This window comes from Aptenodytes patagonicus, chromosome 2 (genome assembly GCF_965638725.1).
Source record: "Aptenodytes patagonicus chromosome 2, bAptPat1.pri.cur, whole genome shotgun sequence".
Classification (NCBI taxonomy): Eukaryota; Metazoa; Chordata; class Aves; order Sphenisciformes; family Spheniscidae; genus Aptenodytes; species Aptenodytes patagonicus.
The window spans coordinates 60,995,624-61,139,802 of record NC_134950.1 but is presented as its reverse complement, the minus strand read 5'-3'; the positions used below and the strand labels follow the sequence as shown (position 1 = coordinate 61,139,802).

The window sequence follows — 144,179 nt, the reverse complement described above, 5'->3', positions numbered from 1 at the left end:
CACGACAGTTCTTTAATTACAATGAGGGTGTCTTTTCCAACTTCCTTTCATATAAGCTCAAAATGGATAAATATTTATAGCATGTAGTGCAACCAAGTGAAGTAATACTACATATAGATTTTTATCAAGAAAAGGATTATCAATATTGTCTCCCCGGTATATAATTTTATTTTAAAAAATCAACTCAAATATTTGTCCTCTCTACTTTGAGTTAAATTGTATTTTCCAGCATATGTACTTCCAGTATGAAAATCACTTCTGGTATGACTCAGAATCATATTAACCATGTTTCTGCTCTGTTTTGAATGGATAATGGGGTGAAAACTTAGATGAAGTCTGAGAAATTAGTTCATTCTTTCAATATGTGTAAGGATACAATTTTATTGTTCACAGGAGACTTGTCTGCATATACTCAATGTCATGAGATAAGAATGATTTTCCTGATATAACTAAATAATTCTCAAAATAGATATGTGAATGAATCTCTGAATCATGCAAGAGAAGGTAAAATATCACTAAGAGATCATTGCAATATCAACAGCAACATGTGGGGACTAACAATATAATCTAGCTAGCAAAAATGATGGCTCAAGATAATATTACCTTCCAGATGGAGGTTACCTCTGCTCAGCTAAGATGGGGAAATTAAAAATATTCCTGTTTATTAATGAATAAGGCCTTCTTGACAGTGTTTTCAAATATATTTTGTATCTTAAAAGTGCTAAAACAGTTGAAGACTATTTGAGAATTTTAATGAGTCTTTGTTCTACTGCCAACCATTAATCCAATATTGGGTTACATAAAAATATTTTTTTACATTGCAATAGAGTAGAAACATATATACTACCAGTTCCAGTGTTCAGCATGGAAGTTTAAAATGGAGGAGACAATAGACTCCACCTTAAAAATTCCTTAAACTTTTCTAATACATTGCCAAAAATATGTTTAATATTTGTGGAGCTTTTTTTCTCAAATCAAAATGCCTAGGAATAATAATGAAGGAACTGGTTAAAACTTTTCAGACTTATTACTTTTCCACTGAAATTAATCATGTTGTCAAACCTATATTTTCCATGCAAAGTTTGTTTTAATAAGATTATATATTTATAATTTTTAATAATATTTAGTTGACAATTTTATTTTTAGTTTCAAACATTCAATTTCAAATTTTGTTGTAAATAAAATACTGCCATTAATGCAAATTGGAATATAATAAAAATATTTTCAACAATGTTGAAATCACTAAAACATTTTAAAATTAGAATTATTTAATTTTAATTTTAATTATTTGAATGTGAATTATTATTTTCTATTATGGACCCACACACCAATACAAAATAATCATCAAAACTACAAAGAAATTGAAGGGGTAGGAAAAAGAACTTTCCAAGAGCAACTGTGTACACACTTGCTATGCTACTCAAATTCTTCCTATACTTTCTTTCATAAAACAATAGACACACTTTAGCTTATTTTTATCAGCTATCAACATATTTTGTCATGAAACGTATGACCAGAAGTGACAGGGTCTCCATGGCCAAACATAATAATAAATAGCACTATAGCAGTCATTAATCTACATTGATCTATAAGAAACAATAGAGTCTCTCTCACATAACAAGCCACACATCATTTTCACACCTTGCTGAACACTCAAACACTGTAGCATAGGAGACAGAACCCACAAAAACATCTATCATGCTATAGAAAGAGCAAAATATGTCAGGAATACATTAAAACCACTTTTTCCATTTGTTTGGAGCTACTACTTAAAATTATTTCAATTCTTTTAGGAAGAAATGAATAATACAGATGGAGGAGAACACTTCCAACAGTATTTATTTATTTCATCCAGGAATAATTCTTACTGATCCCAAATCAAGTTTTGTTCTGGCTGAGTAAGCAAAATGCAGAAATGAAAGGCCCCAAAGATTTTTAACGTAATGTAACTTGGATCCCTCATGTCCCACTTTAGGTATGAAGAAGCTATCATGCTTCAGGGTAAATGAAAACAAGAAGTAGAAAGAAAGGATAGTTTTGAGGGAGAGAAATTCCTAAATGTTGTCTTAAATGCAAACAGTTGAAGCCCTGAAGCACTCTAAAGAAATTCCATGCATACAACATAACTGTTTTCCTGTTCTGTGAGTAACTCTAAAAATTTATTCATTTTTAAAATGTGGTATTGTAGTTTTGAATTTTCCACCTTGAAAAACAAGGTTAATATTCCTCCTTGATGGTGTTTTAACATTGCTTTAAATAGCAAATCACTTGTATAAAATCCATTCGTTCTTATTTCTTATAGGAAGGGAGTGCTGCTTGTCTTTTAATATGTATCTCAGGTGTTGAAAGCCATGGATGTACAGTTGGTAACACGCAGGTAACACTCAATGTAATTACATATCTAAAAAAGAAATGGCTTTATACCGACTAGCTTCACATTTCATGACTGGAGATGGCTTCATCACTTACGAATGCCACGGGCATTAAATATCACTTGGAGCCAGAAATTTGTTTAAACGTTTTAATATGTTTTTTGTTCACTGAGTTTTTTAATGATACCTTTTTTTTTGGAGTGAAACATCTGCAGTCATTCAGAAGACATTCAAGAGGTTGGTGTGTCTGGGCAGAATTATTAAATTGGAGTAGGATGGAATAGACTATCTGTAATGCAGATTTAGCCTGTCATGGGAAGCAATGTCACAGCCCCCTCTCCCTTACAGAACTAATGCTCTGTGCACACATACCTAAAGTATCATACCATTTTGAGTGGTATCATTGCAATTGTGAAATGCAGTCCTCTGATGCATGGACACCTGTATCAATGTAGGGAAGTGGGACATCTCTGAATATAGGTTCATAGTAGAATAACAGACTTGAAGATCAGTGCCATTAATAAAGCTGAGATGTTATTGTGATTTCAAAATATTTAGTTTAACTTTGTCTACCTTGACTTTACACAGGTTTAAAAAAATTCACATTCACCCCCTATTTAATAATGTAACTTATAAAATGTAATTATTGTTTTTCTTCAACATCCCACTTTAGGAGACCCTTGTAGTGATTAGTAAATTTACATAACAGTCCTTTTTGATTTTGTAAACCAATTACAGGAGACATTCCTTCTTTATATTCTCTTATCTTTCATATTTCTTCATGCATAGCACAGTGCCACATTGTGCATTGAAAGATAATAGGTAAACTATAATTATATTTTAGAATTTAATTTTTGGCAACAAATGTTTCTTAGACCTACATTTTGTCATGCTGTTAAATATATCTGGATAAAATCCCTGGAAAACACTTATGAGAGAAGCTGATTAAGAACTTAATTTTCCAAACGTTGGAATTAAAAGTAAAAATGAAAAATGGTAGATGGTATGTTTCTTTTTATGGCATTCCTAAGTATAAAACCAGCATGTCACATATAGCTGCTGTCATAATCTTTCCATATTTCTGAGCAGAATGTATTGTAAACAGTAAACATAACAAGCAGATATTAGAAACAGTATCTGCATTTTATTGAAAGATATGAAGACAGTCTGCTGCAGGGCTACATAACTAGTACTTTTCATGCCTGTTACATTAAAAATAATGTGGTCACTAGAAAAAGTGACTAGTATCAGCTACTAAATTTTATCCCATTTATTCGGGCTAGTAATCAATTGCCATAACTATGATAATTGCCTGGCATATGTTAGCAAATTTTGACTTTATTAATAGTAATTATTGAAAAAAAAAAAAAAAAAATCCTTATCCTGTACGGTCCTTCACTTTGTGTAATAATGTTATCAGTACAAAGTGAGTATAAAGCAAATGTAAAATGCTATTAAAACAGAAAGCTAAGTGTTTTATATTCACCTTTCAATTGTTTGCCATAGTGCAACACAAATGTCACAAGATAAAATACAAAGATGAACCAAAACCAAATAGACAGATTCTAATTTTCTATAAACTCACTGTGACTGACCCTCCCAATCTGTATGAGCTGCATGCTAAAGCCTTCCCTCTACCAAAAGCCATAGTACTTTAAAAGAAGAGAGTTTTAGAAGTAGCTAGGAAATGAATGACACCTCCTTCTGTTCTCCTGCAACATTGAGAAGGAGTCTGGGCTGGGCATACAGCTGGAACCAGTGACCCCAATGATATCAGTTTCAGCAGCTCTTGCTAGCCGACTTCAGCCCATAACTGAGGATTTGGGTTGCCCACCTCACTGATTTTGATCCAGGTATTATTCCAGAAGCGCATCTGGAATTCCAGGTTGGCGATGTCATTCCTTCCTCTTTTTTCACAATCTTTGCTACCCAGGAAGTGACACAAAGTTACTCTCATCAAGCTGTAGATTTCATTTTTTTTCTCTCTGTGCTACTAATTCAAGTAATTTTTGATGTTGCACTCCACTTACTCCCCTGGAAGTTACATGCGCAAAGCCAAACGAAAAAAAATCTTCTGATCCCATACTGTTGTGTACAGTTAGTTCAAACAGGGAGCGCAGACAAATAGCAATCCGCAGTACAGTATGAAACATACTACTACAAGTTGTTATAATTATTACAAATGTTAGGTGTCTGAGAATGAGAAATGTATATAGTAAAATCATAGAATTGTAGAACAATTCAGGTCAGAAGGGAACTCCAGAAGTCATCTACTCTGATCCTCTGCTTAAAGCAAGTCTAATCAAACCAGGTTGCTCAGACTTGCGTCCAGCTAAGTCCTGAACACCCCCAAGGTTGGAGATACAACCTTTCTAGGCCCCTGTCCCAATGTTTGACCACCCTCAAGGTAAATAAACAAATAAACAAATAAATAAATAGTTTCTAATACATAATTAGAAATTTCCATGTTTCAGTTTGTGTCCATTGCCTTTTGTCTTATTGCTTTGCACTTTGAGAAGAGTCTGTGCCCATGGCTGAAGTAGTTGCTGTCAGTAATAAGGTCTCCCCAAAGCTATCTCTTCTCTTGGCTGAACAGGCACCTCTCTCTCTCAGACTTTTCTTGTATGCCATGTGCTCCAGCTCTCTGACCAGCTTGGTGGCCCTCCACTGGGCTCATTCCAGTACGTCAGTGTCTGCCTTCTGGTGGGGAGTCCAAAACTGGAGAGAGTTCTCCAGATAACATTCCCAATGAAACATTATGTGCATTTAATTACTTTAATAATTTGAATTCATGGAACTAAAAATAATCTTGAAATGCCTTCAGTTTGGATTTGAAAAGTATAATGTTTCCAGCATTGTAGGTGTTAAAGCAATTTCACTGGCTGATTCAGCTTCAATTTTGGCACAATCGGCAGACTGGCATCTTGAGCGCTTAGAACTCGACCAGAATATGAAGAAAGAACAGCTTGTTAAGCAAAGAGAATTCAAGGGCAAACAAGGTCTGGTGAGGCAAGAAACATTTTAAAATTGATACTGAGCCTGCATGGATAACAACAGAGTGAGCTGAAAAAGCTGGAAAATGTGCTGAGTCATCTCAGTGTTATTAATTAGGTATGTGGAGAATAATTTGTCCTTAATGGCATTAGAAAACCAATAAGAAACTTATAATTAAAGATGGTCCTGATCTAGTAAAATTACGTGTTTGGTTTAGATACATGAAAAAATATATAGAACTACTTATATGGCTAAATGTAAGGGCCACGAAAATGATCAGAGGACTGGAACACCTCTCCTATGGAGAAAGGCTGAGAGAATTGATGTTCAGCCTAGAGATGAGGAGGCTCCAGGGACGCCTTACTGCAGCCTTTCAATATATAAAGGGGGATTATAAGAAAGATGGAGAAAGACTTTTTACTAGGGCCTGTAGTGACAGGACAAGGGGCAATGGTTTTAAAATAAGAGAGGGTAAATTTAGATTGGACATAAGAAAGACATTTTTATAAGGGTGATGAGATACTGGAACAGGTTGCCCAGGGAAGTTGTGGATGCCCCATGACTGGAAGTGTTCAAGGTCAGGCTAGACGGGGCTTTGAGCAACCTGATCTAGTTGAGGATGTCCCTGCCCACGGCAGGGGGGTTGGACTAGGTGATCTTTAAAGGTCCCTTCCAACCCAAACCATTCTGTGATTCTATGAAATTTTAGTATGTTGTTTGATTGTGATTCATCAAAGTAATTTAAATCATGGCAGATATAGCAGGAAACAAACTAGGCAAATATAGCAACTAGTTTTTAAACTTTATTATATATTACTGTTCATTATCATATAAATATCAGGGTTTCCCAGTTCTTTGTCCTTGTCATCAGCAGGTTCCTAATCCTCGGTACAGTTAATTCACCACTAATTAAAAACTCTTTGATATAAGTGCCAACATCAGTGGAATAATTTCATTTCTTTCCATGTTGTTTTTAATTTAGCTAATCCATCTAGCACTACTGGACATACAAAAGACAGTAGGATAATAATGGTTTTATTATATATTGAAAAAGCCGAGTAAATCAGCATTTTTTTCTGGACAGCAATGAAAGCCTGGATCACCCAGTCAAACCAGAGCAGCTAAAGGCAGCAGACAGATAACAAAGAATGGGAGACTTATAACAGAACCCCTGGGACACCTCAATACATGTTGGACATAACACAGAAAGGCAAAAATACAAACTCTCAGCATATGCCAAGATTTAAACCATTCTGGATCACTGCCTGAGAAAAATCACCTCCACTGACAACCTCTAGAATTGGCCTGGGAATCCTGTTGTAAAATAGCTTGAAAAGATGGGACTTGAAAATATGTATTGTTTTACTGGGGATTGCACTAGGCAATTTCAGTTTTTTCAAATAATTATTTTCTTCAGGAGGATTGCCCAAAAATAAAGTAGTATATACAAGTCAGATGATTAAAACACCTTGACAGTCCAAACAAAATCAGGAAAGTACAATAAAGTGCACCTTCAAAAGTCATACTGAATTAAAAAAATTAATCACATGTTTAAATTCGTTCCATGATATGGTAGTGTGAAATATCTTAACTAAACATTTTGTTACCTATCAAACTTGTCAGTGAAATTATATGTTGAAATAGTAATAACATGGCAGGGCAAGTTTTTTTGATACATCATTTTTCTTTTCTTTTCAAGTATAAGAAAAGTGACAGTTAAACAAGTTAAATACTTTTGAACTGTGGGAGCAAAGGTGTGAGAGACTGAAAGAGTTAATGCGTGTTGATATTCAAACATTGCGGCAAAGCAGGTTGCGGTCTGCAGGGCAACGGTGGGCCGCAGGTGAGAGGCACGGGAGGCGGAGGGCCTGCCGGAGGGTGCGCAGTTCTGTCTTCTGATAGGCCCGGCAGGACAACGCACCGTATATGGCCTGAGGTCATACAGAGCTCATTTGAGGAAGGGGCTCACGACCACCCGAAAGACCCTCTCGCGACCACCCCCACGGTGGCGCCTGCGCAGGAGATCAGGCATTACATAACTCCCCGAGGGGTGTGACTGGCGCGGTCGAGAGGTGGGGACTAAACTATAAAAGGCACCACTCCAAGGAGCCACGTGCGCGCCCACCGCCGGAGGATCGACACGTCCGCACTCATCATCGCGGGATCCAAGGGTGGTGAGATCTCTCTCTCTCTCTCTCTCTCCCCCCCGCTTCTTTCTTTCTTTTCTTCTCCTTCCTTGTCTTCTCATAAATGCCCCAATAGAATCCACGCCGTCTACTATTATGCTTTCCAAGTTTAAGTTGTGTGTGCCATAAAGCGTTTAATTGATCACCTGGTGTCATTTCACCTTAATTTAAGCCAAGGGAATCACGAAACCGCTACGACCCCCTAAGTCACCCAGTCTGGGTCGTAACAAAACGGAAGAATAAACTGTGGATGCTAAACAAAGGGTAACATGATATTACAGTCTTTGTAAAGAATAGGTCAGTGGAGCTAGAGATTATGGGAGGTCTTGGACTCTAGATGCTGTTGGTTTTGGAATGATATACTAATTGAAACTGTTCAGTAAAAAGAGGAGAATTCAGAAGGAGACACAGAAAAAATTAAGTCTATCGACAAAAAAACCCAAATTCTGTTGTGCATCTACAGATGTACGGATGTAGGGACCCTTTGAGAAGAAAGACCTTACACTTCCTCTATTGCTGACTGTGTTCTATCTCCAGGGTAAAATGGTCAAGATTTCTTAGAATTAAAAGAAATGTTCTTGGTGGTACACAGAAAAATCCAAATCAGGAGAGCAGGTGAAACTGTATGATTTGTCTCTTTTTGGTCTTAAATTCTAAAGCTAGCACTGTGGTTAACATGCAGGTAGTTTCAGATAGTTTTACTTTGTTCAGTGATTACGAAGTGGTTAAAAAAAAAGGAAAATGACCCATAAAGGAAGGCTCTGTAGAAAAAAAACTGTGAAAACATAAAAAGGTTCTGCCTGACTCATAAAGGCCATTTAGATTCAAGTGCTTTAAATAAATGGATTAACATAAATGGATTAGTTAGCCAAGTTTTGCACACTACTTTGAGGATATATAGGCATCACACTTGTTCCTAAATGGCCTGCATAAGTCATGCAGAAAATATTTTTCTCTGGGTCAGTAAACTAATGCGACATGATTCCATTCTTGGGTAACAAATAATTTTGACTTAGCTGTCATATGAATTGTGTGTCCGTATGTGCGTAAGTGCACGTCTGTTTGTATGTGATGATTATATAAATTATCATGATTAATTTATTCTTAACATCTTTAGTTATTGTTATTTTGGTCTGCTAATGCTTTCTAACAGATAACACTACCTAAATATTTAAATTAATAAGCACATCTTTAGTAATTGTAAGATTCATTTTTATGATGTTTTCAATTAGCATGAATCAACTGGTTAGTTGGAAATGTCCAAGTCCTCGCACCTAGTAGAATCATTTTTAGTCAAAGATAATGTAATAATGTAACAATGTAATAAAAAGAGATAAGAAGCTTCAACAAAATTGTAGATATGCCCAGAGAATTAATTTCTGAGTACCTCAATGTCTTCTGCAGAAAAGGAGCAGAGTTCCTAAGTTAGTAAGACTGAGACCAAAGGAGGAGTATTTACTACCTCATGTCTTGTGATTTCCATTTGGTAACAATTCCAAAACTAAATTTGGTTCTTAATTTTCTCAGAAGATGTTCTTACAAACTTTTTTCAGCTTATTTCATCTTTCCCTGTAGCAAAGCTTTCCAATAGCAAGAACATATTTAGCAGACAATCTTTAAGCAATGCATTCTCTGTGTATCCAATTTTCATTTCATGTTTTGTATGCCATTGACTTTGACCTTGTAACTAGTGATAATAAATGCAACATTCTCTCTGAGAGCATCTCTCAGAAGCACATTACCAGTGCATTATGTGCCATACTCTTATGCTTTTATTAGCCATGACAGAGAAAGGAGTGAAATCGGACCCTGGAGAATAGTTAAACCATTGTCTTATGCCAAGACAAGCCAGAGAGATTGTACTAGTGAGTTGACTCCTTGCATGTCCATAGAGCTTCAGGGCTCATGCTGAAGGGACAAGGCATCTAGAAGACAATAATGTGACACTCTGCAAGAATGCAAATGCTGTTACATCAGTGACAATGTTTTGAAGGTTTACAAGTTATACCTTCATTCTGGTGCCTGAATTGAATCCACTCCTGCATAATCCCCCTGTAGGGTTTTTTTTTAATCATATAGTATTAGTGTGCCTCATTCTGATTATATGTTACAGCAATAAATCATCAGTGTGCAGCTGCTCTGATGAGCTGTTGCTTCAGCATGCCATTGAATGTGTCATGCAAATGATGTATTAATAAGGCATACCGATGGTGTGTTCTGCAAAAGATGGCACTGCCCAGAAAACAAAGGGTTTAGGAATGTATTCAGTATGATTGCAAGATAAAACGTCAGTCAGCATACAGCATGCTAGGAGCTGGTTTCTCAGATACACTATATAATCTTATTTTTCCAAACTATTTCTGGCATTATGCTTTTGCAAGCCTAATTTGCAGGAAAGAGGCAGGGGAAAACACTTTTGAAAAGTAATATTTCAGTTGAGATAAGACAACCAATATAAGAACAGCTGCTTGCTTTTTATCAAGCAAGAGGTTTTAAATTCAGTGTACAAAGAACAGGGTAGAAAAGAAAGTACACAAACACATGAATTTAGTCCTATGATGCAGCTAAATGAAGGAGTAGAAAGCTGCTTTGATAGATATGAATCTTACATACATATTTAACTTTGTCCAGCAGTAATAATCACAAGATCAAATCTGTAACTGTGACCTTAAAATTATATCCATGATATAAGTAATACCATAAGAAATCTTATATAAAATGATCACATCTCCACTCCAGTCCTTTATTTTAATCTAGATGAAAAAGAAGAAAATATTGTAACTAACAGCAAATTAAATCTGTTATCTTTGTAAGCACTTTGCTAAGTATTAAGTTATGATGACAGAATGAAAGCCATAGAATTTTCCCATTTTCAACTTCTCTTGCTTTCTTACTTGAAAAAAAAAAAATCTTTGAATATCAGATACCTTTGAATTCTAAATATTTTGGAATACTTTCCAACAGACCATACTAGTAGAATCATACCTTTATAGTAGTAAAAATTAGTTTAAAGAAATCATAAATATTCCTCCAAAATACTTGAAACTTAAATTGAATTTAGATCATTTTTATCTGATTTGGGAAAGCACTATGTTGAAATTTTAATTAATCAAAGTTTGTGTGAAAGAGTATTTCAGCAGCCTTTAAATTTTGCAATTCACAGAGTTTTCCAGCAGACAATGAAAAAATGTTAACTCACATAGGACACAGACCTGGTATTGTGTCAAAAAAGTATTGAGTACTATATAGGCATATTATATTATGGGTAAGAAGCACCTATTCTGGATTACATATAATACAAGATCTGAAAAACAGTGATAAGAATTGTTTGTACCATAATTATATATAATTATATATATATATTAGCTATATCTAATTATATAGCTAATGATTCCAGAATGGTGCTATATACCACGACTGACGCAGCTTCCCAGACAGAGCTCCGGCGGGAACACGCTGCCACCCAGGTGTCAGGCTGCAGGCTGTGCCCTGCTCTTATGCCAGTGTTGGGCTGCAGTAGTGAGCACACCTGTGGGAGGTGCGCCCAGGCAGAGGCACTCCTCCGCTTAGTGGCAGAGATCCAGGAGGAGGTGAGTAGGTTGAGGAGTATCAGGGAGTGCGAGAGAGAGAGAGACTACTGGAATCGCACCCTACCTTCCCTGGGACAGGCCCAACAGGCAGACAGGACGCATGATACAGAGGATTCCCTATCCTCTCTCCACCTGGCTGAACGCGGTGACTCAAGGGATAGGGGGCAATGGCGACAAGTTCCTGGCCGGTGCAGCAGGCACATCTCCTCTGTGACTACCCCACCTTCCCAGGTGCCCTTGCATAATAGGTATGAGGCTCTGCAAGTGGAACCGAACAATAACGAGGACGATGGTTCATCTAGCTTGGAGGTGTCGCCGAGGTTAAGTCAGCCTACGCCCTGCATCAAAACTGCTTCCATAAAGCAAAAAAGACGGGTCACTGTCATAGGAGACTCCCTTCTGAAGGGAACAGAAGGCCCATTATGCAGACTGGACCCACTTCTTAGGGAAGTCTGCTGCCTCCCTGGGGCCTGGGTTAAAGATGTGAAGAGAACGCTTCCTACCCTGGTACTGTCCTCAGATTGTTATCCATTATTGATTTTTCAGGTAGGCAGCAATGAAGTTGCAACAAGAAGTCCGAGGGCAATCAAGGGAGACTTCAGGGCCTTGGGAAGACTGGTTAAGGGATCAGGAGCACCAGTGGTGTTCTCCTCTATCCTTCCACTTGCAGGGAATGATGAGGGAAGAAACAGGAAGAGCCAGCAGATCAATACCTGGCTCCGAGCCTGGTGTCACCAGCAGAATTTGGGTTTTTTTGATCACAGGTCAGTCTACATGTCACCAGGCCTGCTGGCAACAGACGGGGTACACCTGTCTCAAAGGGGGAAAAGGATCTTTGCACAGGAGTTGGCAGGGCTCATTGAAAGAGCTTTAAACTAGATTTGCAGGGGAAAAGGGATAAAACCAGGCTCACTAGAGATAAGCCTGGGGGTGGTACACCAAAGTTTGAGGGATGGTGTGCTAGCGAGGTCCATCAGTCTGCCATCTCAATGGAGGTAGGGGATGGAGATCCATGAGGCAGCAAAGACACAAGTGTTATTGATGTGTTAGAAACCTCAGAAGCACCTGAGAATGGTCACATAGGAATTGGGGCTTCTCCCCCCAAAAAGGTGGTGGCATCAATAGCCCAACTGAAGTGCACCTACACAAATGCACGCAGCATGGGCAACAAACAGGAGGAGCTGGAAGCCATTCTGCAACAGGAAAACTATGATATAGTTGCCATGACGGAAACATGGTGGGATGATTCACACAACTGGAGTGCTGCAATGGATGGCTATAAACTCTTCAGAAGGGAGGCACTTAGGGACATGGTTTAGTGGGCATGGTGGTGTTGGGTTGACGGTTGGACTCGATGATCTTAGAGGTCTTTTCCAACCTCAATGATTCTATGATTCTATGATGGGCAAGGAAGGAGAGGCGGTGGGGTAGCCCTGTATGTTAGGGAGTGTTTTGACTGTCTAGAACTTGATGATGGTGACAACAGGGTTGAGTATTTATGGGTAAGAATCAGGGGGAAGGCCAACAAGGCAGATATCATGATGGGAGTCTGTTATGGACCACCCAGCCAGGATGAAGAGGCAGACGAAATAGTCTATAAGCAGCTGGCAGAAGTCTCACAATCGCTAGCCCCTGTTCTCGTGGGGGACTTCAACTTACCAGAGGTCTGCTGGAAATACCATACAGCAGAGAGGAAACAGTCTAGGAGGTTCCTGGAGTGTGTGGAAGATGACAACTTCCTGACACAGCTGGTGAGTGAACCAACTAGGGAAGGCACCCCGCCGGACCTGTTTTTTGTGAACAGAGAAGGACTTGTGGGTGATGTGACGGTTGGAGGCTGTCTTGGGCATAGCGATCACAAAATGACAGAGTTTTTGATTCTCAGAGATGTAAGGAAGGGTTCAGCAGAATTGCTACCTTGGACTTCCGGAGGGCAGACTTTGGCCTGTTTAGGAGACTGGTTGACAGAGTCCCTTGGGAGACAGTCCTGAAGGGCAAAGGAATCCAGGAAGGCTGGACATTCTTCAAGAAGGAAATCTTAAAGGTGCAGGAGCAGGCCATCCCCATGTGCCAAAAGATGAGCAGGCGAGGAAGAAGACCGGTCTGTCTGAACAGAGAGCTTTGGCTGGAACTCAGGGAAAAAAGGAGAGTTTATGACCTTTGGAAGAAGGGGCAGGCAACTCAGGAGGACTACAAGGATGTCGTGAGGTTATGCAGGGAGAAAATTAGAAGGGCCAAAACCCAACTAGAACTTAACCTGGCTACTGCCGTAAAAGACAATAAAAAATGATTCTCTAAATACATTAGCAACAAAAGGAGGGCTAAGGAGAATCTCCATCCTTTATTGGATGCGGGGGGAAACATAATGACAAAGGCTGAGGGAAAGGCTGAGGTACTTAATGCCTTCTTTGCCTCAGTCTTTAATAGTAAGACCAGTTGTTCTCGGGGTACCCAGCCCCCTGAGCTGGAAGACAGGGAGCAGAATGAAGCCCCCATAATCCAAGGGGAAATGGTTAGTGACCTGCTACACCACTTAGACACACACAAGTCTATGGGGACAGATGGGATCCACCCGAGAGTGCTGAGGGAGTTGGCAGAAGCGCTCACCAAGACACTTTAAATCCTTTATCAGCAGTCCTGGCTAACCGGGGAGGTCCCGGACGACTGGAGGCTTGCCAATGTGACGCCCATCTACAAGAAGGGCCGGAAGGAGGATCCAGGGAACTACAGGCCTGTCAGTCTGACCTCGGTGCCGGGGAAGGTCATGGAGGAGATCATCCTGAGTGCCATCACGCGGCACGTACAGGACAACGAGGTGATCAGGCCCAGTCAGCATGGGTTTATGAAAGGCAGGTCCTGCTTGACTAACCTGATCTCCTTCTATGACCAGGTGACCCGCCTCAGTGGATGAGGGAAAGGCTGTGGATGTGGTCTACCTGGACTTCAGTAAGGCCTTTGACACTGTTTCCCACAACATTCTCCTGGAGAAACTGTCTGCTCATGTCTTGGACGAACATACTCTTCGCTGGGTCAAAAACTGGCTGGATGGCCAGGCCCAGAGAGTTGTGGTGAATGGAGTTAAATCCAGTTGGTGGCCGGTCACAAGCGGTGTTCCCCAGGGCTCAGTACTGGGGCCAGTTCTGTTTAATATCTTTGTCAATGATCTGCACGAGGGGATCGAGTGCACCCTCAGTAAGTTTGCAGATGACACCAAGTTGGGCGGGAGTGTTGATCTGCTCGAGGGTAGGAAGGCTCTGCAGAGGGACCTGGACAGGCTGGATCGATGGGCCCAGGCCAACTGTATGAGGTTCAACAAGGCCAAGTGCCGGGTCCTGCACTTTGGCCACAACAACCCCATGCAACACTACAGGCTTGGGGAAGAGTGGCTGGAAAGCTGCCTGGCGGAAAAGGACCTGGGGGTGTTGGTTGACAGCCGGCTGAATACGAGCCGGCAGTGTGCCCAGGCAGCCAAGGTGGCCAATGGCATCCTGGCCTGTATCAGAAATAGTGTGGCCAGCAGGAGTAGGGAAGTGATTGTGCCCCTGTACTCGGCACTGGTGAGGCCGCACCTCGACTACTGTGTTCAGTTTTGGGCCCCTCACTACAAGAAGGACATTGAGGTGCTGGAGCGTGTCCAGAGAAGGGCAACGAAGCTGGTGAAGGGTTCTAGAGCACAAGTCTTCTGAGGAGTGGCTGAGGGAACTGGGGTTGTTTAGCCTGGAGAAGAAGAGGCTGAGAGGAGACCTTATCACTCTCTACAACTACCTGAAAGGAGGCTGTAGCAAGATGGGTGTCGGTCTCTTCTCCCAAGTTGCTAGCAATAGGATGAGAGGAAATGGCCTCAAGTAGTGCCAGGGGAGGTTTAGATTGGACATGAGGAAAAATTTCTTTACTGACAGAGTGGTTAAACATTGGACCAGGCTGCCCAGGGAAGTGGTTGAGTCCCCATCCCTGGAGGTATTTAAAAGGTCTGTAGTTGTGGTGCTTAGGGACGTGGTTTAGTGGTGGACTTGGCAGTGTTAGGTTAATGAATGGACTTGATGATCTTAAAGGTCTTTTCCAACCTAAATAATTCTATGATTCTATGATTATGTTGTTGCAAATACAATAAAATGTTTTCAAACTACCAACATTTTGAATGCATTTAGTAAAACATATGTAAAAATAATTTTCAATATTTTCTCAAGTGAATATTGTCTGTTAGTGATAAATATATGTTTTGTCCTGGTACTTACCTTCCCTCTTTCTTGTGTGAATTATTGTGTTTATTTATTTATTTATTTCTGTTTCTGCCAGGTTTGAGCATTTATGGAAAAGACAGAAGAATAAAGGTCTAACATGACAAATCTGTGTTTCCAGCTGTTGTAATAGCTTCAAATTATATGTTTTCAGTCCAGCATCAGAACTAAATATACAGAAAATTTGAAAGATAAACAAGTAAAATAAAATAAATCCTTGACCCTAAACACAAATGTTTTAAAGTAATGTTTGCAAAATATTTTGATTATTGAATTCATTTTTTTTTTCCAAAAGTTGAAATGTGCTTTCCTATCAATATTTTACATTCTCTGTCTGAATGCTGAACACATTTTTTTTTTGAAGTAAGTTTGACCATTTTTAAGTTTTCTGTGAAAGAAATCAATATCAAATTAGAACAAAGAAGTAAAACCTGAAGGAAAAATTGGCTCTGCCTGGCCATGGGCTAGACAGCTCACTGGTGAACATTTAAGAACATAAACTACCTTTGCAATATATGATCTCCCAAAAAGCTCTCAATTCATAATACTGATTTTCTGAAATCATCTAAATCCTGGCAATTAGAAGAAACAGTGATGTCTTCTAAAGACATCTCTGTCATTTTTTTTCCTGTTTAGTAAAATGTAAAACATTTTGCCAACTGTATAGCACAACAATACAAAGAAACTATAATATGCATGACAGTTTATTCCCAAAGTAAATATTTACTCTTTCCTTCAAATCTAATACAGTAAACCAAAAAGAATAAGAATTATCAGAGACACCAGAATACTAGCATTGAGAATAGTCTGAAACTTAAAATACAGAGAGAATCTGAAACAAGTTTTATAGGGAAATGGGCTTTTACAAATTAAAATGTAATTTTCCTACTTAAAGAATATAAAAGTAGAATGTTTTGACAATTTTAAATTTGCTCTCAATTTTTTTACTGAATTTTTAATCAAGACAATAGTTTTCTGGGAATAATTTCAGTTTTGACAATTCATTTACTGTCAGAAAATTTTCAGTGAAAAATTTCCAATCAATCACTTCATAAACTGTCTTCTAAATGCTAGCATCTAATTTCCCCATAAAATGGCATCCATCAAAAATATGTCTAGTTTAGCTAGATATTAGCAATAATTTTTTTGTAATAAAAGTTTCAAGATTAGATGAAGAATCTCTGAAAGAAGATGGTTTGCTCATTTTTCACATCTTACTGACTCCATCCAAGATTTGTCTTGTTCTTGTCCTTGTGATCCCATCCATGAAATTTCTCGATAAAAAAGCTGCTGTCCATGCTATTGCCTCTTTACATAATTTCTGGCTCGATCACTGCTTTTTGTTCTTTCCACTTTCTGAATGTTTATGTGGTAGTTTGGACACTTCCAGTATGTAGATAAAATGAAGCATCCCACCCATTATCTTACATGGGGTGTCTAAATGTCAGGGAGCAGTGAAGGCAGGTGGCTCCACAAGGGAGGTGAGCTGGTAGCCAAGGGTGACAGCAGGGCTGGTAGGGCAGGGACCTCATGGAGGTGGGATACGGTTCCACAGCTCCCAAGAAAGGAAGACAGAGCAGGACCGGTGCCAGAAACCAGGGGCAGACGCAGCCCCAGGATGGCTGGGCAGATCTGTGGGGACTACAGCGGTAGGCAGGGGTCCAGGTCAGCACAGGAACACCTACAGTGCCATCTGGGCAAGGGCCAGGGCTGAGGGCCCGAGCTCCAGTGTAGTCCCCGCTGGAGGAGGAGAGGTCCTATGGAGGCCAATACCAGACTTTCTTCACTGCAGACTTGTCCCAGGTCACTGCCGTACTGCAGCAGAGATAGCCCTCATCTTTTTCAGACAGGTATTTTTTTTTTATTCACACAGTTCCATGGATACTTTTCTTAGTTATTATTGTTTTCCCAAAGTCTGTCTTTCAAAAACTCTTTCAAGAGAAACCATAACAGCAGTCCAGCTGAGGATGACTCGCAGTCAGGCAGGGGGGTTGTTAGTGATAGCATGCTGTCTTCCTAGTCCCTGAGACAGACTTTCCAAAACTCCCTCTTCAGAAAAACCTCATGTCATTCTCCCATCTCTCCTTGCTGTATTAGAAAGGAGGAAAAATGTGCAAAAAGGGCAAGTTTTAAACATTTTCTTTGTGCTGTAATCATCTGAGTGACAGCTAATCTTTTTCAACAACTGAATTCAGTGTTATATTTCTATTTTCCTATAAGCTGATGAAATGGGTACTTGAAGGATCATAGCTACTGTATAGCCTTGCTGTAACTATAACAGGAAGTAAAAAGAGATTTGGGAAATGGTAGGTACCTTCTCACCACCAAAAGTATTCCACATACTCATGGACGCATTAAATGCTTCTCCTGCTTTCCTACTCACTCTTGAAGGCATTATGAGTAACTGTTAAGATATTTCAGGAGCTTTGTACTAAAGAAAAAGCACAACTGTCCAGGAGAGAAAAATGAAAATAGTTGTCAATAATATTTTAGGAAGTAATTAAAATATTGGGAATTAATCAGACCAGCACATAAAGAAAGCAGAGCCAGAACCACAAAATCACAAACCTGAATTCCTTTTCTTACGACATTCCAAAATTTGGGGAGAAAAATGCCTATTTTTTAAGAGTCAATTTCAAAAATACTTCCAAAAAGTACATTGGAAACTAATGTCTAAAAAAAAAAAGTTTCATTTAAAAAATGTTGGCACAAAATTCTTTATATAGCTAAATCTCTGAGACTCTTGACTCTCTACTTTTTTTTTCCCCTTCATTGATGCATTGGAAGACACAGGGTGTCTGGCCAATATTCTATAGCAAGGGGCTTATAAAATGAAGTCTCTCCAGGTTTTAAGACACCCTGCTGCAGAATCAGAAACCTAAATTCTGAAAGCCTCACTGCAAGCGAGTATCCATCAGGATCTCAGGGAGTCCAGCTGTGTTCCGAGTGCCCTACCTTTAAACAGCTTAGACATCAGGACTGTTTCCCTGTAACTGACGATGAAAGCCCCAGCTATCCAAATCAAAGGCATTGCTGAAGTGACAGGTTAACAGAAACTGGTGGATGTTACTGAAGCTTGTTTGTGGCTAATTAAAAAAGTCAACAACAAGGCCAACCCGTGGAAACTTTCATTTGTGATTACCTTATATTTTCTAGCAGAAAATTAGCCATTTGAAAAATTACAAAGATACTCATATTTTGCCATTGATTTTATCCCTGATTCATGTTCTATAGAAACATTTGGTAGAAAGCATTTGGGGAGAAAAAAAGAAAAGCTAGAAAATAACACTGAAATAGTTTGGTGCAGAGAATCATCAGCAAGCAAAATCGTACATGAAGGTCCTGCACAAAACTCCCAGAAATTAGTGGCAGGATAATTCCCATCTTCTCTTTGCAAAACTAAGGCCAACACTCAGAGATAGAAAACATGTCATGTCTTCATTATAAGTACCAGTACAGTAACAGTTAATATCACACTGAATGGAACAGTTTGCTCCTCATGTTACCCTGGAAATTTCACAAGTATCTGTTCAAACACAATGACTATAATGCATTTCCTATATGCTGAGGAAAGATGCAATAATCTTTAAGAAACTATGTCTCTGAGGTTCCTTATTTGAAGGACCTACTTATCCATTCCTGTGGAGCCACCCTACGTGATATGATCTGTACTGCATATTTAAGAGTGTTTCTCAGAAGGTAACTGTCCCATTTGGTAGAAGCTAAAATATATACAGCAGATGATGTACTTGCAGATGCAATGGAACCTGATGTCCATATGTGAGGTATAATGACAATTGGCTTACATAAAAGATGCAAACAGTGTGGACACAAGCTGAAAGCTAAATTAAAAGAAAACATTTGGTTTCCAACAGGTGTGTTGAAGGAACCTTTGTGTGCAGATTGGCCAGTCTTTTATATTAGGCTTGAGTGGCTGTCGTACAGTAGTCACTCTCAGCAGATATATTAGTCAATGATTACGTAGGAAACAGATTTTTAAATAGGCGTTTCTTTTAGTATAGATGAGAGCAAAACAGATCCAATAGGAGAAACATTTCTCCTTTGAGGGGGAAGCAAACAGCCTTTCTCTGCCCATTATTGTTTTGATGAAATTTCTTACATAAGCTAAAATTTTCATAAGTTTTGATGAACGTAATAGTTCAAATACTGAAGAAAGTTCTTAGAATGTTGATTAGTCGGAAAACTCTCCAGAAAGCCAATCTTTGGTCCAGCAGACTAACCCAGGTACTTGGAAAGTTTTATTCTTTACCCGAGATTTTCCAAAAATGGAAAAACTCTTTTGTTATATTTATGAAGGTAAGCAATATTATACAAGTATTCACTATGATACGACTTTCTCAATAAATCCTCTATTATTTTATTCATATTCTGCAAACAGCAAAAAAATTGAAGAAATATATGTGGATGAACACTGTTTCTCTGTAATTGAAAAAGCGGGGTAAAAACAGATATTTCTTAAAAGCAACAATAACTGTTAAAATGATATTTTTGAAGAACAATACAAATCAGCCTCTAATGAGCAAGATTCATATTTGTTGAATAAGAGCTACTTACAGTATTAAATGAAATTAATCCTTTTTATATCTTAAAAGATGTGGCTTATGCATTCATAAGAATATTGTAGATGTTGCTTAAATATAAAGTGGTTTCCATTATGAGTGCATAAAGGAAGGAGAAAGGTTGTCAGTCTGCTAATTCTATGGCAGCCAATTTATCTGTTTATTAAAATGGTTTTATTTATCTTTGAAAAACACTTTTCACAGAGAGAATATGAGAGTCATGGGTTGCACCTCTGCAGAGATGAAATGTATAAATGCATTTTATAAATGTAAAGGAATAAATAGGAATTTATTATAAAGTTATATTCCTCTTTCCTATACTATTGTTCCTTTCCTAACTTGAGCCTAACTAATACCAGAATCAGAACACAAAGATTCACAGTCTCTCCCCCTTTCTCCCCATTCTGTCTCTCTCCCCTTCCCACTCCCCACTCTATTTCTCATCATTTGAATGAAAATGTTTTGCAATACGTACTAGGCAATAAGCCACTATGAGATGTCTCCATGAGATGATCTGTTGTTCACATTTTATAGCTAAACTTCATACGAATATTCCCTCCGGTACAAACATATGATTTTATTTAGCATACAGTAAAATATTAATTATTAAAAAAAAAAAAAGTCCTCTTTAGCCTGCTGGTACCCCTCAGTGGAAAATACATTTCCTTTGATTGATCACTACGGCAAGGCTGGAATTCAGGTTTCATTCTCTGTCTGTGCTGATCTCCCTCCTTTTATATTCAGGTGAAGTTAAATTTATTAGCATGACGCTGACAGAGATGCTGACATGAGGTGTTTGAAACAAAAGATTTTGAATTATTAACAAAACTACAAGGATAAAATCAGATGTTTCAATGGAAGTTGGGATCTTAAAAAGACCAATAATGGGTACTCAATTTTAATGAAGTTCCAAAGTAACACTGAAATGCACCATTTCATTTGCCGTTAACCTTTTTGATATGCTGCTCTTTGGACTTTAACTTCTTTAATAAAGGCTGCCTCTTAATGACAAGGACAGGTGACTGTTCCATTTAAGTGAACATGCTTAACTGGAATATGGCAGGGGAGTTAAAATCAACAGGGGTTAAATATGAAGGGATATAGCTGGTTTAGAGGATATCACCAAAGACAGAAAGGGGAAGGAGGAGCTGTGCAGAAATAGATAACACTGGGTCTCCTGGAAAAAAAAAGAAGTCACTCCAAAACAGAACAAATGTAACTTGAAAGATAATAAAAAAGGTCTAAATGTCTTCTCTGAGGAGGTGCTAGGAAGACTCAGTTCTTAAAGCTCTTCATGCGCAAATACGCCTAGCACTGATAAGGAAGAGACAACACACTCTAATGTCACTTGAAGGCTTAAGTCTGGGCACTAATCTCATGATGTGTTGCAGGACCTGGGATGTGAATTCAGTCTTGCCTTTCTGTGTATCTTTAAGCAATCAATAAGAACTGCTTGTATTTTTAGAGAGCGCTGTATACCTAGTAAGCAATACAGTTAAGACTTAAACTTTAAGAAAGGGGGGGGGGGGGGGGGGAAGGAGGTTATAATATTGGTGGAATGTTCTTCTACCAAATGAGTCCAACTTGGTTAAGTTTTTAAAGCAAAACTGTAGGGATTTTTACAAAAGTTTATAGTGAAATTACAAAGGATATTTCAACAACTGGCATAAAAATTAAGAGTCCTTACTGCCTGAAATTTTTCTGAACAAAAACCACCTAAGGTTTCAACTGCTCCCAAAGAGCTGTTTCATAGTCCTCTGATTTCTACTGGGAAGCTTGTTGACCCTGTGATTTAGGGAACTTCTGGGTATGATACTTTTCTTTATGGAAAAGGTATGGAAAATTGATGACAGACTAGTAAGAAAAGTCTTACCTGAGACTAAACTCTATCCTTCAAAAATGTACCCATTACAGGACAGTTGCTGCTGTTCTTTCAAACAATAAGAATATATACATAGCTGAGATCAGCAGCCCCAGAGGCAGCTTATTTTCACTTATTAATCACTGGCTTCAAAAACTACCCTATCATCATGTTGGGTTATCTCCAGTCCTTCACAGATGATCATTTTGTATTCATTCATTTTATATTTGGGTCACCAGCTCCCAAACTTTTTTATCTGGGGTCTTTGGGGAAAAATTCTAATGTTTACACCATTTTTTTAATTCCCTCTAAAAATGTCCTGACAAATGTTATCATCATTCCTTCTTTGTTCTCCATTTTTCCTCTTGGTTCTTTCATGTATATTCCTTTTTTTCCCTTTTGTTCCTTTTTTTACAAAATACATTAATGATACAGAAGAAAATTATATTGGAAAACTCTCTGACTAAATTGCTAAGGAATTATGTTCAATTTTTATTTTTTTCTATTTCATTCAATAATTCCAGCTTTTCTGCCTTTGGAGAATCATAAACTCTTGACCTATACTGTTTATACACTTCATAGTCTTGCTGATGGTTTAAAAAACCTAGTTACTCAAAAGGGACAAATAAAATTAGATTTTCTACAGTAGATGTGATTAAGAAGAATCTCAGTTCTTACAGGATATAATTTCTCACTCAATATGAATGAGCAGAAATAGGAATAACTAGGAAGAGAGTCTCTGCTGGAGCTGTGTGTGGTGATTGAAAGACAAATGACTGAGATGCATTTGGAAATAGAAAGGAGTGATCAAACTGTTTATTTCCTAAGATCTTCTCTGTGATTCCTTTTTTAATAGTTATAGATCCCATTGTGCACCTGGAGATGAGAAGTTGCCTGCTTTGTATTAGTGTGTGTAAAGATTAGTTTAAAATGTCCATATAAAGTCAATTAAATATTTAACAATTAAAGGTTTTAAAAAGTTTTTTATCTTTCTAGGAACACTGAATCAGAGCATTTACAATTTCTTACCAGAAACCAGTATGAGTGATACAGGAGGGGAATATGCTAAATGAGGAGAGGTTATAAGTCCAGAGGTTGAATAGAGGAGGGATTCAATCATAAATATGGATTTGTCTTGGCTTATAATTATTACCCACTCTGTTCAAAATATCTCTTGAAAATGATTTTGAAAAATTAATCTGAACAGTAGCTAGGTAGGGGAGATTTGATAGAAAATCTGTAAAATTCTCTGCTCCAAACCTATCACTGTTAATACTTACTGTAGGTGTTTTTAATCAATAGACACTTACATAAATATCCCTTGCCGGAATTTACTACAGCACCTAGACACAGGAAATTTTATTGCTGTATTAAAAGCTGATGCTGCCTAATAAGAACATTTATCTACCTCACATCACTTTTGCAGGACATCAATATTTAACTATTTGCATAGTGTTCCTTTTATTGCAGTCATATGAGCCTTATCCAGAAACCCTTCAGTTCTGGTTCAGTGACTATGAGCATGAGAACTGCAAGGTGCTGTTAAGAAAATCTGTAGCATTCACAGCTTCTACACATTTGGAAGGGAACTGTTTTGTAAGATTAGAAATCTAAGCAAATATAACAAGGCCCTCTCTAAAACAAGTCTATAGTCAAATACAAGCACTTTTATAAAAACATATTAATGCCTTGTAGACATATGAAATGAATAGTGATTTTCTAATGCGGCTAACTAACAGGAGGTCAGAAGTAACAGTAAATAAGGTGGGATATACCTGTTAAAAAGTCCAGGAGGTGGTACTTTCTTTGCTCTCCACAGGTACATACTGCATCTTGCCACTGGAAAGTGAAAATTATTAAAAAACATGGCTTCTTACATGAAGTTTTCTTATATTATCATCTTTTTATTGCTTGCACCTAGAACAAACAACAGCCTTTCTTGCCAGCCTCAAGTTATTCAAAATATTTGCTTATTTTTTGCACCTAAAAAGTGTCATTGCCAACACAACTATTGCATGTGTTCATGTAGGAGGATGGTTACTTGTTAAAAGGATGGACATTTGCAAAACTGATGAAGGAATAAGTGCACAAATAAGAGGATTTGCAGTCTTGGGCTCCTGTCTGTATTTACTGCCCCAAACAAATAGCCTGCCTTCCAAAATCTTTGGATCCCAATGATTTCACTGGGAAGTGCAAGAAACCTAATCATCTTGATATTCACTGAAGATTAAAATTCATCCTATACCTTTTACTGAAAACTAGACATAACACTGATTTCTACTAATTCTATATTCAATGAGTGTTTCTTCATACCCAGACCATCTGTAAGAACCTCTTCAATATTTATGTCTAACAAAGGAAATGTCTTTTTTTCTTACATATCTTTACGAGTGCAATGAAACATTTGATAGTTAACTGCTTTGTATGTTAGGATATGAAAACATACAAAATGAGATTACTTAATATTCTTGTTTTGGGAAATAAATTAATGAGCTCTTTATGGCTTTATTTTCTCCTAACCTAATTCTGCAGCATATTTGCTCCAATTTTCAAAAGGTTTAGATAGTAACCCAAAACTGTGATTTATAGTTGTGTCCCAAAAGGAGACATCAGTAATGTTCTTCCAGTATCTCCAGGGCTTTTAAAGGCTTATGCATTTAAGGGAGTCTTGATTGCTTGGCAAAGGTAGTGTTAAAAAGGAGTTGAAAAACTCACAGAAACATAAAAATGAAGTGATGAAAGGGGAAATCTGGTGCAAAAAATACCGCTGCATTGCCTTCCTAGTTACAGTACCTTCAAAAGTATGAAGCTTCTATGTCTGGTATTGTCCTGTTTTTGGCAGGGATAGAGTTAATTTCCTTCTTTGGAAGGAAATTTCCTTCCTCTTCCTTCTTCTTTCCTTCTTCCACAACAGATGTGGAGAGAAAAGCACAAGAAAATCAATAGCTTGTTAAGAAAATTGTTGGGATGTCAGTTAGTTTCCCAAAGGATAATTCTTTATGAAAGATTTTGTGAATGACAGCTGCTCCTGTCACCAGTAACTGATGAAATGGAGGTGACTGCTCACAGAACAGTAATGGCAGTATTAGGGTCAAAGGAAGAAACATGACAAAATGTGTGAGTAATACAATTATGGGAAATCAGAAGAAGAAAAAAAGTGGTAAATATACTAATTATTACTGTCTCAACTCTTTCTATTCTTCAGTTACTTTTTAAGGAAAAGAAAACAATGTATCAGATGAAATACCAGACAAAAAATGCAGTAGAATTTCAGTGAGTCATTTAAAACTTGAGATAAAAATAAATTAAAAATAGCAAAGGTCATGGGGTTTTGAGAATGAGTATTAAATTCGCTACTGAAGAGAGGTCTGTCCTCATCAAGTTCATTATAATTCATAGAAGCATAGATAAGTTTAGGTTGAAAGGAAACTCTGAAGCTCACCTAGTCCAACCTTCTGCTGAAAGCAGAAGTTAAAAAAGCAGGGTTAAATTGAAACTGAGATCAAGTTGCTCAGAATCTTGTCCAGCTGAGTTCTGAAAAACTGTCAATAATGATAGCAATAATGATAGCAGACAAACTGGGGAATTCCAAAACTATAAACATGAATTTTGACAGCTTGAGCTAAAAAGCCAATCTTTTAACAAGTCTTATGTACTTACATAGGTTCTTATTTTTTTGTGAATTGAGGAAGGTTGGGTGCTTAGCCCACATTCACCATACTTGTAATTCATCTTTAAAAGGAATTAGGTTAGCTCCAGCCTGTATTCTGCAATAAAAAGACTTGTGCCATACAGCTAGGTCTTGTAATGCTGAGACTTATGCTGACAAGGGCAACTTTAAATGTGTCTGTACTTGACACTATATATAAGAGAAATAGAAGCCCAGCAGCATACCAGCTGATTGAAGGAAATGCTCTGATTCAGAATGAAATTTGGGGAATAAATTAAAGGAATCAAAGGACAGGAGAAAGTAGTTTACATTTTAAAAGTGAGGAAGAACTGATGAGACAGCAAGTATCCAGTAGAGAAAATTCGTTGCTCAGACATCTCAAAAAGCAAGATGTAAAGGATAAGTTATTGCTAAAGAACACTCCACATTCTGTTGTCAGCACAAGCATAACATTAACAATAACAGCTGGGGAAAGATATTGACTATAGAAGAAAACTGAGAAACCTAGAAAAAAAGAAAATTAATATATTTTGAAGTGCTAATCCAGAGCCAGGTTTGGTAAACTTTTTTCACCTTTTTTTTTCACTTTCAGTGGAACTTTTTTCCCCATCAAAACCTTTTTTTTTTTTTTTCCTCCTGAAAATTAAAATGATAAATCAAAAGCTCAACAGGGTTATTCTTTTTATGCTGTATGCATTTTCCCCCATCCTTTCTCCGGTGCAGTTGTTAATGTTTCTCAGTGATAATTACCCCTCCTTGTTCTGCAGACTAAAACACCATTCTTACTTCTCCCATGTCTAACATTTTTTTCTCCTCGACATAAGTCAAATCTGAAAGCATATTAAAAACAGTAGCCATAAGTAAGTTAAACTCAGGGTGTGATGTGATGTAGTTTTTTCCTCATTTGTTAGTTCCCATGGCTTGTAATTATTCTGGATCATTTGACTCATCTGGTTTATACTGGTGGCCTACAAGCATTTACTGTCACAGCTGAGGCATCCATGAGTTGTACGAGGGACTCTGGGAAGGAAAAGCCAGGGGCATGAGAAGCCAGGAGAAGGTCTATGAACCTTAACAGTCACTACCAGCCTGGCCTTCATCTGAGATTTGCTCCTTCTCTTTTAGATAAAAAGAGGTGATGGGTTCAAAAGTTTAGTTTTCACAACTACATTATTTTTTCTAATTAAGAATATTAGTTGTCACTACAGCCTTGTCTTACTTTCTTCCACTAAGTGTTTTTGTTTAGAAAGTGTTATCTTCTCCTCCCCCATTTTAATTTCAGAATAAATGTTTTGATTTTCAGTTGCTAAAATCCTAGCTGGAAAACAGAAGAATTGAATGGCATTCAGTTGTTAAAAGCAAGGAGGACAGGTTTCTCTTATGGTTTTGACTGTGTCTTGGTTTTGCTTGAATTCTTGTAATTAATAAGATAAAAGCATGTTTGCTATCAAAAATTCCTGAAATGTAATTTCCCAGAAAGCTTCTGTTTTTCCATATGTGGGTTTTTATGGAGTTGGGTGTCTCTGGGCTGAGACAACGACCACAAACTGCACTGTCCTTCTTCTGCTGAGCCCCCTGGAGCACCAAGGACCTTCATGAGGAGCAGCTACCCCACGCGGCGGGGACCGGCCTTGCCTCGGAAGTCCAGACCCTCCATAGGTGGAGGAGAGGAAATGAGAAAAGAGGGCCCCACATCACAGCTGCCCAAAGCAGGGATGGAGAACAGCTGCCTAGACCATAAGTAAAAGACCTTCGTACAGATGTACCTCTCCTTGAAATGGTCACAGCAGTGTCATTCAGCAGGGCCCAGAGCACGGGGCCCCGCCAAGGATGGAGGCCAGCTCAGAGATGGCATGTCCAAAGGGGTCCTGTCCCTCTAGGGCTCTGGAGAGAGGCCCCGATGCCCTGTGGGGACACCCTGGACTGGCCTCAGCCTGTCCCTGTCCCCACAGCCCTGCCTTGGGATCCACCAAACCCGACCCATCTGTGTGCCCATGTCCCAGCCCAGACTTGGCCCTTCCTTGTCCCCAGAGAGGTGCCCGATGCCCAGGGCTGGGGCTGCCCCAGTGTCCCCCAGCTGCCCTGCTCCTGGCTGGGGCGGTGGGATGGGCCCTAGCTGCCAGGCCCTGCTGTGACATGGCCCCCGACCGCCACAGCGCCCTGACAACGCTCCTGCAGAGAATCAGGAATGAAACTGCAGATCATTTCAACTTGTTTTCAGCCTATGAATGAACTTACTATAGTAGTAATATCAAAATTAAATAAACACTAAAGAGGAACAAGAAGATGGGGTTTACTTAATTATTTTCAATTAACTTTAATTGCTGACATTTTGAGCAGCAATTTAGTTTCCTGAGCTTTCCCCTTCCCCTTCTCTGGATGACATTGGGACTTCTGCCAGTTTTTTTATTGCTTTGGGTTCCCTCAGTGCTGTTTGAAAAAGAAGAGCTTTAACAGGTGAAAAGTTTAAAATCCATTTTAGTCAAGTGACTACACGGAAGCAGGATAGCATTTGAAAGCTTAGCAGTTTATTTCAGGGAGGGAAGAGGGATAAAAGGAGCCAGCTCATCAGCAGCAGACTGAAATCCACCTTGCCAGTTTTGTGTACTTATGTTATATATAGCCACTGCAGCCACACACACATCATGCACTATACAAAAACAGCCTTTGGAAGCATTTGGACTAATAAAAAGAAAGAGGTTTGTCTGGCATAAAAAAGGGGTTGGTTGTTTTTCTTCTTTTCGACTGCTGCTGCTGTTGTTAAAATAGGACAAAAATTTTAAGGTAGATCGTATTAGACAAGATGGAAGAAGACCAGCAGCCAGAATTGACAATAAAAGGCATGTGGAGTTTTAGATACCATAATCCATTTATAGGTATAGTCATTTTCAGATGAATATTTCTTAAGAAGCCACTTGCAAACATTTGCAAAACTCCCTGTAGTTGTCAGCTAGATTGGTCCCACGGACTCTCTTACCCTTCACTGCGTAAATGCTGACACCCTGCTTTTTTCTTAAATCCACAAGCCATTAATTACTGACAACTTGCCTTCTGCCTGTGAGGTACCTTGGTGACTATAAGATCTATTCCAAGTTCAAAGTTAACCATCTTATGTCAGGGTTTTGCTGTTGCTGTGGTTGTTTGCAGATAAATAATTGAAATGTTCCACCCATCTCATCTGAATCAATGTCCCTGTTTTATTCTACCTGTACAGTTCCATACCGCTGATAGATTTCTTGGTGCCAGTGTTTCCAGCGTTATAGCCAGAATAGTTGTTGACTATGCACATTAGCCATCATGATCAAAAACTTTGTTAATCTGCTTATTTCCTGTCAAGACATACTGCTAAAAAACCCCGCCTGTATAGCCCTCATGGCCAAAAATCACTAAATGATCGGTAATGGGTTCACTGAAAATGGAAATGAGTCATATTGATTTTCCTGAAAGGCAGAGTTTTTCTGTATTAAAAATAAATAAATAAATAAATTACTAACATTCCTATAACTTAATCCTGCATTTTAACAGTTACAAAATGCTTCTACCAAATGTCCATATTTATAGAAAACAGTCACATATTGTACTTAGATAAAAGTGCAGCTGGATATTTATGAGGCACCAGTTTTCTATAAATATAGAAATTCAGTAATTATCACTGTTGTGCAGTAGTAATAAGCACAGCTGGGGAATGCTGCTGCTGTTGTTTCATTGGCTACAAAGCTAAATTTCAGACTTGCAGGTCCTCTTTTGTTCTCATTTGTTTTTTTATTCTACATGGAAAAAAAAAACAACTTCAGGACATCAGAGTTAAATCTGTGCCTGGTCCATACATCTGGTTGTCAATGGCATGTTCCAGGGCAAGTGGAGCCAGTATGACTACTTCTGTGCCTTTGGATCAAGCGACGGACATTATTCAGAACTGAATCACTGAAATGTCTAAGCAAAAAGCTGAAACTGAAAACAACAGTGCTTCTCCCCCCCCCCCCCCAATTTGTAAGTTTCCTAGCTGTTATAATAAAAATCTCTTAAGTCTTGCATGCTTGCTTCCTACCTTTCTGTCTCCTTCCTTCTTTCCTTTCTTCCTTCCTTCTTTTTTATTGAGCAATCAAATACCAGTGGTGTTGAAACTAACGGGCAGTATAGTATGGAAAAACACTAACTATACAGTGACAAGCAGCTAACCTGAACTAATATTCAGGAGGCCCTAATTGTTTTGAAATTATCTGGACACGTAGGCAGCTGGTGGCTAACATTCCAAATTGTCACCTGCTAATTAAATGTGACACATTCATGTACAGACTTCATTTATAGCTTGTGGAGCTTGGAACTACCTGACTTGATGGAAATTGAAGTATAGTAAAAAAAAAAAAAAAAAAAAAAAGAGGTATTTATTTTTATTTCCTCTCACTTTGGACTTCCAGAACTAACATGGGGCTGGTGTCTTTTGTCTACTCCCTCCAGCACGTTGTGATACTTAAGAGGGTCAGATAGCCCTTTTTTTTGGTACAACCTTCATGATCTGATACAGTTACCCTTAATATCAGAATTTACTTTATCTATGCACCCCCCTTTAGAAACAAAATGTCCCCAAAAGCTGATTGGAAGAATGGCCTTTGTTGCCCCTTTGCACTGGTCTTCCAAGCTGGCTGGCTGTGCAGAGGACAGCTGCACTTCACACTGTGAAAGCCATTGTAGATCTATTTCATTCCACTTCCTTTTCTACTTTTATAACCAAGAAATACATTTTCCTTTTTGAATCTGTGCCTTTGATCCATTTTCAATTTTCTGCAAACTACATAGATGGAGAAGTCATGTAACCACAAAGTCAGACTAACCATTGAAGCTCTACTAGATTTCACACAATGATTTTTAAGAGAGTCTTACAAGATCTATGAAGTACCAAAAGCCAGACTGAATTGGATCCTCTTGATGGAAGGCATCTTGTTTAATGGCTGTTAAGGGAGAAATTTTTGGAACTTGTTCATAGTCTGGCTGTACTTCAGTTTTCATCATTCTTTCTTGTAAACCTCTATGGCCGGAAAGTTCTATCTGTGAAACAAATGTTCAGGGACCACATCCTGATTGATTATTTTGGGTGTTTGGGGTTTTTTTGTTGCTTTGTTTTGTTTTGTTTTCAGCTCATGCAGAAGGAGGACATATAGCAAAATAGAAAATAAGAAGAATAAAAGAGAAATAGAGAAGGTAGGAAGTAATGTCATAACAGCAAAAATGTAGCAAAACTTAGTGCAGGCCTTCTACGAGGGAAAGATGACTTTATTAAAAAACAAACCAAACAAAAAAACCCCAACTAATTTAACTTGTTAACACTCACACTGATACTCACATACTCACAGGCGCCAAGATCTTTGTGTCTTAGCAGCCTCTCCAGCATGCAGTGACCAAGGCTCTTGTACAATAGCGGTTGATCCCAGGATGATACAGATTCCAAAGATCACCAACTACTCATCATCTCCTCAGTTTTTCTTAGGTTGGTGACTACATGCTATTTTTGCATGTGTCTGTTGGACTCTTCAGAGATTAATCTCTCCATCCTGTCCAACCTCTATGAGTCTTCAGAATTTACTCAGTTATTTGTCTATTGATATGGATGTTTTGAGAATCAACACGTGGGTGTGTGTGGGTCTTGATGACCACCTCATAATCTACATGCTGTCAGCACATGCTAGTCTTATAGGCCTCACTTTCTTCTGCTTTTCCTTCCATTGCTTCTATAGCCAAAAAATCCTGTTCATTCTCCATTCACACCAATCAATGATTTTACTGCAGTTCCCTACAAATGAAAGTTGCAGAACCAATTGCCTTTGTTTCTGTTTGTTTCTCTTGTGTCAACTAATAGATTAAAGCCACTTCTCAGAATGCAATGGTATGTTTTTTACATAGTTTGTAAGAAAACTGTGCGAATCAGTAAGCATTACTGTCTGGTTAGATGTGACAGCTGAGGAATATGAGTGAACTTGTAATGGTCCATGGTGCTCTGACTAGTGAACTGATCATTACCAAAGAATATGAAGTCTCTGAAGTGCAGTATGCTTATACAATGATGGGCAGATTGTTTTGAGGTAAACAACGTGTGACTGGGATAAAAAGCAAGAAGAACATGTCTGCTTAGAGATGTGAAAGCACTTTCCATTCCCAACTTTCACCTGGGTAGTACAAACACAGACATATCAGCTGCCTTGAGTCCTGGAACTGCAATTCCCATCTCAAGGCTGGGAAAGTCTTTTGAGAACATTTCAGCACATCCTCTCCTTGCTACGTTTCTTCTATATTAATTTTTCACTTTTGATTACAGCGCCTTTAGTCTGAACTATGGCCATTCTTATGTTCTTGTGGATATTAACTTCTTAATCTGGTCTGTGTCCTGACAAACCTCTCCAAATTCTCAAGGTTTCTTTGAATGACATCATCTTCTTCTTACCTAAAATGCTGATGTAATATTAAAAATTATTCACATAAATATATTGTCATTTCTCAAAAATAAAGTAGAACATGGATATTTTATATTCTCTGCAGTTTCATCTAGACTACAATTACTGCCACATAAGAGCAAGAGTGTGTGAGGGGGAGGAGAATATAAATGATGGATGATTACTCTCCATTATAGTGCTGAAAGGCAGCCAGTCACATCTCCCTTGACTGTAGGCCTTTACTTTCAATCTGTGAATGAAAAATACAAGTATGAATGAGAAACAAATAGTTAATCACATCTTGTGAGAGCTTTTGCGGGACCTTATGCAATAACAAACCATTAAAATTGCAAACCTGCGGTCCTCCACTGTAAACCACCCTTAGAGTATGTGACAAATCAACTAAGGTGCAGCAAGATATACTCAGAGACTATAAAAGATTAACAAGTAGATCTTCCATATTCATTCCGTGCATTGTTAGATATTTTAGTCCACTAGCACTCTAAGCAAAGTACTAATAGGTACATTATAGCACCCAAAAGTAATACAGCAGGAATCTAGTTTTCTAAATCTGTGCATAGGTTTTAAATAGATCTTCTGCTGAGATGATTAAGTAACAGTTTTTATAGGTATGCTACAAAAATGTAATTTTAAGTGGGTTTGAATGCATTGGTAATCCATTGGAAAATTTTATACAGTTTGAATATTTTAACACCTGCCTGAATTCATAATTAAAAATTGATTAATGCTATTGCAAACACTGGAAAAAAGGTGAAAGCTCATGAAAAGGCATGTGTGTATTTGTTATTATTCTGTATTTTTTCACTTAAATATTGAACATAAGGAAAGGGTCTTCTTCCCTGTCTTTCTCGGTCTGATTCCACACTGCCGTAGGTAATCACCATCTTGTGTGCAAAGAAGTGTGAGTATGATCAGAATAGTGGTATTTTACATGCACTCTGAAAAGCTATAAGAAATTACACAGCCTTCAGGCAGTAGAGAATAGGATTCCCTGCCTACGGAGCGTTGTACACTACTGGCTAGTGCCCAGTTTTGCAAAGGTAAAAGATGCACAAAAGATTTATAGACAGCTGTTCTGTCAGGCAGTGAAGCCTTAATCAAATACTCTTTCTTGCTCTTCCTGACTTTCTTATCAAGTTATTTTTGTTCTTGTTTTTACCGACATACAGAAGCACAGATCACTCTACAGGAAGGAGAGATAGAGCTTGCCAGAAGACTGCACTTATTTTCCTGGCAAACCTTTGCTTAGTGATTATATAAAAGTCTGTGACAAGGAAGAATTCACCTAAAATAACTAACTGCTGGTGTTAGAAATGTTATAGGTCTGAATGTCTTTCTGCATTGACTCATCCCTTGAAAGGTACACCTGCTTTTGGGAATTACTGTTCAAAAAGGCACATTGTGTTACCTCGGAAACAGCTGCGACTGCATGTGTATATTTAGATAGAAGGTATTTCACTTCCTTCACATTTCTGTCAGATATGCCATTTACTTTTTATTTAAGCTGTTAATGCAGTCAGCCCTTTGCTATCACATCTGCTCTCTTTTACCCTTAAGTCTACCCAGCTGCAAAAGATGGTGCTGTAAGGATGCACCTCTGGTGACACATCCAAAATTTCTACAGGAGATAGAGTAAAAGAATATTATTAGCATATTTAGGAACAGAAAGATAAATTCTATGCACCATCTTTAAAGGATTCAATATTTCTTCAAGACAGGTCAGCTAATAAAATCACACAAGGTGACTTCATTTACTTTCATTTCACTTCACCATTGAGAACAAGGGTATTTGTCTATAAGACAGGTGCTTGGCAGGAATGAGGTCTAGCTAGGAAAAAAGGAGACTTAAATTATGGAATCTTATTTTTGTTACTGGAATTGAATTGTTGTGTGGCCTTGGGTAAGTCACTTAAATTGTCTATGCCCTGATTCTTAGCTGCTTCTGTGTAAATAGACCTCTAATACTTGGCTAAATGCTATTAAGCTTGATAAATACTTTGAATTCTTCACACACAACACATAATATAAATGTAAAGTTTTATCACTATGATTATTGTTCTCATTCTACACTGACCTTTCCCTAATTAGGGGAAACAATTACATTACTGATTTGAAGGTAGCATGACTCAGCTGTCAGTGAATCTAATATTATAAGGCATTCTGCTTTCTGTAGGTGAATGATATTTATTTCAAAACTATGTACTTTGTAAAGCTATTATGTATAAATTACTAAACACTGCTTTAAAACAGACAACAAAAGAATTGAGAAAATATAACCTACAATTTCCTACTACTTTCTTACCATGATAAAGCAGAGAAAGGCGTGGACAAAACAAAGATTAAGAAAAAAAAATTATCATACAAGCCTGTTTCCATACTGGTCTACGTTTTTTTTTATTTTTGCATATAAAAATAGTAAAACTGCTGATTGAAATTATGAAAATCTTATGTTTCCTCCTTAATATTAAAAATATGAATTTCCCTTTGTTTAATCTCAATTTATCAATTTTTTTTTCTCTCTAACAAAACCTTTTTACTTTTCCCCCCATTCAGAAAAATACTGGAGATGCTTTCTGAATTTCTTGCTTTTCTCTATACAATGATATATAGAGAAGCATCAGTCATGCTAACTGAGTGATACAGACTCCTGTGTGCAAATATCATGAGGCTAGAGCCTGCCAGGATGAGCTGCGTTTTCCCAATTAACTACTGGGAAAGTGGTCTTGACTGACATACCGTAGGGGAATGATAACAGGTAGTTTCAGATATTCAGCCAGAAGTGACAGAAATTGGAAAAGGTGAGATAAGTATCAGTAAAGGGGAAAAAAAGATAAGTCAAAGCTGCTTAACTAAAACCAGTGATTCTGTAGGTATATACATATGCAGTGTTTAAGACACTAACAGCTAGAATTTTGTTCAATCCTAATAGCAATATCAATCCTAAAATTTAAAATATTACATGAATTTCATCTAATCCCAAATCAGATTTATATGCATTCAGCAACATGGACCCAGAATGTTACTTTAAGGCCCCAAAGAACGAGAATTACACAAAATGTTGTATTACTTCTGTTATCAGGTTGGGAAAACAGTCATTACAGCTTAAACTCATAAATAAATACAAATAAATAAGGAAATAGAGCTTGGGGGGGGGGGGGGAGGAGGGAGGGGGGGGGGAAGAGCTATAGCAATAGAGCCCAGTGCTCACCAGTTATAGATTAAAGAACATCTATTTGGATAGGCACCAAAAAACCTTAGCTGAACATCTCACAAGTCACAACATTATCTTCTCTCAACAAACCAAAGACTTCAGTATCTCAACATCAGATCAAAAGCTACAAAAATGTACAGAGATATAGCTGAGAACATCAAGGGCATTGACACTGTCCTAGATTACTGGAAGAATGTGAGCATTTGTTAGATGAAACCATTTAGGTAAGGACACTGCATAGCAAATTAAAACATCTTTCCAATGTTTTCTGTCAGTCATCTTTGGGATGACTTCCTGACTACTAATTTAATGATGTGTGATGATCACTTGAGTATCTAAGCAAGAAATACCATGTAGGCACTTGAAAAATTTTCAGTATTGCTAGAGCCACTTGTGAACCTGTACAGTAGCCTGTGACCAGTCTCCAAGTGCTGTTTGGGATGGAGAGTAAAAAACAGAACACCAAAAAAGAGCAAATTTATTCATCTAGGAGGCAATCTCAGCAACATGTAACTTCTGTGTAGTACCATATAAATAGGGTCCATATTTTTGATCAATGAAACATCTAAGTGTATTTCAACAGCCTTGGAAAATTTAAATGAGTTGAATACACAGTCTTTCATCATGAGAATTTGATGTATTGATGTATTTTTGTCCTTTGTGATCCTTTCTTCTATAATCTTTTCAACTTTTCAACTTTTGTGTTAAAGCCAAAAACATTAGAAAGGCTATCCCAGGACCTTACTTAGAAACATCTTTCTAATTGCGATGACAGAATTATTCATGACCATTTTATATCCATATGGTCATGCATAGCATTGTCTTCTAAAGCAGATCATTCTTGTCCTTCTTATATTTACACACTTACAAAGAAAGTCATCTTCTCTCAACATTTATTTTACTATCTCTTCTAACATGATTTCATAAGGATTTTTCTATTCTCATAGTCATCCTTATAGTCTTTTTCTGCACCTAATTCAGTTTAATTTCATCATCATCAGATGAGTAATATTGTATAGAATATTTTGAGTAAGATCCTGCCAACATGTTACAGAATGGGAGCAATGTTTTCCTATCTGTATTGAGAATACCTTGCTTGATGCATCCAGGGATATCATTAGCATTTTCACAGCCATGTCACACTGTCATCCTATTACTCACAAATGTATTCAGATTTTTCCTTTCCTTTGTCACATAAAATTGATGTAGTTTATGTTTATAGGCTCAAATTCTCATTAATCCTGAAGTATATCTCTTTGTACTTTGTATTATAAAATTTAATTTAATTTCCATTGTTTTAGTCCACAAGTTCATCCAATTCTTCCACTTATTGATCTGGTTGTCCAGATAATACTTTCCACTTTGTATTACCTGCACATCTCAGAGCACCCATTTACTTCCTGCATGAAGGTCTCTAATGAAAATATTAAACAAACCTACCCCAAGAATAACAACTGAGGAAAATCACTGTCTAATCTCTTTCCAGTCTGATCTGTTTGATGTAACTTGTGTCACTTTCCTGTTACCTAGGTATTCATAATTTCTGATGAATATAAGTCCATTTGAAATATCACTTTCTATAGGGAGCTGTATGAAGTGCTTTTGTAAGTCTAGACAGATTGGACTGACTTGATTATGATGATCTAATAGATCAGCTGTCAGAAAATATGCATATATATATATATATATACTTGCAAACATATATATGGAGTGAATCTAATGTGCTATCTCTTTAATACAATTTTGTAACTTACTCAAGGGTCTGCAGAGTTCCATGGATCTGGTAATTTTTTCTCCAAAATATATTCTAAGCTGTTATGCAGCACTGAGGCCTATTATGTACGTACATCTGATGTATATGCAGTGTTGCATTTGCTGCTCTCCATTCAGAGAGCATTGCCATCATTCATTCATAATATTGGGCTTTCAATTTCAAGTGATGATTCTTTTAAGGAACAGATTCTTCAGGGATAGACACTAACAGACTATTCTGATTTTTTTAAAAAATATGCAGTCTAAGCTTTGTTTCCATTTCAGATATCCTTATTTCTGTTACATACTTTTTTTTTTTAAATGATACATTACCATTATTTTTTCTGTGTAGAAGTCACATTAAAAAAAAAAAAAAAAAGTCTGAGGCAACTGGAATAGATTAACCTTGATCTTTACTTCTTCCTGAGCATGTATTAGTATCACTTTTCTTCTGTTTCCTATCCCTGCTCACCCTTTTCTATTTTTACCTTTGTCACTGACAGCTGTAATTTTCTTTAAAAAGTTTGACTTAATTATATTTTGACTATTTTCAGTTTGTTTCTGCATTTCCTTGCAATGGTGTCATAGGCATCCTTCTTGCAGATTCTTTTTTCCATACATTGTGCTTGCCTTCTTAATATTCTTTTGGACATGTTTGAGGTTGGTTTGTTTTTTTTTTTCATTCAGTGAGTCTTGTACTTCTTCCATATCAATTATTTTGCCCTCTTGCTTTGAATAAAAGATCCTGTTTAAATTTGCCCCTTTTACAGAAAATAATTCTTTGCTTGTTCCACATCCAAATCCTTGTGTTCCTCATTCAAGCCAATCAACATCACTGATTAGAAGTAAGAAACTAAAAAGTCAGAGTCTTATTTTTGTCTTGCATTTCAACACGTCAGTCACAGATTACTTTCTGTGGCTGATTCTGTTATAAAAATACTTTTTGATCTAAAAGAATTTATTTCACTGTTTAATTTCAGTATTTGGTAAAGATATCTGCCAGCTCCGTGTACAATACCTTGTCCCTACGGTTATTTTGATATCTATTTCACAACACGTGCCTAGAAAACTGTAGTGTTTTGTAATTATGTTACTTATCACTTCCAAAATTTTACTGAGATTATTACATACTGAACATCTGCAATTTCGTATAGGTTAAAGGAAAAAAGATGTAAGAAAATAGGAAGACATTGGAACTTTGTCAAAAATTGAATCTAAATTCTATCTAAATACATACCTGATGTAATGATTACTTTTGACCTGATTTAAACATATCTGCTAGAAGTTTTGAAAATTGAGCATGGCAGCTGGTTAAATATCAGAAAGGTTTTATGACTGACCTTAACTTGAATTATGTTTGCTTAGTCAATTATTTTCTTTTGTTTCTAATGGAATTATAAAAATGCTGAATTAACAGTCTATTAACATCTGAAGCTTTCTTGATCTTGTTCTGTGATGGTTAGTACAGGCTTTCTTCACCAGTGTGACTAAAAAGAAAGACCTAAAGGAAACATTTTTAAATCAGATGGAAAGAGAGAGGGTATTTTAGCGTGTGTGTTCAGTACTTTTTGTCTTTACTGAGACTGCCGACAAAGATGTTAAATTAATGGTCAGCAGTTATGTGAAGACTTATTCTCTATGACCTAGTTTCAAAACAGAATTCATCTGACATAGGGCCCCTGATAGCCAGCTGAGAGTAATGTAATGTCTTTCAAATTTGAACGTTAAAAATTTTACTAGTCAAATTGACTAGCATCTCCTTCCCTCTCACAACTCATTATTAACTTCCTGAGACACGAAGTCCCTTTTCTTACTCTGTCCTTTCCTTTACACGGTACCACAGTTTCTTGAAAAGTTTTTCTTTTAAAATTTGTGGAATACACAGGCAGGAGAAGACATCAGACGGTGTATTGGTTTTATGTCTTTTGCTTGTCTTTTATAAGAAATAGGTAAAATCCTGAACACATGTAAACACTAGTAGAGAATTTTGTTCTAGGTGGATCTAGAAGGCAGCACTACCAGAAGCACTGATTAAGAAACCGGTCGCTGCAATCTAATTTTGCAACCCAAACAGTGAGAGCACCTGGTACATCTTAACCTTTTAGAGATTGAGAGGTTGTACAATAAAATAGATTTATTAAAGGGGGAAAGAAGTGAAGGGGAATGAGGAGAGGAAAAATAACAGAGAAGGGTGAAGGAGTATGGGCGTAACAGAAGTCTATAAAATCATGTGACCAGTAATTTATTTTTCAAGCTGCCAGCATGGTTAACCTACAAAATACTGATGGACTACCCCTACTAATTGACCTTCAAATTGTATGCTAATACTATACTTTATATCTATTTTAGAGCTAGGAGAATGTTAAATTTATTTGCTAGCAGACTATAATTTATATTTTTAGTCTCCCGTGTCCAATTACATTTTCTGAAGTGCACTAAGTTTAATAATTCATACTTAACAGCTCTCTGATGAATACACTCCATTGTAAACAAGATGTCCTGTTTCTAAGCTGGTTAAAGTTGCATCCTTTTAGTCTAACATCATGTCATCTTGCACATACTCACTCTTCTGCCTATTGGCTGCAAATAACACGTGTATCTAGCTCCTTGGACAATATGTATAAAAACTATTAAATTTGCTCTCTGTCTTGTAGTGTAAAAGTCAGTAGGATCTTATTTATAGAAAAATCATAAAAAATAGAAAGAATAGGATGTTTCAGAAGCTATTACAGTTTTGTCCTAAGCCCAGCTAGCTTGCTATTCTTTTAAACACAAGATATTCTGATTCTACACTTCAGCTAACACTGAGTGTCGAAAGATTAGATTCTATTAAAAAACAAATAGTAAAAAGAGAAGCTTTATTATTGACCTACTGTATGGTTCTTCATGCAGCAGGTGGAGAAAGAAGGCATAGCAACTGAAAAATGATTAGAAATTATAAAAGGCTTCATTGTGAACTACCAAAGATTCCCAAGAAAAATCAAGGAGGCTTTCTAAAGAATTTAGCTTACATAGTTTTAATGGGAATTGTGCAGACAGTTTCATGCAATGCTTTCATCGTTTGTAGATAAAAGACTTGTATGATCTCTTTCACTATAATGACAAAATATAAAAAGGTGAAAGTTATATATGACCTTTTTTTCTCTTGTAACTAGATTTCCTGAGGTAGAGAGTCTTGTCACATTTCACTGTCTAAAGAGTGTTGTGCTCAGATGTCTGGTCTCCAGGGAATTTAGAGGATAAGGGAACAGTTCTGATCCTGGCCCTTAGAGGCATTTAGCTGCCACACTGTCATTGATCATGTGCCTAAATACCTTTGAAGATCTGAACCTGGCCTCATTCACTGAAAGACATCTTGTTCTCTGGGTCAATTCACTGCTGCTCTAGTACAAAATTATTGCGACCATGTTGCACAAATTCTGAGCTACTGGATGACAAATAAAACAGCTGTTTTAGTTACAAAAAGTCCTCTGAGCTTTTGAACTCTTATGCCTTCTGTTTCCCTAACTTTTTCATTTAAATGTGTTGAATGCAAACAGTGGAACACGTGTTCTGTGAGGTCCCATTTAGTTTAGAAAAGAATTTTGGTATCAGAGTTGGCATCCTTTTTAATTTACTCAACAAAAATTTCAGCAGTCCAGCTTTATTGGCCTGAATCATGATAAACTATTTCACACAGAATATTTTTGGACAATATGATCAACTTTAAAATTAATAATGTATCATTTTTGTCTGTATCAATTGGTTTATGTCATTTCCATCCACCAGCAAATTACAGAGATAAAGTGATAGAGCAAAACCTGTTTTCTTACTGAAGTTGATGATAGCTTACCTGAGCTGCCTCCACTTTGGTTTTCTAACAGAGCAGTGATTCCTGATGCACATGGCAGATAAACTTCAGAGATTTTATTCAATGAGGTAGTCTGTTCAAGGCCATTAGCTTTTCCCACACATTGCTTTGCCATTACAACTTGCTAGTGAGGGAGCCTTTAATTTCTCAATTCCAAAGGGAGGACAGATTTCTAAATTCACAAAACCATTGGGGTTTTTTTTAATGATTGAATGGCAAGAAGGGTAAATTAACTTTCCATCCTCAGATGGAGCTTCCATGTCAATAAGGTTTATATTTATTAATCTCAGATTATTTAAACCGTAAGGTTTACAAAGGTACATGTTTTACTTTAGGAATGGATTTTAACAAGCTTCAGCTGTTGAAGTAAATTAGCTGAGGAGAATATACATTCTCAAAACATTTCCTGGTTGCTTGCAAATATGGCTTCTTCCATATTAAAACATCAATTAAGTATTTGTCTTTATCTACTTCTATACTCAACAGAAGGATATAAAGCTTTCATTTATCTCAGAGCAAAGTATACTAACCCTCCAATATATTTATACACCACTGTTTCATTGTGGATTTGAGAGAATACTCAAAGACAGAATATATAAAGACAGACAGATACTTCAAAGACAGAATGAATAAGCAAATTAATTCAATCTTTCTTTGTCTGAAACTCTGTGGAACACAAGATGTATGAAATGAAAGTATTGCCAGCCTTTATTTGTGGGTTTTTCTACAACATTCCATCCCACTGTTATGACTGTCATATTGCATTCGTATGCCTTCCTAATCCATGCCAAATAATTTTCAGGAATGCTCGTTGTCTCTTGATGGTCCCTTACCATCCCATATACAACTCTCAAATTACATTGCTGCTGATGTTGGCTTGGGAATGATTTGCTCCAGACTTATGCCTGGACAGAATTCTATCCATAAGAATACTTCGTATTTTCAATTTAAAAGAGAAAACAAACAAACAAACAACACTTATTACACAGATGTTACCATACTATTTTCATTCTCCAAAATATTGAAAACACTTTGTTCCTCTTCAGGCCTTTATATCAACAGATGACAAAGACAGATGAAGCAACCAATGTCACAGAACAGATCAGTGACAAAGCTGGACAGAAAACTTGATATTCTGATTCCAAGACCAAAAATATCTAGTAGTAGGTGAGAACAGACTGACAGTCAGCCACAGCTTTGGTATGTATTTGCTTTGCCTCTTCATGAATGCAAATTCACCAGAAGACAACAGAAATTTTTTTCAGTTTCTGAAGTTGTGTTTCTTTGTAGTACACAAAGGACAAACTAAAGTAAGACAATTCTTAATACAGATGACAATAAGTGGCTAAATGAGACTGATTAGAATGCACAATACTGAAAGATGCCTCCTCTGCTTCTGTCTTGCTTTCAGTTGTAGTCAGCTGGATTTACGTACATATTCAATACAGGTGTTAATTAAAGCTTCCCCTTCTTGTCTTCTCTGTATATATCTACCTGTTCCCAGAAGGATAAGAAGTCTGGATTGTTGGTTACCTCTGTTTATTTCCAAGGAACTGTGGCTTTTAAATGTTGAAATAACCCCACATTTCACTGTAGCTATTTGAATTAAAAACCCTTCATGAAAGTGCTTTGTGCATGAGCCAAGATGGTCTACGTTAATCTTTGAGTCCCAATAAAGTATATTAACCTATGCTAAGCCACAGTAAAAAAATACGTCATGCATAATATATTAATCTATTTCTCATGATCAGCTGTTACTAAGTATCAATTTTTGATATTATTTTATTTTGTTCTCATATAATAATTTACACTGAAAGATAAATCATATTTCTACCTCAAAGCTAGTTTGTCAAGGTCATATAAAAAGAGTAGGAAACTATAAAATCTTTTTCGTAATTCCCAGGCTTTGACTTTGACACTGGCTTCTTCTCCATTCACCTTCTACATGTGACTACTACAAACAATAATGAATGTGTACCCAAAACAGCAAAATGGTATATTAGCAAAAGCTTCAGTGTCATATATTATCTTTGAGGAGACAGAGGATGGAAGGGGAGAGAAGAGAAAGGGGGAGACAAAATGTTCATCTTTTCACTAGTCTGCTTTAAAGAAATTATTTTTTACGCTGCTTGAATCTTCACAGTGTCCTTGGAGGTAAATATACTGCACTTTTTCATCACTGTAGTTGTATTCTATATGTCACAGTCAACCTTTACTAGAAACCGAAGGGGAAAAAAGATACGAACAAACATCCAGCCAGAAACAGTAACTGCATCAACAGGTTGTATGTCCTAGGAGAGCTCCATACTTGTGTTCATTGCCCATAAACTAGGAAAACGTTTTGAGGAATAGAAAATTTCTTATTAAGCTTATCACTTAGATATTTAGTCTTTCTCCTTAATAGTTCTTTCTTTATATTTCAATAAGAATATGAGACCAGGCCAAGCACTGTAGACTGTTGGAAGATATTGTTCCGCAGGATGGAAACGTTATTAGCTCAGAGGCAATTGTATTCCAGCAGCATCTGGTAAAATGTTATTTTTCACATCATTAGGTCATGTATGAAGCAACAAAAACACCAGGAAAAGCTTGGTACTCTTAATCTCTCTGTCATTTTGTTGCTCCAGCCCCTTTCTATGTTAATAAACTCTCAAGCAACAGCGAGATAACAGACTCCGAATCAGGAAGATTATGATCCATTTGGATTGTGTCTACAGTCATTGAAGTCAGTAAAGCTACAGATGGTCGCACAGTCTGAGGAAAAGTACAATAATTTGATTTTATAGATCAGAAATTCTATATGTTCTTAATTTTAGGGAGAAAGAGATTTTTTTTCCCCCTCCAGTCAGTATTTCATCATTAGTACTTCATCAAGTGTAAACCTTTTATAACACTGTCTGTATTTTGCATGTGCACAGAAATTATCTTTGTGATCAAGGGTACTGTTTGTTACAGCAAGGTTATGTGTACTATGCTGATAGTAAGTAAGCAGTTTATGCCATTAAATACATCCTATTAAGCTACTTACATTACCATTAAAAGATGCAGATTGTGGCTTCTAGAAAGGGAAAGTCAGTAGAAGAGATTGTGTAAAAGAAAGGGCATCCAGCTCAAATTAACAACCTCTGGTCTTGATGCCGTAAGTGGTCATTTATTAGTCTCCCCTAACAATGTTTAACTCTTGACACCTCTTTAAAGCCATAGGGAGACCTGCCAAGTACTTCAACATGATCAGGATTTCACCTAGCATTTTTTAGGTGCATCAGTAAACACTTTTTTCTCCATACAATTTCAACAGTGCGATAATAATAAAGGATGTTTTGATCATTAAGGAAATACAAGGACATTAAAATTCAGACTGACCATTCTTGTCAGACTCGAATGGTCTAATGTGGCTTGAATGTCTGGCTGGTTATCACACTTATCCTAATTGATGAGTAGTTAGTCTCAATGAGAGGAAAAGCTATCAATGTCTTAGGGAGTACTAAGGCAGAGCAATAATTAAAACACTGCATTAAAAGTCAGTACACATAGGGGCATTTTGTACTTGTGCTGTTTTACTTGTGTGACTTTTCCCTCTTCTTTTGTGCATCAAGACCATGATATAAATAATAATGATGAAACTGAACTACAGGTGAAAAACCTTGACAATTCTAAAATTTGATTTTGCTAAACGTGTAAAAATTGCTGGTAGTTGTGCCAGAAAATGACAGTGTATTTTAAAGTTGTAAGATTAGACCCATGTCATTATTTGAATGGTGTTAATGGCAGCTTAACTGTAGTGTTTGTGAGTTCGCGTTTAGAGAAAGTGACAGATTAGTTTCACTGCCGTCTGTTGATGCTATGTTTAGTTTTTTCTCCATAGCTTCTCGACATCAGAAAGAAGGAACATCTCAGGACTTTCTTTTGTGCTATTAACAGAAGATGAAAAGGTTGGTTTGAAGTCAAAACTGAAGAAAAGTCAGGATATACCTGGCTGGTATGGTTTTGACCAAAGAAAAAGAAAAACAAAAAATCCAATTAAAAAAGTCAACTCACCCAAACGTAAGCTTTTCACCAAGAATACCAGTTTTAACAGTAACAAAAAAAGAAAAAAAAACAACAACTTGACAGGTCTCAGTTAGCATGACCTAAGAGTCAAGGTATCATCAGACAGGAATACTTGAATAGAATGACCTAGTAAATAGTATTTTAGCCTTTGTGAGGAGGAAACCAAGATGCAGTTCCCTACTGTGCCTAATTTAGACTCAACATGATTTTGCTTTGATGTACAATGAAAAGAAATTCTGACTTTGGCAGAGATGGTGGAGAGTAGAAGGAGAAAATAAAACCCTTGACTTTTTTCTAGCTCTGGTTCAGCATTCAGCTTGCTGTTATGATGCACAATAACTTTAACCTTAGTTAATCAACCAGATATTAAACTCCATTAAACTTTATGCCATTTCTAGGAATAAGAATTTCAATCTGATACCATTTTATTATAAAATAACCTATGGCTTTAAAACATCATGGGAATAGCAGTCCTTGCAACACTTCTAACAGCTTCTAAACTGTTTTGGGTCAAAGTATGAAAACAATTCGCATGTATTCTGGGAGCAATCTTAAAAGTTTTGCCTGAGTCTAAACTATATTTTTCTACATCAGACATTAATGGGGATAGACAAAGTTTTTGAGAGTAGGGTTAATTTTTTTGGATACTCTCTGGTTAAATAAGGTATTTTAAAATAAATAGTGTGGGGGTTGAATGTTTAAATATACATATAATTTTAGGCAATATGTGTTCACATATGAGATAAGAGAAGAAGCATGCATATGATACACCACTGTGGCTTCAAATCAGATTTTCTTCTGATTTCCAAGAAATTCCTATGCTGTTTTCTGCTTTCATTGTGTTTGATTAGATACATAAAGATTCCATGACAATCTTGTGTCATATAATGCTTAAGTAAATCAAGTTTTTTCAACTAATATATTTCTGTCTGCAATTGTATGGTCTAAGGTTTCTCAGATTTTATGTACCACATTGAAAGATTTTTTTCTCTTTTGTGAGAAATGCTAAACTATAGTCACAAAGCAAAGTATAATATTAATATGTGGATATTTTTTTTTCATTCCCTTCATCTAGGAAATAGATTATTCTTGTTGTGTACTGTGATTCTCGTAGTTCAAAGAACAAAACTGCAGGTAGATACCCATAAAAAACTTTTCAGTAAACAATACAATATGTTTTTAGCCGCATTGATACTGAGCAGAGGAAGAATTCTTGGTGTGGAAGACATGGTGCTGGGGTGTATATCTCAGGATATATCTGGGATATATCTCAGGTTATATCTGGGGAACTTAGATATCTGGTAACCTTAGTGATGCCATAGTTAAGACTGCAACTTGTAGACCTCTAGTTATCTGGTAGACCTCTGGTTATCTTGTAGACGTTCCTGTCAAATAAATAAAATGACATTTCTATATTTTGCAATTCACTTCTAGAGTCACAGACCAATAAAAATATACCTGACCCCATCTAACGATCACTAACGCGGTGAATACAATGTTGTCTCAAAGCAGTATTGCTCTACATAGATTCTAAAGCAGAGAAAAATTCCACATATAGAAAAATAAAATCAGCCACATGACAGGCTGCAACCAAGAATTTAATACTAGATTTGATATAGGTAATTGTGTTCACCTTTCAACTACTAAAGATCTGAAAAGTCAATGTAATTGTATGTTTTATACTATATTTATTTCTTTTTCAGAATGACAAACTACTACTTTTCTTTATATCATACAAGAGTATTTGTCCATAAAAATAAGATGCTGCCAATTTATATTTCATAACATGCTTTCATCCAAAATCTCTAAAAAGAAAAAAAGGACAGAAAATATTTTGTTATTGATGAGTGCCAGCACCTGAAGGGTAAATAGGATAAAATAACTGAGAAAAGACCTTAACTTTAAAGGGAAATTCCCATTTCAAAACAACAAAGAAAACAACAAGTAAAAAGGAAGCAATTTTTTTTTTCCCCTTAATTCTTAAGGAGAAGGAGAGGTTTTGGTTGGTATCATCAAATTTTGTGAGTCCTGCAGTGATTGTATTAACCCAGCCATCAGAACTAGTAGGCTTAGGAAGTCCTGTGCTATGTCTTAGCAGGGATATAACTTAATAGAGTAAGTACACTAAGTTTATTCTTTTGAATAAAAAATGTGTCAGAATGTCTACTGTTTAACTCTTAAATTCAGTAGATTTTACGCTGGTCAAAGCAGAGTAAGGAGTCTTGCCTTAAATCTTCTTCAAATGGGTTAACTTTAGTAGCATTCTTAACAACATACACTTTTCAAGGCGCTTGGAAATCTCAATTTAAAATATGCGTATTCAATTGTCATATGATGGAAGGAAAGAGGTGTTGACATTTCACTATAAGATGGGAGCGGTTGCAATGTTTGACATACATTTTAAGGAGGATTTGCAGCCTCTAGTTAGATACTGGAGCTCTTCAGAAAGTTAAATAAATAAATAGAATGGGAAGTTTTTTTAAAAGGCCTTTCTCATTAATTTGCTCAAATAATTTCATAATCTTTCCAGGACAGAGAAAACATTTCTTATCTTTTATACTATTTAGTCAGTAGAATATACTTTGTGACATCAGGCTATGCAATATAAATAACACTCAAAGAAGGAATTTGAATCAGATTATAAGCTGTGAAAAACTATAGTCATGGTAACTTATGGAGAGCATTATATAGTATGTGTATTTTGCAGACCATATGTATATACTATAGTAACATCTGTCATCAAACATAAAGGATTTCCACCTTTCTTTCTTACTGCAATAATATAATCAACAGGTAAGCATATATAATGTAACAACAAATCTACTTGATTATTTTAGAACTGTGCAACAGAAAACATGTATGCAAGAGTTTTTATGTCATTAGGGTAAAGCATATTTTCCATAGAAAACACACCAACACCCACCCCCCCAACATAGTTTCATAACAGGGGAGCTTTTTCGTTTTTTACAGATATAGAAGGTGGAAAAGCAAGGGAATTGTGTTGTTTACTCTAAATCACATTTAAATCTCCTTTGAGTGTTATGTGCTAAAATCAGCGTTTTTGACATCTTAATCCAGATGCATGAATTATCTTCCCACAAACAACAAGGAGATTAATAAAAAACTGTTCTCTCAGCACCTTGCTGATTTAATGCTGCTCCTGCAGCATATCTCGCTCTCATAAAACTGCATACACATGTTTTTTTTTTCTTTTTTTTTTAATTTTTTTATTGAAAATCTTACATGTATGACTAAAAGTCATGGGCGATACCTTTCAGTTCCATTACAAAATCTGTCTCATATATATATATATACACATATATATATATTTAATACAACTAGAAGCAAATCTACCGAATTATGAAACAATGATTGTCTACCAAAATGTAACTCAAATTAAATATGTTGCAGATGATTAAAATTATTTTGTTTTCTCTGATGGAGCTGAAGGGCACTTTCACATAGTTAATTGATAATGCTGGGCTGCAAAAATTACAAAGCATTAATGATAATTCCCATCTCCCAGCCTGGTGTCACCCATACATTAGGATTTTAGTACAAGGATCCTTCTTTCAGAAAGAAGTACTTTTAGAATGAGCATCATCCTCTGTGGAGTACCTTCTATTGACAAACACAGTCCTGCAAACAAATCTTTATGCCTCTCTGTAACTGCAGGCAAGTCAAGTCATTTCAAGTTAGGTACAAGCAAAAAAGTTTGCAGGAGCAGAGTCTAACTTAGGAACTCACCTACAGATTATCTAAACCAAAACAGTCTGAAATAATACTTAAAAACACTATTTTACTTGAATATATGCCTTATTATCTAGTAATAAATCATGAAAGATGAAGTATAAATATTGTCAGAATCATACAAAAGTTGTCTTATTCTAAGAAATCCTACTTCAAAATCGTACAGTATTTTAACCAACAGCAGCTGTCCTTCTGTTTTGGCACTCCTGAACCAGCGTAAAAATTATGTGTAGTGAGTTAACACCTTTGGGGAAAAATATTTATGTGCAGCAGGATCTAAAGATGATTTCTGGAGTTAATAGCATTACATTGTTTAACGTAAGAAAGAAATTGAAAAGAGTCTTTTACTGTGATTCATCAGCAGCAAAAGAGAAAGGGGAAGGAGAAAAGCAAGGTGTTTACAGTCTTTGAAGCATATAGCATGTTTAACCTTGAAAATTAAATCTTGCATTAAAGAGACTCCCAGCTACCTCTGTAGTCTTCTTTCCAAAACTTCAATGTACAAATATTTTATTTAAATGTCTCAGACTTTGTAATGGCTCAGAAGAACAACTGCACGTCCTTGTAGCTGCTCTCCTTTCTGAGAGATGAATAGTGGGCGAGATTGCTTTACTGTAATTTCTCCATTTCCATGCTTCATTTCCTACATTTATTTGAGACTGGAGAAAAATCAGCATGTTCTGACAAGTCTAATACCATGAGGCAGTAAAATGGACCTGAATTTAGTGGAGATTGGAGCTCCAAAATAAATATAACACTTTATGTCAAATAATAATAAAAAAGGATAAATTCTCCTGTACAAATCAGAAGAGATAATAAAAAATAGCAAATAGATAGCAACATCTTTTCTATACCTACATGGGCATCACGAAACTTTTCAACCATAAGAATACCCCTCTATATTTCTCATTTTATGTGGTTTGTAAACTACTTCAGTAAGTTGATGACAAACATTGTGGAATTTCTTAGTACAAACAGTAGTTTTTCATAAAACTACCCAGAAAATTACAGAGACTTCTAATTAAATAGCTCTGACAACAAACAGGGAGAAGCAAAAAAATGATCAGCTTGTCTTTTGTCTGTTTTCATGTCTGTCCTTCTGCTTTTGGCCTAGCAAGCTGCATGCAACACTGTAAAGAAAATTTGTTAAAAAAACCTTGCATCTGTAAATACTATATATTGTAATGTTGTATTGAATGATATATTATATTTGTAAATTTGTTTCTTCTTACACTTATCTCATACCAGAGACTTTGTGTTCTAGATATAGCAATACTGCGAAGGCATCTACAGAGTAACATTGGCTCATTGAGGTCACAGTGCATAACATACTCTTGAAAGTGAGTTGCCTCTGCAGGTATCTGAGAGTTGCTATCTATTTGAATGTGGCTGAGCATTTCATTTTATCAAAAATGCCACCAAATGCTCATATTCTGTGTGGTCAGTGCAGTCCCTAGGACAAGTCTAATGAAGATATGTTCCACCGAGGCAAAAAAACCTAAAAGGTTAAAAATGGAGAAATATTTACAACTTTCTTCAGTCTGTAAGGTTGAGTTTTCTGTTTTAGTATTCTTCAGTGCATTTTCAGAGAAAGGTTCCAAGGCTATGAATATAAGCAGTCTGGTCCAGTCCCATACATATCCGCAAGCCTTTTAAAGCGAGGGCCCCAGTCACTGAGGTAATCGTAGTTCTGGTCAGAGTTTGAGCTGATCGAATCTAAAGAACTGAGCGACTCTGCCACCGAGCCATTCCCCTCAAACGCGTATGTCTGCAGGGAGTCGTAGGGTGGTGCGCAGGGGTCCACGTCAGCTTCTTTTAGTCTTTCCCAGATAAATTCCCTAAAAATGACATTATCTGGGATGCTTTTAAAAGTCGGTCTGCTCAAGAACTGAATCTCAGGTGTCACATCCCTTCTGGTCTTGGTGTCTCGGATAATGTTGAGGTTTCTCAAGGCAGCCATGTCAAAAGCCTCGGTGTCTTCTTCTCCACCACCCTCATCATCATACCTGACAATGTTCTCTCTGATATCTCTCTCTTCATCAAAAATGAGGGGTTCTTTTTTCCGTCGCCTCATGGTGACAATCAGCAAGACAAGAACTGGAACACAGAAAGACTGGAGTTTTAGCAATGATAAAATTTCCTCATATTTTTCCTAGTGGTGGAAGTACTCATTAATGTATATGGCAAAGACCCAAGGAAATAGCAGACAATTTATGCAGTTAGATTTCAAACCTAGCAGGTTCTGAAACAGCTTTTAAACCATAAGCTTTTTAGATGTTAAAAAATCTATTTCCAAAACCATTCTGGATTAACGTCTTCATCTCTAAGTCTGTATCCTATGCTGTCCGCTAACCACAAATTTTAGGACTGGTTCAGTCTGACTATTACAATCTCACAGCCATGAAATAAAAAAAAAAGACCTTTTCCTGAACTCTTAATTGCCCAAGTGATAAAAGCACATTCATAAAGTAACTGAATAGAATTTAACAACCATCGTTTGGGAAGTGACTGAATTAAAGTATATGGCCAATCTCTGCTGAAAAAAAAAAAAAAAAAAAAAAATCATAGCTTGGAGAACACTGGATTGTTAAGCAAAGTGTAAAATAAGACTGTCTCAGTTCATGGATTAAAAGTATCTCTATATAAGACCTCACTTTCCTATAAAGTGCAAAGTACTGTACTTGAGGTTTATGAATTACATCTAATGAGAACTGCTAGGGCTGGAGTTTATTGGATCAGTCTGTGTTAGAAATGTAATTTTTTTTTTTTTTTTATTTTAACCCTTAAAGTTTCTTTCAGCTCGAAAGCTAATACTAAACTGCAGTGACAGCCAAAAGAACTGGGAGAAACTAACTCAAGGCTCCTCTTGTTCAAATACAGTTTTGGTAGAGAAACATCATTGCTGACACACAAAATATGGAACCAGTAATATAAATATTGCACCCATCTGTGGGACATGATGGAGTGTGAATCATCCTCCTAGAAAATTATTAATACTATATTGTAGCATCTGGATAACATTTGCTGAGTTAATGATACTCCTAGAAAATAGCAGGCATTGCTATGACTGTAAAAATAACTACGTTGAAAAGTAAGTGTCATTCCACATTCAATTAATCTCTTCTGATTTTATGTTTATTTTTAATCTTAAGAATATGTGATTATATGCATTCATATGTCTAAGGTTTACAATCTTTACTTACAGTATTTTTATATGCCAACTAAATGCAGTATAAACATCTGGAAAAGCAAAAGCTGATATAAATAAAATTAAGCTTGAACTTCCCTAGGAAGTCTCAAAAGTGAACTCCATAAATTGTATGATGTAGGACTGCCATTCTTGAAAGTCCTTCTTTTCATGGAGGAATTTTTAAAATCAATATCAATCTATTCATCGTGAGGCATGATTTAATATTGGGATCCCTTGGTTAGAATAAACCAGTCATTGAGAGACTGTACATGCAGAAAACTGTATCATACGTCTACAGACGTTATGGTACTATTTGGAATTGGCTAAAGCATAAGATGACTTTAAAGGCGGACTTTCTGCAATTCTTTTTAATTTCCTTTGTAGCCATGTATGTCTAAAAATAAAACTGGAACAAGTTCAATTTTTTTCTAAACTTTTTGACAAATATATTAGTCAATATTTTTTCCCCCTTTTTTCAGTAGCTACCAGGCACACATCTAATGATCTATCTACTAACAGATGCCTTGTGACTCTATATTACTGCAACATCAGCATCACTCTCTCACTTTTTTGCCCCTGGCGTCTCCCTGGTTCATGCTTTATGTATTGAATTCAGAAGCCACTAGTTTGGGGCATTTTGCTTTGAACGATATTTACATAAGCAGTTTGACAATATAAGATTTTGACCTTTAAAGTGGTTTTTGTGAAATTTCAGAACATTCTGATATTTGTAAAATACAAATTGAGCTGTAAATTATACAGCAGAGAACATAAAATTGTCATCATAGAGACAACAATTGCACTCCACTCAATGCTTTTCCATAACATAAAAAGATATTTTAAAGTGAAAATAAAAATTAGCTTGCTGACAGTACAAATATACATTTAAGCCAAGATTGCTATTGACATAACTTTTTAATTATTATTTTTAACATTTACTGCCACAATTTTTATTGCCATATAAATAAGCAGCTAATCATTTCCTTTACCCAAGTGTAAATGCATTTTCACACCACTGTCCCCCTTAACAAACTTCATTTTGAAAGTTAAATACCTGCTAATAAGTGAAAAATATGAAACTTAGTAGGCAGGTCCGCCTAAAGGTACAATAAAAATCAAGATATAATGAATGTTTTATACAGTATTCCTTGTACATCTCACACTTGCTTGAAGCCAAGAAAAATATGGAATCTTTCTAAAGGTTAAACATTTTAGCATTTAGATGGCTTTATGAGATTATTAATTTCTAGCCCTTCCAACAGCTATGAACAATAAAGTTTAACCTCTAAAAGAATAAACCTTTAGCTGTATTGCAAGAACTGCAGAGATGAATACAAGCCCCAAACAAATTTCACTGATATCTAAATCAAGTGCAACTGGTTTTAAAGTTTATCCATTTCTCATTAAGTCATGGTGGGGTTTTTTTCCTACATTTATCACAAAAGCAGAGATCAGTAATTAGTGACTGGCTGAACATCTAGAAAACCTAATTTTATGCTTTTTAGAGAAAAAATAATACAATGTAAAAGCTGTAGGGACATACATATTGCACATTGAGGCCACTACTTTGGCTCCATACTGGTACACCAAACTCATGCCAAAGAGATGTAATAGCAATACTGATTTAATATGTGATTTAACAAATAAATAAACCATTATTAGTTATTAGAAGTAACTAAATAAAGACTAAATAACCAGAAGTAATAAAGATAGATCTAAACTAACCTTTTTGTTCTGATTTACCTGAATTGTTAGAAAAGTTGATGTTATTTAACGGGTACAATAACCAAGAGAAAATGTCATTTGTATTTATATTAGCTGTGGTAATGCATAGTTATATCCTTGTGTCAGTACAGAAGTAATGATATATCAGTAGTTACAGTTCACCTAAATCAGTCTTTAAACAAACACCTTTGAATACAAGAGTGGATTTTTGCTTTGCCATTTTGCAGTGTGCTTTATGGAATTATTATGAAATTTCCATTTTGGTATGATCTGGTAAAAAGTCAGGATTAGATCACCTGAGCATGTTTCTCTGTTTTAGTATTAATCTTTCCTTTTGTACTCAAGGCAACTGCAACATAATTGTAAGGAAACCATAAAAGCCCTGAGACAACCTGAGGGAGGAGACTACATGCAGAGCTATACAGTAAGGGACAGAGCTAAATCACAAGCATTATAATGCCTTGTATACACTACATCCCTAAGCCTGGCATTTACTATAGCAATAAGCCGCATCAGCTGTGAGCAAATCTGCACATTGGTTTATGCCTTAGGTGTGTCATGATTCGTAAAGCTGAAGATTGGAGATCCTCAGCCATCTAAACAGCACACTAATAACCTATTTAGTTATATCTTGCAGTTGCCAGTACAGTCAGATGAGATTTGGGGATTACAGAGGCCAAGACTCAGGAAACCTGCATTTAATTCCCAGTTAACAAGTTTCGTATATAACTGTTGTTTAATCAGTTTGGACTGGTATTTGCAAAGTGACTGTGACCTTTAAATGTCCACACTGAGTGACCCTAATAGGCTCTATACCTTTCAGAAAACAGCTTCTGCATTGCATACTCAACCACCTTTTAAATGACTTAATTGGGATACCCCCAAATTAAAACAGTTATAGATTTATCATTTTTAAAACTGCAAGACCAAACCCCACACATACTACATAGTCACATTCTGTACATATTTTACCTATTTAGAGAATAAGATCCTTATGACTAGGATTGTTTCTTCTTGTTTACAAGCCACACAATTATGTGTGCTGATTTAATTGGGTTCTTGTAGGTACTGTGATAATAATAACAAATTCCTCGTCTTTCAACTGAAAAAATATAATTTAAATCTGTATTTTGAAGTTTAATCAATGTACTATTAACTTGTAAACTCTAGTACCACACTAATAAGAGGTTTTCTTTAGTGTTTCTAAGAAAATAGGTGGTACTAATAGATTATATTCAGATGTATGGAAGTTAAAAATAATGAAAAAGCATTATGTCAACCTAGCTTTCCATTGTTTCAATACAAAGAAAATCTTTAACATCTCAAGTATGATTGGGTTATCTACAGGTGAACATCTTTTTTTGTGTGATTTTATGTACACATTTTATGCTAAACATTTGTTACAAAAGCAATTATTGTGTCTGGAAGATGCTAACTGAAAAACAAATTGCCTTGAATTAAATTACCATATAATTTTCAAAGGAGTTAAAAAAATCCTACTTACTTCTCTAAAAATTATGTACAGTCTAAAATGAATACAAACTAGTTTTTCATATGCTTTTACAGAATGAATTTTTTTTCTTTAAAACATAGCCTCACTGCAGAGTGAATAATTATACAGTTGTTTTGAGTAATTAACAATACTGGAACTTTCCTGTGGAATAAAATTTAGAATTTAATCTCCATCAGTGAATATGAGGAGGCGAAAAGATTTCGGTAAAATGTTTTTAACTTTTAAAAATTATTTTAGTTTGAAAAAATAGTCTACATCATGTTACATGTAATTATAATGAATTAGTATGATTTAGTAACATTCTTCCTTCTTAGCATCAGTTAAAACATTGTGCTTATCTAAAATTAATTGGTTACTTAAGTACAAATAATAACACTAAGAAATTCCACTGAGACAATCTGAGCTTTGGTCAAGACAAATGGTTATTTATTAGACAAAGGGATGTATGGGGCAAGAACAAATACTAAAGTACATCATACTAACTTTAAGAAGATAAGAGCTTGTTGAGATTTCAAGATACTAGTGCCAGAATGCATGTATCCATTACATTTATGCAAATCTCATGCCTACTCCACTTTACAGCTGGCACTCACATTGAGATGGCACTGATGAATGTGACTGGATTTGCACTGCGTGTTAATCTTGGGTCAGAAAAAAATTTTGATCCAGTAGCCTGTCTCCTCTTTTCACTGATAAACTCTTACACAAAAAGGTGCATCCCTTGTTCCCATCTCTGGAACCACTTGCTAACAGCTGAAGCCTGTTTTTTTATGCTGTGCTAGTGTATCTTCAGGATTTTTTCTCAGGAATGGATGTGAAAAGAAAAAGGGAAAAAGGAGAAAGTAAATTCCTAGCAGTACTACCATTCAGCTGATCCCAGAAAATGTCTTCTAGGAACAAATGAGAGAAGAAGAAAGGGTCTGGGACCAGACAAGCAACAACATTTCACTGGGGTTTCACTGGGCAGCAGTGATGCTTAGGCACCTTTTCCTTGTGAAGACTGGCACCTGGCTGGGAACAAAACAGCAGCAGGATACAGTACCAGAATGCAGGACTCAAAGCCAGGGTTAGCATACAAACGCAGCCTAAACTGTGCCTGCAGCTTTGAACTGTACCCAAAAGGAACAGTTTAGATTGGAAGTGATGACAGCACATACAAATATCTATTTGGATAAACAGTGGTGATGCATTCAGACAGCTGTATTTGGAAGTCCAATTCTTTGACAAATAAAATCAATGGTAAGGTGGTCATATGCCAGATTCCTCTTCAGTGCACAGCCCATTATTCAAACACTGTGTTCAGAGAGCTTATCCTCAGTTCTTTACTAAACGCTTGCTCAGCACACTCTAAAAATGACTAGAATAAAAACTCAGGTTTCTTGATTTATTGGTTGTATTTGAACCCTGTGTAGTACTGGGTAGAATGAGCAAGTTATTGCCTGGTAACATGCTGTGTCTCCAGTCAATGCTCTTCTTTAAGACGTATGGCTCCTATTTAAGAAAAGCTTATGCCCAGGCCAGGCTGCTTTGTAACTACAGTAGTTTCTTATGTAATCTTCAGAAACTCCCTTTTTATATATAACAGAAATGGTGACATTTCAACTTGGGATGAAGTGAATTGCTATTGTTACAGAACTTTTCTTCTTAAGTACATTGGACCAAAGTTTTAAATGGGTATTTTTCCACTGATGCCAATGCCAGTTGATATAAGAGAATCTTTTATATATCTTTTTGAACTCTACCATTTAGCCTCATGTCTATATAAAGTTCATTTGGGTGTATAAATGCTACTAGAAAAATGGTATTTAAAAAATGTTCATTAAGACTTTTGGCAATCATTCCCTTCCATTTCTCCTTAAGCTTAGGCCTAACCGTGTGTTGAGTGAGTTTAAACAATCTTATGTTGTTAGGGTTTTTTTGTCACAAAAATGGAAAACTCTGGAAATGCCACCTGCTATGCACAGGTATTGAGTAAGTCGGTTGGGTTCATTGCAGAGGTGGTGATTTGTCTTACACTGTAACAACAATGCAAGAGGATTTCCTTTTTTGAGTCCTTTAGAAATGTTTATAGCAGAAGGGACATTTGCTTCTAATGGTTTACAGTGAGGGGAATCAAAGTCAATAAGAAGAGAAATCTATACGTTGTTGAAATACTGCCATGAACAGAAGTGTGGACAAAAGTCTCTTGATTTGACCTATTCAAATTACTTGGATAACAGCGACAGATATCACCACTGGGATTATACCAACCTGAGGAGACTATAGTCTTCCCCTTTCGCTTAGACTGATATGTACAGCCAGGGAATAGAAAAATCTCTCCATTGGTAACAACACTCAATAAAATTCTTGTGTGTTGAACCGGTACCCTTGTTAACGTGAACTTTCTAACAATAAGCAAATCTAAGCAAAACTGCACTTTTGCTCACCTGCATCCTGCAGATGCAGGATGATCCTTCATCTTTACTCCTCGATTTGGGCCTTTACTACTACCATGTAGTCATTTTGTTTAAGGACTAGGCATGAAATGAGAAATGCTAACCAAACTAGGATGCTGACACTGTTCTGCTGTTTTCCACTGTCTTTTATCTAGTTGCAGTTTCACTGCACAACATAAAATCCAACTGTGCTACCAGTTGCAGAAGTAACAAAAGATCATTCTGTAGAAGATGTTCAATTAAATATGATTGCCATCAGTAAATTAAATCTGTTATATTTTCTGAATATCTTTTGTTCTATGCAAATCAATAAATGTTTAAAAATAGTTATATCTCTGAAATAGGGACACACTGATACTGGTTATATGGTAAGTATGCTAAACCAAATACTTCCATAAACTGCATTGTCTATTTCTTAAATATTACATTTAATGCAAATGACCTTTTTTTTCTTTTGCTGTTATATCATATGTACATCTGGAGGGAGCTTGACATAGAAACAAAGTATCTGAACCTGAAAATCCCAAACTAAAGGTTTTGTGTGGCTCACGATACAAAATGCTGTTCCGCCTGGAATGTTAGGTGTCCCTGTTTACAGAAATCGGGGTGGGGGGGTGTTGAAGCTTATATACATATATATGTCTCTCTATCTTTTGCTACTCTACATTGAATGGAAAATAAGGGTAACAGGAAGAAGACGTACCTAGCAGTGTCAAGACACAAGCCAGTATTGCTATCAGGGCTCCAGTGCTAAGTCCTGCAGGCAAGATATATGCTTCTGCATTACATGTCTGAGCAATACCATCTGCATCACAATCACAGACTCTGATGGTGAGGGTGTTAGTGCTACTAAGTGAAGGTGATCCACTGTCCACGATGAAAATTGGCAAGTAGAAAACAGATTGTTCCTGTCTTCGGAACCCATTTCTTCTGGTTAATACTGTTGCAGTGTTATCTAGGTAAAGGAATAAAATATAAATATAAAACACATGACCTTCCTAAAACACAAGCCTATAAATAATACAGTCTTTCACTTAAAAGACTTTATAAACACATTTATATTATTTCAAGAAGTTTATCTTTCCTGGTCATATATTTTTGAAGCTGCAGAGAGAGGATCAGCTGAGAAATGTTACCCAACTAAAAAAAAAGATTTCTATTTTCCACAAAAGACTGTTTCAAAATTGCAGAGGCCCGTTTGTTTTTAGTTAAGCTCACAGTTCCACACTCTTGATAGTTAGTTGAAGGTGAGATCATTATAAAAAAGGAAAAATTCACCCTTCAGTGATCAGATTAAGTATCTATATACCTGTTTCAGGTCTAATTTCCAAGGGTCTATTTTAATTATTTACAGAAATAGATATCATATTAATGGAAGGGTTGAATAAATTAATAGGAGAATAAGTTCTGAAGAACAATGCAATATTTTTTTAATGCAAAAAAAATCCAGTTGGTGCACAAATACAGGTAATTGCACATGTAACAAAGACATGCACTTGTTTTCAGTCTCATCTGAGAGACAAGATGACTAATATGGTCAACCTAAAATGTGTGGTTCGATGCTGCTCTGAGTTGGGTGAAAGTCCATGTGTTCCAGAAAATATGTGCAAAACTCACTGTGTTCAATACAGGTTGACAGCTCCTGAGAGGTAGGGAGTTACATCTCCTAGAATGTATAGAAAAGGTCGGTCGGTCGGTCGGTCTATCTACCTATCTACTTATCTATCTATTTATAGACAGAAATATCGATAGTTCTGTAAAGTTATTTTATTGTGTCATCTATTATGACCTATCTGGCAAAATATGCAAGCACTTCTTCATATAGCATCATATGAGATATGCATAAAATTAATTAACATTGAAAGAGGCAACTGCTGCTGTGTCTTGTAACTCTATTGATTTTATTGACATTGCAAAAGTCTATTATTAATTTTTCCAAATTATAAGTTCTCTGGAAGAAGGTCTGTCTTTTCATTAAATACTTTACAGTACTTGTAACAATGTCAGATTTCCGAATAGAGTCTTATTCTAATGCATTTTTATTGTTTTGATCATTATTACTATTACAGCCTTTAGTTTCAAACTGCAAGCTGCTCATATGAAGAAAATTAAGCATGTCAGTAACTACATGCAGGGTAAGGCAATAAATAGCTGTGTGAGAGAACTTTATTAGGTCACGTTACACTTAAAGAATGTTCTTCAGTCTGTCTGTACAAACAGCATCCTTTAGTCCACCATATGTCTGTTTTTCTTATTTTATTAATAAGGATGACTTTGTAGCTCTGGTTTAGTACTGATCTATAAAAGAGCAATGCAAGAGTAACATAGTGTCTATTTAGTTCTATTTGCTTCAGCTAACAGCTAAACTGACTGATACATGCCCAGCTGCCTTACTATGCAGTGCAACTAATGAGAACACTAATTAGAAGCATGTTCTCAGATATTTTAACTAATAGAAACGTGATGTCAATGGGAGTCTTTGCATAAGTCTTTGGGGAAACAGTCATAAGAAGTCTGTGTAAATACTGTAGGCAGCTTCCATTATCAAAAGCAGTCTTCAGTAAATGGTATACTTACTGAAAAGATGTGTTTTTCTGAAAACAAAAACAAAAACAAAAAACAACCCTCTCGATTTACCGTGCACTCATTTTTTATGCCCTGAGTTATATTAATAAAACATGAATTCCTGGACATTTTTCAGTCACTGCCCCAAGGTAAAACCTAATTTAGATAAAAACCTATAAATTCAAGGAAAAAATGTGATTGACTTCTGGAGGGGGGGGGGAAGAAAGATTTGAAACTGCTCTGTTTGGCTCAAGGCTTTAAACAATTCAAACAACAGCTTAATTCCCTTGACAAATAATCTACAGATAAAATTATTTTGCAGACTGATTGTACTTTAATTTATGTCCTTACCAGAACAGAATTTTATGTAGGTCATAATCAGCATGATATATTAAAAATAAAAGGTGTTAGTAGTGAATATTTGCCCCCAAAAAAAGTCATTACCTTTGTTGTCCTGCAGCGTAAAATTGTGGTTATTTGCTGCCTCTGCTGTTAAACTGAAGTAGAACTGATGGCCATTTGGTGGATCATCTTTATCAATTGCACTGATTTTCTGGATGACCTGTTTTGACATACACCAGGGTTTCATTGTTTGGAATGGGAAGAAGCATAAATACATGTACATTTGTGCTGGTTTTGGCTGAGATAGAGTTAATTTTCTTCACAGTAGCTAGTATGGGGCTGTGTTTTGGATTTGTGCTGGAAACAGTGTTGATAACACAGGGATGTTTTCGTTACTGCTGAGCAGTGCTGACACAGAGTCAAGGCCTTTTCTGCTCCTCACACCACCCCACCAGCGAGTAGGCTGGGGGGGCACAAGAAGTTGGGAGGGGACACAGCTGGGACAGCTGACCCCAACTGACTAAAGGGATATGCCATACCATATGACGTCATGCTCAGCATATAAAGCTGGGGGAAGAAGAAGGAAGGGGGGGACGTTCGGAGTGATGGCGTTTGTCTTCCCAAGTAACCGTTACGCGTGATGGAGCCCTGCTTTCCTGGAGATGGCTGAACACCTGCCTGCCCATGGGAAGGAGTGAATGAATTCCTTGTTTTGCTTTGCTTGCGTGCGCAGATTTTGCTTTACCTATTAAACTGTCTTTATCTCAACTTCTTTTTCTCTCACTTTTACTCTACTGATTCTCTCCCCCATCCCACTGGCAGGGAGGGAGTGAGCGGCTGTGTGGTGCTTAGTTGCCGGCTGGGGTTAAACCACAACAACATTGTATAACCCTTCTATTACCTATCAAAGTATCAACCCTCTCTTGAGTCCTACTCATATTGTGTGTCTTCTGGATGGCCGTTAATGTAGTTATCAGTGGCTGCAATTGAAGTTGCATTGTAAACTTTCGCAAGGAGAAGATTATGATTTTGAGCTTTTTAATTCCTTTTTTTTTAAGGCATGAAAAAGAAAAAGCCAAGTCACAAGTATATTAATATTTTCGGGGGGGGTTATTATCATTACAATTTTTCCAATTTTATTTTCTAAAATTCTGTCAAAATCTGTTTCTAGAAAAAGGTGTCACCATTGCTTACAACCTATAAAGAATGAATACTCAGAGCTAACAGTTCTGACTAGATCACAGGGAAAGCAAACAGGTACTCCAATAAGAGCATGCATATTCTCTGTTTCTCATGAACACAAGCTAGTTATTGTAGTGTTTTCTGTTGAGGATTTAAATTATGCTGTGATTTTGAAATGTGCAGTAAACAACATCTGCCACAGGAAGGACAATATTCTGGGAGAAGTCACAAAAGTGCAAAGCCTCCCAGGGAATATGTGGGATCTATGTGGGTGAAACATTGACTAGTTTTCTGGGAGAGAGAAAAGAGAATGAGAATATATATATATTCCCTGAGATCTTATGAAGCAGAGAGGAAAAGTCCAAATATGGGAGTCACCAAGGATAAACAACACCAGATACTTTCAGGTGAGTCTAGGACTACTTGGAAGATATTTGGGGAGTTAAAAATATTGGGGAATTTGGTAGGAATACATCTCCCTTGTGAAATCCAGGAGGTTCCTGGAATGCGTCGATGATGACTTCCTTCTCCAAGTGGTAGAAGAGCCAACGAGGAGAGGTGCTATGCTGGACCTTGTTCTCACCAACAAGGAGGGGCTGGTGGGGAATGTGACACTCAAGGGCAGCCTGGGCTGCAGTGACCACAAAATGGTGGAGTTCAAGATCCTTAGGGCACCGAGGAGGGTGCACAGTAAGCTTGCTCCCCTGGACTTCAGGAGAGCAGACTTTGGCCTCTTCAGGGGTCTGCTTGGTAGAGTGACATCGGACAAAGCCCTGGAGGGCAGAGGGGCCCAGAAATCTGGGTAATATTCAAGGATCACCTCCTTCAAGCTCAGGAGCGATGCATCCCAACAAAGAGGAAGTCAGGCAAAAATGCCAGGAGGCCTGCATGGATGAACAAGGAGCCCCTGGACAAACTCAAACACAAAAAGGAAGCCTACAGAGGGTGGAAGCAAGGACAGGTAGCCTGGGAGGAATACAGAGAAATTGTCCGAGCAGCCAGGGATCACGTTAGGAAAGCTAAAGCCCCAATAGAATTAAATCTGGCCAGGAACATCAAGGGCAACAAGAAAAGATTCTATAGGTACATCGGGGATAAAAGGAAGATGAGGGAAAATGTCGGCCCTCTCCGGAACAAAACAGGAGACCTGGTCACCCGGGACATGGAGAAGGCAGAGGTACTCAATGGCTTTTTTGCCTCGGTCTTCACCAGCAAGTGCTCAAGCCTCACCACCCAAGCCACAGAAGGCAAAGGCGGGAACTGGGAGAATGAAGCGCCGCCCACTGTGGGACAACATCAGATTCGAGACCATCTAAGGCACCTGAAGGTGCACAAGTCCATGGGACCCGATGAGATGCATCTGTGGATCCTGAAGGAACTGGCAGATGAAGTTGCTAAGCCACTATCCATCATATTTGAGAAGTCGTGGCAGTCCGGTGAAGTTCCCACTGACTGGAAAAGGGGAAACGTAACTGCCATTTTTAAAAAGGGAAAAAAGGAAGACCCCGGGAACTACAGGCCAGTCAGTTTCACGTCTGTGCCTGGGAAGATCATGGAGCAGATCCTCCTGGAAACTATGCTAAGGCACATGGAGGACAGGGAGGTGATTCGAGACAGCCAGCATGGCTTCACCAAGGGCAAGTCCTGCCTGACTAACCTAGTGGCCTTCTATGATGGAGTGACTACATCAGTGGACATGGGAAGGGCTACAGATATCGTCTATCTGGACCTCTGTAAGGCCTTTGACACGGTCCCCGACAACAGCCTTCTCTCTAAACTGGAGAGGTATGGATTTGATGGGTGGACTGTCCGGTGGGTGAGGAATTGGTTAGATGGTCACATCCAGAGGGTAGTGGTCAACGGCTCAATGTCCAGATGGAGATTGGTGACGAGTGGCGTCCCGCAGGGGTCCGTACTGGGACCAGTCCTGTTTAATATCTCCATCAATGGCATAGACAGTAGGATCGAGTGCACCCTCAGCAAGTTTGCAGATGACACCAAGCTGAGTGGTGCGGTCAACATGCCAGAGGGACGGGATGCCATCCAGAGGGACCTGGACAAGCTGGAGAAGTGGGCCCGTGTGAACCTCATGAGGTTTAACAAGGCCAAGTGCAAGGTCCTGCACCTGGGTTGGGGCAACCCCTGGTATCACTACAGGCTGGGGGATGAAGGGATTGAGAGCAGCCCTGCCAAGAAGGACTTGGGGGTACTGGTAGATGAAAAGCTGGACAGGAGCCAGCAATCTGCACTCGCAGCCCAGAAGGCCAATCGTCTCCTGGGCTGCATCCAAAGAAGCGTGGCCAGCAGGTCGAGGGAGGTGATTCTGCCCCTCTACTCTGCTCTGGGGAGACCCCCCCTGGAGTACTGCGTCCAGCTCTGGAGCCCTCAGCATAAGAAAGACACAGACCTGTTGGAGCGAGTCCAGAAGAGGGCCAGGAAAATGATCAGGGGGATGGAAGACCTCTCCTATGAAGAAAGGCTGAGAGAGTTGGGGTTGTTCAGCCTAGAGAAGAGAAGGCTTCGGGGAGACCTTATTGCAGCCTATCAGTACTTCAAGGGGCTTATAAAAAGGATGGCAACAGACTTTTTAGCAGGGCCTGTTGCAACAGGACAAGGGGAAATGGCTTTAAACTAAAGGGGGGTAGATTTAGACTAGATAGAAGGAAGAAATTTTTTACGCTGAGGGTGGTGAAGCACTGGCCCAGGTTGCCCAGGGAGGTGGTGGATGCCCCATCCCTGGAAACATTCCAGGTCAGGTTGGACAGGGCTCTGAGCAACCTGATCTAGTTGCAGATGTCCCTGCCCACAGCAGGGACTAGATGACCTTTAGAGGTCCCTTCCAACACAAACTATTCTATGTTTCTATGAAATTGTGACCTTATGGCCCATACTTCCCAAGGGAAATAAAAGTATGTACTTATTTTAGGAATGGTAGGCCTTCAGTCTCAGAATAACCTCCGCGTTAAGACTTCCCATATCCCAGTAAAATTAGGAGGAATTGCGCATTCTTAGTATTATTCAAAATTAGGTGAGTTTAGCAAAACGCATCTGTTACATCAGTAAGAAAGTCAGAGATTTTAACAGTACCTTCAACATGTAATTTTTACACCTGAGTCTTTTTCTTCAGAGGTATGGTGAAGATGTTAGGGTTTGATGAATATTTGCTTGTGATGCACATCAAAGCATCATTTTTACTGCCATAAGTTGATTATATTTTATCTTAAAGCTGGCAGGCTTTCATAAGAAATGGCTGCCTATCTGATAAAAATAAACACAAAAAAACTATCAAGCCATACCTGACCAGGTTGAGCATTTTCACAGACAGTTGTCTCATACTCCATGGCAAACTCAGGGGCATTGTCATTGATGTCAAGGATAGTGATGGCTACATAGCCTCTCCCAGTCTGTGCTGGATTCTCTATAGGAAAAGAAGCCAACAAAACAATCAAGAAGAGCTCCTTGCAAGTTATTCTTTGGGTCAGTACATTTTTAATTTGCATTCTTCTTTTGCATATACTTGTCAAATCAGTTGCAATCCCTCCTAGAAAGTCAAAGGAACTCTTGGCTTGATCTTCTGGATGTAGTGGAAACAATGTTTATGTTTTCCAACCACTTTAATTAAACTAAGATTTTACTCTCAGGGATAAACTGAAAATCTAACTCACTAATCACAGCATTGAATTGCATCATATGGAAGCATAAGAGCAAGATGATGTAAAACCATCGCCAAGGGGTATAGCTAGCCAGAACAGCACTATTCATATTGGGAATAGCATGGTTATTATGGGTTAAAGAAATTTTTGTTGCAATTCAGATTGATCAGGCTATTAAGAAGTTAAAAACAGAATTCCATCAGCTATGTATAACAGAAAAAAAAGAGGAATCTCTATGCCCAAGCAAAACCCAAAGTATTTAAAGTGCATACACAACTAAGTATTTAAACAGTCATTAATATGTTGAACACCTTAAATATGAATCACATTCTTAAACTAATGCACATTTCTAGCTAAAATATGAATCTGTACAGGGTCCAATGTCATCATTTGATCTTAAACAGTAGATACTTTTGGACTAGTATCTACTAGAGCAAAGTAGGTACTTTGCAAGAAAGAGCAAATACTTAATCTGTTGCATTTCTTAATTTTTATCACATAGGTTTCTTTTACATTGAGTAAGAAGTTATTTTTATCTGCCATGGTTTGAAACTGTCATAATTTCTCTCAATGCAGCTGATCACAAACAAGCCTGAAGTTTTACACATAAACAGCTCATAAAATCTTTAAATTATTACTTACGACTCTCCATAGCCAAAACTGTGATATTATGAACAGCATTGGTTTCCCTGTCCAAAGATTTGGCAGTTGTAATGACTCCACTGTTGGCATCAATATTGAAATACCTCTCCAGGTCTGTGTTTCGATCTATCGAGTACCTAGGTGAAAGATGAAAGAAAAAATTTGATTTATCTTCAATTACCGCTTCTAAAAATGTTTCACTGATTTCTTATTACAGAGAAAGAGTTTCCACTGTTTCCCCATTTTGAGCTTTGTTTTGTCCAGTTTCTCTGGGGTGTTGAGAGAAGCAAAGTTGTCTGCAAAGGCAAGAGAGTTACACAGTGACCTGTGCTGACGGTGATGGGCTCCGTTCCCCCAGTGCCCTCTTAAGTGAGGTTATAGGTATTCCCCTCTCTTTTCTTTCTTCCTCTCTGCTGTAAGGCAAACTTTCATTTATTCACGGAATAGCATCCTCCTGAACCCCAGCTATGAAGAAGGCGAGTTGGAATTGTTATATGGTTGTACCAGCCGGGCGCTGCTCCCACGGGGGTTGGCAGTCTGAGCACAGAGCTTTCTATCACCAGCAGAAGAGCCCCTGAGTCACCCAGAGCTGCAGGGGCAGGAAAAAAAAGAGAGATGATGCAGAGTAGGTCAAAGGATTGCATGTCATCACTGTCAGCTCCCGGTGCTTTACTGTCATTAGATAAACACAGGCTCATGCCCTTAACTCTTTGGCTTAACGTACTTTTTATCTCCAAATTTGTTTTAGGAAGTGGAAATGAGCTCCTTAGCAGACAGAAAATAGCATAAGGGAAAAGGTCAAAAAGCCTGTGGGTGTTTTGCTTATAACCCTTTTGAGAGAAAGGGACAGTTGATTAGGCATATTTAGATTTACAGCTGGAATATTCTTGACATTCGATTCAAGATTGGGTCAGGTTCTTGCACTCTCATTTAGATCAAGTATGTACTCCAGAGCACTTCCCTACACTCAGGATGAATTAAAATGTCTGAGTCAGACCAAGTGTGATCATTACAATTACTGTCACACTGATGATATATTAGATTATTGATACAACATTAACCAAACCCTTTGAACAATGTGGAAGGAGTTACAGAAGATAGTTAAAAAACAGGACTTCCCAGATATAATGATCTTCTGACACTGTTTGTTCTGTGCTGTAATATACCAGCTTCTACTTTGTTGTATTACTGTGTTTTTATCTGTCCCTCTTGGCTGCAAAATCTTAGAGCAGAGACTTGTTACATAATTAATTCTATTTTTTTTTTACCATATTATGTCACAGTGAGAGAGAGAATGGAGTTGTAACAACAACAGTAATAGCAGTTTTCATGGATTAAGGCTCTCCCTCTTTCACTTTTTTTTTTTCCATATTATGTTAACTGTAGTTCATTTTTTACTTTATTTCATGCCAGCACTGTTGTTTATTTGGTCAACAGTGCTCTTCAGCCTTTTTGTGGCTGGCAAGCATCCCCATGAGAATATGCCTGTCACCTCTGCTACGTAGTCAATCTTGGCAGGCCCTGTAGCTGGGATTCAATCTCCTGCCAGCCCTTAGATTTCCCAGTTATTAACACTATCACTATGCAATTTGAAAAGCCAAAGACCTTTCTTAAAAAAATAGTAAGAAAGAAAGAAAAGAGAGAAGGAGAAGGAGAAGGAGAAGGAGAAGGAGAAGGAGAAGGAGAAGGAGAAGGAGAAGGAGAAGGAGAAGGAGAAGGAGAGAGGTAGAAAGACAGAAAAAGAAAAAGAAAGCAAGGAAGCAATAAAAAGGAGGGAGGGAGGGAAGGAAGGGAAAGAAGGAAAGGAAGGAAAAGAAGGAAAGAAGGGAGGGAGAGAAAGCAAACAAGTCATATAAATTGGACAACAGATTCTTATGAAACAAGAATAAAAAGAATTTTTATCCATAGAAAGCAAGCAGTTTCCCTTATTTACAAGCTTTGTAGCCATATTCAAATACTAAAAAAACCTATTTTAAATATTTTTAATCCTTTAATTCCTTGCAGCCATTAATACTTGAAAATCTTTGAGCTGCAGAAGTTTTAAATCCTTTATTTAAGCTAGTTCAAACATCAATATTTCTCTGGTCCATATGAGATAACCTCTTATTTTCAAAATATTTATTACTTCCCCCCCAGTATTGTCAAGGTTTTAATTGTGCCTGATCTTGTAATTTCAACATTTTCTGAATTGTAACAAATCTAATTTTTAATCAATTTCAATATAATCCAATGTTTGGAATTTGGAATACTTATTTATAGAGTAATAATTTAAACTTCTTAAATAGATCATGAAAAGTATTATGCATTAATCCTCCTTAACACATTCCAATTTTAGGTGAATCTGGCTCTGATGTACATCATAGTGGATGCAGGACAGCTTTAAATTATATGATCTGTCGGTACCCCCGACAATGTACATAGCAGGTTCACAAGCATATAGATAAAGCCTCACTAGTTCTCTTTTTCCTCCCTCTGAAATTCCAAACAACTATGAAGCAGAAGAAATCTTCAAGATGTTAATTAAGCTGGTTTATGCTGGAATTGTAAAAATTAACCAGATCAAGGCAAATAACCTCATCCCCATATTTACACAGGAGTCAAAAGCATTCTGAGCATGGACTGCACTTATGGAACTGGATTTAATCCTACTCTACATGACTCTGCTAAACCAGATATTATACACCAGATGCTAACATCAGTGCCAGAAAACACTGCCACAGCAAAGAAAGAGCTCAGCAAAGATAAATTTCACAAGTTAATCCATGCCAACCATCCATCTAGGACTTGTTTATACATGATAGGAATCAGCTATTTTGAATATGTTGCAAATACATAATGAAAAAGAGAGAGAACACTTACGTCATCTCTAGGAGTGAAACATATGCTTTATTTTTACAACTTAAGATTGCTGCTTTAGAAGTTACAGAGCTACACTAGAGTCCCAAGTTCATCTTCTATGTATGAAAGTAAAAATTTAACATCACCAAAAAAGGTGACATCCAAACGAGTGCTGTACCTGTGAAGTTCTTTTCTATGTATGCCCTAAATGAACAATAATAACAAATGAAACTTAGTACTAACTTTTAAGTGTGTATGTGTTCCTCCTCCTGCGGATGTTTAAGTTCACAAAATTCCTGAGTCAGAAGTATTACCCTCTAGATCCTTTGCATGTTCCTTTGACAATTAATTTTACTACTCTGCATAAGAAAAGTAACAAGAAACTCATCACTGGTTTAACTTAGGTAGTGAGTCTTTGTCCTTGAGCTTTGACCTTACATACAGGCAAACATAAGATTGATACTTTGTGTTTTCCTATGGTTTCTTTATGATCCTGCACATTAGATTGTGGAAGACTTGCAGGTTCTTCACACTCTGAAGACAAAGGAAGAGGCCCTTGACAGTTTTCATGCATCTCTAGTGTTCATATCTCTTCCCATTCGAATGGAAGATATTTGGCTGCAGCAGAATTTACAAAAGACAAAAGATTATTGCCTTTAACCATCCTGACTAGGACAGGACATGTCTTGTCCTATCCATTTCTCCCATGTAAAGAGTTTTTTCTAATTTTTTTTTCTGTGGGACCTCAGCTCTGGTTTACCATGCAAGAGTCTATGTGCTATTACATTCTTGTGCATAGTGCATGCAGAATATGAATCATTATGCACACACACACAGACACACACATATTTGTATATTATATATATTTGTTTTGGTCCTCGTTGATTTAAGAGAACATAACTTGTTATAGATAATAATAGACTCTTCCTAAACTTAGAGAAAAATAAATATGAGTAATATGTTGAGGTTTTTTGCTTTGGAATCCTGAAATTATATCTTCTCTTCTCTTCTTTCTTTTGCAGAGATTTAAATATACTATTTTTTCAAACGGTCTGTAGTTCAGGAGTGTAAAAGTCAAAATATGCAAACTCTTAGAACATCTCAATCTCCCCCTGCAAGGGAAAAAAGCTAACTAATTGCTTTCAGTGTAACCAACAACAAAATGAACAACTTCAATACAAAGGCTAAATAAATAAACAATTAAGACATCTTATAATTACCTGACAGGACTATTTGAGGCATCTGGATCATGGGCCGCTACAGTTCCAATGATAGTGCCGACCTTTGCTGCTTCAGACACCACCATGGAGTACAAACGTGTAGTAAACACAGGCGGCTCATCAACATCTTCTACAATTATTTTCACTGTTGTCATGTCACTGAAGGGTCCCAGACTCAGGAAGCGAGGGTCAACATGCATATTGGCTGCTTCTATCCTCAGGGTATAGCTTGTCTTAGCTTCAAAATCCAGCTCCTATACAGGTAAAGTAATTTGGCAATTTTATTACTCAGTGATGTTGCTGCAAAACTGTTTAACTTACAACTGTCAGGAAGTACAAAATGAACTTTGCATTTGTATCCAACCAGCACTTTTGATTGGCAGAGTATAGTTGATGGCTCATTTTTTAGCTTTCTCAAAACACTATTTGCAGTGTCTTTCTAGCAAATATTCCCCAATGACTTCAATGGTAAAGGTAGTTCTACCCTGTGAATGAAATAAGAATTCTCTGAGTTAATAGCAAAACTTTCTGTGACTTCTGTGAGGACCAAATTCTCCCCCATTATTTCATCCTTGTGAATGAACACTTCTTTTTGTCTTATTCATATTTTTTCTAAGGTAATGTCAAATACAATGTGCCATACTACTCAGACATAAGAACTTGATATAATGTTCTCTTGTGAAAACACCTCATTCAGAAAATGGGGGGCAGAGGGGGGTTTGCATAGCACTGGGATTGACTAATCAATTATTACTCCAAGCTCTGTATAAATTTGTGTAGAAAATGTAGCAATCGGTTAAACTACATGTTTTATAATATTTTGTACTGAGATGCAGCCTGGAGATTGTTTTGGTTTGTTTTCCTTATTAAACAAAGTGCACATTATTTTTTTCCACCTTCATTCTGCTTTAATTTTCTTTGATGAAAGTATAGTATCTTTTGGAATAAATACTGCATTACAATTAAAAATTACCCCCCCACAACTAACGGGATATCTGTGATCTGGAGATCTTTCTCTTGTAAAGAAAATTATTTTGGAGGCAAAAATCCTCTTACCTCACAGGCAATTATCAAAAGAAAGCATCATGTTGATATTAGCACCATTTACCCTATATCTATAGTCTTAGTTTGTCAGCTTGCACCAAATGCCCAGCTAACTATTCCTTTGCAATTCCAAGTTTAATCATTAAGAATAGCAACAAAAGACCCAAGCATTTCTAAAACTACAGTCTGGTTACTCAACTATCTTTTCAAACTATAATTCCAAGTGTATAAAACAGATTAAAAAAGGTTTTCTGCAATTCTGATTCTGAATAGATCATAGGGATCTGACATGTGCTTGCAAAATAATCTGACAGCATCTGCAAAACATCCCTGTACTCACTCAGAGGAGCAGCAGAGGTGAAACACACATCTGTTGACCTACAAATGCAACAGTCTAAGTTCTCCATCGAGTTACAGTAGGATAAATCCCAAATGAGCATCTTAAAGTCAGCGATTACGCTGATGTTACAATACAGCTGTAAACAGTCTAGATTTTAAAATGAAAAATGAATTGCAACACATCACACTCAGAAAGGCACTGAACTTTTATAAACTCTATGTGGCAGCAAAAAACTTCTCCGAACAGGAATACATGTGATCCTCATTGTGGTGGGTTGACCCTGGCTGGATGCCAGGTGCCCACCAAAGCCGCTCTATCACTCCCCCTCCTCAGCTGGACAGGGGAGAGAAAAATATAACAAAAAGCTCATGGGTACAGATAAGGACAGGGAGAGATCATTCACCAATTACCGTCACGGGCAAAACGGACTCGAATTTGGGAAAAAGATTAATTTAATTTATTGTAAATCAAATCAGAGTAGGATCACGAGAAATAAAAACAAATCTTAAAAACATCTTCCCCCCACCCCTCACTTATTCTTGGGTTTAACTTCACTCCCAATTTTCTCTACCTCCTCCCCCCCAGCAGCACCGAGGGACAGGGAATGGGGGTTGCAGTCAGTTCATCACACGTTGTTTCTGCTGCTCCTTCCTCCTCATGGGGAGGACTCCTCACAGTCTTCCTCTGCTCCAGCGTGGGGACCCTCCCACAGGAGATAGTCTTCCACAAACTTCTCCAACGTGATTCCTTCCCATGGGCTACAGTTCTTCACAAACTGCTCCAGCGTGGGTCCCTTCCATGGGGTGCAGTCCTTCAGGAGCAGACTGCTCCAGCGTGGGTCCCCCCTGGGATTACAAGTCCTGCCAGTAAACCAGCTCCAGCGTCGGGTCCTCTCTCCATGGGTCCACAGGTCCTGCCAGGAGCCTGCTCCAGTGTGACCCATGGTGTCACAGCTTTCTTCGGGCATCCACCTGCTCCAGCATGGGGTCCTCCATGGGCTGCAGGTGGATATCTGCTCCACTGTTAACCTCCATGGGCTGCAGGGGGACAGCCTGCCTCACCATGGTCTTCACCACGAGCTGCAGGGGAATCTCTGCTCTGGCACCTGGAGCACCTCCTCCCCCTCCTTCTTCACTGACCTTGGTGTCTGCAGGGCTGTTTCTCTCACATATTCTCACTTCTCTCTCCAGCTGCAGTTGTGCAGGTTTTTCCCCCCCCTTCTTAAACATGTTATCAGAGAGGCGCTCCACCGTCGCTGACGGGCTCGGCCTTGGCCAGCGGCAGGCCTGTCTTGGAGCTGGCTGGCATTGGCTCTCTCGGACATAGAGGAAGCTTCTAGCACCTTCTCGCAGAAGCCACCCCTGTAGCCCCCCCGCTACCAAAACCTTGCCACGTAAACCCAATACACTCATGTTATGCAAGCGCTTACTTCTTGCACTGAATCAGAGCTGTAGTAACCGTAGCTCTCCAAACACAGATATGCCATAAAAGAAAGGTTGTCTGGATAGTGGTCACTATACTGGATACAACTGGTCAGTATTAATTACTAAAGCACGTTTAATTGTTTTTAATTTTAATTTTGGTTTTATATTTAAAGTACAATATATGTGCTATGAAACAAACCTCACAGCCATAATGCAAATGCAATGTGGTATTAGGATGATGAAAAATGTCTCAGAAACTATAGTGTACTGATAACAATTAAGCAACTGATATGACCAGATTAGCAGCAAGGTTAAGGAGAAGACAACCAAGTACACAAATATCTTAAGACTTCTCATTTTCCAATAAAAATATCATATTAACTAAAGAAATGATAACCTGAAGAATGTCAAAGACAAAAGGCTGAGATTTGTTGAACTAAAAAAAAAAAGGCAAGCCTTTAGCAAACAGTATATTTTCAGTCAGAATGTACAAAAATATGTAGCGGAGAAGGGAAGGCTAATTCATTCTCATTCATCAGTGATATCTGTTGAAATTGGATGACTGAGATTACAACAATACTTAATCAAATACATGGAAATATATCATGAGACTGAAGACAAGATAGCTTCTTATGATATACTAATGTCAACACCACAGTCATCCTAAGAAAAAAAGATTATGAAAATTCTGATTTAATAGAGAAAGTGCATAGAGCACAATATATGTAATTGGACAAATTATATAAATTTTAATTTGAATAGACTAAGCACAATAATGAAGAAATATTATTTAAATTAATTTTTTAAGACATTCCCATGTTTCTATATTGATTAAAGAAGACTAAATTAGAACTTTAATAATTTAATTCATAAAAACACGTGTTTTCCATGTGAATGTTTATCACAAGGGCTGACATGCATTTTTAAATCATCATATTTTATTCTTGTAATGTAGAAAGAGATCATTCGTTATTTGACTGGATTACAGGAGTGTTAGACTAGTAGGGAACACCTAAAAATCTTGTTCATTAGAAAGATATTTCCTCATAGAGAAGGATGCAAAACTAACAACGGTATAGATGCATACTCTAAACAGTCTTGCTTACTAAGAGCAGGTTTCACCTTCTCTAACTTAGCCATGTACATCTGAGAAAATCACCATATGGTGCTTACTGTGAGCGTAGCAAAATTCTTCTAGGGAAGAAACGAGCTGGTCTACTTATGAATGCCTGTTTTTCACCAGTCACTAGTAAGGGAGTCTCAATAACTGGAAGAAGAAAACATCTGCTTTCAGCAACATGAATCCTGCCCTAGGATTCCCTCAGATATCTTCTGGTACCCAAAGCTGCTGATAGTTTCCAAAACCTATAAGGGTCCTTGTTAATGAAAAATAAATAAATAAAAAATCTAATGTATGTACATATACAGCGGGGAACAATTAACATTTAGAAGAGGGGCACTATAGATTGGCAAAGGGGTTTTACAATATCAAATGGTATTGTGTTATAGAGGGGCAGTAACATTGTTTTATTTTAGTTCTTTGTAGCAGAGTCTGTCTCCTGTGGGGTGTGACAATGTCTACAAAAGCTACAGTCATCCTCAGTCTGTTCCTATAAGATACACATCCTCAGACCCTATGGTGAATACACAGGTACCAAGTTCTGAGGCAGAATACAATCTGGGAAAATAAACAAAACCTCTAAGATATGATTAGTATGCAGGGGTTCTTGACCTGGTGGAAATGTTTCAACAACTCGTGGATAATATAATGAAGACATTACACACTACAGACACTAATGAAAGACTGAAAAAGTGAACTGAAAAGATTTCCTTTTTTTCTTTCTTCTTATCTAATTATCACTGATGTCTGTTAAACAGAGAGCATTATTTAACTGGCCTTCAGATCATGCCTTCATTATTTCCTGCTATAACAAAAGCACAAGACTCCAATAATGGAATACCAAGTCAACAGACTACAAATCACTACATCAGTGTTGAAGGTTAAATGGACAATATATACTTCAGTCCTTCAGTACAGTGAATAGAGCTTGACAGCTTCATTAATATCTGTGCATTGGTGTTATCTGATTAGATCCTGTGCAGGATCCATTCATCTTTCTCTCATTTGGGGGTTTGCGGGGTCTGTCTTTCTTTCTTTCTTTTTCTTTTTTTTTTTTTTTTTTTTTAAGGGGTAAGAATTTTATCCTGTCTGAAGGAAATTACAAAACAAATCATCTATATTACAGAGGCTGGATATGAAGTTATCATTCACAGGAAGCCCATTTTTGTAATGTTCATTTTTTATTATATGGTAACTTTGTAATAATGTACTTTTCAGAGGTGAAAATCCCATTTTTAAGCCCAGTTCAGGTTTTATATTGAAAACTGCAGTACATCAAACAAATTCACATTATCTCTCAAAGGAACCATGGAAGTCTCAAGTTCTTACATTGTAGACTCTGATATAGAATTGAAAGAAAATTTTCTAGCTGCAAAAAAAAGTGAAATGTAACAGTAATAGAAAGATAGCTTTTCACCCAAAAGCTTACGCATAACCCCCCCATTTTTATAATTGCCAGTATTAGTCTTAGAATGAACTCAGGTTTTAGAATAATCTCTTAGTCAATTTCTATGAGAAAGTACTTTGCAACACTTTTTTCCACATTTTTCCCTCTAACATTCAAATTTGTTGGTGATATTGATGGTAGGGCTGTGTATTGGGGGGCAAAATGAAGGCAAAGTGAGCAAGAACTGTACCGTGGGAAATCTTCTTAATGCTTGTCACTTGCTACAGTAAGACATGACAACCCTCTCTCTATAGAGTCTTCAGGCTTTTTTTTGCACTTAAGTCCACTAAAATCTCTCCACAGACTTCAAAACGGCTTGAATCAGATCTCATAACCTTCCAAAAAGTCACATGTGATACATACAATAAAAATATACCTTGCAGCCTTTTTTATTATTGAATTACCATTACTACTTTAAGCACCAAGTATTTGATAAAGGTGTAGGTGGATACAGATCATTTATCAGGTTTTTATCTTAAGATGTTTTGCTACTAAGCTATTATTATTACTGAAGTCTAACTATAGCCCGCAACTTTGTGAATAAAGTGAGATCTGTACTTATATGATGCCTTTTTCAGTGCACTATTTTTAGGAATAGTCTTTGGAAACTACAAACACTATGGTCTTGTGTTTGCACTTTGCTTAGAAAGTGAAGCCAAGATTCCATTCATGTGTATTACAGTCAGGATTCTGTGAACAGTCAACACGAATTCACTTTGAAATTGTACACACATAGGTTTGCATGGACACTTCAGAATTTGTTGTATTAAATGACTGAATCATCATTAACTTCCATAAATGTTTCTTCAATTCTAAGGTTGCTACTGCAGAGACAAATCCAACACGTTTTTTAAAACTCCAGTATATTCAGAAAAATTACACTTTTCTTCCAAACACCCTTACCACTGTGAAATGTAGCTATGCAAATGATCTGAGTCCTTACTAAGAGAGCACTGATAGCAGAATGTAAATTACAAATGAAACCACAAGAAGGAATTGATCCTACTCTACAGATGGAGAACTGAGTCACAGTGTGAACCAGGATAAAATTTTCAAATACTTCTAAGAAATATAAATGCCCAATTCCTTTTCAAAAACTGTACAAGACATTTCTTTTTCTCTGAAAAGATCACCTAAGATGGATGTTTTCCTAAATCCTGCTTAAAAGTGACTTACACATCTAATTTAGCTTTATTTAGGAATTCACTACAGAGAGTGTGCCTGCGGGGTGGAGAATAGCCAAACTCTCCCATTATTTGCAACATCAGAACTCTGGCACGAAGTTTGAGTAGGTGGTATCTTTAGACTGCTCTGTACAGGATAAAAATAAAGGAAGAGCTTTCTTCTGTTTCATTTGACAAGCAAGAACTTTTCATTTATTTATTATTATTATTTAATAAAAGAGAAAGTGCAAAAAGAAAAAAATGGGAAGGTTTACACGGTGACTTGAAACTACTAGGCAACAAGTTGTATGAACATAGAAGGTTACAGGAAAAGACCCCCACTAGTTTTCCCACCACTTTCCCACCCTTCCTGTAAGCTGAGAATACCACTCTGAACTGTGCTTATGGGTCCCATTCACTTGTTGTTTATACCAGGAAAATAAAGTTTGTCTTCTAGTATTTTTCATATCCTATTGCAGGTTGGAAACAGAGCATGTCATCCTAAAAACAACTTAAGCACGTTTATATACTGTCCTAGATACATGTTGGATAATTTTTTTTCATATTAATTCAGTTAATGAATTCAGTTAATGTATTGAAGAAGAAGGTAGACTTTATTTTTTAGTGCCAATAGCTGAGTAAATCATTCAATACTGTTTTTACTAGCTCGTCATAAGACGAAATTCTAGCCTCACTAATCTCACAAAAAATCAGTTCCACCCAGACTTAACGCCTTGTTATTATTTAAGCCATAAATTCATGAACAAAAGTTAGTCCTTTTCCCAAAGAATATTTTGAAAAAGATTTATTTATTTATTTATTTATTTATTTATTTATTTATTTATTTTCCCCCCTAGAATGAACTTAAGCAACTTGCTGGAATACATGAACTTCACATCTCATTCAATTAATCCCGATTCAAACATCCTAACCAGGATGAAAAAAAATAAGGTGTCACAAGTATGTGAAAAGCCATACAGCAGCAAACATTGTACAGTGGTACAGCATGCATGCTCCTTAGTTGTGCTGCATAAGGTAGTACAATCCTACTCTTTACTCTTTGGAGGGATAAAGACCAAGTGGATGAAAACACAGAGAAAGTATTCCTCCCTCGTCTGGTTCCGTATGGTCAAGGGAGCTATTGTAAGAGTACCAGCCTGTTGTCAAAATGTTACCTTGAACTGAGGTTTAGTCTAGTACCTAGTATATACGGACATTAGGCACTAGGCAGCAACAGTACTAACATGTTCAGGACCATGTAATCCCCAGTCCTGCCATGGCTATGAAAACTATGAGCAGAACTGCTACTATTTGAAAAATAGCACTGTTCTCAACCTGTTTAGAGAAAAATCCATCCTGAATAAACCATGCAAGCCAGAGATATCTGGATTTAGCAATGCAGAAGAGAGATAAATGAGGGAAGAATACACTCCATATTTCAATTAATATCACTCTTAGAGTAAAACCTCAACTATTTTTTTCTGCTGACTTTTGATGTTTTGAAGTCTCTGTGTCACAGGGTGCAGAGAAGAAATGTGTTAAAATGTGCATGGAAGAAACCCAAACCAAACCAAAAATTAAACACACCCAAACTTCATTCACCAATTTTGCCACCTTTCAAGTCAATATATGTATTAGTCAAGTCCATTATACACAAGTAATCTTGGGAAATACCTAGACATGTAACATTTTTCTCTTTCTAATATCATGATTCTTGGTATCTCTCTTTTTCAAAAAAGTTCATTTTCCTGAATTTATATATATGAATAATTTATTTGCAATTTTTGCTGATCCCTGGGCATTTTGTTTCACATTCCATCCACTTGGAGCATACAAAAAACTTGCTTTGCTCAATGAATTCTTAAATCTCTCTTCTCTCAATTTTTTATTCTTTATGAAATCTTTTTTTTTTTTTTTTTACTTGATGCTCCTTATGTGTTAAAGAAAAGTCTTAGTTTTTCATGAGGAAGTCAACTTTTCAAATTGTCTCAAAATGGCTATCCTTCTAAAAACAGAATGTAAAATCCTCAGTTTGTGTGTGGAACTCCAAAAATCAAGTGGCAAACTTTCTCCACAACACCCAGCACAAAAATGAACGGAGCAGTGCCTTCAGCTGCTCAGAGATACTGGCGGTGATTTTCATGCCTGGCCTGCTGATTTGTATGTATGATTGCAGCAAAAGTATGCAAAGCTAAGGCACACATTTGCATTTAGAACCAAAGTGTGCCTTTTCAGAAGTCTTTGCCTTGGCATTTTACTGCTTGATGTGTATACAGACGTGTCATCTGAGCATATAAATACACACAAGTTTAAAATGATGGGCACGCGCTTGGAGGCTGAGCTGTTTCTCAATGCCTCAGGTGATTTCAGACACATGAAAAGGAGAGAGCTAATTGCACTCAGAGGTGTTCAGAATGTCACCTGCCAGAAGGTAAATTTTTTAGGCAGATCCCAGGCTACAGACTTAATTTCTTCCCTAATTCCTTACTAACAAGCACACATTATCATGCAAGGATAACCCCTGCCTGACTCCATAGTGATCTGGCAGGTTAGGCTCGGTGGTTGAAGCCCATTTAACCTGCATACACTGTCATTAATGGTCTTCTATGTACATGTCCTCCAGAGAAGAACAAGGCGCAGTTGCCTGTTAGCCACTGTGCTTGAGCTCTTCACTTTGTTTCTTCCCTCCTAGCCAATGTTCTCTGCCGTTTTATCTGCAGGGCTGGCAGGGAGGATCTTTTAGCCTGGGGCAAGGCACCAAGTTCCCTGGAGTCCAAATGAAGAGCTAAGGGCATCCAGAGGTTTGGGAGGTGCCCCTCAGTGTGGGGACTCCCCTTTGGGTATGGCAGGGGAAAGTAAGTCGGTAATAGTAGGTAAATGAGAGAAATGTTCTAACACTGCAGAGAAAAAAGTCTGAATTCTTGTGTCAAAATATAGCAGCATCTAGGTTTAAAAATTATTAGCAAATTGGAGCATTTCATCAGGTCAAAATTTTGTAACCTCTTTAATGTAGTCCAATAGACATTTCATAAAGCACTTCTCAGGATAAATGTTCATTACTGAAAAGTCCAGCTCAACTCCCTGGCTAAAGTGATTATAGAAATAAAAAATGACAGTTCTTTGGCCCACTGTACAACACTGGAATCAGGAGATTCCAGGAACAAACCCTATGACTACAAGAGCATACTAAAAATTAAAATAAACTCATCAGTTCTCAAATTAGATCGCTGAAGCCCCTGACTGATTCAGGGGGGCTCACTGTGGCACTGATAAATGTTCTCCCTCTAGGATAGGCATATTTCTTCCAGATCTTTGCTCAAAAACCTTAAACAAGCAAACTGAAGGAGCTACACTGAATTTGGCTGTTGAACAAAGAGATGACTAACATTTGATCGTTTGTATTTCAAACATGCTAAGCAGAAATTAGCACAGTTTGCAAGAAGCCTAAGATGGATGGTTTTGCCTTCAAAAAAGATGATTCACACTACACATATTAGAGCCTGATCTTTCAAGGGTGCTGAACATCCTCCATTTCCTGTGACATCTATGGATGCTTACCAGCTCTCAGCGGGTGTTCAGGGCATCAGAGAATTAGCCCATTGCTTTGCAACATCATGCAGTATTAACTTCTTTCAAAGGAGAAATGTTACTGAAGTTTTATATTGCTTTAGAAAGGAATTGATGCACCAGAGAAGGAAAAAAAACAAAAAAACAAAAAAACAAAGCACAAAAAAACCCCCCAAAACCCCACAACTGGTAGGTGAAGTTTACAGAGGTTAAAGAGTATATAGGGAAGAAAAATCTGCTATAGAATTATATTAACTACAAATATAGGTCCTTGTTCAGCAACATACTTACACATATTCTAAAATGCCAAGTCAGTCCCACATTTTAGGGGGTATTAAATTGCTTAGCAGAGTTAGGGCCGTAGATTCAGTATTGTCATTGCCAAGCATTCACACATGAAGAGTATGAAATTGTATGAGAAGAGATTCTTCTGTCTAAGGTGTTGGGTTTTTTTTCTTTGTTCTGAAAAATTAAATTTTCTTGTAAAATATTTCAACACACTTTTATTTTGTAAAAGGATACTCTAAAATGTGTTGCAGCAAGGTAAGAATGCTGAGTTTTAATATTTTTATATAAGCATGATTTTCAATTTTAAAATGTTAGTTTTCTAACTGTACATATAGAAAGCTAAGAAGAAAAACTATTTTTTTAAATATTTCAATTTTTTGGAAAAAATATTTTTATAATATATTGTCTTGTAAAACAACTATTCTTACTAATATATAATTTTAACATTAGTAATGTGTGCCTCCTGAATAGAACAACATCAGCCAAAGACAATTAGATACTTTTTTTTTTAATTACATTTGGGATCCATTTTGAATTCGGAGCTTGCATTTTTACTGTAAGATATATTTTCACATTTTCTCTTTAATATAAAGACAAGTGAGACTAAAGCTGAGATTCCCATCCAAACTTGTACGTGCAGGAGCTTTAAAAAAAACCCTCATCAAAACAATACAGCTATTGCCAAAAAAAACCCACAAGAATTTTCAGTGTAAGTCATTAAAAAGCTCCAAATCACACACACACACGCACACACTGAAGTCAAGAGGAAATATGCCAATGGAAACTTTTACAGCAGATAAGGCTCTTAGAAACAAAAGCTCATACTCTCATTACCTCTCCTCATCTTGCACAGATCCAAACAGTATCAGTGAGAAAAATCAGACTTACTTTCTGAATGGTTATGATTCCCTCCTGGGTGTCTTTGTCGACAGAAATTTTGAATACTCCCAAACCATCACCATCCACAATCTTATACTCCATTTCAGCATTAGGTCCCACATCTGCGTCTGCAGCTTTTATTCTGGCCACCACAGAAGCCACTGGCAAAGACTCTGGGACATTATACTGGTATGATCCTGTGAAATTTAAAAATTTAACAAATTCAGAGTCTTCTGGGACTGTAGGCTAAAAAAAATTATAGCCTTCTTAAAAATCTACCTTCCTTTAAATCATGCACTTGAATATTTACTCAGGCTACCAGAATATATTCAGTTTAAAATAGAATTGCCCTTTTTTTGCTAGGTTTTCCTTGTGATGGACTCTGCTTTAAGTACTATGGGCATAATTTCTTCCTACAAGAGATGTGCAAGGCAAAGATGCGAAAACATAGTTCAAAACTTAAGTGCAAATCATGAGGTGAATGCCTGCTACAGAGTTCCAATGCAGAAAATATTTTACTTTGTTTTCCACAAAAGAGGAAAAAACCCAAGTCAAATAATATCAATATAAGCTTTTATTCTTTTATAGCTGTGTATCTTGATTAGGCAGTTTGCAATCTGAATATGAATAGAAATTGATATATATTCATTTCTTTAACAGTAAGTGCACCATCTGTATTCTTGAAAACTCTAGCTTTTTCATTCAAGTAAAAAATTATATATATGCTGTCAAAAGGGTATCTGAGTGCACTCTGTAGCCAATAACACCCTCACCTTCAAAAATAACTTCAGTTATTCTATTATTATTTCAAGCAGTTGGTGGCTTGAAATAACAGGAAATCTATTATGTACAGATCTATTTTTTTATATCGTTGGAGGTGAGACTGGAGTGGACGTGAATATATTCTTCACATTATTTTAATTCTACTTAGCAAGGACTTTTCTTAAAAAAAAAAAAAGCACCCCAGACAGAATACTATCAATAAACTGAGCTCTTCAGGTTTGAGCGTACAACTGTGTATTCCTTTCTTTGGTTAGGATGAGAGCCACCTTGGTCAAAGAAAGTAAATGAAGGGAAGATGACTTTCCAGCTCTTCTGTGATTAACTCCCTAGGAAACACCGTATGCACAAGAGAAAACCTGTTAAAAAGCCAAAGGAATATGAAGGCTTAAGAGTCAAGTTAAAGAGCTATGCATCCTGAAGCCCAACTGGCAAGAGCTAAATATCTATTAAGGTGTATCTTTTTTTGTCTTTTTATTCATAGACAGGAAGTAAAATACATTAATAAATGTACCTGCTGTACATAATTTCAACTGATCTGAAACATATTAGCTAAAGAAAAAAGATTCTTCCAATGTAATCATCATCATCATCATCATTGCTGTCAGTGATTCTCAAAGTACTTAACGTGGAAGCTGAGCACTTTTACTCTTTGTTCAGAAATAGCATGACGTGAAGAAAATAACAGTGTTTAGAAATAATATTACAAGTCATTTTTTTACAAAGTAACTTACGTCGTGGAAAGCGGGGTGGGTTGTCATTAACATCAGTCAGGGTGACAGTTACAGATGTAGTCCCTGATAACCCACCATTCTGCCCAACCATGTCCTTTGCTTGAATAACTAGTAGGTATTGGTCCTTGGCTTCTCTATCCATATTCGGAAGGGCAGTCTTGATAACACCTGCAGTAAGACAAGATATGTCAATGATTGCACAAGCAAATACATTACCGTGAAAGCTGAGTTTGCCGTTAAAAGGTAGCAGCAGATCAATGATCGCAACAAGAGAGGAAAGAATTAATTTAAACACTAATATCACAGGTTTTGACCAGGAGCTGAACTGACATACTACAAGCTTATTTTAAGTAGTCACCAAAATCCACCAATTTTTATTTAATACTAGATTCTGTGGGTCATGCCATCCATGACTGCTTTTTTTCCGAATATTTTCTCCCTGAACTACAGACTTCATAACGACTTGGGTAACACTCCCTTCCCTGGAAGATATCATCTTCTGTGTTTGATTTCCTACTCTTTTAGAGCTAGGAAGAACAGAATATTCTGCACTCATTTTTAAGATTCCAAGGTCAAGACTCATTTCACAATGTCTTGAATAGTCATTCACCACATTAACTCTTACTAATATTGATAACATGCCACACTCTGCATATATATGAAATGATCTTATTTTATGATGTATTTGCTTTAACAATACCCACTTCTAAAGCATTAGTGTAATTAAGAGATTTTTTATTTATTAATGGAAATACTGTAATATCTGAAGTATTTTTTATTATATCCATTTGATTATCTGCATATAATTTGTAATTAATTGATTTGAAATAAAAACCAGAAGAAAGCTTCATGTTTCGTCCTTTCAGTTCTGCTGATACAGATCAGAAAAGAAATATGCCTTCTCAAAACATGATGACTTTATGAATATTTCATGCTCAGTACACAGTACAGCCACTAACTCTGATTTCCAGAGAGGCAGCCGTTTACTCCACCAGCACTTAGTGTCAGCAGCAAAAGAAACATAAACAAACTAAATAAAGGAGAGGCACATTGGGACACATATCTCTTCATCTGATATTTGTTGAATGTTTAGAGTTGTATTTCTTTCTTCCCTTATGAATGCAGGACTTGCCATTAATCATCTCTGGGTTGAAACATTTATTTCACAATCAGACTGTCTGGCACTACTTCATCCATTTTACAAGACATGTTAAAAAACAATTAATATACATTTTCATAACGTTATTGTTTCTACATTGTTTTTTCTGGCCTGCTTGTTTTTCTATCATAGTTAAATTGCCAGGCAACGTTAACCAATCATTTGGAAGCTAATTATCATGCACACAGTACCACATTAAAGTGAAAATGTATGCAAACATTTCAGTCTGAATCCTTAAAAATTTTCATTTACCAGAAACTACCATATTATTGTTCAAGGGCTGTCTGCAGTCATTATAACAATATACATTGTACATACATATACATGGAGAGAAAGAGACAGAGAGAAAACCACTATAAATCATACTCATTGGGGGGAAAAAGAAATTTCTATAGAACTTCTGCTGAGGATGGACCTGTTGCAATATGAAAATAATTATAGTATTTATTTCTGCAAATTTAGATGTTGTTAAATAGAGTGTGACCTTTTGGTCATAGCATTGGGATTCATGTCTGACTCACATCACAGATTGGTTATGATAAATAGGGTAAATAGTTTGTTTCTCTTTGTCTCAACTTGTCCATCTCTGAAATGAAGATTATAACTCTTCTCCATGTTGGTGTAAGTGAAGGCTTAGGCACCAAACTGAACTGAGCAGAGCGAGAACATATTTTCCCGCTCTATGAAATGATACAGTAGAATGGGTAATGTTTATTAAACCGACAGAGGATTAAAGGTTGCATCTTGTTGTGGCTTAAAATATTCACAAAATTTCATGAAAATAATAAAAAAAAGTTCCACCAGTAATTTGTTTTGCAAGTGGCAGCAAAATGTTTTATCAGATAAGGATAGGAAGCACAGTGTTTTCTTCTTCAAACTAATAAAGAAAATATACATTTCCCACAATAAAACTTCAGTTTAAAAAGTAGAATGGAGAGGTGATCATGCCGTAAATATATACTTAAGGAAATATGGCTATGTAATATTTAGATATTTCTAAAACAAACATCTGCAAGAAAACTTGTTCACAGCATCTTGAAATTTTCATTGATCAGAAAGATGGCAACAGGCAGCAGGCCAGGGAGCTAGTAGATTGTCAAGAAGATAAAAATTCCCATTCCAGGAATTTCTGCTTATCACATAGCTCAGACGTGTGGTTTTCATAATCTGTTCTGAAGAATAAGAGATTAAAAGATCAACAAAATCCAAATGTAGTCAATTAACCAAGAGACCACATTAATAAGTGCCTAGCAAGTTTTAATGCACATTTTGTTTTTTTCTCAGCATTAGTGCAGAGAGTTTATGGAAAGTTACCTGTTTTGGGCTCCACAGAAAAGTAAGGTTGCCCTTGCAATATGCTGTAAACCACTCGAGCACTGTTGCCGTAAGTAGGATCATCTGCATCAGTGGCTGTCACTTGAACTACAGAAGTACCTGCAAAATGTTTAAGGAACTATTGTACATAAAAGATCCAAAAATCTGAATTACACTTATTCAACATGTTGTGCCAATATATATCTGGAACAGTGTGATGTGGCTTTTTTACAACTGTTCATCATTTCCATGCTGATTCGGCTTAGAGTATAAGGTCCTCTTTGTAAATCAGTGGTATTGGCTATTACAGAGTTCAGTCTTCCCAAATAGTCTCAGCCTTTGACCCACAGCAATAAAAATCAACTCCTTCGGTAGCTCCCCCTCTCTATCTCTGCCTTTGGTTGATGGAGGGTATGTGAACAATATTTCTTAAATGGTGATGCCAGAGGTATGTTTAAGTATGAAATATAGTAATAGTTTCCCTTTGAAGAGAAGTCTGCATGTTAAAATTGTAATGAGTAGTTAGAGATTCAAATACGCATACATATATCAGTATTATATATTTTGATAATTGTACATATATATATAAAATTAGTTTTAGCCTATATAATTATCTGCCCTTTTATAAAGAGATGGCTGAAGAGTTTCTGTTTCAGCTCAGATCAAAACGGGTGAGAGCTGTCTCTCAATTCCTTTAAAAAGTACTCATTTCCTTCAATGATCTGCAATACTTTAGTATCAGTTGTGGTAATAATCTGCTGCATGAACATTTCTTTAGCAAGAAATGTCTCTATGTTGACAGGAATAAGAAAGCAAAATGTCTAAATGGCTAGCAAGAAGCATATTTTTTGTGAGGATCTCATTCTGCATCCAGCTCCTATTCATTATGTTCTTCACGTCAGTTCCCATTTGCTTTGTTCTGTACAACAGCTTCCACGATGTATGCTGAGACCAGAATAAAATGACACTTGGGAGCCAGGGCCTTGGCCATGGTCACCACCCTTTGATAGCCAGAAAGGATTATTTTTTCTCACTGGCAGATTGTCTGGAACATTGAGACCTTCCATTCAACAGCCCAAGGACCCATTTGGAGGTTAGGTTGCAAATTAATATTGTAGCAATTTGGCAGACGCCCAGGAAAGGTCTTGAAAAGAGGATCAGATTCCTTCAGAAATTGGATTTAGACACAAGACTAGAGAAAAGCATTTGTTAAAGAGAGTGTTCATTTTCCGAATGAACACATTTTTGACATGCGAAAATGAGAGCACAAGTCTAGAAATCACTCTTTAAAAACAAACCGCAATAGCAAGTGTCCAGGATGAACTTAACGTAAATTGTATTCTGGTCAGTTTTATTTGGATTTTTTTTGGAAATGGGTGGGAGAAAGTTCTGAAATTCTTCATGTCTGATATAGTACGTCTCCCATCCATTTTCCTCAGCTTCTCAATTCTCAGTTAAGTAGAGGATCATAGCGTCCTGGGACCAGGCCGAAGGTTTGGAGAGAGAGGATTAAGTGCAGCCCTCCATAAAATGGTACAGATTACAAAGGATGGGATCTGCTTGAATGAATTCTGACCAGAAAAGATCATTCATAAAATAACTTCATTCACTTAAGTTATGGTCTAACTAACCCACATTCCTGATCTCTCTTCCTGAAGTATCCATGACAAAGTATTATGATTGCAATTCTATTTTAAATGCAATTTTTCTCTCGTGTGGACTGTCTAACATTTTTGGACAGGGAAAAGGTTATTCTCAACCTGAAATTTCACATGCAACTATTAAGTAGATGGAAAGTTTAAAAAGAAAATTGGTAGTTAATCCATCAAGTCATTTATCAGTTATGGGACTTAAAATACATCAATTTTCTGTTCACCAGTAACTAAGAGCTTTGATTCAGTATGTCAAACTGATTTTACAGATTAGTCTATAATGTAATTTCATACAGGGACCTATTTTAAACTTGCCAGAGTCTCTCCAGCTTTTGAGTACAAGGGTATCATAATGACTATTTGACATCCTGTGTTCTTTGTGAAAGCCAGGCTTACCACATTTACAAAGTTCCTAAGCCCTGCCAATGAAGCTTACAATGTCTGCAAATATTGGCAAAAGTGCTTATAAACCTCACACACAGTTACGTCTTTGCTCCTTGCTCTTGCCACTTTCAAGGACTCCAGACCAATACAAAAGCAAAGAAATTACAGGCTCTGCAACCTCAGCACAGACCTTTTGGAAATCCTGCAAGCTTAGAAGTGCTTGTTTGCTGTAAAAATCTATTGATGTAGCAAACAAACCCTCTACATTCCGTGAAATGAATAAAGTCAGTATCTGAATCTAATTAGCTTTCTCCTAAAACACGTAGATCCTTTAGAAAAGTTTTTTTTTAGGTAGAAATTCTAACACCAAATCTTTCTGCACTCATCCCATTTGAGTGTAATCAGCAACTAAAACACAATTATACTTTTCTAGTCCCTTTGTGCTAATCAACTTCTCTCAAACCTCATGGGGGAAAGATCTTTTAAAACAACTGCTGTTGTCATTATTGCTTTACCAGTTGCCCACAAAAACTTTGAGCTTCCAGAAGTCCCATGCTGAAAGGGAGATTTCTACACAATATATTTTTTAAACAGAATATGCAAGCTAACATAAGGTATGCTAACTATGTGAAAAGTCCTACGTGTAGGAAATCAGTTCCAAGGAAACATGATGCACAGAAAGATCAGCGTGTGAAGATTTCCGGAGATTTTTCCAAAGGAAGCAGATTTCTCCTGAAGAACAGGAATTCCTTCAGAGGACGATCATTGCAACACAGAGCTGTCCTAATTTTTCTTGCAATGGATTGATGTCAAATTCATATGCTTCTTTTCCTTAAAAAAAATGTAACCAATAAAGCTCTATGGATACTCATGAGTATGAGTATCCATAGTTGGATACGATGCAAATGGTTGCATCGTAGTTCCAGCTACATCATCTTACAAAAGGAGAGTTTGTGTTCCTGCACTGAAATTAAGTCTTCCTTTTATTCTTGAACACTTTGCCCTACCTCATAACACACAGGCAGTCAGCTGTCATACATGCGTCCAAGAGTAGGACTTACAAGTAACATGGGACAGTCAACAAAAGGCACTACACCTTCACTCCATCCAACAGAATGAGTGTCCCAGTAAATCCTGTTTATGGCAGCATTGTTCAGAGCCCTAGACTGCAAGCGTAAATAGGACACTAACCCTACCACAAACTTTCATTAGTGACTTGTTATAACCTGTAGCTTCGCAACTACACCTTTAAATGTTTCTTACAGTTTGTGTGTCTGATATGGGTTGAAAAAATAAGTAGGGGTTATTTACTGAAAAAGTGTCTTTCCCTCTCAGATATGGATTCCTCTACAATTATTTTTCCCTACAATTATGTCTTTGTAACAAAGCTTGAATATCAGTTCATTATAAAGAATTCTACATGTAGCAACTTCATAAACTTTTTCAGCAATTGCAGCAATACTGAGGGAAAATCCACGCTGCTAATCAAAAGGTGTTCCACATATTTCTTTATTGATACTAGCTAATAACACACTGAATTTTGTGTGGCTGGCACAGATTTCTGTTTTTTTCCAGAATGTTTAAGCTATGATTTTTAACCTAACCTTCAATAGATATTGGTAGATATTACAGAATCGCAGTAATCTGAGAACTTGACCTATTTAAGTTCTGATATTAGGGCAAAAGGAAGGGAGGAGGTTTTGCAAAGAGGACCTTGAATTTAGAACATTATTTGTACTTTAATTTACCCAAGTCAAGACTCAGCAACGTTTCCAACACGTTGCAGAGATCAACCTTTTCTGTGATAGGGTCAGATAAAAGTAAACTGGTTGCTGAAGTTTATTTTTAGTTGGAGATCCTTCAGAGGGATCCTTTTTAAATCTCTGAGTTTATTGTTTTACAAACTTCTGCACAGAGCTTTTTAAAAAGCTTGCTAGTAACTTGTGTGGTATTTTACCAGAGTTTTTAAATAAGTTTGTATGAGAAATGCTTGTGTGACTTCCATGTTTAACATTGGTGAAATCATTTAAGGGAAAACTGGTTTCTAAAACTAGATGAACTTAACAAATGCTTAGTTTTGAAACTGCACAAACCCTTATCAATTGAACTGTAACCACAATAACAATTAAAAATAGACCTTTAAAGGCAGTCAGTTATTAAAGACATTGACTGATATCAATTAATGATGTGTAGTATGTGTAATACACAAAACAATTCCATGATGGCATCACATTTCTGCGTGATATCAGCTGCTACTAGAAATATTAAACACCTTTACTATCAAGTTATCCATAATACCTGCTTAATCCTTACAGGCAACAGCCCAGCCTGGTTTTGTTCCATACCACCTGGTATTTCTGTGCTTCTGCCACTGGCCCTCGCCTAGAGCTGATGCAGCAATGCCTCCACAGCCTTTTCCCTCCAGGGGTGTGAAGGGGGAGAGGCAGCACCTGGGGGCAGGTTCTACCCTCTTCACCTCCTCCCTCTCCTCCCACAGCCTAGTTAGGTTGCCTTCACTTGGTGACAAAGCCCAAGACTGGTCCCAGCCCAGCAGCAAGGTCAGATAAAGTGAAGCAGAGGGGTCTTGTGACTGGAAAGAGACACTCTCCCTTTATTCAGGCTCTCAAAACCCACTAACCCACTTGTACCAAAGATTTAAGCATGATATAAAGCTCTTTTTTTTGCCTTTTTTTTTCTTTGATATAAAAATCAAATGTTTCTATCCGTCTCAATCAGAAATAACAAACGTGGCAAGAAAGATATTTGTTGTGCTGGGTAACAAGCAAAGCTGTTGATATGTCTGGAGAGTAGACAAGATTAAACAAAACCAAACCTATGTTGGGTATTGGAATTTTTATCCCTAGTTCCCTTGTCTATAAGCCAAACAGATCAGTATCTCGCATCAGCTATTTTTGTGGTCAACATCACAGGAACACTCTTTTAACACTCCTTCAACTATAATTTGCAATCTTTTTGTTTGAAATACAACACTGCTAGATTTTTTAAGTGAGACATATGTTAAAAAAAAAGCCCTATGATTTTCAGATAAGCCATATCTTTGAGGTTTTTGCTATGAATAGATTTACAAGCCACCAAGATATTTACCCTATCCAGAATAATCAATATAATTGGGCCTGACCCAAATATAATTTGAACCTGATCCAAAGTAATTTCAAGTAACAGAAAAGATTGACTTCAATTAGCCTTAGATAATGTCCTAAAATATTTGTCAAATAAAATACAGAATTATTATACTTGCATAACCACTCTTTAGGTTAAAGGTTATAGTTCTCCTAGCTTTATAGTTAATTTGGGTTTATAATCCTGCGATCTCTTTCATTTTGTTTAATATCCAATTAAAAATCCTTGTCATGGATATAATTTTTAACAAAATAGGAGAGAGATACTTTGTTTCTCCTTAATATTTCATGAATGCTTCAGGTGATTAATTAAAAATTGTGTTATACGAATAAACTATGAATCGACGTGACTATGTAAGACAAGTGCCACACAGGCATTTCATGGTAATCCTTAATTCAGTAACAATGCAGGACCCAGTAGCTGTGTGATACAAACCATGAAGATGTTTAAAATGTACAGTTTCAGGAAGCTCATGAAGATGAAACCACCCTTAGTCGACACTAATCCCAGAGAGTGCACAAGTCTCAGTTAATAATTTTGCACGATATTCCACCTAAGTTGAATATATATTTGGTGCTGCAGTCCGTATGGGAGAGAATTTCTTTCAGTCATTTATGTGGCAAAGATTCAACAAAATATGCAAAAGCAGCTCATTTTGAAAAATAGTTCTTATGTTCTCCACTTCACACTGTGTGCTCCCCGCAGATTGATTCCCAATATATTTTTGGAACAAATGGAGCATGGGTGAGGGGTACAGGCATGGATTTGTGTGTGTAGGTAAACCTCATATATCTGTAGTAGTTGTCCATATGCCAGTATGCCAGTACAGGACAAGACAGAGGTAACTCATGCAAAAAGGAAATGTGGAGATATTGTTCTTCAGGGCACAAGACAAAGGTGCAAAAATCTAACCATTGCTGCATGGTACAGCTCACTCAAATAATCTAATTCTAAAATAAAACAGCAATTTTAAAAAAAAAGCTATATTTTTTACAGAACATATTTTTGAAGTGCTGAATATTTAGGTTTTACAATCTTAGACTATCTTATTATCTCTGTTTTGCCACAGTGCAGCAGTAAAAAGTTCTCAGCAATGTATCATGACTTCATCTCCTCCCTGATACTCTTCAAAAGCTGTGGTGTCCATCTTTCTTTCCAAGGCTACTATTGCCCGTTCAGCCATCCACATAGTGCTCGACTGACAATGAACAAGTGCCAAGTATCAAATGAGAAATAGTGTTTATGCTCACTGCTTAGTAAAATAAATACATAGAAAACTCATTAGCAATATATAACTTATTTCCTATTGGCTCCTAAGCTGAGTTTCAAATATAAAAGCAATGTTGACTAATGATTGCTGCAGGGCACTTAGGCAGGGAAGATTCTTTTTCTCTCTCTAGCTCTAATTTAGAGGCATTGTTTAACATCCAAAACCACAGGAGATGGTATTGAGGAAACTATAGCAAATTCTATACGGGCAGTCTTACTGTAAGAGTATCAAATTTTGATAAGGTTTAAAAACAGTCAAGCAAAGAAAATCCTAATTTCAATCACCATATAACTCTCTTAACCTGTAGTGAGACTTGCCATACATGTATTTCCACTGAAGTAGATTAATCTTCTGCTTTTTTTAGCTTCATGCTTGCATTTATAATTTCAGGTTAAAGTAAAATTTACCAAAATGTCTCTGGGCCAAACTTCTATCTGGTCCAAATCAGTCAGCTTTCAAAGGAACAGTGGCACCTGACAACAGGAGCACTTGGTCTCTTCAAAATGAAGAGATAGTGGATTTGGTGTTGAAATTCTTCCCTAATTCAAACTCAGGAAAAATTAGCATTTCTTCTTTTCCAACAGAGGGTCTGAAGCCTCTAAAAGCCATTCTTCTCTGATTCCACAGGAATTTTGAAACTATCTCAAGTTATAGCCCAGTCACTGCTACTTATATGTATTTCCCAGAGAGCTGGATTTCAGTATTAGAAAAGATATACAGTAAAAGGTTACTGATACATGCAACACAACGAAAAAACTATGCTATGCACTAGCAGGAATTTGAAGAGTTTGTTAAGAACGGACTTTATCTGAACAAAATGATACATTATCACCTCTGAGAACCATAGCATAGGTGTGAAACTTATTATTGTTAATAAGAATTATAAAACAAAGCCTCTGGGCACTGCAATGAGAAATGCACCATAAAATGCTTATCTGAATCCCTACATAGCTATTTGAGTTTCACAACGTTTTTGAAAGGGTAAATACTTAATCTAGCATGTTATTTCCAGTTAAGTCTTGAAATATCTAACTGTTGCAGGTGCCTCATAAATAATTAAGTAGCTTAGTGCAATACAGTAAAAAATAATGAAATTTTTAAAAAGGCAATAGGAACAAATTTCCCACAACACCAATAGTGTATTTTCACTTACCCACAGGAGACATCTCGGGAACTCCAGCAGTGTAAGGACCATCCAGAAATTTTGGTTCATTGTCATTGATGTCCTGAATCTTAATGACGAACTCAGATTCTGGTTCCACGGGTTTATTAGTCAGCCTATCTAGTGCTTGTGCTCGGAGCGTGTAGTAGGCCTGCTCTTCTCGATCCAGCCTCTTTGTAGCATGAATATCCCCCGTGTTCTCATCAATAATGAAAATGGAACTTGCCCCTTCGCCTGACAAGATGTATTTGATGGAACCATCTCCTTTATCAACATCAGAGTGAAGCTGGTGAAAAATTGATGAGAGATGAGATTAACTTACAAGAGAGTCAGTGGCATGAAGACATGTAAAAATCATTCTTATGTCGAGCAATAGTACATGGAATTTTATTGTTCTTGGAAAGATAAGCTGAATGTTTATTGTACACAGCATGTGAGGGACCATTAGAATCTGTCAGCTTGCTCTTTTGAGCAGGATAATTTCATTCTTTCCTGCAAACAATCTCATTTTCAAATGCATTTGATATTGTCTTACAGTCTTCTCATATCACAGTTTTACATAGCCACACACATACACACATGCACATATATGATTATAACCATGACTTTATTCCTACCTGAATTTAACTACATTGTGGTTTCAGCTTATTATCTTACTGAAGGGTGAGACTTCAAACAAATGTCCCTCTAAACTTAATGTCAATGTGTGTTTGCTCCTGCACATGTATGGGAAATGACACATTGATTTCCTCAGTGTTTACTGTGTAGAGCAGTAAAACATGTCAAATGAATTAAAATGGATTGGTTGATAGATTGCTCACTACTATCTGATGGGCCGGTAACTTCACTTCCGTATCTTGTTTTCCATTATCTAACTTCAGAAAAATGCAGAGTCTGAGAAAGACCAAGAAGTGTCCTGGCACCACCTGAACTACACAGCATTGAAAGTGAGGTGTAGTTTCCCTGGGACTACTTGTAGCAGGCACGGAACAAATGTACCTCAGTAGGTCAAAATGTATCTTCCATTAGAATTGCAAGACAGATGTACAGAGAGAAATTTTCTTCCTCATCACACAAGCTATTTTAAGTTACACAACAAGATTCCATAGGTTTTGTAGCTCTTTTATGTCTACTGAGTCTCACCTTCCTGTTACAGAACACAGACTCAAACAATTCTCACACACTTTTCAAACTTGTATCAGCAATGTAATTGATCTGGATATCACATTAAAGTAACACACACACACGATACATTTAATATGGTACAAGTGAAAAGAACATCAGTAAAATTCAAAGCACTTGCTTTCTTGTTAAAAAGTGGATTATTACTCGTAAATAGCTGAGGACAATGTTAAAGATGTTCAGATTCTTTATGTCTCTTATCTACTTTGTACCTGCCCTAACTCCATGTCATGTTGAGTTTGGAGGTAACTCTACTGTCACCATCATCATCATAATTTCCTCCACTAACATTTTTTTTCTCTCAGCTGGGAGTATCACTGAGATAGTAATCACTTCCAGAATACATGCAGAAAATTGCTATCTCAGGCATAACTTAGCACAGCTGCAAAAGCTTTTCCTATTTCAGCAGGGAAGTATTCATGATCAGTTTTGAATTTTTCAGCTGGATAAAAAGCTGCCTATTTCTTACACATTATTTCACTTACACTGTCTGGATATCTCATACTTATGCAATTACTGTGCACTCCCTCTCTCTTTTAAGGCAGAAATGGAGTCTGAGCTTTGGACTGGATCAAAAAACAGAACTAGGGTGTCTAAATCAAATTAGATACATTATTTGAAAATATAGCTTACCCTCATTCTGCTGCTACCTAACTCCTGAGATACCTAAACAACCCTGAGATTTCTTTGGTGGAGTTCTCTGAACATTTAAAGTCCTACTTCTCAGCACACTCAAGAATAGTCAATGCTGACACTGTGAGCAGATCAAGGTAAAATGTATATCACATCCAGGCTCTTTCAAGATCCTCAACACTGCATATTCATCAGCCCTAACGGCTGGGGGTTTATTCAATAAATAATACCTCTGTTCATCTCACAAATCTGGCAGTTGGGACTTTTGCTGCTTTTTCAAACTTGACTGGAAGAAGTACCCATCTTCCCTACAAAGGAGCAGTGGCATGTGCAAGTAAGAATCTGTCTGGCTTGTTTTTGATTTTGTTTTACTTTTTTTTCCCCTCTTTTCTTTTTCTAAGACCTACTTCAGGGTGCATGTCTCCTATGTGCTACAGAGGCATTGTGTGGGTTCCCCTACATAGCCAGAATCCTCCAGTCCAGACTGAAATGCTGAGCGTCACATTACCCAAGAACTGAAGTTATGGGATGGAAAGATTCAATGCCTTTGTCTTCTTAAAGTGATTCAGTTTTCTTCATATCCCATATTCTAGCAGAGCACTGGTCTTTCTGTGGTGGCTGAGACTCTCCCATTCTCCCTGTAAAAGTTATTCCATCTTTTGTGGCATACTTAAGGATGTGCTGGATGAGAGAAAAGCAGATGACACCAGCTTACCCAGCAGTTTATCAGGCAGAGCAGTTTTCTGAATGTTAGAGATGTGTAAGTAGATCTCTTCAGGCAGAGAAGGGAAGGGATTCCATGTCTCAACTTGCTGAGAGCAACGTAGCGGTCTCTCATGGGGGTGAAGTTGAGCCCATCAGCACACCAGAGTGTAGCACTCACACCTGGGTCTCATGCTGCAGGGCTGCACAGTCTCCCTTTCACCTTGTATTTAGATCCAGACCTATCCTGAATAACTTTCTAGCAGTGTTTTGAAAGAAAAGAGACTTTCAGGGGAGAGGCCAGAAGTGTAAATCCTCAAAGATGCACTGAGTAAGGCTTTCACGTACCAGAGAAAGAAGAAATTCTGTAGCTTCAGCATTTCCCATTTGCTTACTCAGTGGCTCGCTGATTAACACATTGTGTTTTAAGGAGTCCCACTCTGAGGTCCATAAATCTCCTCATGGATTACACTACAGTGGCTGGTGCCCTGGAGTGAAATGCTGAACAGAAGCCACTTTTTGGAACGATGCCTTGGTAGAAAACTGCTACTGCACGGATTAGTAAGTGATTAGCAATGACCTTTGTTACTCCAAGGTTGAGGCTCTGGGAGAGCAAACTTCTTTGTATCTTTTATTAAAACTTTGTTCTACTAAGCCTTTAAAAAACAATGCTGGCCCATGCTCAAGTTAGTAAAGCACCATTCTCTACCTACTTAACCCCAGGAAGGTGATATAGCTCAAGATTTATTTTATCTTTGGCACTATAATACAATCAATTCTGTGTAAAGCACTCTAAAGAACTTTTTTCAACATTTTACTGTGTATTTTAGTGTCAATCTGAGATAACTTAAAAGTACAATACAAGAGAACAATGCAAAAATAAACTAGGCTGACAGAACGTATGTTTGGTGCAGTTTTAAGATCACCTTTATTCCAGTTCCACCCAATATAATCCTTCCAAACAATGATCTTCAAAGTCATTAATGTAGAATCATCAGTGATTTGCAACTAAGAACAAAATTTTTGAATGCAGCAGCCCTGTACCATATTTACAGCTCTGCTACTACCAAATGTGACTTCAAACTACCTGTACTTCCAGCTATTTAGTTTAAAATCCTAGCAAGTGAGAAGTAATATTTTCCTTATAAAGTTGACTTTAGAAAACACTTTGCACGTTCTTTTTTTTGTTGTTGTTGGTTTGGGAGGGGTGTGTGTTTTGTTTTTTCCCCTACCTTTTTTTAAGAAGAAACAAATTTAAGAATGAGACCTGGGATTTTTATTTGTTCTTGTGATTAATTTACCAACAATTATATAGAATTATATTAGTCCTCAAGACCGTTGTACTTTACAGGAAGACACCAGAAAGCATCTATAGCGGTGCCGTCTACTAGCTTGTCTATCACTCCTCCCACTTTCTACAGAGACATTCATGTAGGAAACAGAACTGCATCTCACTCTGTAGCTACACATGGGGACTATGACTTTAGAAGTAGAGAGGATCAAGACAAAGGCAGTTTCAAATTCTTGTTTCAAGAGACATGGAGGATTCAAGGATTCACTGGGTAAACCTCATTTGATCCCATCCTGGAACATCCCAGACAAATTTTCTTTCAGAATTAGTTTGCAATAAATATTGTAAATAAAATTCCTCCCTCTGTTTTCTGAAAGAGGAATGCTATAGGTAAAGATGGCTGTATACTTCCAATTCATTTTATCCGTTGTTGCCTCCATGCAATATCCATGATGGTCACTCTCCAGATGGCCTTGGTTTTCAAGTAACCTTATTTCCAGTATGGGATTCATGATCCAATTATTATATGCTGATCCTATTGTTTCTTTGTTACATTCCACATACATTTAACCGGAAGATTTTAAGAATTTTGGTGTTGGGTGTTCCCTGCATTACACCATGTACGAGAAAGAGTACATGAGAACAGAAAAAGGAAGCAGCAAGCTTCTGCAGAGAGATGATGCATTTTTAACAGGAGGATAACTTTTGATGTTCTAGGAAAGTTAGCAGAGAGTGAGCAAATCTAATAAGAAAAGCCACACAAGCCACACAAGCCTCTGTGGAGGCAGAGAGGGCCAGTATGAATAAGAAGTGCACTTTTTTCTTTTTTTTTTTAGAAGATAATTTACTGAGTGTCTCTGAACTCAACCTAAAAAGGGCATTCATATCTTCTTAGGCCTAACTCCTAAAACTCCTCTCAGTTTTAGAAAATGCTTGTTTGGATATGTGTGAGAGAAGAAAGCAGTCAGCTTCACTCCTTTAATGAATGCAATTTTATCCTCACCTAAATTTTTTGGCCCTGCAGCAATATAGTTTAGTATAGGGACTCACCTAATGCATTTATGTTTATGTGGACCCTTAGGATGATGATTATTCTAGGGAAACCTAAATAATACATTTCCTTCAAGATCCCTAATACTCAATAGTTTCTGGATTTTGTCTATTTGTAGGTACAGATCTGTGCAACCAAAGATGACGCCATTTTGCATCACTTGCTATTAAAGTACGCTAATGCAGTATTTTCAACAGAGAAGGACATTTCTTTTTATCAGTAAACAGAGATACTGCACTGTGTTAAAAGTGCAGACCTCTGAGGTCTGAATGAGAGGTTTGCTATTTCTCTGATTTTCAGTTCAGGCTTCCTTAAAGCAGGTGCAATGTTCATATGCCTCTCTTCTCTGTTTTTTCTTCCCCAAAGATCTCTCTTTGCAGTTTTTCCTGTTGTTTTTCCTGTTGTCCTGCAGTGTTTTTGTTGTGGCAGTATGGGTTATGTTTCATTGCAGAGTTTACAGATTCAGGGTGAAGAAGAAAAGCACAAAGAGAACATGAGGAGCTTCGAGGTTTTCAGCACCAGCAGGATGACAGAGGAAATGGTGAGAAAGAGACAGACAGAGCAAACATGAGATGCTTCAATACAACCTAGCTCCATAGCTCCCTGAGACCATAAAAAATGTGCACTCATTTGCAGAACAACTGAAAAGTTTTCTCAAGGAGGAGTTACCTTGCCTGCACCCTCTTCTTTCTTGCTGTGAAAGTAGCTAGAAAGGGAGAAGAGGAATGAAAACTGCCTCCTCATGACTGTGCAGGCATCCATAGTTCTTGGTGATATGGAACTGATTCAACCGCAGCTTTATTCCTGCCTTCTCACTAAAAGCAAGGAGGGACTAGGAAGCAAGAAAGAACAAATGGAAGAAAGAACACCAAGCCAGGAGCAATAGTCTTGTCCTTTTTATAACCACAACTTACTATCACAAACCAACTGAGAATTGACTGTGGGAGGAAGACACTCTTGTCTTCATATATAACATGCCCCCCCGCTTTCTGGGAAGACTTAAAAAGGGAACTTGTCGGGTGTATACAGACTAAACATGTAATTGCCAGAAGAGGAAAGAAAGTAGGTGATTTGAAACAGACTTAATTTGGCTATTTCTATAAAATCTTGCTCATCACAACAGCCAGGTGCTTAAAACTTCTGTTCTTGGATTCAGTATTTACTGTGGTTGCTCCTAGAAGGTTCTGAAATCCTTTTTCCCCTCAGATTATCACTGCTAGTAAGTGTTCTGAATTGTGATGACCTATAAAGTACTAGATATTTGGGGTTTTTTTTTCTTCTTTTTTAAAATATAAGACTATTTTTGTTAACTATCAGGATAACTAAGGGTTCAATTAATTTGGACAATTAATTTGCTAATTTGGAACAATTTCAATGCAAATAATAACTAATATTTAAAATTCAGCATAGAAAAAGGAGTTAAGATTTATGTAAAATCCAATGTGCACACATACCACATTTCTGCAATGTTTAAGGGCCTCACAAACACATTAGTTACTAATACAATTGTTGTTTTCAGAGGGAGCTATGAAACTCTCACTCTTGTAAACTGTAACCGTATTTCAATATCAACAGCTTAAGACATCTTTTTTAATTTCCTTTTCAGTCTCATTATAGAAGTCATGTGGGACAGAACAGATTCCTCAACATTTTATTGATGTCAGCAAAGGCTTGTGATTCATATAATTGACTTCACACCCAGGCACTAGTGAAAGTATTATTCAGCAGGTAATGATTTTCTTATAAAAGTCTTTTTTTCCAAGAAACATTGAGAAAGTGATAAAGGAGCTCCTGGAGGGCTTCTGTTTGCTTTTGGTTTTATTAATTTATGTAAAACTATAGTACAAGCCTGGGCTCAGAAAGAAATATGCTGGTCTATATTCTGTGCTTTGAGCATAACAGATAATACTGAGGACAAGAGATCAAGTCAATATAAATGGCTATATCCAAAACCCTAACATTTTTAATTAGACTTTGAAAAGTAGGAATATGCCTGTAATGCTGCCAGAGTTTCCTTGTCTCAGCAATGTTGTCAGTATAGTAGGGAACCAGCATAGACAACCGTGCCACAGTGGCCCAATTTGCCACTTTGACATACTAGCAATTTCATGCACTGTTCTGTTGCCTCCAGACTTTCTCCTTGTCAGGCAAGTGCAGAGATAGTCATGTGGGAGTACAACAAGGTCGCATGCTGTAGACCACAGTATAACCACTTTATATTTATCTAACACAAGCAGCTGGTGACAAGCTTGCTCAAAACCCAGTCAGCAAAAAACAAGACCTCTGTTTTGTGTTGATCTAAAACACCCAAAATTTTGTCTAGAGTGCTCAGAGCTGACCAAAGACCTAAGAGCTGCTGAGACAACTGAGGTCCGAGACATTTCTGAGATCTCTTCACATACAGCACTGTCCTTATAGGCTGCCTGAACTCAGACTATCTCCGAATCCTCTTTTGTCTTGCTACAGGTAGTACTAGAGTCCTATAAAAGACCACAAGCCAATATATCTACCCAGGAACACCATAAAGGCAATGAGATGAGAGGTTACCTATCACATGAGCGCATTTCACATTCAAGGTAAAACCAGGGCACATCCCTTTGGGAGTACCAGCTGTGTCATCCCACAGCTTGTCCTTAATAGCCCTCCTGCTGGCAAATTGTATGTCATTTGGTGTATTTTGACCTCCGAGATCTTCATATTCAACAGTGTCTATAAAGCCGGTGAGAACAAAGCTCCATCTACAATCAAGGTATTTATGCAGGTGCGTGATTAAGAAAGCATAGGATAAGAGAGAAAATAAATAAGAAGGATAAAGATGGAAGAGAGGAAACTGAGTTTAAAAAAAAAAAACCAAGGTAAAAAATCCACAAAACAAAAAGCCAAAGTGGATAAGAACATGGACAGGTCTGAAGGACCAGGAAAGAACTGGAATGGGAAACAGATTGATGAAAGACCTCAGATGAATGTGATGAGGCAGAGGAGATGGGGCAAGAGGAAGACAAAAGGAGACAGGCAAAAGGAAGAATGACAAGTTGGGAGAAAACAGCAAGGAAAAATAAAAAGTACAAATGAAAGAAAATGTTGAAGTAGTAAGTGGAGTGACTAATCAGTATTAGGCAAGAACAGTATTTGAGAGTAAAGCTGTATAACTTTACTAGTATCTTCTTTTCATGCTCTGTTTATTGCAACAGGAATTAAAAAGGCTGATAACCTGAATCTGGTCAGGTGTCATTTTATTGAGGGTGTGTATTATTACTACTCGAAGTTCACAAAAAAAAGCCTACTTGGTGGTGGTGGGGGGGGGGGGCGCGCGGGGAGAGGGTGCAATTTAAATTGTCATTGATTTTAAAGTGCTGGAACCAGAGGAGCAAACATAAGAAACATGACTGATGGGCAGGGAGAGTAGCATAAGTGTCAGCTTGTTCTGAATGAACTAAGCAACATTCTTTAAAAAAAAAATTAAAAAATCCTTATTTCCCCTATTAATGTAGTTCTGAACTTTTTTTGCTGTTACAGAATGTATGTTTCTGTGCCTAAGAAATTAAAATAGTAAGAAATTTTATTATTTTACTCAGACTTATTCTCTCCCATGATCAAACTTGGAATAAGCGGTTAGGCTTTACTATCCCCTCCCTCCCCCATTTTGTTTCCCCAGTAAAAGGTTCAGAAATGTTGGTGGAAGAGTTTAGTGAAAAATATATAGCCCTTACACTCTTCAGTCAGAAGGACCAATCAGCTCCAGGAGGAAATAACCTTATCTCCTCAGCCACATGAAGAGAAGTGAATGTTTAATTTTGCCAGCCTTTTTAAAAAAGGGGTGAAACGGGAAAGAGAACAGTGGAACTTCTTTAGTTCCTTGATGGTTATTGTTCAAACAAAATTCAAAATAAAAGTACCAAAATTCTAAAAATAACACTTCATAACATTCCAGTCAGTATCTAAGTAAGCCCTCAAGGCTTCTAAGTGGAAGACAAAGTTCAGATTAAAGGTTCCTCTAGGAATAAGAGATACTGTCATCTAAAGGCTAGTGAGTTGAATAATTAATAGGAAATACTGAAAACTGGATGTGATAAGAGCAACCATGTCACATTTTTATGACTTTTTTTTCTCGTAATAACACTCAATTGTGTCTATAGTGTTCTCTCGCTCTCTGTGTATACTTATATAATTAAGCTCTTTATATAGAGAGTGATATAGTGATTGTATATATGTATACAATGTATGTGTACATTTAAGTGTATGTATGTATACGTACATATGCACATGCACACACTCACATGTACATTTCCTTATTCTGTCCTCTTCTTCTCTGATCTCTGCAGATGCTGTACTCACAAATCTGTGCCTTCTCTCCCCCGGTTTTAATAAGAACACGAAATGCCCTGTGGTGACAGGGCATTGTGCAGCCAGCCCACCAAGATCAGTGCAGCTACAGGAGGAACCCAGAAGCAGCTGTTGCTGTAGATGGAGCTGAGTGGGCATATGTAGCTGGCTGAGTATTCTTGAGGAGCTTTAATGGGCCATCATCATGACATGTCACTCTCCAAAATTACTATTTGTCATTCACACTCTTAAAAAGACAGTTTGGCAGCTTTGGGAGGTAAAAGCCATCTGTATACTGTGCATCATCACGTACTAATTGCATAATATTTATTGGGGGTGGGGGGACAGCAATACTGTATTGTAGCACCACCAAGAGCCTGCAGGCAACATAACATGTTCAGAATAGGAATGGAAAGAAGAGACCTGCTTTCCTCTCACACACACACTTCAAGCTTTTCAGAAATTATCTTGCTAGAATTTATAATGGGGAAACAGACCACAGTGTTTGTAAACAATATGCACGTTGGAATCCTTACAGACCTGTTCAATATTCAGTTTTGTTTTGTTTTGTTTTTTCCCAAACCACTCGCAGTCCATCAGTATTTATTCCTTGGAGTACTCATTCTGAGTATTTCAGTAACAAAACTGCATCACTGACAAACTGAGCCATAGAGTAGTGGATTTGCTGTCTGACTTACCATATAAAAACTGTTTCTGTTTTTATCCAAATAGATTTAATTTTTGATTAAAGAAACCAATGACTCAAACCTCATTTATACAAGTGCCTAAAGCAATTAAATCATGTGAAAATACCACTGGAGTGAAATTCTATTTACAAATTCCCGAACATTTATTCTTACCAGCTGTATTTGGGTCTCTGTATTTACTTATTCTCCAGGAAAGGGACTAAGTTCTCTTCCATACATACCAATAGTATTTTCACATGATCCATATCTATTCATAATGCACCATACTACTTGCTGTTATATACTAAACCAACGTATTTACTGGTCCAGTGATTTGATTTATTTTGTTGCCAAGAATCACTGAAGCTGTAAGACAAAATTCTCTTAAAGTCACTACTCTCTATTTCAGCAGTGTAATAAAATTGTGTGAGGATGCTCTTTCCCTGCATTCCCCACACATAGCTTCTATGAAAGTGATCAGGCTTAAAAAATGCAGCATGGCAAATAAATACCAAAGACCCTAGTATACTTCATAAGAATATCTGTGGGCTACCAGATGTCTATGGCCTTGAAAAGTTTATGCACATGTAGCAGCTTACAGAAACAGAGCCTTCAAGAAACTTCACTCATTCTTCTTCTCACATTACTTCCCCACTACACAGGAAACAATCTCTGCCTACACAATATTAATATACATACAATAAAGAACTGTTTCTTGAGCATAAACTTTTCTTGAATGAAATACATATATATTTACAGTGATATGAATATTTTCTGTTCTTATACCACTGTACATTGTAAAAAATATGTTAATCCTTTTATTAATTATTTATGATTTTTAAGTCTTTTTTATTTATTCATTTATTTATTTTTATGACCAGAGAATGCACGAATGCACTTTGCCTTACGGCACAGGAAAGAGGGAAAGAGGGGAGATGAAACAAAAAAGGCAATAGCAGAATTTATATACCTGCAATAATGTGAAATGAATGCTTCTACATTTTCCCTGTTCTTGAAAATAGAAATAAGAAAAAAGAATACAAACATACTGATTGGAAAGTTATTTCTCCCATACCGCTTTTTCTACCTAGCTGTGATAATTCAGGCCTAGGATTTCAACCACAGAAAATGAAAGCATATTACAGGATCTATTTTTTCATATCTAACTCTGTAATCTAAAGAATTATCTGTAACAGTGGGAAAAAATAATCATACACACACTTCTTATTTGACTACCATATCAATAATACCAAATTTACAAACAAAAATTCATTTGGTATGAATGTCTTTCCTGACGTAAGATATGTACTTATACTGAATGTCTTTGTTTTAGAGTGGAAATTATACCTCCCATATTGTCTCTTCTTTGACAAACTACTGATCTATAGTTTAGAGTGATTATCCTGTTTCTGTTTCAACTATCCAAAATAGCTTGCAGCGTTGCTTGGTTGATAATGATTTTTCTCATAGGAACCTGCTTCCAAAGAACATTAGTACCAACAAATAGATACCCGGAGGGTGTAGAGCTTTTTTCTGCTGTTTTTGGTTTGGTTTGATGCTGTATCAATTCCTCAAATTTCATTTGCTCTTGAAAGCTTAATGATAATAAAAATCCACTTATAATCTTACTTTGCGTGTTAGTGGGAAGTGCTGAAACCCTGACAAGACTAGAAGACAACGGTAAAATATGTAACTGTAAAGCAGTCACAATTACTGTGACTAACTGTGTCTGTAGAAGCTTATAAAGTACTAGACTACAGAAGACAGCACGATCTGATCATTTTAATGACAAAAGATTTACAATACAGAAAAAATGCAATTAACTGGGTCCACAGCCACACTAACCTATAATTCCCCAAAAACAGTTAAGAACTCGTTAAATAAAATTTATGGAACTGTTAAACCAAAGCAGAATTAAAATGTTGTTCTACATCTCCATTTTTAATGTACATAAATGATAATACACGTCAGGGCACCAGTGTTCATTATTGTGGTTTGCTTCTTAAAAATTAAATTCCTATTGTCTTTCTTTATAAAGTTGTATATGTTTGGATAAATGCAATACTTAGTGCTGACTTTCCTGAAAGATTTATAGTCAACTTGAAATTGACAATTCTTCATATGATCATATTGTTTATATGTTATAAAATGTTTCACACCACCCAGATATTTCTCAAAGCATTTCCACAAATCTAATCCCATAAGTATTCCCACTAAGATCAATAGGACTACTCCTAGATTTAAAGTGCAAAATTAAGAATTTGACACAATGCCCATATCACACATAATTAGTCCCTGGGAAGGTATGTTGGGGAGAGAGTCATAACTGCTCAGAGCTGAGAGTGGGTCAAGGAAATAGAGCAAGAACAGGGAATTTTGAATGTAAAACTTTACTATAATATTTTAATATGACTAAATTATTTCATATTAAAAGGGCAGCAATGAAAATCTATAGCAAAGCATTACAGTTTCATTGCTAGTATGACAATGTAACATGAAAAACCAATGCTTGACCAAATAAAGTCCAGTATTAGATATCCTCCTGTAGACACTTGTCTCGTGTCTTAAAATGAGTTCACTTAAAAAGAGCAGAACAATCCCTTGGTTACCTTATTATCTTATAACACGAGTTACTGTTGTCAGTGTGTTTACATTTCATTTAGAATCTCTTTTTCAGTCTGGCTAGATTAAACACCCTAACATTTCTGCAGTGCTTTCTATTAACTATTATGACCGATTACTAACACTGCAGTTCAGTAAAGGTAAAACACTGAATGACAAATAAGTTGTTCTTTTTTCAGTAGGCTATAGGAAAATGTCTTTTTATTTCTTTTTTCCCCTACTCTTACGTATTTCACTGAAGATGGTTTATCGCATTGATTTTTACCCAAAAGTGTTTCTAAAATACATATCCATCCCTCCATATATACTGACTAGTTAATTAACAGCCCATTGTTCAAAATTTACTCCAAAGAGTAGGGAAATTTAACCCTGTGCTACATCAAATTAAATCTCTCTTTTAGAATTCTCTAAGTTAGGAAATCATCCTTATCTGTGTACAGCATGTCAGGACTTGCTTAATGCTCATGAAAGTTGGTATTAAGCATATGCCTAAGCGCCTTTCTGAAATAGAGCCTTAATCCCTCTGCAAAGGAAGGATGCTTTAATGAACAGCAATGTGCATCACATAGACTAATTGTAAGAAGCAGAATTGAAAGCTTAAGTGATTCCATTACATAAATTCACACTGTAGCTCTTCAGTATTCAGAACAAGCAGAAGTAGGGTATGCACAGTAAATATGGACATTTGAAAGTCTGTCTTAAACTGTTCAGATCATTTAAAGTGATCCTTTGTGAATAAATACTTTAAAAAGGTTTGATTTCTTCTTAACTTTTTTTTTTTTTTTTTAACCATCCAAATTTGCAGGTCTGCCAGGGCTTTCAGTTATAACCAGACTGATCTCAAGATAGTAATTCATATTTTGATAGGCATTTTTACTCCATAGAATTAAGGGCTGGGAAAGAAATGCTTTTAATGCCTGTGGTTTGTGCTGTTTTTCAGAAAACATTTGAGAGGGAGGATAATGCATTAGTATTTCAAAACCATAACAAACTGCCTTAACATGAACAATACTAGGTTAATTGTAAAGCCTTCCAGCTTAGAAGGATTTTAACAACTGTACGTAAAGGGCAGTGCTCTCCTGGTGCCTTTTTCTATTTTGGTGAGTGCGATAAGTGTTTAATAAAGACAATCTCATCAAATTCCTATGCAGTCATTACACCTTGTTACCTTAAATCATATTTTGACATTTCACATTATGAGAGAAGATATTTATGGATTAAAATTAAAATTCATTTATTGTTTAAAACAAAAATTATAGATATGAGTTTTGCCACGTACAATGCTGATGCCACCCCAGGATTTTTTTGTCTGTTCTTCGTGTTTTGACCAGAACACATTCTTGCTGTGTTTCTTACTCACTGCCATTAAATGCTGGCAATACAATAAATTTATGTGCCAGTGATGAACAAATGATGAGAAAATACTGAAATGGCAGGTGTTATTTTACGTTGGTCATGTATACTTGCTAAATCTACATTAAAATTCAAATTGTGCAGACCTGTTTCTAATTCTGAAAGCCATCTGGATTCTACTGAAAGTGTTCAAAGTCTTCCTTCAGAAACTCATTTCTGAAGGTTCCAGTACTTCACATATATTGGGAACTTTTGATTTAGATAAAACCCCCTCTGATTATCCGAAACAACTTGTCATTTTGCCACTATAAAAGACGTTGCATAGAGTACATAATTCAAATTCTTAGATGGTTCCTGACTAAATTAGAGAGCTCTTATCTAATGATCATTTTCACATTGTTCCCCTTCTGGGTGAGCACTGGTTCAATAAAAATAAAGCACACAATGAGTTCCGTATGAGGACACTCCCTGCTTCTGAAGCATTGTGGTCAACATGAAGGTACAGGAGTTATTAGTATTGTGTATTCTATTAACTGCAAACAAGATCAGTCATCTCAATTTACTCTCATCTACCTCAAATGTTTCAACTCAGATGACTGTTACTAATTTGTCTGTCATATTTCTCGTGTATACCATCAAATACCTCCTAAAGGGATCTTTCATTATAGTATCTGATCACTTTATTATAGTATTTGATCGGTTTTATAAATGAATCCAAAAACAATTAATTATTCTTGGAGATTAGAGTTTAAATCACTGTAGTACTTGCCCCCAGCATTCAAGACTGATCTTTGCTAAGTTTCACTTGACACAGCATGTAAACTTCTCTACCAGATTGTCTGAGCACTCTCAAAGCTTAATTGATCCAATTTGCATGTCTCATCCCAGCAGAATTGTGCATCATTTCTATCCTCTTGGACTAAGTGATCACAATCTAATCACTTTGTATACAAAGCAGATGGAAAGTTTCCAGCTCCTTTGCTATCCCCTTGCATGCATCCATATTAAAGCAATTCTAATTTGACAAGCAATCTGATCTTTCTGTATTTTTATAGGATTACTGTCTCATTGATTGGCCTTCTGTCACCAATTGTAATGTTCAGAACTTTATACTCAAGGCATTTTCACTTTTGTCTCACACCTTCTGTGTGGTCCATTAAGACGATCACTTAATTTAAAAAACTGTGCTAATATCTCCCCTTAGGGAAGTTCTATACAACTTGGTGTAAATCAGCACAGCTCTGCACTGCAAGGAGAGAGCAATTTCCATTCATTGAGGATCTGCCCCTATATTTTTAAGGGAAAGCAAATAATTAATTATAACCTCATTCATAAAGTTCTGAGCTTCATACATTAACAGATACTGCCAAAAAAATTATATCTTTTAAAAGGAAAATGTTATTTTAAATTCAGTAAATAGTGAAAAGTGGTAGTATAAAACCAGCAATGCTTTTCTGTGACTTGCATTTCAAATAGACTCAGTGGACAAGTCATATGTAAGCTGTTCGTATTGCAACCTTGGCTGAGTCTTGTAAAGACAATTTCTTTCTTTCCAGGAGATGAAATATGACTCCAATTACGTAAGTAAGTAAAACCCCTGTTATCTTCAGATTCTGTTCTCATTGTAAAAATGTATGGTCCCATAGCTTACAACTGGGTTGTGCAGGTGTAAGTCAGTGGAACATAACAAACACGTCTGTGGATGACACTCAAGAAATAATAGAATGCAGTTTGCTGTCTCTCAGCTGTGTTAGCTCAGCAGGACTAATAGCAATAATAAGTAGAAAAAAAATCATCACCAGAACAGGCAGGTGTGACTCACACATAGAATTCATCTACTGAGTAATGAAGTATAATTTTATAAAGCCACTTTTAAGAGCAAATTTTCTGCTACTCTGTAAACAATCAGACACATATTAGACTGTTGTGTTGTATTTAGTGAAGACACCCTGGGTTTCTAAGCCAATGTGAAGACTCGTGGCCCTGAGCTGCCTTTTCCATGTGGCAACCTGCTGCTTCTCCTCACAGTCCCACACTCCACCCTGAAAGCATTTAAACCTTCAATTGAGGTAAAAAAAGTTAAGAGTATTGAATGTTTTCCTTGAGCCCAACCTTACTGCAAAACATCAGGAACGGTCTATTGATTAATGAGACACACAACTTCAGGAGTATGAAGAACAGAACAACTCTTACTTTGCCTTCCAAAACATCATTCATAAAATAATGTTGTCCTCTACCAAACATTATTAAATAGTACCTTAATGTTTTAGAGTCTAAGAAAATCTATCTTATTTCATTGCATTATTTCTGTTGCCACCAACAAAACCAAAAGTTTTGAGAATAGATTAGGAAAGCATTGAACATAATGTTCATCATCAGTTATATTTATATTTCCAACAAATCCAAGTAATTATGGGAAAAAAATATCTGGTTTCGGCCCGTTACTCTCTATAATGGCACTCGTATCGGTTCTGTCAGAGTTGTGTTATCAGTAAAGGTTATTTACAGGTGCGAGAGCATTTGACTCCAGGAAAATTTGCAATATTGCTGATCAGTTTGTTCACTGTAATAAACTTGCTAATTACCTTACAAAGTAATTTTCCAGAGAATTGAATCTGATCCACAACCTGTTAGCTCATCCTGCTACAGTCCAAACTGTGTTCCAAATTGGTCTTTGCAGTTTAAGGATAGTATAAAGCATGCATGAAATGGTCAGAACTGGAAGGTGGGCCACTGTATCTAATACACAGAGATAAATTTATTTCAGAAGCAAAGGTAAATATCTTGCATTTTTAGTGTAGTCTGACGATACAGACCTTTGTATCTCTAAAGGTATCAGAAGGATCTGTCATCAAGGTGGACATCTTAATCTTTCTGTCTTCCTCGCCTGCCTTCCTTGCCTGCTTGGCAGATATTTTGGAAGCAAGACAAAGCACCTGGACACTCAGTCTGCATCATCCCATGTGAAAAGCAGTCATTTATTTCATTTTGTGCTTCTAGAAGTAAAATTGGGAAAAAAAACCATTCTGGAAAGATGATTTTGCCATCAGACAAGCAGAATGGACCATCATCTTCTACCCAGCTCTACTTACTAAAAAAATAAATGAAGGGAAATTGTTGAATGTGATACTATGGCTTACATAGTATGGAACAAAATCTAATCTTGACAGGACATTGAAATTAGTCTGCAGCAAAAAAAAATTCTCATGTAGTCTGCAAATAGATTGAAGGAGACACATTTACATGAAATGACAAATGTCAAAATACCAGTCTAGAAGGAAAGATGTCCACTGAGGTTCTGAAAGACCTAGAAAACCCACAAGTGTCATTATTCAATTCCCTTAACTCCAACACAAATTTGCTTCGTAAGGTGCGGGCTGCTTTCCTTGGTGGTAGACCAGAGCATTAATCCTTCTAATTTTCAGCTCTTAATTTGGAAACAGTCTGGACATGGCCCAGTTGCTGCCCTGACAGCTGCACATATTCACATTCTTCTATCCATCTGCTGAGAGCTGAGACTTGCTTGGACTTCTCCAGATCTGCAAGTTGCTTTTTTGCTTATCCACACTCTATCTTGACCCCGTAATTCTTGGAACCTCTAGAGATGGAAGGCTTTTCTTTCTTGTCCTATGTCGTTTGGCACCATATTGCACACATTTTAGGCCTTTTTGGGTCAAATTCTGAATTGTCTAGCCCTCTCCAGTAGTGTTTTATAAGAAATATTTACATCTTTCCTTTCCTATCATTTGCTTCCCTGTTCCCAGAAAAGAAACATAAAATCACTGTTCTACTAGTTTTTGTCTTCATGATATTTATTTTTTTCTGCTGTCTTGTATCACAGATTACCTTGTTGTACATGGCATCTTCCTCTTTCGATTACAAATGAGCTTTACTTACCTTTTTGTCCCTTTCAACTGCATTTGCTAGTTAACAGACCTAGTCTCCTGGGTGTTTCTCAAACCTGGGTGTTACTGGATCTCTGGCTAGCTGCCCTCTGTTCCCATCTGTGTTACCATAACTAAGTCAGCTGGCATTGGTACCTACAAGGCCTTCTTTCTAGAACCCCTGTGTGGTGGATTGATGTGACTTAAACCAATGTATGCCCCATATACACACATATAGCATCCTTAGCAAAGAGCAAAGGGAATCAAGACCTATACATATGATCGTTATACCTTAATCTAAATTAATATTTTCATTGATTGCTTCGATTTGTTCTTGTCAGCTTTCCATCAGGCTCTGGAGTGAGAAAAACACAGCATATTGCTTCATCATGGTCCTTGCATTCTCACACTTACTCTTGGGGATGCTTTTTCTTCTCTTAAACTTTTTCAATCTCTTTTTTCCTGTACTCAAATCGTTAAGACTAGAATCTTTACATTTTCATTCAATCTTAAGATAAATCTGAATTGAATAAATATGTCAGTACAAGTGGGAATTATTCCTCAATGTAAGGTACCTCCATTGTTTCTTATACATATACACATATGCATACATTTATGTATATGCTCCATCACTGCTATCACTCCAGTTCCTGCTGGTTTCCTCCATAAAACCTCTTTTGACATGGCTTCATTCAGTTTATCAGTAAAACAGATAAATTGAAACAACTTTTTAAACAACTAATACTTTCTTTGCTCTCCGAATTTTTCAAGAGGGATTGATACACACTCAGGAGTACACTTGATTCGGCAGAAAGGATAAAACAGAAAAGCAATAAGGCTTTAAGATCCTCAGAGTAGTAGTGGACATGAGCTTGAAAAGAAAGAAACAAACATGAATTGTGCAATCTGAATCATACAATGAGACAGGAAATAACAGTTTTACTTGGCTTATTTCCTGTTTAGTTGAAGGTATAATAGAGTGCTTCTAGTCATGGCTTTTTATTGTCAGGAAGATATTGAAAAAATAGAGGGAATGAATAATAGAGCAGTAAAGATGAACACAGGACTGTAGTGCTGTGCTGCAGTGCTGACTAATGAGGAAAACTTCTTGAAAGTGTGAAATATGTACTGCTTGGCTAAGCAACAGTTAAGTGGTAAAGGGTAAAAGATGGGTGGGGAGGACAACAGTCTACATATGAATGAAGATTATGAACATCTAGGAGCAAGAGGAATTATTTAACAGGTTTTAATATAAACACTATGCAGCATTATAGCCCTGCAAATTAAAAAAGAAACATAAAAATATGTCAAGTACTTTCCCAAATGCCTACTCTGCCCATATAATGTGTGTAAATTTTGTAAGAAAAATTGGCAAAAAGCATTTTGCCAATTTATGGCATTGCATTTATACCATGATTATGGAAACTCAAGAAATGACTATCTGCTTTTCCCAACTGTGTCTGAAAACTTTTCATTGGTACAGAATAACAAGCTAAACTTGGCCTTATGCAGCACCTGCCTACCTTGTAAGGAAAATGAAATGCTTGATTGCCTAGTCAGCAGTATTACAATTTGGTACCTCAGTATGAAATGTTTAAGCATCTTATCATCCTTACACATGTATCCAAGTACCAGATTTTCCATATTTTGGAAGCATTTCAAATGGAAAATAACTTTGTGGGCTCAATTCTTCTCACACACACTCCACAGCAACAAAATTGCATGTCTCTATAGTCCTCAAGGTAATTTCTCATGATTTACAGAAACAGGAAAACTAAATGGGACAGTATGACTATGGTAACATTTTGTGGAATTCATGCAGCAAAAATCTCCTTATATCACCTGGAAAATGACATTAAATTTATTTATTTCTACTCAGAGAGGGCCAAAGAATCTCCTGTGATGTAGGTAGAACATTATGCCAGACTGCCTTTAGCTGTTCTCAACATATACCCTATTCACCCATAGGAAACACCACAACGCAGGCCTTCCGTGCTCTAAGAATACTGTATGACTATATGAAAGGAAGGCGCTATTTTTTCACTGCCGAAATGTGGAATATATTGCTACCTCTTGTCAATCAGTTCTCAGTATGCCTCTTTTACTAACCTACAGAATAAAATATCAGTTAAAAATTCAATTTTAAAATGGCCAAACAGTTGTATTCCAAAATTAATATTCTCAGATGGTCTACTAGGGTCGATAAAACTGATCTCAAGATTCTGGATTAAATCTTCAGTTACTCTATGAACAGCACAACTTAATAAACAACACATATTAAAAAACTTTTGCCTTCTTCTTGAATGTTTAGAACTACCTCCTTCTCCCAGGGGAGCATTCTGAAAAAGACAGCCTGAGACTGAGACAGTAAGGCATACTTTATATTTTCTGAATGAATAATTGCACATGAACCACTATATGAAAAAGAGCTATATTTGTCTTGGTATTCCTATTTATCTGAAAGATAAAATAGTGTTTGTTCTTTGCTATATTGTTTATGATTTATAGAGTACTACTACCGTACCATGTGCTTTACACTCACGTAAATAACAATATTACTTTTGCAACAGCACAGGGCTGTAGCACCAGCAAATACTTGAATATGCAAGGAACTATTAATGGTAGTAATTTTTTAGCTGAGTCAAAAACATCTACAAGAATTAATCCTAAATATATTGTATAATTTTATGAGCATATTTATTGATTTTGGTGATCAGCATCTTTTCATGATGTGTTCTTCTCTTGTCAATGGATCTTCTTCATAGGTTAAGTTTACTCTTAGGCTGGGAAGGTTAAGGCGGTTCCCATTGATTGAGGTCAAGTGATATACAGTTAGGTGTTGACAACATATTTTTAATATAATGTAAACAAAACCACCCTTTTTTTAACTGGCTAATCCTCCTTCTTACAGCCTTGAAGCTATGAGAGATTAAGCATTATGACCTCCTCGAACTTCTGCTCGTGGTGTAGACTGGTATTCATACCACGACCATGGTTTGGACAGTTGGGACAGAATTAGAGTTCTCCTAACAGCATAAACTCCACTGCTTTTTCTAAAAGCTACTTTTCTCCAATATATGTGACAGTAAGTGTCTCTTACAGTGCAAAAGTGACAGAGAAGATGCTGGTAGCATAAGGTAGCTAATAGTTATTCTGAGATAAGTGAGCAACCCAGTGTATTAACTTCTTTCTTCTCTCAGCAGTTCCGCTATTAGCACTTAGCTCAGCCAACTCTTCCAGGGAAATGCATAATGCTGAAAGAAAAAGATTATACTGCAGAGATTTTCCAGGACTTATCACCAGTATATGTATGTAAAAGACAACTTATTTGACATGAAGGAACCATTCCCTGTTTTTTTCAGGATCTCTAAATATGTTGCCCCAGGTACTCCCTTAACTGGTAAAAGTTAGCATTGAAAAACTGACATGTGTACACAGGTACTATTTCATTAATTGATTACTAAAAAAAAAACCCAAGGAACTTGAGAAGTGCAGTGTGATATTTAAAACAAACAAACAAACAAACAAACCAATCGTGTGGAGCAAAGAAGAAATTCAGCAGAAGAATTGTGACAAGGCAGCAATAGTCCTGGCAGCACTTTCAGACTGGAAAATACTAAATACATGGAATGAATGCCCATTGGGTCTGTAGACAGACACTTATGTCTAACAGTACAGGTATAAGAAAAAAGGCAACATGCAAAAGGTAGTGTGATAGCAGGCTACAAGATGTAAAACTTTAAAGCATATGCAGTTTGATCTTTTGAAAGCAACGGAAAAATATCCTTTATCTTCACTGGTCCGAAAGAAGTAGCCTTGTACTAACATAAATATCAAATAGATCTGCACTTATGAATTTCAACTAACTTGTCATCCATAAAGGATGGAAAATAAAGGCAGGAAAGAACTCCCTGTTATCTTGTTCATAATATTTAGAAATGTTGCATGATTCTTGTTTTCAGAACAAATAATGTTCTATCTTCATAACAAAGAACAATAGTGAGCTATTGTTCTCAAGCTATTTTTGGGATGTTGACTAACGTCTCCATATTTCTCTGGATTCTGTCGTTGCTTCTTAGTCCACTATTGCCTCTTGTCTTACAAGACCACTGCCTCAGGGTAGGGGTTGTGTTTGCTTGCACTGTGGCTAGCACAGTGGGAATTTGGTTCATGACTGGACTTCCTTAGCCCTAGAAAAATGCAAATACACACAGTTCTTGGTAGCCCTAGTTTTACAGTGCTGTATTTCCAACATCATTAATACACAACTGTGAGACTAGAGGATGGAGGTAAAACTGGATGTTGAGTGACAGCCAATAGCATGAACTAGAGGACTGAAAACAAGCTCAGCAGATGAAAAGGAGAAGGAACATTAGAACATGGGTAAAAAAAGTCAGCTGAAGCAGCATGAGCTTGACTGACATCAAAACTGTAAATCTCATGCTCTCATGAAAAGAAAGCATTTTCTGATAACCAGCATACAGGAGACTTGCATCTACATATCGTTGCAAAATTAGCTTTTACTCTTGTTTTCTGTTTTGTCAGAGACCCATAAAATATAGTTTTAAGTAATGCCCAAAAGAAATGCAGAACAGAGCACTGCAGGTAGAGCCTATTAGTCTACTGAAATACAGAACTGGTATTACAGGATTATATAAATAGCATGGCTGTGCCACTGAATAAAAAGCTGCGATGAGGGCTACTTAATTTACAGATGTTGTCATCACCTTCGTTAACCTTCCTCTTCTGTAATGTCACATGTTAAGGATCAATGTTCTATATTATACTAAAAGATCAAAAAGCTGCATGTTCTGGTTCAGTATCCAACCATAAGTCTCTCAACTCTATTATTGCTTTTAATAATGAAATTACATACAAATTGTCTTTTAGTGTTTAAGCATGTGAAATTGTCATCACTTTAAATCCCCAGCATAAAACCCATTTCTGTATCCATTCAGCTATGTGAGAAGATGACTTCCTATAAAGAGGGAAAGAGGAAATTACACTATAGCTGTGCAGGCTAATGAAATCAACCAGGAAAAAGCAGTAGATTTTAGGTTATCCCTTTGGATAATTCTTCCTGTGTGCCTTAATCTCACCGTTCTCCCCAGAGACACTTTAGCCCTGCATGCTAAGTAGGAAACATTCGGATTGTCAGTCAGCTCTCAGTTATTCAGGGTAATCCAAATAAGAAAAGCATGGAATAACACAAAGCCCACAGTGACTATCCAATGAAGAAAAGTGTGTGCTACTAGTGACTGCATAGTACAAGCTGAGATGGTAAATTCATACCACTGCTGTACAGTTGAAGTATCCCTTCACCAAGATCTATTCAATCCACAAAGCAGGTAAGCAGGACTTGACTATTTTGTCTGTTCATTTGTTTCGTTTGCAGCACTTGCGGTAGAAAAACATCGACAGGAATGGCATGTCCCATTTTACTTAAAAGGTCAACTGTTATCAATTTTCATAGCACGGAACAACAAAGAGATCCTGAGATGGATAAGTATCAGAAATACAGCAGATTTGCTTTTTCACTTTCATAAATGGCCTTTTGGAGTATATAAAACAACACCGCTTCAAAGTTTATGCTAAAAGTAAAGATAACATAAATAGAAAAGGAGCAAAAAATACAACAAAGGGGAAGTTTCTCTCTGAGTTATTATGCCATCTTTGTTTTCCACATAGTGTCCACAAAGACAGATGAAGAACAGTTGTTTTGGGTTGGGATTGGTTGGGTTTTTTTCCCAAAAGTACTTGGGGGGGGGGGGGGGGGAAGAAAAAAAATCTGTGCAGAGGTGTAGCTCCTCTCAGCCGGGAGCTTACTTGCAGAGCAGATGTGAACATTTATCTTGCGCAGGACACTTAGAGGGGCGAGACACCAGGCTGAGGCTGGGCAGAGAGTGCAGGTCCCCGTGGGTTGCCTCCAGAGGCAGCGAGAGGGACAGAGCCCTCCAGGGACTCGCACCCAACCCACCTCCTGCTTCGTTGTCTGCAAATAAGGCCGCCTAGTCTCTTTTACCCACATTTAGCCTTTGTAATTTCACCCCATCTCCTCACCACTTCCCAAAATGTCAGTAAAACTGCTGTAGTGTAGTTTCTAGAGATGAAAAGCTATTTGGGCTAATTTCTATTCAGAGATCCTCAGCTCTTTCATCACAGATAAGTTCCGTCAGTTTCTCAGCAGCTGATATTCCCGCGTATCAGTCTGAGTTTGACTGAGTGGCCAGCGCTTCCACAGTATTCACCGCCTTAATGTATTTTAGCAAAGACACTTATTATCCAAGTCAGTCAAAAAGTCATCAGCCACATCTGAAAGTGTCAGGCTATGATCTAGAAAAAGAGCCCTACTTCTGAGTACATCTGTATGGCTTGATATAAGGTCACACCACAGATAAATATCATATGTGAATAATTCTGTCATCCGATTGACACATTCACCAACACCTTTGAAAAACAAAAACAAACACAAAAAACCAGCATCCTCCCCTGTCTGGCCTCCTTCCCTCCAAAATGCTGAGGCTGGAAAAAACAATCCACTCTCTGTGCCGACAATAACATACACTTACTGTTATTTTGCGGCTTGAAAAGCCCTTTCCCCACCCTGCCTTGGCGCAAACATGTACATTAAATGCACTAATTTTCTAGGAAATATTTCAGTTCATTGCATTTTTTTTTAATGCTTCACTCATTCTGTACTACTCCAGAAAATAATAATGCAAATATTAGCTTTATGCACTTTGTTCCATGTTTGAAAATTGAATCCAACAAGCCTTTTTATCTCAAAACAGTTAGAAGAAAAACAAAGAGGCAGGTAAAATGGAATTGGAAGGCAATGACTGTGAGCTCTAACAAACTGCATGCTCTTAGTCCACTCATTTAACCTTTTTTTCTTGATTTTACCATCTAGAAAATGTAGGTTAGGATTTATGCTTTCCTTCCCCATACATTATAAATAACAACTACATGCAAGGCATCTTACAAGTTCCAAGTGTTATTTTTGAGAAGTACCAGTGAGCCTCTCAAAATTAAATATCAACTTCTTGGGTTTGTGCTCAATCAAGCCTATGTCTTTCTCTCTTTTATTTTCAGTCCTTCATAGCTTAGTGAGGTTTCAGGGGAAAAAAAAAAAGAGTTGAACTCAGCAAAGAGCTTGAAACTGTCCCTGTCTTTAACTATACCTAAAATTAGAGCCATTGGAAAAGGAGCTTTGATTTGGATCCAAAAGAAAACAGTGAAGCCAGCCATCAATCAGCATCTCACATGGAGTTCACAGCCTTGTTTCACTTCTTCAAGTTTATTTGTGGCTTCTTTTGACTTTTTTTTTTTTTTTTAAATAAGAAAAACGAAAGGATTACTGGCTGAGACTTTGTGTCATAATGCTTTTGAGGAGACTGACACTCTTGCAGCAGAACACATAAAATTAAAAACAAAACAAAACAAAACAAAACAAAAAACAACAGCAACAAAAAAAACCCTCACAACCAAACCCTGGATGTCTGATAGCTATGTAACAAAACCAATAAAGATACCAACAAAAGTTTAAAATTCTATTTTAACTGCACCCCTTTTTGCCAATGTGTACCCATGTAGACTTAATTACAAGATTGTATATAGCTTTTCAAAATTTAATATAATAGCATACACTTTTTCCTAATTTTAGGTGTTTATGCATTGAATCATTTAAAATTGTTATGTACTATTATTTTTATGCCCAAATAGACTCCATTAAAGTCATTTATATGGAAAATACAGAGTAAGACATTTCACAAAACATATTACCAAGCGATAGTAAACATTTTCCAGAAAACAGAAGACACCTATGCTTTTAGCTAAATTAGCATCATAGTTAACTGCCTCATCTCTTACATGACATGTCTGAAAGATAACAGTGCCTATCTGAACAGGTAAATGGGCTAAATAGTTAAATGCTTCAGCCCTTTAAGCGAACATGACATATGCTCTGCTGACAGACAGAAAGAAATTGTATATGGTTCAGTCCACAATCTGATTACATGTTAAGCACCTCCCAAGAGGCACTCAGAATTACTCAGGATTGAATCCAAGATGATTAAAATTCATACCATGGAGAGGAAAGACCTACATTTTTTAAAAAAAGCAAAAAACCTCAGTCACCTCTGACTCCTATTAGTGTAAAACTAATGGAACTCCTCCAGAGGTTTCTCCAGAGTGACATGAGAAACAGGCCCCTGCCGCCTTAAGAAAATAAATACATTAAAAAAAACAAACCAAAACAAACAAACAAAAAAAACATTCTGCAAATAAATGGATGCCAAGGATGCAAGAAGGAAGGCTGCAGTATACCTCAGGTATGGATCTGAAGTCTTATTAAACAAACATGAAAACACTGAAAAATTATTTTAAGTGAAAGACTCATCTTACTGAGGTGAATAGGAATCTTGTTACATTATTTAAAAGGAATAGGATTTTACCCTGTATGATCATGTAATTAAAATGTCAGAGTGCACAAACCCAGGAGGACAGAGTTAATGCTGAACATGGAATTAACATTGGTATTTCATGATTCTTGGATGATTTGCCATATAACCCTAATGTTCTCCAAATGCTGCCTTCCAAACAGAATTGCCTAGGGCTTTGTAAAATTGAATAGTGGCAAGGAGAAAACATTCCCTGTTGCAGCTCCATTTGCCTGAGTGTTTCTGAAGGATTTTTATCTCACAGCCCTTAAAATCTGGAGGAAGGTTCCTTGTTCCTAGATGTGCAGTTAGATTGGCACCCTGCAAAGCATCCTGAACTTAAGGTAGTGCAGGACTGACCTCCCCAGGAGCAGAGCACTCTGCAGAACACGAGGCAGAGTCTGGTTGCTGCTTCCACTTCACTTGATGAAAGAAGTGAGTTATGCCAGCTCTTTGCTTGCCGTAGGTTCCTCACCAAAGGGAAAGAAATAAAAAAAAAATAAAAAACCCAACCAACCTTCCTATCAAAATCTCGGCCTTCTCAGTCCCTACCTGCCTGCAAAGGATTTGAAACAAGAACAGCAATATTTTTAAGGGGAGAAGAGCGGGAGGAAGACGACTGCTGCTCACTTCAGAGTGGTGCTACACATAATATGTTAACATACGGAAAGAAAATCACATCTTCACCTTTTTGCTCCCCTGCGTGGGAATGCAGCTTCGGTCATGATTGCACCTCAGGAACCACACAGTAAAAAGCCTCTCCAGTGAGAAGGTTAGGAACTGGGCACGTCTTCTCTTACAAGATGCTCAGCAAGGACTCTGTTTCCAGGAAGATGGGCTTGCTTTTGCAAGTGCAAATTTTTATCTGCTTTTCCTACAAAATGAGTTGCTGGTACAAATGTGAGTTCCTGAGCCAAAAATTCATACTGCTGATACAAAAGCAGGCTGGGCACAGACTGTTTCAGAAAAAAAGGTTTGCTTTTCAGAAGGTATCTGCTTATGAATGCTAGGACTCCTGTAAAGGACAGGAAAGAGCAGACTGTGAAGCTAAAAATAACCGCATACATGCAAATATCATGTACTCTAGCGCTACCACAGCAGCTTTGGCCATAATATAGCAATCGAATGAATATGAGAATTGCTACAGATCAAAACTAGTCTTCAGTTGAGTTTTTAAAGACACTTCTTTTCCAAGAGAGAAATTCTAATTTGCAAGCCACACTTCCTTTTTTATCAGTGGGCAAGAATGCCAAATATGCTATTTTCCAGAGGCACAAGAGAAGCTCCAACCCGAGAACAAATTTGCCTAAAAGACAAAACTCACAAAGCCAAGCAGCAGCTGCATGGCATCAGAATGGAAACTGCTACATAACCTAAAACTTAACAAAAACTTTCAGGACTGCTGTAATAAGAGATGATATTTCTGATTCTAGCACATCTTTCTTAAGGGCTCAATTGTGCAAAGTACCAGCCCTGGTTCAGAAAAGAACCTAAACACAACCATAGCTGTAATCATGAGAGCAGTTCCCCATTTAACTTGATTATTCAGTTGGCATGATTAAATTCTAAGTGCTTAACTGTGTTAACACAAACATCGAGGTTTTTGTCTCAGAACGACGAATTAAGTAAGCTGAAATTCATTGCACTTGTATATTTGAAGCGGTGGATTTCAGATTACTTCATCTCCTTTTTCTGTAAGCATGCCATTTTTCCAAAAGCTGTCACTCCCTTGCTTTCTATGCATTTGCTATATTTTAATGAGAAACTCTGTTTATTGATACTGATATTACGTAGAAGAATGGGTTTTTCTTTCAATCAGATGATTACACATAAATGTTACATAGAAACACAAGAGGGTTTTTTCTTTGGGGCTTTTTTCCCTTCATAATTGCTGAAGGAAGCGTATTACCCGTCAGCACAAGGCAGTGAATGAGCTAAGGCCCGGATTCACAGCTGTGCCCAGTGCGCTCCACATGTAGCGACGGGCGCCCGAAACAAGCCATTTGGGATGCCCTGATGTAAGGCCTTGTTCTGCGCTGGCCTGGTACCCATCCAAGGGAAGGTAAAGCCACAAGGCTGTGCTATGCACGGAGGGCAGCGAGGCCCCCAAGGTGCCCATCTGCCAGCCAGGCGACGTCAAAGCAAAGCAGTAATGCAGACATGCCCTCCTTCTTACTTGTCACACCCCCAGATGCCTGCTTCTTTCTCCCTTCACTTCAGCAGTGCTGATCTTTAGAGAGCAAACAACATAACGCAGAACTTCTGTTTTCTGGGACTAGCTGTTAGCTCTTATAAAAGAATATTCATCATTATATTTCTCCATTCCGATGGAAAAAAGTACATCTAATATTAGTAATAAAGTATTTTTCTTTGTATCAATGCTGGTAAAACACTTTCATTATTGCAATCCTTTAAAGAAGCATAGCTAATATGTAGAGCTTTTAAAGAAAATTGCAAGAGGAATCAGGAATGTAATGTGTTGCTGTTTTGAAGTGTTAAACATTTTTCTTTTTCAAACTACAGAACTTTGTCCCACCCTGGCTTAATTCAACCACACTGACAGAATAGCAATTTTCAGGTTGCACCATATAAACACGTCAAAAAGCAAGCATCTGCACCCTCCAAAGTTTGTTTAAATCCCCTACCTTTCCTACATAGAGTGGGTCTGTACCCATGTATTCTTCCAGCACAAAGAATTGATTCCACACCCAGCTGCGTTTGGTTCTCGTCCTCCCTGATTGAAAGTAGGGCTTTGACCTGGACCTCGAGAGCTCTGCTTGATTCATCCCAGAAAGACACAGGAAAAGAGCTAGTATCTGCAGAAAACGGCAGAACTCCACTTTGCCCAACTTCATCTTTTTTTTTTCTTTTTTCCCCGTGTAAGAAAAAACCTTGACGAGAGCAGGCACAATTCCAGTTGTCTCAGTAGCTCTAGCCTCCGGCAGGGTGTCAGCTGGGAGTCCAGAGATAATAATTTGTGGAGTGGTCGATTGGAAGAAGTCACCGCTGCTGAATAGCCTTCACCAAAGAAATGGTGTAATAGGTACCTATCCGGGAAAAAGACAAGAACTGTTGTCAGAACTTTTTTTTTTTTTTAAAGAATGCAAATTCTTTGCAGCTTTCACATAATGCATAAAAAACAATTATTTATGATTTTTCTCATCATCAACACACTTGAGTTTACATAATAAGTCTTTGAGAGTCTCGAGCCCGTTCCTTGGATGGCATTACTACTGCAGACAGATCTGTATTTATAAAGTTTTCTCATGACTGTTCTCTTAGTACACCAGTTTCCCCAGTACAAAGGCCAATTTTTTTTTTTTATTATTGAAATAGTCAAAGCAAGTGTAGTTTTTTACAGTTATTTGTTTTGATTTTTCCTCCTCTGTCTGCTACAGTCTGCTTTACTTGCCATTACTGTGACATAATTACAAACCAGATACAGGCAGGAAGTTATATTAATGGAAAGGACATATGCTAGCTTAACTCTCTTCCATATAACTGAAAAGTAAAATAAAGGAGTATAAGATGAATCAGATCAATTTGACTGATTCTTAGTCACAGTACACCAGATGTTACGATTTGTTCTGATCTGAATCTGACCCGCTAAAAAGCCCTCAGAGTCTCCCCACTCATTTTTACTACATTCTTAAAGCAAATGTCAGGCACGGTAAGAAGACTAGTTTATATACTTATGCTCAAATATGTTCAGAAAGATCAGAGGATAATTTGATTTTGTGTTTTCAATGAAACCTTGATTTAATGACAAATTATTTTTCAGCAGTAACACATACAAGTTGTATCTTTTTGTGCATCTTGTCCTTTTTTATTTTAAAATCTTGATCACTTAGTAATTGGTGGAGCTCACTAAAAAATAATAATTTACAACAAAAAAACCCCCTTCGATACTTAAATAAGTCTTTTTTTCTGTCTTTTACAATTGTGAGCCTTCTCTGGCCAAGTAAAAATGTATACTTAGCATAACGTTTTTAAAAGTGTAAGTTCTGTCAGTCAGAACCAAATGTAGCTTTGCGGTTCAGGGGAATCACCTGCATTAACCCCAGGTAAGCAATGCTCCCTCTGAAATAGGCATCCTCCCTTTCTGAGTGAGCAATGAGGCAGACGAGAAGTATTTAAGAAGTGCCAAACACAAGGTGAAAATGAGGATGAAATTAAAACAGATAACAAGACATTCATTTGGAGTGAACCGCTGCTACTTAGGAAGCCATGGAAGAAAGAAGATTTCATCCTTTCTACATTTAATTAATCTAAAAAGCCTAGACATTAAATCACATACACATTAAATGCTCTAGATAGATTATTATTATATCCCTACCCACTACTATTAAAACTGAGTGAAATGCGATCTCTGCTATCTGTTTTCAGTATGTCAGGCTCTTTAGCTGAAGAATGCCTATGCATCGTGCTGCCAAAGGTACCTAGAGGGCAGAAACATGAAACAAATAAAACGCTCTTCTGATTACAGACTGTATTTAAAGCCTTTTTATAGTAATCCCTTCTGTGGCACTGCCCTGCACCAGAAAGGCTTTGCTTAGAGACTGGTGGGATAAACCACAAACCCACTGAGCATGTTTGCTAAGCAGCAGCAATTTGAAAGCTTCCATATGTGAAAATCCAGTGTCTCCCTACAGGCAAAACAAAGAGAATAGGCAATGTCTTACCTAAAGACCCTAACTTCCAAAACATGATGCTACGGTTATAAAAGACGTCTCTCCAACATGGACCAAGATTCTTTCTGCAGCGGGATTAACACGCAGGTGTCATCCTCACTAGCACAGCATAGTTTAAAACGATTAATCCCAACTAGTCGTAGCTCAGTTTTGATCTGGCCCTTTGGGTAGGTTATGACCATATGACATAGTAATTACTGAGAGGGCTGCCGTGAGTGTTAAGCAGGGTAGCTGTGCTTCCTCACCGTGAAATGTTCACTTCCTACCGCTCAGTTCAAATAAGAGAAGCATTGTTTGTAGTAGAGGCTGTTTATGCACCCTTTACTTTCCCTCTCTGTGTCTAAGTTACATCAGGTTAAAGACATCTGATATTGATAAACTGTCAGTTTATTTCAAAGAGGCAGCAGATCGTTATTTAATGGAGATAAAAATATGAAATGGATTTTCTTAAGAAATGTCAGTAAAACATTTACAATATGTTAGAGTCTTTCCGCTAAGCAGTTTGAAACGTCTTGTTCTTGCTCTGAACAGACATTTCAAACCTAGAATTGCTCTAACCTTTATCTCGAACAGTGTTCTCTTATATCCTTTCTTTTACACCTGCAGGAAAGTATGAAAGCCACCATATGGAGTGCCGTGGTCCCCAGCCACACACCACAGCTCAGAACTGAAAAACGCACCCAAAATACCAACTGAAAAACAGTCCATATGCTAGACAGCACAATCTGATGAAAAGCAGAATAGTCACACCCCTTGGAAAAAAAATTGTTGTCGTTTACTCATTCTCAAATACTTTCACCACACAGTCTCCAGAATTCCAATTATTTTTATTCAGCTGTGTAGCAGCACTTTCTGCTCTGAAACACTCTTCCCTCCCTTCCTCCCCTTCTTCAGGATAAGTCTTCCTATTCCTCTTAGAGCCCTTTTTTTTAGGTTTTTATTTATAGTTCTTTCAGCACATTGCCTTTTGAGTGTGATACTTCCCAAAGCAGAAGTAAAAGTGTCTGGTATTTGAAAATCTTTTCTGATTTAGGAATAATTATTCATTAAATTGCATTTCCTTACCTTTCTTACTGATATAGATATACATATTTACATGGATTTTTTAATTAAAAATAAAAATATTATATTTCTGTCCAAGCATAACTAGCACTTGAACATCACTTGTTCTATGAAGTCCGTAAGTATGAAGTCCACAAGTCCACGTAAGTAACATCACAGCACTCATAAAACTGAAAACTAAAAGGTGCTGTTGTTTTTTTTTTCCTCATCAAGGCATAACTTCAATGTTCAGGGTTGCACTTGCAGCAGTGGATATGACTAACACTGACAGCAATAGAGGGAATGCAGTGCTTTGATTCCAGTGCCTTCTCTGTCATCTGCATTTACAGGCTTGAGTGTGAAGTGAAGGCAAAACTGACCTGCAACCATTTTGTATTTTTGTTTAAAGGTGCTCTTTTATAAAATGGTATCACTTTCTGCATAAACAGGACTCAGAGTACACATAACTGGGAAATATTTGCACTTGTAATTGATGTCATTAATTACCCTAGGACATAAGTGCACCTTTACATCTTGTTTCTGGATCTCCAAAATGCTATTCCTCCCCCCCCCAAACATGGGCAAAATGCAATCATGTCTCCTCACTCATGCTTTGCCTACATAAAAAGTAATTTAGGCTTTAAGAATAAAATTAATTTGTCTGCTGGCATATTTAAAGCACTAGGCTCTACCTTTCATACCTAAGCTTGTGTTCCCTATTTACTTTGCATATAGTCCTGACAATCACAAATATGAAAAATATAAAGTATAAAAACTGGTGTGTAATTCAAAGAGTATGTTATGTGATCTGGACTGTGCACGTAGTAGTCTTACCTGAGCAGTAACATGCTGCCTATATGAACAGCTATAAGAATCAAAAAAAAAAACCATAAAAAATATCCACTAAATATCTCTCTCTCATGTTTGTGTTCTTAAATAGCTGGTTGATATATAAAATATCAGACTGAAGAATATACATTTGAAAAAATAATAACCTCCTTATTCAATATATACCATAAAACTTACATTTTCTCCCATATGCTGTATAGAAATTGAACTATATTTAAGCCACACTCTAGTAGCAGAAGTGTTCTCGTGAACACTGCTAATCTGAAAAATGTTACTACTCTACTTTGCCAAAACAATCTGCTAGTGTCAAAAAGACACTATTATGCACTGCCTCTGAGGGGCAATCTTGATTTGTTGAAAACATTCAGATCATGAATAAGATCCTCAGCTTTAAGGAATAGTTCCCCTCACTGTAAGCAATTAAGGATAATTTACACCCACTGAAAATCTCTCTGAATATTTTGCTTCGCTCCGTAATTTCTAAAACAACGCATCAAGACTAGTCCTCGCTGTTCATGTGTAGCAGTGAGCACCAGTAGATATGGACAAAGCATGTCTTCAGTCTCCTAGATATCCCCATGGAAGTCCTCTTTCCCCACCCCTGAGATTTCCCCAGCCTTGTAGGGCCATTTGCTGAAGGCACTTGAGATCATCTTCGTACCACCTAGCCTTTGCAGCCAAAGTGCAAATTCCTGCAGACTTCCACTCACACATTGCTACCCGTGTCACAGTGCCAACTTAATCTATGAACCACATCATTTCCCTGTCAACCTCTTCAACCCAACAGGGATTTTTGTCCTTTGCCTTATATTGTCCTAAAGTCTTTGCAATGTACAAAATTCTTCAGGAAGAAGTAGAAATCCAAAACCTTTTCCATTACTAAACTCCACCAGTCTGGATTATATTTCTCTATTTTGAAATCTCGCTGTCAGTCCAGGGCATTCATTAAAGGTGTAACTGAAGAGTTTTCCACTCCTATCGCCTTCCCTCTCCCCACCCCACCCCACCCCCCTTACTCTCCTCTCATCAGATTGCTTCAACTTTTTATACATTGCAAAATTTACTGTTTAAACCTGGACCTCACTGTCTCTGAAAGTGCAGCCCAGACAACACCTGCCAGTAAATCTTGCTTTAGCTTGGTCAATAGTGCACAGTTACCCCATGTTTGTTTGTTTGTTTTTTTCTCTACTTTAGTCATCCAATAAAATAAGACCCTGCGTGTTGAGATAATTCTGAGTGTGACTGTTGCCACTGGATCTTGACCCATGATCCCTTAAACACAGTGGAATCAGCAGGTGAGCTCCCTGACAGCTGAACTACCCTCACTGAAATATTTATGTTTTGACATTCAATTTTACAATGCCCATTGGAAAGGGTGTCACTTTCTGTGGCAGACAAAATTCCCCTTTGTTATGAGCCTGCAGCTCCTCTATGTCATACATCTTAAATATCACGGGAGACTCCTTCACAGGCACAGGAACTCTGTGATCCATGAGACAAAGGGTTTAGAGAAGATAACATGTCTAATTATGGTGTAAATTGCAATGTCTGGTTATCACTTTTTTCAGGGAAAGAAAGGAAAAAAAAAAAGAAAAAAGGAGGGTGCCTTGGAGCAAGTGAGGTGGGGACCCTTCCATGAAATGAAGCTCTGCGAGTCAAGGCAGTATGATGAAACCTATTAACTCCCTGTTCCAGATGACATTACAACTACAGACCACAACCTCCTGCTGCTAACCGGCCTAAATATTCACATGGGAGATCTGTAAATGTAGTGCACATCCTGCAGTCTGCATCTGGTTATCAAGCAAAAAACTATCACTGCTCCAAACATATGGTGCTGTTACACTAAACTGGCTCCTATACCCTCCGACTCAGGTGAAAGGACCTGATGAGACAACAGAAAAACACTCGGCACACTTCAATAAATGATATGGCTTCAAAAAATGCATAAAGAAAACCAAGCAACAGCTTTTGGTCTTTCATACTGCTCTGCAGTTGATCATAAGATTGTATATGGCTAGAGTGATAAGTTGTTTGGGTTGTTGGTAGGTTTCTTTTTTTCCCCAAGAAAAATTAACAAAAGATTTTTTTTTTTTTTTTTAAGTCTCATTTTCTCCATGTGAAAGTGCTTTGTCTGTTTTTCACCTTGCTATGGTACATTTTATAGATCTAAATTGCTGGAAAAGATTATGCTAATTTGATCAGTTGTTGAAAAGAAACACTAGCAGTATTTGTATATCTGTGACCAATCAAGTCAAATATTTAAACTTCCGCAAGCTCAATTTCTGCAGCCTCATTTAAGCTGAGGAACTTCACATAATACGTAGGGAAGACTTTCTTGCAGAACTGCTGAATTCCCAGAGGAGGCACTCCTGCATTACCGCTTAGAGTTAAGCCTGGTTTGACAGGAAGAACCGAAGTAACCATCATCTATTTGACGCACCCTTCCTCAGCTAGAATTTAATGATTTTTATTGTCACGAGAAAAAAAAAAAAAACAGTAGTAGCATGAAAAAAAAATGTGCATGATAAACTAAAGGAAACTGAATGGCTCAAGAAAGGCCTTCATTGAAGAACCGTTGAACACATCAGATGTTGAAGTCAACAGCCAAAAATATACACAGAAACTTACTAGCCTACCTGCCACTAAAACTGACTCCCAAGCAGTATATTCATCTGCAAACCATTTGAAGTTTAAAATATTTTCTATTTTCATTGCACATTGGAGTCAATTTGTGAGTTGAATACCTTTGAGAAAAGGCTTAGCCAGGTTTGTAGCAAAGTAGGACTCTAACTTAGAATAGAACAGCCTAAGGTTTTGCATTAATAATGATTTTCTTCAGTCAAGTCTCTGACTGCTGAAGAAACAGAAAAATATGGACACAACATGCACACGCACACAGTTATACATGAAAAGGATAGATGAAAATCTACATGGATGCTATATTCATTCTTCTCATCAGATAATTCATAGATAATCTTCAGTTATACAAATGCTTTACAATTACCCTTTTATATGGAAAGATAAAAATGCTTTCCTATTAAATCAATAGCAAATAATCAAGAGTGCTTTGCTATTAAATCAAGAAAAGTAGACTTAAGAGTTGCGAGGCTGTCTTCTGACTCTTAACACAATTCTAATGACCTACATCAGCCTTTAATTACAGTAAAGTCTCCCATTATAAGGGTGAAACGCCCTCTGATTAAAACTGCAATCTTTAATGGCTTTTTGCAAGAAAATAGTCCACATTACTGATGTTTGTATTTTTACTCACATTAACTGACATGCACTTCTAACATGCAGTGGTAGCTCAGATTATTACCTTTGATATTTCCCTAATATTCCAGGTACTTTTTAATCTCTGTTAAGTACTCAAACCCAAGATATTTCACATACTTAACATTAAAAGTTGTCGGAGTCAGCTTTTAGCTCCTTTGCTCTTCTCCCCTTACTGTGGATTTTATTGCAACTGTTTTTTAAATCTTACTTAGCCTTTTTTCATGACCCTAAAAAAGGAGTGTGTCTAGATTAGATCCCCTGGTAGTTGCAGGCTGGAGAGCTAGAAAAGCGTGTACAAGGACTTTAAACAGGATGTCACATTTGGTCCCTAGATAGTTCTTTTGGATTTGTTTAGTGGGTTTTTTGTTCTTTTTTCCCCCAAAGATGATAACACACCCGTTGCACTGAACTAGCTCTAATGAGGCATAGTCGTATTATTTCTAAACATCCTCACTTCACTTTTGCATCTTTAAAACTGTTAGCATATTGCTAAGAGCAAACCAGCAGCATTTCCCAACCGGTCTTTATCTGTTGACCTGTTGTACCTTTAGAAGCTATATTCTAAGCAAACTTAATTTACTTATGCAACTTTCATGCTATTGCCCATCTGAATAGCTCTTCACCTGAGATTATGTAGACTTATCTTTTTCAGAAACAGAGTAAGTATCTAGCTTTCACCAGTAACAATTCCCTGAAAACTTAAATAATGTAACAGAGGAACAATTAGTAAATGTAATAAGGGTAGAAAAGTGAAGTCACACATCACTGCCAAGAAAAGACTGTTTCAGAAACTGTCATTCTTAAGAGTTTGGCTCCTTTATGTATTTATTTATTTGTCCTGGAAAAGCGATTTATTTTCTGCAAAGCTGTACAATCACCTATGTTTTAGCTGAAAAATGGCAAGGCAGTATGTCTTGTTAGAGAGACTATAAAGTATACGCTGCCCTTTCAAGTCTCTGCTTTGACTTGAGAAGTTATCTATCAGAACACAAGATTTTATCCTTGCAATGGGAAAAGATTAAAGTACCAACATTTCAGTTCCCAGAATCAGAGTGCCTCACTAGGCTCTGTCCCACATCCCTCCCTAAATCCCCCACTTTGCCGGGGAAGACATCGTTTGCAGAATCCCGGCTCACCTGAACTACCTCACCTTTTGAAAGCACGAGTATAAAGGCTAAAACTGATCTCAAAAAGGGATTTTTTTCCTCCATTTAGGAACTAGCAGTCTGAGGATCCAGGTCACAACCCACTTGCTACCGGTGCACACAACCTATCATAGGAAAGCAGGACATGCCCGTGTGTGGATATGTGGATAGATGGGGTGACGGGGTGGAGGGGGAAGGGTCAGTATCCAACAGCCAAGCACTGCAGAGCTAGCCTTACCAGCTGAATACTAATCAAAGAAATAAGCTCCCATCATTTCAACATTTGCAAACTCTAGAACATCCGTGACATAAAAGGAGGAAAGCTCTGGGAAATAACTCAGAAAATGTCCTGGCCTCAGTAATCTTTTGCTCCGTAGCATCAGTGCCGGACTCTGAGACCAAGCGAGACAGCCGCTTCGGTTTGGCAGAAAGGACTGAGATGGTCAGGGCTTAGTGCTGCCTGTATTTTGCAGAAGTCTGTGGTCCTCCCTTCCCCCACCCCACCTCCCCGCTTGTCCGTGAGACTTCTCCGAAGAGTCAGAGAGATGCTATTGTTCTCTTATTTTTCAGAAGGTGCACACACGCGTACAGCATCAGTGCTTTTACTTCCCACGGTTCCCCTGCCACACCTGGTGCCGGTGCCCCCGCGGCCGTTCCGAGCCGCGCCGCCCGGGCTGCCCGGGCCGCCTGCCGACGCCGCCCGGGCCGCCCCGCCGGCCCCTTCCCCACCGCCCCCGAGCACGGGGAAAACGCAACTTACCGCTGCGCCGGCGGCCGCGCCGCCCTGCTGACTCCGCAGAGCCACAGCCCCGCTGCCGAGCAGGAGCAGTTTAGGGGCAAGGGGGGAGAAAGAACCACACACAGCCCTTTCCTGCAACTACTCCGATCTCCCCCTACCTACATGGGAGGGGACGGGGGAGAGGAAAGCAAGGAAGGGCACAGGTGCAGCCGGCGCTTACCTGTTCCCCCTCTCCCTCGGCTGCCCAGCGCAGTGAGTATTTTAATCCCAAGGGCCGACGGTGCCTCCGCGGCGAAGTGCTGGCGGGATGCTCCCAGGCGGGGGCCGGGCTGCGGGCGGCGGGGCGCCCGCCTGGCATGGGGGCTGCGCGCCCGCCCGCGCACTCGTCCGCGCCCGCAGAGGTAGGAGCGCCGCCGCCGCTCCGCTCCTCCTCCTCCTCCTCCTCCTCCTCCTCCGCGGCACGGCACGGCACGGCACGGCCAGCCGCTGGGCACACGGTGGGAGAAGTGGGTGCCGGTGCCAAGCCCGGCTCCGACTGGGTGCGGATCGTGGCTGCGGGAGGAGGAGGAAGAGGAGGGAGGGAAGGAGGCGGGAGGGAGGGAAGAAGGCAGAGGAGGTGGGGATGCTGCTCTGGGCAGGGGATATCACCGCTCGGGGGCCGGAGCCGGCTGCCAGCTCCGTCCGAGGGCGCGCGGAGGAGGCACCGGGACTCTTTGCACCTCCCGAGGACCCGGCGGTGGCTATTGAAAAGGGACCCAGGGAGCAAGCAGCCTGCCCGGCCCCACTTCCCCCCGCCTCTCCTCCTCCTCCTTGACAGGGTATACAGATGGAGTCCTTTGGATAAAAATCAGGAGCCGGGCTAGGGGGTGGGGCGGGAGCCAATCTATCTCCCGATTTGCATTTGAAACGCGGAGCTGAAGGAGAGAGTTCAAGAATTTTTTTTTATTCCCCCTCCCCAACTTGTCCTAGAAGCCGCGGTCGGCCGAGCTCCCGAGGCGTGAAGGCAAAGTCGCAAAACTAATCCGAACTTGCGGGGTCCCTGCTTTAAGGTTTTGCCCTTTCAAGTCTCCCCAGCCTGCCCTGCTTCCACTTGCAAAATCCACCCCTCCTCCCCGGCCCGTTCGCCTGGCCGGCGGTGGGGAAGCTGCGGGCCGCGGGGCAGCGAGCGGGCAGTGCCGGGGTCCCCTCTCCAGGTCCCGGGGCCGCTGGGCGCGGCGACGCTTTCCCGGGGCAAGGCACGGACCTGCCACCGACCTGCTCAAGGGACCTAAAACCCCGCACCCCTGCTGCCCTCCGCCTCCCCAGCGCTGCTGTCCCTCCTACCCGGCCCCTGTATAAACCGGGGGGGGGGGGGGGGGGGGGGAGAGGGGGGAGGAGAGGACAAAAAAACCCCCCATGGAATAATAAACCAGGTGGTTTCATAGAATAAACGGTGGAGAGAGGCGACTGTGCCCGTGCCGGAGCTCTGCGCACCGGCAGGAGGAGAAGGCGCAGTGTCACGCTGGGGCTGGTGCCTGGCAGCATCCACGCACAGCCCCGCAACCCCAAAGCTGCCCGGGGAAGCCTCTCTAGGAAATGGATACCTGCTTTGTTTGGACTTGGTCCGGCTGGGAAAGCGCAAACTTTCTGCCTCATTTCAGCACTGCTGAAGCCTCTTGGGTCTGCAGAATGAAACAGGTCTACAACTGAAACGTGATCACCCAGGAGTCAGGACGCCTCCTGCAAAAAAAGGCAGAGCTTCCAAGTGTTGGCGGAGCTGCTGAACTGACATTTTCCACGGACAAAAATATTTTTAACACCTACTGTTTTTAGAACAATGGATGGTACCAAGGGCAACTGTAAGAAATGAGCCTTGGCCAATGTCTTTTGATTTATAGCTTTAGCAGAAAAGCATTATCAACATACTATGAACAAACTAATAATGTGCATTTATAATTAAATTTCATTCCTATTATACATTATACTATGAAGTGTGGTGTCAACAATAATAAAGTAATGTGAGGATAAAGTCACCTCTTATCAACAAAGTAATTAGTTTAGATCATGAAGGATTTTTTTTTTTTTTTTAATCATTTTAATTTCTGGATTTGTTTGTAGCCTTTGAATACACAAGTGCAAACATGCATGAGTATTTTAATAAATGCAATATGTAAATGCTATGTGTTCCTCGTCTTTTAGCTTCGTTTTCAGACATGTGATTTCCAGTGTCACCCTTCTAATCAGAGAGAGGCGATTCAGCATCATGGCATTTGTGAGCTGAAGGAGTGGTTTAAAGAGGGCAACTAGAAGCAATCTTTATTCTCCAAGTTATGGAGCTTCTGAGTGCGTGGTTGCAATGTAATAAGATGCATTCAGGCAAGAAAATCCTGAAACATGATTGCACACAGTTGCTTAAGATTGTAATTAAGGATTCTTCTTTCCTTTGTCCTCCTTCCCCCAATCCCTAATTCATCTTTCACAAGTTAATCAAAATAAGACTCTCTGCACTGATCCTTAGAGGACAAGGTTCAAGGACAGATTATCTTTTTTCATCACTAAATATCACAAACACCTCTGCTTTATCTTCTTTCAAATTCATTTTGAGATGTAACCAGTACTGGGAAACCTTATATTCTCCTACTTAATTCAGTAGCTATGACTTCAATGGTGAAAATAGAACAGCTTAAAAAGAGAAAAGAAAAAAAAAAATCATTGTTTGGGAATGGGACGATACAAAAAAGAATCTACAAGGGGTCATGAGCTTCATAAACTTTACCTAATGTCTTCAAACTTTTTCTTTGCTCTTCAGATTCAAAATAGGGACTAAATAGTTTTACAATCACTTAAAATCTTTCTGAATGAAGGATTCTTTCTCATTAATTTTGATTCTGATCCAGATATTACTAATGGAGAATTGGAATAGCCAATTACCACCCAATTAAAAAGCTTTCACGTGTAGGCCTTCGCAGAGTATTTCACAATGTTCTTACTAACTTAACAGACCTCTCTCAAGGATGTGCTTTGTGTCCCAAAAATCGGTAATCTCTCAAGCAAAACCTTTCATTAAACTGTATGTCTGTGAAAACATTTGAACTTATTTTTACTGCATTGAAAATAAGATAGATATTTTTGTCTGATTATTTTTCTAAATGTTTATGCTGTCAGTATCAAAATAAAATGTATTAAACCCTTTGACTTTCATGGGAGCAAAACAGCCCAGTGACTCCAAGTGAAAAGTATGACTAAGCAGACCAATCTAATTTCATTGCACAGGCAGAATAAAATATAAAGAAGCAATTATTCTTAGTCACTTTTGGCGATCTACCATTTTTAGTAATATAAGCAAATGTATATTTTTTTAATACAATTTGTTCTTGACTATCTTGGTGGTGGGTTTTTGCCAATGAGTCAGTCCATTCCAATACATTGACTGGATCATTTTGGCTGTAATCCACACTTACAGTGCTGTCGTATTTCTTTCTATTACGTTTTGTAGTGCATTTAGTCATCCTGAGAGGTACGGGTGTACCATTTCCAGAGGAAAGTCTACAGTTTGTTAAAACAAACGTTGGACCATGCTAGCCTGTCTCTTAGGCAGGCCCTGTAAAGACTGACTGCAGGCAACAAAGGGTGCATTGGTACTGGCACCTTTTCCATCTTTTGACTTCTGAAAGTGTCAAGGATGCCTCTTCACAGCACGAGTTGTGTTGCTGTTCTGTATAGTGGATCCATAGGCAGATTTAGGACTGCAAAACCTGCTCTGAAACATGCTCTCAAATGCTTCTTAGACAATGAGAGCTTTGGTGGCTGCTGCTCAGGGAGGGTTTTGACCTGAGGCAGAAAATGGAAAAGTTTTATAGTTGTCCTCCATCCCCTGAGCCACTGACAGTCTCTCAACATTAACATTTCTACCTGTGCACTCATAATATACATTCTGAAAAAAGCAATGTCTTGTAACTGCTACCTGGATGCTGGTAACTCATTGACTGTGTAGGCAGAAATAACTTCCATTATGCACTCAGCAACAGCTTGCAGAGTTCCTTCGATATGAGAATGTATTATGCTCAGAGGCAAAATTCTAACTTATCCTTACTTTTCCTGAAAATATATATGGATATTAGGCTTTCATGAGGCAAGTAGGAGAGCTTGCAGTTTAAGATCCTTTTTAAAGGAAAACACTTCTTACTACCATGAGCACATGGTTGCTCTGTATAAGTACTAATGCCTCTATAAATGACTCTTAGGTAAGGACTTCTGCTGTCCAGAGATATTATTTACAGGTGGCTATAATTCTGATGTGCATTTCTCACCTTCTGTATCACATGGGAAATCACTGTCCATTGCTGTGGTTACACTAGCTAGGATTCAAATCTAGAATTGAGCACTGCTTGTCTTCAGTCTTCTTTTGTTCTCATTTTGTTCTCTGCCTTTCTGTGTCCTACCAGTTATGACGTAATTCCCTATCTAAACTGAGTTTTTGAGGCAATTGCATTGTTGTCTATAATCCAGGAGTTTTTCCCACCCACTGTGGAGCTTCAGTAATTATGGGGACGTACATAATAGCCCCCAAAAATTCAGCAACCTATTCTTTAGAAGATATTTTGCAGAATATCTTCTAAAGATTTGGCATCCCAAAAGACATAATATGAACTAAATTGTAGCAAATAACAATAGCAGTGATTCAACTGGTCAATTTATTAGATGTCTTTATGTATCCACAATCACCCATTCCACTTAAGAAGTGTTACCTTGTCAATTCAACATTACCATCATGGCTCCAGCTGTTCCTCTCTGGTTCTTCCTTACCTTCTCTGGTGTTTCCACAGTCTTTTGATGACATATTTGGCCTACATATACTGGCGAATCTAGGTAACTGATATTTGCAAGAATGGTATTCTTCTTCAGAAGTAAATCTAGTTAATCTAAGGGAATGTAACTCTAAAAGTAATAGGAAGTTACTGTTGCCTAAGGTAATAAATGTGAATGCAGATAAAAATGGAGTTTATGTTGTCAGGAAGAACAGAGAAAGGCAACAGAGGGAGTTGTAGGAAAGGAACCTGTAGAGTTAAGAAACTGTAGATAGGAAACAGGCTCGTTTAATCATAAGGAGGCTGCAAAATTAAAAGAAAAAGATTCTGCCATTGAGGGTAATTTATTAGTCACACAGCAGTAAGAACAGCACAAGGAGAAATCAACTGAAAAACAACTGCATGGAAAGAACTTTGAAAATCTCACGAGAAGACGGTGGCAAATAGCAGGTAGGCTGTCAGGAGACTGAAAAGAGAAATGGAGAATTTCATTATGGCCACATAGGAATGGGCTATTTATACAAGCAAGGATAGATGGCTTAAAAAAGCCCTAAGACCAGAATGTAGGCTGTGTGGCCAGGCTCCAGATGCTATTCATCATATTATAAGTGGATGTACCAAGCTGGCCAGCACTGAGATAGAATACAGCAGGACAAAACTGGCAGTGTTGTGCACTGAGTGCTCTGCAAGAAGTATGGACTACGAATTGGGGGGGGGAGAAAAAAAATCAACAGCAGCCAAAGAAAGGTGCTGAGAATAAAAACATGAAAATTATTTTAAAAACATTAAAAAAAAAAAAGCTAGGAATAAGAGCTAGGAAATGAGATATAAGACAATTAAAAGGGAGGAAGAATGCTTAAAAAAACCCTTTTTTATGTTTCATTAGATGAGGTCGTTCAAACAAAAATGCTAGGAAAGGCACAGTCAGGGCAGGAGCAGAAAAAAATCCAGTTTCTGAGAAGTGCAAGCAACGTGCCAACCACTTGTGTATCCTTGGTCCTGCATTAACATTGCAATGGTACTGAGAAAGTTAAATAGTAGCTCTGTAACAGACCTCACATAGCAACATTTATGAGCATCTCTCAAATACTGATGAACACAATAGTTCGAATTGTAAGTAAATAACTCCACAAACACTTAGGTCTCAGATTAATGCTTCAGGCCAGCAAGATCCTGCTGGTGGAGAAGAAGCATCACTGTTTTTATAATCGGCACTCCTCTCTTTTCTGATGTATGCAGAAAAAAAAAATAGGTTAGACAAGTTTCTGCTGGATATTAAGCTCAATTCTGCAGGGCATTCACACTGTGGCACAACTAAGGTCAATTTTTCAGAGGAATTGCGATCTAGACTGAAAATATTTGTCTGAGCCTATGAAAAGTTATACATAGGAAGTCCAATTGAGTTCAGGGAGTTTTGCACGCTTCAGGGGGCTGCTACTGTGTAGCAGTCGTCTGAAAATCTGCAGCTGAGTTACTCATGAAAAATGCCAATATATACAAATAAACCAGTAACTGCCCATACACAGCAGGATGGCAGGATGTATCACTTCAGGTCAGAGTCTATACTCTGCATCAACTATACAAAATTAATGTGAATAACTCCTCCACTGACCTCTAAACCCAAACCAGATTTCAGTGTTACAGTGTAAGCTTGAATACTTGCATGAACAAACCTGAGATTACAGGGACAATTTTAGAAGACTTTTCTGAACAATTTGCCCAAATTACATATACTCCTGCATCATGACTGATATTCAAGATGCTCATAACCTTCACTTTGTGAACACATTAGCTAAGTAGAAAATTTTATTTATTTGTATGTTTTTCCCTGGATCACAGCAATAATTGGACAATCTCTCTCTCTCTTTTTTTTTTTTAAAAAAAACAAACCCAAAGACAAAACAAGCCAAAAAAAAAAAGAAAACAAAAAACCCCCAACAATCTTCAAACACTAAACATTTACAAATTGTACAATCTGAGCTTTATAAGCACAAGAAACACTGCAAGCAAGGACCATGCTGGTGACCCTTCTTTTTCACTTCCAGGCAATCAAAATTTTCATGTCTGAATGTTAACCTAAATGCTAAACTCCTATACCTGAACATTATGGAGAAAATTCTAAAACGGCATATAAGCAGTTGTATAGGAAGCAGATGGAAATATCGTCTAAGTGAGTTAGAGAAAAAATGTGATTATCTTCGTCATCTTGAACTGCCCACTCTCACAATTACTTGGTGTGAGTGCCAAAGGAGCCATAATTCGATACGTCAATTTTCCACCCAGCTAATGTATCTATCAATTTTTTATTCCTTAGGAATGACAACTCAGACATTACTTTTATACTAAAAATGTTAAAAACATTATAAATCCCTTAAACCTATCCAGCTTCTACCTGTTCTTGCAGTAGATTCTGCATTCATTAAAATCAGTGGAAAAACATCTTTTGATTCAATGAGAGAAGAATAAGTTTTATGCAAGTTCTAAGTCATCGTCAGTTAGAAAATTAGGTCAGAGTACGGAGCACAGCACTTTGTCCCACTCCTGCAGAAGGTGGTAGAAAGCTTTGCCCATTGCTATGTAGATACAGGTCCCAAGGCATTACACCAATAGTTGTGTTGCTCAAGAATAAAAACAGAGGTTTATCAGTTCCTATTTCCTCGTACTTCTACCCATGCCTGTATGTGTAAGGGGAAAAAAAAGGGCTGCGGGCAGGTGAAAGAAAATAGCAGTTCTCTGGAACCTGCTTCCTCCCACGCTTAGCAGGTTAATGGTATAGTGCCCTAGCATCAAAAGTAAGAGCCATTCAATCCCCTTCACTCTTTTAGTGTATTTCCTCCAGTCTGGCCTTTGGAGACATCAGGCACTGATCACTAGGATGCTGTGCCTAATCATTCAGCAACACTGACCTTAGTGTTACCAGTCCTACATGCCTTAGTTTTTCGACAGAAGTACTGCTTTGGGGTTTTTCTGAGTCACTGAAGTTTGTCATTCGTATTTCTGTTGTGAACTTTCTGAGACAATGTTTTTTTAGGTCAATCATGGGACATAGACAGAACACAAGCAGCCTAGATCTCAGCATGAAGTACTACCATACAGATAAATATTAATAATTTACTACACACATGCTTACTATACACACATAAGTCAGCTACTTTAAGTCATCTCATACCATGGAACTTGTGTTCTTCCATACATATTTATGATGCTTTGAACTTAATGACCATGGCCCGATCAACCAAAATTCAGTAAAACTGGAGGCACTGCAAGATTTCTTCTTGAGGATTCTAGCACTATCTTCGTTGTCTAAAAATTTGTACTTATATAAAGCTTTGTTGTTATTCTATGTAATTGAATAACTCTACTAGACTTCTTTTGAGTAGCTTTTATTTAATTTACTGTAATTACCTTCAAAATAGTGGAAGGCTGATAAGAATGGCTTCACGTATGGGACTGCATCCACAGTCTCAAGGCCAACAAAAGAATAGGTGCCTTTTGAGCAGCAGATGCCTGCAGGAGGATAATATACCCACCAGTTACTCAGCTGCTTCATCTGTCATTTTTATGAAGGCATGTCATGGTTGGACAGAGCAAAATTGCCTGTGAAAAGCTATGTGAGGAAAAAAGGGAGAGAGAAACAGGTAACTGCCTCTTCCTAAGTGCTGGATGAAATTAATGTTTATGGTGGGGGGGAGAGCACACAGGAAAACAAACATAACAAATAACTTTACAAAATATATCTTCATACAATATCAGTCATCGCAATAGTGCTAAAATGCTGCAGTTGCTCCACTGCTATTACTAGTTGTTTTAAAAGATAAATTAATGTGGAAATTAGAAAGTAACAGATGTGAAACAATCTTAAGCATAAATTCCTTCACACTTCTTATTAAGTGTGGTTAAGATTTCAGTTGTCAAACACCCTTTGATTCAGAGAATAAAAGCAAACGAGGGAAAATTTAACTGTTCTTCACTGTTGTAAGCCCATTGAGCTCTGCAATTTTCTGAAGATTTGTTTTCTGACACTTTCACCAGAAAAGGGAGAGAGAGGGGGAGGAAAAAGTGTTTCTCCAAAAGCATTCTGACCCATAAAAAGACCCAACTGTGTGTGTTGGGAAACATGTCCAAACGCTTCTCTATTTAAGGCTTTTTTCTCTTTCAATAAAATGTCAGTACCTCTTTGAATAGATATTGTCCTTGGCCAAGACCCTAGTGAAAGGCAACAGATGTTGCTAAGATTGTACCCAGGCTATCCTCCATCCTGTTTCATTTCTGAAAGGGAAAAAGAGAGAAAGAGAGAAGAAAACTTGCTTTAAATCACCGGACCATTTTGTACTTCAGCAAATCTGTTTGCACATGCTCGACTGGCCTCGCAGAAAAGGCTGAGCTTTTTGCATTCAGCCTGAGGTCAGTCCTAATGCTCTGTTCAGTGGTCCACACTCCTTTCACATGGAGCAGCTGCCTCTGATTGCTGGAACAAATTGAGGTGATTCAGGCCACCAGCAGGGCCACGGTACAAGTGCTTTTCACCAGAAAGGGAGGGAAAGCCTTAGAACAGGACCAACTGGGGCTGCCCACAATAAACCATAGGATTAGATTTGATACACTCAATATTAAGACATGCTCTTGCTGAAAAGTAGGCCACGGTGACATAAACTACAAGACAGTTGGACTGAAAGAAGAGGGGAGAAAATGGTGTTCAAACATTTATTAAGTTACACCTAATTATTTAATTGGGGAACATTTGAAATAGTAACACTGACAGTTCAGGCTTGGGAACATCTTGCTGTTTAACCCTTGGCAGAATATTCTTGATGTAAGTGTGATTCAAGATCAGTTGTGTCCGCCCCTCCCCCCCCCAATATTGTTTGAAACATTGTCTGCAAGTTCTCTAAACTATTTGTGAGATCAATTTACAGACAGGAATAATCACCATCACCATTTCTTACCATATTATCAACCTGTTTCAGTGACTGGAAACTGCTACACAGCTGTTATCCAAGGGGGGAAAAAAAAAAAGGAAATTAAAAGAAAAAAAGACAGAAAAAAAAAAAAGATGAAGTTTTGGTATTTACCTCTTTTTAAATTCTTTCTAATCTACCAAATGAGATAACAGCACACAGCAGGCATTAGCAGGGAAAGATGAAGGCATAGCCCTCCCCCTTTCCCTGGTGCAGCCAAGCTCCTGCGATTACTTGGTTCAGTCCCAGATATCGGATCACAGTATTTTCTGCTGTGTGAAGGATCAGACCAACAGCTTTCTGAGGCTGAGGCCAAACAAAACAATATAGTACTGCATTAAGCCATGATACCAAGCACTTACCACTTCAAAAGGAAGCACTCTTTGATGCCTCTGAAAGGAAAGCAAAATCTCTATGGATACATAGGTAATTTTACCAGACTGGTCAAAAAATGGATGTTTATGTTAATTCATAAAAATGTGGATTTAAGATCAGGGGAAATTAGGAATTACAGCATTTACTCTGGCTCTGCATTTAGATGGAATGGCTGGGTATAACATGTGGCCTTTGAAGTACAGTTATCTGTGAGGTAGCTTAGTAAGCTGGGGAAGAAAGGAAAAAGGTCTTACTATTTACTCAATTAGCAGGTGTAGAAATGGAAGCTAAGGGAAAAGATATGTAAAAATCTGCCTGTTGACTCAGAAACATTGAGATGTAGAAAAGAAAGTGTCCAAATGCTATGCTAAAGTCTCTGATACGTGACTTCACCAAAAAAAGAAAAAAAATCTTTTAACTCCTTGAATTACAGACACAAAACTGAGGTACATCTTTAACTTTCTTTATTAGTAGTTCATTCTATTACTTGCTACTGTTTTCACACAGAAAATAGAAAAAAAAAATTCTATGTTCAAAGAAAAGTTTTAAAACAAAAGACCGGGAAGAGTTTGTATCTTCAACAGAAAATTCACTTCTTTTTCTCCGTAAAAACAATAAGCAAATAAATATGTGTATCATGAAATCTCCTTCATAGTGCTTCTTAAAGCTTTCTTTTCTTTAAGGCACTGGATATACTAAGTGTATGAGTTTTGAAGAGCTGCACCTGAAAACTCACTCACGCTTGTAAGACGTGTGGTTTTCAGCAAGGCAAGGGGCAGAATTTTGTGTTTCAGTGTCACTGGCAACAAAGCCAGCTGAGACATTCCTCTTCTCCTTCCTTCCTACCCCCTGGCTGACGCTTACCATCCTGTCAGCTGGGGTGACATCACATGTGTGAGGCTATGCTGTGAAATAAATCAGTTCAATGATTCAAGTTAAATCAAGCAATAAAAAAGAGGTGTTTCCATCTTGTTTTATTTAACATAGATCGCTTCCCTGATCAACTTTACAGCACAAGTCCGTATGTAACTATGCAGAATAAAAAATAAGGACGAGAAGGCAGAAGCAAGCAAATTAAACTTACACGTTAAGTTTCCTTCAAAAACTTTATACATACTTCTTTGGGAAGCACAATATAGAAGGTATTTGGACACATCTGCTAGTATATTATCTGTTTTTTATCTCATTCTGCTAGTGGGGTATATGTTCTTCTTGCTGGTCTTTTTCCAAGTATCTGCCAAGTCATAGTTTCCCAAAGTATAGGTATTGAATGAGAAAGGGGAATGAACTGAACCTTACCAAGTTCTTCAATGGCAAGTTCTGGAGATGGAAATGGGGCATTCTGGGATTAATCTGACAAGAAAGATCAGAGTCACTTCAGTGTGCTTCTGCCTCCGCTTGTCAGACTTGTACAGCACGTAAGCAGGAATGTATGACTGACAGCGTCAAACACTGCTGAGGAGACCAGTAGCAAGAGTATGGGCATTTGCCAGTTGTCACTCTGAGGTGATACACACTTTAATAAGGTAGGCACCAGGGAACAGAAATGGACTGAATTCATGCTCTGAAGGAAGCAAGTTCTTATTTGGGTTTCTACAGAGTTTCTTCTTGTGCATAAAAATATAAAATAATATTGAGTGTCCTAAACCTTGTGCCTGCCCTTTCTGGGTAGCAAAACCTATTTAAAAAACTAATATCAGTTCCCATATACTCATTTTGAGGTAGAAGTCTTAATATTCAGGTATGCACAAACTTTTTGGCGATATCTAAAAAATAGTCGTATATATATATATAGGTCTCAGCAGAATGTAGCCTAAAACCCAAATACTCAAGCCCTTAAAATTTAAGCAGATAGGTTACTAAAGAAAAGAAATTTTAAAAACCTCACCCTTAGAGAGAACTCATGGATGGTTATTGCTATGCCATGTTTTAATAAAGGTACTATCCGTTTCACATTAATTGCACTACAGGAACTTTCAGTACTGATAGGAACAGGCAAGAACTGTACGGTGCTAAGTCTGATCTCCTGTATGTGTATGGCTCCTAATTGGTATCACTGACCAAGGGTCCATAAGAATCTCTGATGACTACAACATGAAAAAGAAAAAAAACCTATGAAGCTTATTGTTACAAAGATTTTTACATTATTAAAGGGTTAATACTAGGGATAGTTTACAAAATACATAATAGAAGCAGGCAATATAACTGATTTAGAATTTCAAGAGCCTTTTGAAAAATTTCTTCTTTTGAGGATATTAAGCGATGAGAGGAGATGATGTACAGTCATGTTATGAATTAAAAACTAATTGGGAGACAGAAAACAGAATAGGAATGTATTCCAGCTCACAACCCAGAAGTGAGTGTCTTTACACAGCAGTGCCAGAGCAAGCCTTATTTGCACCAAACTGCATTCATTGCTCTCCAGTATCCTTACAAATTAAAGGAAAAACAAATCAAAATGCTATTTCAAATCTTTCTTCTTTCCTTTTTCACGGGGACTGGGTATACAGTGACGTTCTGGTCCGAAGGATAGTGTGTTATAATTTTGCCCTTGACTATTTACCTGGAAGAAAGAAGTTATAAGGAAATGACAACATTCACATAGTCTTTCTTTTTCTACCTGAAGCAAGCTGATGGAAACCGAAGGGGAGTGTTCAGCTCTGAAGTGGCTTCTTGCTCTCCAGAGGCCATGATTTTCACTGGCTGTAGTTGGCATGCAGGATGATCACCTGCCTAATTTAATGTTTATGTGAGGTGCCAACGTTTGGTACGTTGGCAATCTCAGGCAGATCAGGGACCTTCAAGAAGACTGAACAGCAATTCAGAGATTTAGCCCACTATGGATCCATGGGAACCCTTTGGAGCAAACTGTGCTCATTCCATCCATTTCTAGCCCTTCATGGGGCTCCCTTCAATAATGATTATTTGCTAACCAGAACCTCTGGCACCCATTTGCATATGGCCATGCTGAAGGGATGGGTGATCCTTGTAGCGCCGTGCAGGCTGCAGAGCACACCCCTATGAGAACTCATTATCTCAGTTGATTCACAAGTCTCACTCTGTTGGGCCCCTGAGGCCACCAACTGCAATCGGTGTCCTAATGAAGTTAGGAGCCTAAGGTAACTAACTTCTCTACAAAGTAAAAAGCCTTCTACTGCCCAGGAATCTACTGTGCTCCATCTTTTTTAAATTGAATAAAGCCTGATAAGAGATACAGTGAATATAGTCTGAAATGTCAACAAATTAGGAACATAATCAAGGGTTTAGTATCAACTTCAGTCATATTTTCACAGAGAAGGGGTTTCACTCATTCCCACCTGTGCAGTATCCTTTTAGTCTTTGGACAGTATCTATAAGTTCTATCAAAAAATTATCCAAATGAAACACAAACCACAAAGTTTATGAAGGTTTTTGATCTTGGTTTAGT

The 144,179-nt window shown here is 37.6% G+C and overlaps 1 protein-coding gene across 2 annotated transcripts; it reads right to left on the bottom strand.

The window, feature by feature from the left end:
• Positions 1 to 47,755: 47,755 nt before the first annotated feature.
• Positions 47,756 to 130,953, bottom strand: CDH7 (cadherin 7). 2 transcript variants are annotated; one of them, XM_076330046.1, is made up of 12 exons: positions 130,853 to 130,953; positions 121,534 to 121,935; positions 92,715 to 93,009; positions 85,115 to 85,234; positions 82,642 to 82,809; positions 81,137 to 81,324; positions 69,856 to 70,109; positions 65,798 to 65,934; positions 64,799 to 64,920; positions 60,423 to 60,540; positions 58,117 to 58,368; positions 47,756 to 50,647 (listed from the first exon to the last, which is right to left on the bottom strand). In XM_076330046.1, exons 2-12 carry the CDS (start codon positions 121,741 to 121,743, stop codon positions 50,154 to 50,156), a joined length of 2,358 nt encoding a protein of 785 aa, XP_076186161.1. In that variant the 5' UTR covers positions 121,744 to 121,935; positions 130,853 to 130,953; the 3' UTR covers positions 47,756 to 50,153. The 2 variants fall into 2 exon arrangements, with proteins under 2 accessions (XP_076186161.1, XP_076186163.1); XM_076330048.1 differs by lacking the exon at positions 47,756 to 50,647 and adding an exon at positions 59,031 to 59,079 and having other exon boundaries at positions 58,301 to 58,368.
• Between the last annotated feature and the right edge of the window lie 13,226 nt (positions 130,954 to 144,179).

Bases quoted from the DNA above. Each gene is read 5' to 3' on its own strand.
- CDH7 (XM_076330046.1), bottom strand. From the start codon at position 121,743: ATGAAGTTGGGCAAAGTGGAGTTCTGCCGTTTTCTGCAGATACTAGCT. The intron at 70,110-81,136 runs GTAAGTCTGATT...TTACCTGTATAG, and splicing joins GAATCATAACCATTCAGAAA to GAGCTGGATTTTGAAGCTAA. The intron at 50,648-58,116 runs GTACGTCTTCTT...TCTGTGTTCCAG, and splicing joins TTGTGTCTTGACACTGCTAG to TTCTTGTCTTGCTGATTGTC.